The following is a 135,229-nucleotide window of genomic DNA, read 5'->3' as shown; positions in this document are numbered from 1 at the left end:
ACATTTTTGTTTGTTTATTTATTTATCATAGTTTCCCCCCCCCAAACGACTTTACAAGAGCTAATCTTTGCATCCAAAAATACTCCCGTTATGTGTTAAAAGTTTGGAATCAAATCATTGTTTGTGTTGCTGGTCCTAACGCTTACGTTTTTTTCATAGCTCTTCTATATGATCCAAACGGTTTCGACCCAGTATTTTGTATTTCAAGATTACAAGCACAGTCATGTTAAACCAGCGACATTCATATTTGAGGTTTTGTATCAAGTTTGTTGAAAGTTATATGATTCCATCAGCGGATCAATAGATTATCTGCTATGAAAGTAGGCTCCAGCACGCATTCACACTCATGTAAGCTGTTTTAGAGGGGTCAGGCACCGCATTTTTCCCTCGTAAATGTTTAGCCACAAAATCCAAACGTGTTAAACTACATCGATTGTAGAAATTAAGGTCTATGAAAACGTTTGCACACATGTTTACTTCATGCTGCTTCCAGCAGCCCTGGTGACAACTGAATATAATATACCTATAGATAAATGTAAGATCATTAAAACGAGTCCTTTATAAAACTGCAGAGTGTTAATATATATTTTTTACAAGACAGCACACATCCTGTTTTGTTACGACTGATTAAAACGAAGGCATCTATTATCCAGATCTAGCTAGCCAGGGATAGGAATATCTTGCAATTAGAGCTGGTCAGAAAACGAGAAGTATTTCCTGTAGGGGAAAAAAAAACTCCGAACATTCGAGGGAAAATTCCTCGAGAAAAAAAAAAGTCGAAATTTTACATGTTCGAAAAATAAAAATAAAAATACACTGGACCGGCTGGAATTGCTACATTTATACCCGTAGCTACCTTGCCTGTCTCGAGCATTCATCCCCTCTGACCCAGTCCCTCTTCCAGATGGCCGCGGAGTTCTCGCTCCGGATCCCACACCGAATTGTGAGTAAAGGTGATTTCCCCCCTTGGGTTTGATCCTGCTCCCATTGGTGTCAGTGGCGATCGACGCCCCTTGCGGGACAGGATCCAACTCTCAGCTAGAGCCAATGGGAGGCTTTTCCTGCGCTGCAGGCCAGGCCCGTGGCCACGGCGTTGGCGCTTATTGATGCCCGCCGCGTTTCTGTCTCACGCACCACCAAAGCCCCCGAGCCCCGCTGGATCCACCTCCAGCTGCGGGGTGAGATGGACCCGGGCTCGGAGCCCTCCCCTGCTGATGGCCAAGCGCAGGCTGCTGTAGCCAGGGACGAGAAGAGGGGCGAGGGCCGCAGCGGGGCGTCCCACCTGTGTCAAACCCCGCGTTTCCTTGGGCAGCCGGAGCTCTGCCCAGCGCCGGGCTGCGGGGAGGGTAGCGATCCTCCTGCCCCTTAGACTCAGTGTCCTCGGAAAGACTCGGGAACCGGGAGCTGGGGGGCTCGATCCAAAGGGCTGAGCTAGGGCTGAAGTTCCCTTTCAAAGGCTGAAACGCACAAGCCCCGCTGCCGCTTCCCCGGGACTCGGCAATGGCACCGATTTCTTGCCTCATTTTTAAAACACTTTTCTTCCCACTCCGCAAGAGCAACCCCTGAAGGGTTCCCAGTGCTCCCTTTCACGAGCTATTCATCGGCACTAAACGGTAACACTCAATAATACGAGTGGGTCGTATCATTTCATCCTGCGCCCACCTTGCACTGGATGTAAACTGCAACGGCGCAAAGAGGTGAGTTGAACGGATACTGGCAGCTTGAAAATCAGGGCTGAAATACTGGCCCAGTTGAGATCAATGGAAGTTTTTGCCATTGGCCAGGATTTCACCCCAGGTGTGAGTGCAATCCTGCATTGCTAATGCCTTCCTACGTTATTGCTGAAAGGATATTTCACTTCCATTTACCGTCTTGCTCTTCACTCCCTGCCCAGAATTAAGAGACTTGTCTGTTTTCATTTTTGTTTGTAGTCAATTTCAGGTTCCTGTTTCTCATGCATGATCACCGGGGTGCAGAACTTAGAAGCAAACACTGCAGGGAAGTATTTCAATCCCAAACTTTTCATGGATTCGTTCTTTAGTGTAATATTTGATTATTTTAAGTTTTGTGAAGATTTTTTTTAATTGTTCTTGTGCACACAGTTAGGGCCTGTAGGACAGGGCTGACAGCATCTAATTAAATTCAGAAAAGGTGAGAGGCTCCTCTGCTACATTACTAATGATGATGATGTAGCTATTCATATACAAGCATCAGTATAGTTCATTGTACAAGGGTTTTTAAGTCAAATGTTTCTTTAACATGGTTTTTCAAAGTCAATTTTCTTGTATCCAAGCAGAGCACCCTGTTGTTACCATCTCAGACACAACAACCACTATATCGCTCAGCCAAATCCTGAGGCTGTTTTAAATTTTTGTAAAGGGCTTGTAAATAAATTGCATAAACCAGCTGTGCACCAGGGATAGAGTCTGTCTATCCACTTATGTTTTGGCACTGCACTCATCACCATGGGGTCTGAGTGGCTCAGTCTTTGGAAGGCAACACTGGACCAGAGCTCAAAGGAAAGGGGTGAGACCTTCACCCACCCTCTACCTGAGAGGCACAGAACTGCTGGGGGAAGGGGGGAGACAGGAAATGAATGGAAACCTCCAACTCTTTTTCTCAAAGCTGCTGGGAAGCTTGGGGCTGCAGGAAGCTCTGATTCCAGCAGGGAGGAGAGATGGGTCGTGCTTAGTCACAGCTGGTTTTGTACCCAAAAAAGGGGTGTAGGAATTGAATCACTGGGCATATCACTCCTCCCTCTTCCTCCTCAGAATAATGAGCTATAATCTCAGCTCCCTGGCTCCTGCCATCTCTGTTTCAGCTGACTGAGCAGCACGACCCATTCATGTTCCAGGAAAAAGACAGACAGACAGACACACACACACACACCTCAGCAGAGAAGGGGTGGGGTAAAGGATATTTCCTCACCATCAAACCCTAAACTTTTACTCTTTATGTCCCTGTACCTATTGGGTTCTGGGCCCAGAAGGTGATTGTATCTATTGGGTTTCTGGGAACCGGGCCGACGGAAGCCCGCCCAATGCTAAAGGATCCCCCCCCAGCCTAAGGGGAGGATCTACAGGACCTCAGAAACCCACTAATTTCGGGGGACAACTAATAAAAGAACAGGGTCAGGAGTGCGGTCAAAGGGTCATAAGAAGGGAGCCTGACGGGGACACCGAGCAGAGAACCCCGGACAGCGCCCACTGTTCCTCGAAGGCGTCAAGGGAGCCAGTGGATGCCACCCAGAGGAACTCCGCCCGGATACGTGAATGGACAGAGGATCGGAACCAAGCCCCACAGTCACAGGAGTCTCCATTGGCCAACCTCCTCTCCCTGGTTGCGTAGACGTAACAAGGCACACTCCACCCCCAGTCGCAGATTCCCCAGAAACCTCTCTGACTCTGTAAGTAGGTGGCAACTTCATGTGAATTTAGTTATAGTCCCATGATCAACACCAATACAGTCTCATGAAGAAAAGTATTTACAGTGTCTCCTGCCCTTTAGCCCTTACCCACAGGGGCAGGAAAGAATGGACCTCTCCTTTCCCTTGAGATTTTTTGTGACTATTGGGGCCTACAAGGTGTAACCCTATTGCAAACTCAAATGTAAAAAGTATGTGAAAGTCCACAAGACAGTAGCTATGAAACATAGGTTATTAGGCCTAATACAAAATAATGAAGGAGATGAACTATGACACCCACTTTTCCCCTTTTCGGGTTCCTTAAAAAGAGACTGGTGAAAAAACACGATCAGATCAGCTCTCCCTTATCTCCCACCCCACTTGCATCCCAGTTCATCCCCCAAACTGCCAGCACTGCAACTCAGCTCAACTCATCTAAAGGACTTTCTTCCTGGGAGGAAGGCCGGCTGGCCTCAATCTTGCTCAAGGAACTTTGTTTTCACCCATGAGTGCTGAAAGTCATCACATGATCATGACATCCAATCCTCAGCCCATCAATGGGGATAGCCAACGGCCAGCACTGCAGAGGCACAAAAGATCCTGCATTATTTTCCCTTCCCTTGTGTTATTTGCTGCCCTGCCTCCCTCTTTCCTTCAATCATCTCTCTCTTGGCTTTTCATCAAATTCTGAAGCCAACTGCTGTATTCGTCCAGGCCTGCCTTGTCTAAGAACCAATCAGATGACGTTCATGAGCAGAGGGTAAACCAGGATCCAAGCAGCAGGTGTCCTGGCCAACTTGCCAAGCAAAAGCATCCACTCATGACTAATCAGTATTCCAAAAACATCAACAAAAGCTGTATTTCACCCATCTTTTCTAGCCTGTCTCTCCTCCACCTTGAGTCGGTCTGTCTGTTTGTTAAGAAGAGAATAAGTAAATGCCCTCTACACATCAGGACTGAAAGTACAATTAACCCTTTCTGTTTCATCAAAGAAAGCTTGTTCTGAAAGTAAGGGACTTTGATAGTTTGCCGTCGAAAGAAGAAAGGCTTTAAAGGTTTTGACTAAGTTTGCTTTGCACAATCACTCAACCACAGTTTCAATAAAAAGGCCTGGTTTGATTTCTTGTTCTTTCTTGTGTTTAATCAATAGACTTTTAACGTGAATGAATGCTTTTAGGTGATTGCCAAGTAAGGGAGTGAAACCAACTCCTCTGTTTAAAATAACCTGGTACCTACCTAGCACTGGTGAAAAGTGAAAAAGTTTATAAACAACTGTGGCTCTTCGGGCCTTTGAGATCAATACCTATACCACATAGGTAGTGCTGGGACTTCAAGAAAGATCTTAAAGGGTTGACAGTACAAAGTTGGCAAACAAATTGCTTGGCAAACAACAGAATGCCTCCATAATTGGGTTTGGGAAGTTTGGTTCTTGAGGACAAAAATTAGGAGTTTAAAGTAGGAGTAACTATACCTGTTTCACTTTCATTAATGTTACAGGATTTTATCTTGGCCTGGTTTCACATATTTTGATGGATTGCCTGATTTAAACTGGAGTTTTGACTTGCATTTCCTCTTTCTCCTCTCTCCATTATGATCTGTGATGTTTATTTTGCATTTTGATTTTGGCCACGGCTGTTTTTCTTAAAATCTGTAAGTACTTTTAAGTTAAAAATGTTTTTTTCAAAACGACTTCAAAGAACAATGTCAGGAATGGTACCTGATCTCTTGCCCTAGAGGCTATCACTTCTACTCCTCCTATGCAGCTACTCCTTTAGCTAATTGTAGGCATTTTAGCTCTGCTGAAGCTGTTCCCCAGGATTTAACTAGCATAAGGAATGAAGGGATGAATAGGGATTTGTTAGAAAAAGCAAAGAAAATTCGATCTTGGATGTGAGAAATTGTTCCAAAAGATGATGATTCTTTTGAAGTATGCACTGAGAATAAAAGGGGGCTTGGAGTGGAGTTAATGGAGAGAAACATTGCATACTTGGAAAAGTACCAGTTGTGTAAAAAAGAGAAACATTTAATTGCAGTTTTAACAAGATTGGCTGCTAATAACTGGTTTATTAATCTGAAGCACAGAAATCAGTTACAGTCTGTGTCACAAGAGTTCGATAGTGTGCCGGGAGAAAACTGTAGATTAAGAGGAGACGTAGGTAACCTTGCAAACAGATTTAGAAAGGATGTTAAGAAAAAAAGAATTGGCTTCTATAAGACAAATTCTGAGCCACAGGATGGTTTAGTTAGAAGAAACTCTGCCTATAACAATCTCAGATGAGTATGTTAAAAAGGGAGAGAGAGTTCAGACTGTGTTTGGGGGGAAAGGAATTTGAGCATCAAACTGCAATTCAGGAACATGAAGAGTTTCTACAAGACACAGCAGGCTTAAGGAAGGAAAAGGAGGCTGTGGAATCAGGCTGTTTAAACTGGATAATGGAAAGAGACAAACTCAGTGGTTTCAGCATTGGCCTGCTAATCCCAGGGTTGTGAGTTCAATCCTTGAGGGGGCCATTTAGGGATCTGGGGCAAAAATCTGTCTGGGGATTGGTCCTGCTTTGAGCAGGGGGTTGGACTAGATGACCTCTTGAGGTCCCTCCCAACCCTGATATTCAATGGAGCAACAATTAGTGTTATTGCAGTTAGAAGTGCAAAATAAAGTTGTTATGATTGATTAAATTACTAAAAAGAAGGATACAAACATTGGAAGAGTGGAGGAAAAGAAGAACAACTGATTGACACTAGGAAGAAATTGCAAGATACTTTGAAAGCTGAAGTGATGTTGAAAGGAGAAATCTAGGGGAGTTCGGTGGTTTCAAACGTGCGGCGTTACAGGAACAAGCTAACATTGCTGAAAACCAGCAAGAATTCAACTCTGCCTTGAATTAACTAGCAGAGAACTTGAAGCAAGCACCCCATAAGGATGAAACAGGTAGTGAACAAAAGCAACACTGAGGTGATTTGGAAGGAGATTTGGTATTTAAGATGCAGATGCTAATGTTTGCTCGCAGTTAACTGTTGCAGAAAACCACCAGAAGACTAAGCCGGAGAGCACTACCTCTCACAGACTGGTGATGCTTGGGTTGAGAAAAGAACCCAACACGTGGCCTATAATATTAACCAGAAATGACAATGTATTTGAGTATTATATGGCACACCCGTTTTGCAGGACAGGAGCATCCTCAGTGTGAGGAGCATGGTTTTAAGGGGTTTAAACGGACTCAATAAGTGAAATCCTGAAGCAGGCTAGAGAACAGTGGGAAAGACCCAAGTAAACCAACCAAAGAATAAGAGAAGGAAGAACCTAAATTGCCCATCTTCTCTGTGAAAAATTCCAGTTGCTGGAAAAAGAAAATGGATCAAGTTTAACTGAAATAGGTGAAATGCATGAAAAGATTTCGGCCCTGGAAACGAAGGGACCTGACCCTTTTCCTATCCCAGTCCTTTACTTCTACCCACAGTAGAACCTAGGACCATACCAATTTGCCCAACCAAACTAATTTTATCCCCCAACCTTGAGTCCCAAGAAAGAAATGGCGGTGGGGAAACAGCAGTACATGAAAAATTAAATAAAATACCAGGTGATAGAAGAAGCTACTTCGATTTAACAGTCCAGAGTGAGAACCTCCTACAAGCACTATTAGGTTGTGGAGCTGAAGAATGTTAGTAATGAGTTCCTTCGTTTGCAATGCCTCAGATAAACCATGCTGAGAAAGGAAATGCAGAGTTAATTTGCACAATTTTGATGAAACCACTCTTTCAAGATTGAGTTTGTTTGCTATTCGAGCTTGTTCTGCCAAAGGGGGTGGGGCTGGGCTCACACCCCTTTTCTGCCTTTAAAGGTTCTAGAGACAGCGTTGTTGTGGGGGTAAGTTTCCTTACTCACTTTAAAGCACAAGTGGATTGGGAAGATGGGGTTTTGCAATGAAAAGTAAACCCTCCTTCCTACGGAACATAAAGTGTTTTGAAATCTGTTTGGTCAGCTGGTCATGAAGGTTTGAAAAATAACTGTCAAGAAAGGAGGAATTTTACCTGTCCCCTCCCCCCATGGAAAAGTCTATCTAAAAAGTAAAAGAACTTGTCTATCTTTCCCCTGCACCTCTTTCTCCTCCCTCCCTATCTAACTGCTCCCCTATTTCACCTCTGTCCCCTCTCCCTTAACCAACCTACTCTCCCAAGTGACCCCCATTTTCTCCCCCCGCCCATTTTCTCCCAGCCTGCAGTCTGTTCAAGGACAAATCTGCACAGAGTGAAAACATGTGTAACTTGCCATTCTTGCGTTCTTTGACTAGAAGTGATTCAGAAGTGTTTTTACCACAGAAAACAAGGAATCGGTGTCTTGATTAAGGTCTTTCTCTGCCTTCTGCAAAGTCTTTAACAATGGAGAAAATGTCTAAACAGTTATACAGAAGCAATCTAAAATATGGCCTGGGTAGAAAAGAGTTTTCTTCCTTAAACCTGTTTGGGAATACTCAACATTTTCAGGCTTGGGGAGTGATTTCTCTCCCTATCCAGGTAGGGAATATGAAATTCCCCCACTGCCCAAGTATGGTCGGAGACCTCCCATGCCCAGTGTACAAATGGCTACAATTTGAGATTTTGAACACAACCAGGCTTTCAACCATTTGGAGGGCAAATCTGTGCCCCTGAATCCCACCAAAAGCCTGTTAAAATCTGGTCAAATAATTCCAGAGGTATCACACATGATTAATGAATATTCTGTACAGGTTCCACCCTTTGCAGAGAATTTCCCTTAAACATGGTAATTAGCAAGGACAAGTGTGGTATTACCCTACTGGTTACTTCCATCCTATTTGAAATTTCCAGGAAATTGGCCTGATGTTAGCTGAAGATGGAATTCATCTCTTGGATTTCATCTCTTGCCTTTGTTTTCGTACATAATCCATTGTCGAAAACAATTACAATTCTGGCACAATTTGATTTAAGTGTCCTGTTATCTTCCAAGTGGAAAGGATAAGACTTTTAGTTTATGCCATCAGTCACCATGACCGTGAAATCCCAGAACTAAACCCTAAAGATTTTGATAGAGAGGGTATGTGTTATACTGTACCTTCCTTTCAGTTTAGGGATTCATCCGAGAAGGTTACAAAATTCTCCCTACACGTGGCTAATTGAAGGGCTAGAATTGGTGTTGAAGGAAGAAATAACCAATGAGGTCCTACTTAATTCTGGTACAATATCAGTTCAACAGTCTGATATACTGACTAAAGTTTAAGATAAAATTGAAATTACTCCCCCAGAACCTGCATATGATTTTCCAAAACAGGTAGAGAACTAGCCAGAACTTGGTGATGGTTTAACCTTAGAAGTGAAAACAGAATTAAAGGAACTAATTCAAAGATATTAATCTTTGTTCTCTAGAGGCAGCCTAGACTGTAGGAAGACACCTCCACAAAGTGAGGATTGAGACCTCTCCAGGATCAGACCCAGTGTATGTAAGACAGTTAGGGTGACCAGACAGCAAATGTGAAAAATCAGGACAGAGGGTTGGGGGTAATAGGAGTCTATATAAGAAAAACACCCCAAAATTGGGACTGTCCCTATAAAATCAGGACATCTGGTCACCCTAAAGACAGTATCATATTCCCTGAGGAAGAATCCATGCAAAATATTTGGACTCCCTAACAGAGAGGGGAATTATAAAAGAACTTCCTTCTCCATATAATGCATCATTGCAGCCAGTTCAATGGAAACCATCCGGACTCAAGAGCAGATTTTGGCTCTAAAGTAATTCCAGAGGACAAACATAAATTGGCTTTTACTTTTGCAAGAGGGCAATGTGCTTGGAAAATAATGCCACAGGGGTTAACATTTTCTCCAAGTGAGTTTAACTATTTTATCCACATGGCTTTACCTGACACAGAAGAAAAAGGCATAACTGTTTGTGTTGATGATGTTTTAATTTCTAATACGACTTGGGAAGAGCACTTGGAGGCCATCAGATACGTGCTGGGACAACTAAAGAATGCTGGGGCAAAACTGTCCTCAGCAAAAAAATCTACGGGCCAGAAAAAGGGAAAATAATTTAGGAATTGAAATTTGCTCTGAGGGTCTACAACCCCAAGCTCACAGAGAACAAGCTCTGATTAATTTGAAAACCCCTCCTAATGTATCAGAGGTACATAGTTTTCTGGGAATCTGCAATTACTGTAGGCAGTTTGTTTCATTGCAGAATATGCCAGAATTGCCAGACCACTCAGTAAACTATGTTGAAAACATCAGGACTGAGACTGGGGACCTGCGCAAGATCAAGCCACGAAAGAGTGAAAAACAAAGTTAAGCCAAGCCCCTTGCTTGATTTACCCTCAGAAAAGGAAAAGAGTTGCATGGACAGAACATAGCATGGAAAGAACATAGCACGAGTGCTGCGTTACATCAGAAAATGGACTCAGCACACCGAGCTATTACTTATTGCAAAGGACTACGTGCTGTAGAGGAGAAATATTCCAACTGCTAACAATGGTCATCATTGAAATTAACCACCACTCTTTAAAATACCTGAAACCCAATCAAATTAGAGAAGAGAAAGTGTCAAGAGCCTGACTAAACTCCTGGAGGCTAGTTATGGAAGGAAAAGTTGTAGAAATTAAATATGTTAAAAAAATAAATGGTTTTAAGGGTAGAAAGGTTAGCCCAACTACACCAATGTCAAGATACTGAGCCTGAGACAATAATTAAAGAAGTGACTGATGTTTGCCCTCAGGATTCAAAATACCAATCTTATGAAGATATTTGGGTCAATTTATCCATTGCATACACAGAGGGTCATTCATTCCATCAAGATGGGGTCAAGTCTGTTGGTGCAGGAATGTTGGGAAAGGGAGAAATTGCAGAGAAATTTAAACAAGGTTCAGTCACCAATCAGTATGCTGAGATTGCTGCTGTATTATGGGCCTTAAAATCAGCTGTGGAAACAAAGGTGTCAACTTTGGTTGTGTGTACAGATTCAAGCTATGTGAGGAGTAGTTTCCTGTTTTATCTTCATATTTGGCATAACAACGGGTTCCAAAATGCTAAAGGTAAACAGATCAGACACTTTGAACTGATTAAAGCAACATCAACTAGTTCAGGAATATAAATTGACCATTTATTGGAAAAAAGATGAGGCGCCACTCATATGCAAATGAGCAAGGTCATCTGGGCAATGAGAGAGCTTGCCAAGGAAGGTGCACTAAATGGAGCACCATGGGAATTTACATCACTTGACCAGGCAACTCCTGTAAAATCCCAAGTGGGAATATTAACTCCCAGGCAGGCAAAGAAAGCACAAGCTCCGTCTACTGATGAAGCAACTGCTCCTACTTCTGTAGATCGGAGTCAGTTAGACAAAGGTGATGTGATCTTCGTCAAGGATGATCCGGAACAGGATTTGATCCACGCCCAACTAAATGATCCAAATGTGTCCAAACTCTACCATTGTGTCCAGGATCCTGTTAAGTCCCCCATTGCAGACAAGGACTTTGAACAAAATCCAGAACTGTGAACAATGTTTAATTTGAAATCCAAACTTAGTATTCAAAATAAATTGTACATTTTTAAAAACAAAGGTGACCAACACTATAGAATGGTGGTTCAAACATCTTCTCAAAGAATTATGCTACTGCATAATCATGATGAGGTATGGAAAGGACATCCTGGTATTAAAGCCACCTATGAAAACCTGAAAACAATTTGCTTACTGGGCAAATCTGTATAAGGATTTTCAAAACTATGTAAAAACCAGTATTGCAAGTCATAAGTCCCAACCCACCAAACCTCAGTTTTGGGCTCCACTCTAATTAAAGGAGGGTTGTCAGCCTTGGATAGACCTACAAGTGGACTGGATTGGACCTGTACCAACATCTAAACAATGAAACAAATATTTACTAATTGTGACTTGTGTCTTTACCAAATGGGTGGGATGCTTTGCAGCCTCCCATGACAATGATGTCACTACAGTATGTCTTTCGGAAAATAACGTTTTTACCAGATGGGGATTGCGCTTGAGAACCGAGTCTGACAGAGGCTGTAATTTTACTTCTGAAGTAATGTTCCACCTATAAAAAATACTTGGAATTTAAAGAAAATTGCATATTTCCTATCACCCTGAATCTTCAGGATTAGTTGAAAATGCCAGCAACAGGCTCGTTACCATGTTGCATAAAAGCTTGCAGGACAATCCACAAGATTGGGGTATTAAGTTACGTTTAATTTTTTGGGCTATGCATTCAACACCTAACAAAATGACTGGACATACTCCTCTAACTTATGTCAGGAAGATCCATGGTACTAGCAACTCATCGTCTATACCAGGATCTGGCAGAAAATGATCCTTCCCCTGCCTTAAATCCAGAAGAGCACGTAACAATCAAAATGACATTTGCAAAAAGCTTTTTCCTTTGTGCAACAAAGTATGGAAGAATATGCTAAGGGAGCAAAATGATACTATGATAGGAAGAGTATTTCTAAAGAATACCAGGTAAGCAACAAGTGTTTTAATTTAACTATCAAAAAGAAAAAGAAGGAGCCCAGGAAGGTCAGAGTTAGCTGGATTGGTCGGTTTAAAATCACAGAAAAATATCTCCTGTAACCTATTGAAACAAAATGATGGGCAATTCAACCAAATAAAACCATTTCTGGAAACCAAAAATTAGCTCAAGAAAAAACACATTTTGGTCCCCTTTCTTCCTTCATGTTGTTGTTCCAAACAAGAAAGAGAGTTAATTAATTCTGGGCCTTCTGCCAGGGCAAATATAAGGACTTCCATGTTTATAAACAAACTATAACTTCCATTGGCAAATAATTCTGGGTGTAATAAGTTTTAAATGCTCAATTTGTGTTCATGTTCAAAGGTTTTGTATTCTTTGGAGTTTGACTCAATGAAAGTTAAAATGCAACTTGTTGATATTGTTAAAGGACAAAAGGTACCAATAAGTTCTGAGTTGCATACTTTGCTGGGTTTGAAAGATTCCCATCAAATTAATTTGTTTATGGAATCTGACCAGATTAAATCTGTGGTTCCCAATTTTGGAGTACAGGATTTACAGACCCTAAGCAATCACTTGTTATTATTGCGCAACAGCTGCTATTTTAACAGTTGTGATTTTGGGATTGATTATTGTATTTTGATATATTTTAAGACAGCAGTACATGACCCAAGAAATTATCCACCACCCCCACCCACAACAAGGCATCTAATGCCCCTGACTCCTTCATATCTTCCACCATTTTTATTTTTGGAAGTCTTGGACCCCATCCACATGCCTTAGATCTTTTTGAGCCTAAACACCCCAGAAGGAATTCCAGCCCTTTCAATCACTCTAGGGCTTTCTCCTTTAATTATTGAGACCCTAAACAGCCTAAGAAATGCAGGAAAGCAAAGACTGATAAAAGTAGGCCAGGACCTGCAGATCCCCAGGGCTCACGTTCTCAACCTGCCCCTGCAAGAAAACCATCTTTGAAATAACTATTTAATGAAATGGCAAAACAAAAGGGGTGTGTTACAACCTGGCCTTAAAGGTGTGTGTGTGTGTGTGTGTGTGTGTGTGTCTAGCAACCCTAGAAGTAAAAATGTCTAAAACAAAATGGAATTTTATTTTTGAAATATAACGAATATGTTTGATATGATAAACAGTGTTAAATTGTACCATGCTAATGCACATAAGATTAAGATACCTGCCTTTGGCTGAAGGCATGTAGAACATCAGTGTTTGATTTATTGATTTAGCTCAAATGCAACTAGTTGTACTAATATGATTTTTCATATTTGACAAGAAGTGCCAAGCCACTTTAAGTTCATGCAATGTTATGTTAAGAACATGTTACGTTTGTTTTGTTTATAATTGTATTTTTATGAAAAAAAAGTCCTATCCCAGATGGAATTGGTTCATAAAAGAGAGGGACTATGTTGTGACTATTGAGCCTACAAGGTGTACCCCTCTTGTAAACTCCAACGTAAAAAAGTATGTGAAAGTTCCTAAGATGTTACAATAACCATGGAAAAAACAGGTCAAGTGGTTTATGACATTGAGGGTTGTAACAAGTGCGAAAGAACTAGCCAAAGAAGCTGGATTAGACTCAATCAAAAATCCAAGGACTGTTCAAATTATGCCTGATAAAGACAGATGTGGAATCAGAAGTTAATGGACTAGAATTGCTGTGACGGATATTAGACCTAATTAGTGGACAAAATAATGAAGGAGATGAACTACGACACCCACTTTTCCCCTTTTTGGGGAAAACACATGATCATCAGATGAGCTCTCCCATCCCACCTTACATCCCAGCTCATCCCCCAAACTGCCAGCACTGCAACTCAGCTCTGCTCAGTGAAAGGATTTTCTTCTTGAAGGAAGAAATCTTGTTCAAGGAACTTTGTTTTCACCCGTGAGTGCTGAAAATCATCACATGATCATGATATCCAGTCTTCAGCCCATCAGTGGGGATAGCCAATAGTCAGCTCGCTGCTCCAGGCCAATGGGAGCTGCTGGAAGCGGCGCGGGCCGAGGGACGTACTGACCGCCTTTTCTGCAGCCCCCATTGGCCTTGAGCGGCGAACCGCGGCCAGTGGGAGTCGCGATCGGCCAAACCTGAGGACATAGCAGGTAAACAAACCGGCCCGGCCCACCAGGGGCTTTCCCTGAACAAGCGGCGGAACAAGTTTGGGAACCACTGCTCTAGGGGAACTGGTGGGTGCCTAAGTTGTCAGAGCACTGGCCCATCTGTTAGCTTCCCAAACTCTGTCACAATCCCCCTTAACCAGGCTGCAGACCTCATGCAGTCTCACAGCTATTCAGACCCCAGGGTTGTTTTTTTTTTAAATGGGGGAGGGGGAAGCCTTGCACATACTCAGCAGCTCCCCTAATGTCACCCCCATGACCTTAGTGTCATCTACTGAAGTCAGGCTGCGCAGAGTCTGTGGGCCTGATTCTGCTCCCACTTGCATCCACATAAATCAGGAGTAACTCTCCACTGAAGCCAGTGGGATCAGATCAGCATAAGTGAAAGCAGAAACAGACCCAGGAACTACAAGCCAGAGAAGGGGACATGGCTGAGTGGCCACATACACCACACACTTTCCCCTTGGCACATGCACCAAGGCTACCAAGATAAGGTGAGCTGCACAGCTCCTGAGAGTTCCAGGTCATGGAGGCTAATGAGCACAGAATTTGGCTCCCTTCATGAGGAGGTGATGCATTATGTCTTCTTCATCTTGTACACTCCTTTGATTAGCTCTGGTTGCACCTAGAATCAGGAAGGAACTTCTCTTTGTTTTGTTCTATTCTAATTTGGCTCCATCACGGTGTAGTTTTGCCTTCGTTGTGGGGGGGGTGGTCAATGGACATGATGCACCTACTGGCCTGTGGCACAGTTTGACTGACAATTTGCATTTACCCAGGCAAGCTAACAAAGTTTCATCCAGGAGTGTAGCTGGCTCAAGACTCCCAGCTGTGCTGGGTTTATGGTTTAACCCTATTAGTGTCTTCAAGGTAAGGCTAATTGTTTACAATGGATGGGGGACCTTGGCTTTGCATACCTGACTGGGTAATTGGCCTTGTTCAGCTCACCCCATGGGGCTGGTTCCAGCAGATCAGCATATGTGGTTCCCGTGACAGTGGAGGTGTCGAAGGCACACCGGTCCAGATCTGGTCTACAAAAGACTTCCTGCCTCAGAATGAGTTGCTTGTTAGGGTTTAAGTGTCTGCTCATAGAAGCTGTGGTCAGTTTAACTCCAAACTTGGTCTTTCTTTGTTGTCTGAAACTCAGCAAACCAAGTCAAATCCCCTTTAAATTAAACGGGATGCTTCAATACTAATTTTAAAATGGGACTTTGCATAGTAAAAATAACACTTAAAATGCCCTAATATTTTGTAGCAAACTTGCAGCAAAAACCTCTGGAACTGGGATAATAAATATACAGGAGGTCTGCTCTAAAGTCAGTCAGTATTCACTGTTAACTTCAATGGGCACAGATTCATGCCCTATTTTATTTTACCATTGTATAAATCAAAAGTCACTTTATGGATTAAAACAGGATTTGCAACAGCATTTTTGATTCAACGGGCAACTAGTATGTGCAAATTTAGTTCCATACCATCAAAACATCTGAGATGTCTCACAAAGCAGGGTTTATATACAGGAATCAAAAAAAAAAATACACAGTGATTTTGCAAAGTGAGAATTCGTTTAGCAAACAACTTTGAGACTAGCACTGCTTGTATATGCTTGATATCTTTTTGTTTTAGTTTAAGCATCTCTTAACTTGGTTGCTTCAAACCATTTTTTCTTTTCACACTTGACTTTAAAGAACTCCCTCAAATGTAATATTTTTCAGTAAACCACTAATGCAGCTGCAAAATAAAAACACCTGCAGCTACAAATAAAATCAGCTTTTGCAGCTAAGTAATGTGAGACTAGCTTGATAGAGCTGCACTGTTAGCAAACTAAGGGCCACACAATGATTCTTTAATTCACTTTGAACTGGCTGGCTGGCAGGGCTGGCTGAAAATTTTCCATCAATCTGCTTTTTTCACTTGAAAAGGGCTTTCTTTCCTAAGGGAAAATTTTTGAAGAAAATCTTCATCTTTCATTTGAAAAAACTAGAAAATTTTGCAAAAAAATCAAAACAGGAGGGGGAAAAAATCATTTTCTACAATTTCATTTAAAAAATAAAAAAACATTTCCATGGAAAACGTAATAGATTTTTCCCCAAAAAATGTTCTACAAAAAGCAAGTGACCCTGTTGGCTCTGTTGAATAGTACCTTACCCCACAAATCTTTCCTTTGACAGCAGTATTGCTGCTCAAGTGATCAGCTGCTCACCCGCATGAGTGAAGATTGCACAACCCAGCCCTATTTATTTAAAACAAGCACGAAGCTAAAATAAAAATATATGGAGAGATCTATCTCCTAGAACTGGAAGGGACCTGGAAAGGTCATTGAGTCCAGCCCCCTGCCTTCACTAACAGGACCAAGTACTGATTTTGCCCCAGATCCTTTAGTGGCCTCCTTCAGGATTAAACTCGCTATGCTGGGTTTTGCAGGCCACTGCTCAAACCACTGAGCTATCCCTCCCCCCAGCTAGCTTCCCCTAACAGCACTGTTGGTGTAGAGGTGCAACTGAGGGCAGACTGTGACTCAGTAACATGTAAGCCAGTTCTCAGTCTTAACTGCCCACTAATTTTTATTCTTTAAAAAAAAAAAAAAGGAATCTGAACTGACAGCTCAACTCTCACATGACAGCTTGAAGTCTGATGGCTTCTGCAGAATCTACATGTTCACATCTAAAAAACGAGAAGTCTAACATCCGACTAAGAGGGACAAAGCAGGAACTATCCCCTAGGAGTGCAAAGTAATTTACAGGCTTCAAAATGATACATGCCTGGGTGTAGGAGATTGGGGTGGGATTTCCTAAAGTGCCTAAGTGAATTAGGGGCCAGAATTTTAAAGGAATTTAGGCACCTTAAGACACAGATAGGTGCCTAGATAGTCAGCAGAGAACGCCACTAGGGCCCACAAAGCCTTCTGCTACACACATAAAGGACATTCTCCACACTCATTTTTTAAAAGTATGCTTCTCTCCAGACCTTGCCGTATGCAGACAGCCAACGGCTGAGAGTTCATCACTAGGATCTTTTCCAGAGGATCTTATTCTCTAATCAGTGATGCCCTATAATGAACTGGACAGACAGAATCTTGTATAGGACGATTTAACCGAACAGGATATTTTCCCGGTGGAATGCATTGCAAGTGTGAAAACATCAACAAAAACCAATGTCAGCTCAGATATTTGAAGTGGCAAGAAACCTTTTCATTTATGACAGGGAAATGTGTGCTCACCGCTCTCCCCACATTCTGTGGTGCCAGCTGAGATCAGCTCCTTTGTTAACACAGTCTCTACAGCTGAACATCTCGGAGCTGGAGGTTGAACTTCCTCAATGGAGCCTCTCCACTTTGTAGTTCCTTTCCTTCTACTGACCCAGCAGAGTCAGAGTTTGGCCTAATGGGTACAATGCCAGGCCTACACCCATTTGCTCATTCTTTTGCCTAAGGGCTTCCATAATTTCTGGAGTCAATCTATTGATGTGGATATTGATTGCCATAGTAACTCTGTACGTGTACCTAGGGAACATTGGAACAAGAATGCTTTACACACAGAAATAAATTCACAAAACGTTCCTTTTGAAATATTGTACCGGTGGTGAGGGTGAGAATGATGCCACAGAGTACAAAGAGGGGAATGGCTTGCAAAGGGAAGGGAGCTAATGAAAATACGATACAAGGTAAAATGACTCCACAGAGCGAAGGAGAAGCAATAGGCAAAGATCAGGGACTGAGCCACTAATTGAAGGGTACAATGTACTGGTGCTTCTTCAGTGGAGAAAGGATGGAGCATTTTGATTTCAATAGATCAGCATTTTCAGTGGGAAAAGGTATCAGCTGGAAAATTTCTGACCAGCTTTACAAGTCATTAATATACAGCAAGAAAATTCACATATAGTGCCTCAGAGCTTGAGATCTTTGTTTTGGGCCATCAAATTAAGTAGGTAGGAGTAGGGGCTGGGCCGTGGGCCAGTGCTGTCTTCGGAATGGTTGGAGATTCTTCAGAAAAGGTATTTGTCCCAACTTATTTTCTTTTGGTTACCACTAACCACAAAGAAAAATCAGCCAATAAATCCAAACCAAATTATTAGAGTGGCTAACCGGACACTACAATTATAAAAGAGGGGCTTAGTTTGTCAACTAAGGGAGGGATAGCTCAGTGGTTTGAACGTTGGCCTACTAAACCCAGGCTTGTGAGTTCAATCCTTGAGGAGGCCACTTAGGAATCTGGGGAAAAAATTGGTCCTGCTAGTGAAGGCAGGGGGCTGGACTTGATGACCTTTCAAAGTCCCTTCCAGTTCTAGGAGATTGGTATATCTCCAATTATTACCTAAATCTTATGATAAATACCAGAGTATTGTAGTTATATATAATGATAAAATTAGTATTTTGACTAACTTCTTCTGGATCAGTTTTTTTTATCAGAGGGCAGTCTGCCCTCAAGTACTTCAAAATACTGAGATATGAGAGTTTATGGTTATATTCTATTTTAAAACGTGTGTTTTTAAATATTCATTGGGAAATCCTTGCATCACAATAAGGACTGAAATACCCATCACGTATCACTGAGTTTTGTAACTTTATGCACGAGGGCCTGAATCCAACTTCCATTGGCCCCCTTGGGAGCTGGCTTTCACTGTAGGGCCCCATCCTACAAACAGGAGAAACACAAAAAGAAAAAGGAGACATACAGGGCAATTTTTATTATGCATAATAAATTAAGTAACATTTGCTTTTACAGGAGCAGTTTTAGTTACAATTCTGCTTCAGAGCATCCTTGTCAAAGGTTCCGTAGTATGTTTTGTCAAGATAAAAAAGTACCAGTGATATGAGACCTCACACTACAGCCAGTCTCAACTAAGGCCTGGTCTACACTAGGATCTTAAATCGAATTTAGCAGCGTTAATTCGAACTAATCGCTCAACCGTCCACACCAGGAAGCCATTTAATTCGAACTAGGGGGCTCCTTAGTTCGAATTTGGTACTCCACCCCGACAGGTGGAGTAACGCTAAATTCGCACTTGCTAGCTCGAATTAGGCTAGGTGTGGATGCAAATCGAACTTAGTAGCTCCGGGAGCTATCCCACAGTGCACCACTCTGTTGACGCTCTGGACAGCAGTCGGAGCTTGGATTCTCTGACCAGCCACACAGGAAATGCCCCGGGGAAATTTGAATTCCTTTTCCTGTCTGGGCACTTTGAATCTGACGTCCTGGCTGGACATCGGGGCGAGCTCCGCAGCACCTGCAACGATGCAGAGCTCTCCAGCAGAGGAGTCAGCCCAATGCAAGAATAGAAAGAGATCCCCAGCATGGACAGACCGGGAAGTCCAGGATCTGATCGCTGTGTGGGGCGAGGAGTCTGTGCTGTCGGAGCTGCGCTCCAACAAGCGTAATGCAAAGACCTTCGAGAAGGTCTCCCAAGCCATGACACAGAAAGGATACAGCCGGGATGCGATGCAGTGCCGCGTGAAAGTCAAGGACCTGAGGCAAGGCTACCAAAAAGTCAGAGCGGCAAACGGACGCTCCGGAGCACAGCCCCAGACATGCCGCTTCTACGAGGCACTGCATGCCATTCTCGGTGGGTCTGCCACCACTGTCCCACCACTGACCGTGGACTCAGTGGATGGCATAGTGAGCCAGGACAGTTCCTACTCGATGTTCGCCGATGGGCAAGACGACGAAGGGTCCGTGGAGGAAGGCGCAGGCGACAGCGAACACAATGCCGCTTTCCCTGACAGCCAGGATCTGTTCCTCACCCTCACAGAGATCCCCTACCAACCCTCACCGGCCGTGAACCCGGACTCAGAGTCAGGGAAGGATCAGGCGGTAAGTCGTATAAACAAGAAAATATTTATTTGCTCGAAAACATGTATACCAAAAATATAAATTCTATCTATAAATACTATATCTAAAAGTTTTTAAAGGGAAACTAAACGAACAGTAGGTCTACACAGATTGGGATGGAACAATAGTCCTCCATGGACAATTCCACAAATGCTTCAAACAGTTCCTCAAATACCCTCCGCAGGAGGTTTCGAGGAAGAGGTGCCCTATTTGGTCCTCCGGTGAAGCTCACTCTTCCACGCCACGACATCCTCAGATACAGGGGAACCATCGCCTCTACCAGCATGGCCGCGTAGGGTCCCGGTCGGTGAAGTGCTTCCCTTAACATCCTTTCTTTCTGCACTCGAGAGACACGCCTCAGGGTAATCTCGTTACTGAAGTGCTGCATCTAATTAGGGCAATTAGCGAATAGTTACTGTTCTTAATGGTTTACTTATACTTTGCATAACAAAGCCCCGCGCTTAGCAGCCACGTGCTGTAGGCCACACAGGAAAAGCATACATTGATCTTTCCCCTGCAGTGTCGGGAGTGGCTGCAAAAGGGTCATAGTATCTGATTTCCAGATTGCCGTTAGCACGACGGCACAGCTATCCGTTAACTGATAAGCATAATGTACTGTAAGGCTTACCAGGACTCTCTGCTAGAGGGATTCTGCTCTCTCTCCCGACTTCTCCGCTCTCCTGTGCAATGGCGCAGCCAATCAGAGCGTAGGCCAAAATGTTGTGCTTCTCTGGAGACCACGTGACACTTGTTGTCCGGTACGGTCTTCTTCATGGAAATTGACTAGACGGTGTTCACTGTTCGCGAAAATGTATCTGTACAAGGAAATCACTAACTTTCCCCATCACACAGCTTCGGGTCCTTCCCGGACTGCCCCGGCATCCCCCTCGCAGAGACTGGCAATGATTAGACGGCGAAAGAAGAAGACTAGGGACGACATGTTCGCTGAACTGATGGTCTGCTCCCGAGCAGAGGCTGCAGAGCAGAAACACTGGAGGGAGACCCTATGTGAGCAGCATCGCACACTCATGGAACGTGAGGATAGGTGGCGGCAGGAAGACCAGCAGACCACCCAAACGCTACTTGGTCTCATGAAGGAACAAACAGACACGCTTCGTCGCCTTGTTGATGTCCTGCAGGACCGCAGGCTGGAGGACAGGGCCCCCCTGCAGTGTCTCTGCAATCGCCCTCACCAGCCAAGAAGTCCTGGCCCCCCCTCACCCAAAAGTACAAGACGGAGGGGTGGTAGAGGACGTGAGAACTGTCACTGAACCAGAGCAGAGCGGCCGTGTACCCCGCACTTCTCACGTTAGAAATTTGTAGAAGTGCTTCCCTTATAGGCTCAGCCAGTCCCAAATCCAAGGTTCATCCCCCCACTGTTTATTAGATTAATAAAAGCTGTTTGCTGTTAATCACTGTTTCCGTCATGTCTTTCCTGTCAGAGGATTTTTCGGTGTATGGGGTGGACAGGGGTTTCATACTTGCACGGTATAGCCTACAGTACCAGGGTACAGACTTGGGGAAAGGATCAACTGCGGGGCACACACACACTGCAGTCAGTAGGCACCAGGGTCATTCTGTGTTGTGTATGCTGCCCCTGTTCATTTCGTAATGTGTATAATTGTCCAGGGTCCTAGCGCCTGTCACGCCATTACTGTGAAGGCAGGCTGCCCTTACGATGCACTTGCAACGGATCCACGAGCCTATCCGCTGCCCTGAGCCCCAACAAGAGCCCTCATCCACGGACAGATAGTCACCCTTCTCCCACACCCATCACCCCTTCCCACGCAGAAACCAGCATCCCACTGCCATCATCCAAACCCCTATGCAAAGAAGGCACCACTCGCCCCTTCCTGCAAACCCTCCCCTTCATGCAGAACCACTGTCATCCGTCCCCCACCCCAGAGACCTATGTAGGAGCAGGAGGATGTCAGTCCTCTATGGAGGAAGCGGTCTGTACGTCAGTGCACACCGTGCCCAGCACAGTATGCGTCCATGTCTCAACACCAGAACAGAAATGCAAAGTAAAAGAAAGATTTATTAATAATGAGTGTAACAATTACTTTGCTTAAAAACGTGCTTTGGAAGTGGGGGAAACTTGGAGAACAAGGCATGTAGCCGCAGATCCAAATCGACACAAACTGACACAGGCCCAGGGTCAGTTTCTCTTGAAAGCAAGTGGAGAGTCATAGGTTACCCTGATCTCCGAGGAAACTTGCTTTCAAAGCCTCCCGGATACAGAGCGCTTCCCGCTGGGATATTCTCTCGGCACGGGTGTCTGGCTGAGCGTAAACTGCAGCCAGGCGATTTGCCTCAACCTCCCATCCGGACAAAAAGGCCTCGCCCTTGCTCTCACACAGATTGTGCAGCACACAGCAAGCAGCAATAACTACGGGGATATTCTTTTCGCTGATGTCCGAGCGAGTGAGTAAGCTCCGCCATCTCCCCTTGAGACGTCCGAAAGCACACTCCACCACCATTCTGCACTTGCTTAGCCGGTAGTTGAAGAGTTCCTTCTCACTGTCCAGGGCGCCTGTATAGGGCTTCATGAGCCAGGGCATTAGCGGGTAGGCTGGGTCCCCGAGGATCACTGTAGGCATCTGCACATCCCCAACCGTTATTTTGTGGTCCGGGAAGAAAGTACCTGCCTGGAGGAGTCTAAAGAGACCAGAGCTCCTGAACACACACGCGTCATGAACCTTGCCCGCCCACCGACGTTGATGTTGGTAAAACGTCCCCTATGGTCCACTAGTCCTTGCAGCACCATGGAAAAGTAGCCCTTTCGGTTAATGTACTCGCTGGCCTGGTGGGCCGGTGCCAGGATAGGGATGTGAGTCCCATCTATAGCCCCACCGCAGTTTGGGAATCCCATCGCGGCGAAGCCGTCTATGATGACCTGAACGTTTCCCAGGTTCACTACCTTTGAGAGCAGTTGCTCAACGATTGCGTGGGCTACTTGCATCACAGCAACCCCCACGGTAGATTTGCCCACGCCAAAGTGGTTCGCTACTGACCGGTAGCTGTCTGGCGTGGCAAGTTTCCAGAGGGCTATGGCCACTCGCTTCTGCACACTCAGGGCTGCTCGCATCCGGGTGTCCTGGCGCTTCAGGGCAGGGGCCAGCAAGTCACAGAGTTCAAGGAAAGTGCCCTTACGCATCCTGAAGTTTCGCAGCCACTCTGTGTCATCCCAGACCTGCAGCACTATGCGGTCCCACCAGTCCGTGCTTGTTTCCCGGGCCCAGAATCGCCGTTCCACACCATGAACTTGACCCATTGCCACCATGATCTCCACTGCCCGGCGTACCCTGCTTTCTGAGAGGTCTGCGCCACTCTCCTCACCGCGCTGCCGGAGCCTCCTCGCCCGATTTCTCAGTAGCTGACTGTTGCACAGGTGGACGATAAGGTGCGAGGAGTTGACAACGGCCATAAGTGCAGCAATGATCGCAGCGGGCTCCATGCTCGCAGTGCTGTGGCGACCGCGCTGTAACCGACCAGAAAAGTGCGCAAACAGATTTCCCGCCGGCGCTTTCAGGGAGGGAGGGCGTTTGTGAGTGACGGTTGAATGATGACAGTTACCCAAAACCACCCTCGACACATTTTTCCCCCAGCAGGCATTGCGAGCTCTACCCAGCATTCCAATGGGCAGCGGGGAGTGCGGGAACTGTGGGATAGCTTCCCACAGTGCACCGCTTCCAAAGTCGACGCTGGCCCCGTGAATGTGGACTCAGAAATTCGAATTAGTGTATTTAGTATGGATACACAAATTCGACTTCATAAGGTCGAATCCACAAATTCGAACTAAGTTGATTCGAAATAGTCTTGTAGTGTAGACAAGGCCTAAGAAGAGGTGACTTTTTGTGTGTGTCCTTTGAAAGATTTTATTCTAGCAACAACAGACTTCTGGACTTCATATAATGAGAAAAAATTAAGGCCAAGATAAAAACACTAAAAAGGACCCTGAAGTAAGGCTTTTTAAAAAGGGGCCTAATCCTTCATCTGGATTTACGTGGGCAGCCCTATGCACCCTCCTGGAGTTAGCTGCAAGATCGGAGCCTGAATAACCTGATTTTCATTAAGCGCTGAACTCTCTGCAGCTCCTCTGGAAGCTAAAGAAGCTGTAGATTACTCAGAACTTTCGAAAATCAGGTCACAGTTAAAAATCTAAATATGACTTTTGGAGTCTAATATGCAGCTCCTATTGTTAAAAAAAACTTACCTAGTGTTACTAGGTCATGACTAATAGCTACATCAGCTGCTCCTCACACGCTGTCACATTAGTATAAACTATGGCAGCCACTCTTGTATTTATATCATAATTAATATGTTTATAAAAATCAATCAACATTTCCCTTTGTGATGCAAATGAAATTAGCTGCATAAAGGGCAAACCCTACTAAGATTAAATCAAAACCTTTAAAGTGACATCAAGATGGCAAGATTAAACATGCTGCCGATGCCATTTACCAACAGCAGAAATTATCTTCCCTTTGAATTCTAGGTCTTATATAAATTCACTCTAGTATCGTCAGAACCTTTTCCAATAAAAGCAAGCTTTTCTTTTGGGAGTTTTTTCAGCTGTGTGATTTCTGAGGACTGTTTTACTTTGCTTTTCCATCTTGACTTCTAAACCCTCAGATAGAACAAAGCTGAGGAAACCTAGTAGAAAGCATCACAGAGAACATTTAACAGTGCAGAACCTTAAAGCTTTTATGAAATGAAGATGACTTGGTAGATTAAGATTTCTTTTCTGTACATAACTGTACGCAACTGGCAGAAAAGCAGGTACAATACATTGCATTAGCACTTAGTAATATTTGCTCATTACCTGAGGATGGCAGAATTTGAAGCATAATGCCCTTCCACTAATATTTATCCTCTGCCTATTCAGTACACAAGTCCTTCCAGAGCTTCAAGCAAGGCCAATTTTTCTATCCACTGTCGGAACATGTACCAACTAATTACCAGAAAAGTTTTGGTGGTGTTATATTTTATCTAGTGTGATAATCTATATTCATCTGAATTTGTTCTGCATGCACAAAATAGGTCATACGGTGGTCTCGGGTATTTTCAAGGTGCTTATTTTTGTGGTATCTAAGCCACAGATGAGTGTGGTGTTAAAATCTGTTTTCTCACTAATTTCACTCCACTGCCAGGATGTACCTTACCCAGTCATGTTGAATCAATACCAATAAATTCAGTTATTCTGATTTAGTGTATTAGCAGCTCTAAGTAACTTCATATTGTATCAACATTAAACAGAGCATTTGAGCAGTCAGCACACATGGATATTAGTATTAGGTCAGGACCAGGATTTTGAGTCTGTTTCACCAAGTTACACATCTTAGGTATTTCAAAGGCACTTCCAACTGTTTTAACCAAGGCTGTAGCCAGAAGAATGTGAAGGTAGTTTTGAGCAGTTCCCGAAACCTTTACTCACACAAGTAGTCCCATTTAAGTCAATGGGCCCAATTCTCCAGGGTTAGTCATGTATAACAGTGCAACCTGAGAGCAGAGAGAATACAAATGCTACTAGATCAGTAGCATTTTCCACCCCGTTTCTACAGGTGTAGATGACCACACAAGGTGCAGGATAACATGTTCTTAACCTTCTCATACTTGGAAGGCATGAGGAGAGAGACTGAGTTAGAAAAGAAACTGAAATATGAGTACTGTTGAGAAAATTACCTAACTCCCTGTTAATTTAAGGGGGACATAATTTCATTGGCAATTGCTATACAAGTCCATGGAGATCCCCTTAGTTTCTCCAAGATAACAGCATGCTATTTCTAGGCAAGGCCATTTTTATGTTAAGAAGAAGTGAGAGTTCTCTAGCGCAATAGTTCCCATGGAATTCTCCGAAGGCTTGTCACATGGTCAATTTTCAAAAAGATGACAATTTATGAGAGGGAAACAATCCGTATAAATGACATTGGCAAAGCAATGCCAATGGAACAGCACAAAGTCTCCTTACAGTGCCAAGATGAAAGCAGAGCAACAGGAATGAAACTTACCCAGCTATTCCCCAGAATGTCTCAGCAAATGAAACTGAAGAGAATGTTAATGTAACTCTGAAGTCAAGGAATGCACTAATAAACCCAGGGATCTTCCAAGTCCGTCCCCACTCTACTCATATCAAGCACATGCCTGTTGTGAGTCCTATATGAGAGGAAAGCATAGGACACAACTCTTGATGGTGTTGATAAAACTATGCTGTATGAGTTAATATCTTTTCAGCATATTGTATTATTGTGTTGTTATACATTGATTTAGTCAGCATCCTTCACAGACTATCAGCCAGATTGTGCCCTCTGGGCATGGTAACTCCATGTGATGAAATACTGACCCTGTGGAAGTCCATTGACTACAGTAGAGGCAGGATTTCACCCCATGAGATTTGATGTGCAGGTTTATCCTGGAATTTTCCTTGGCTGGGTTAGTCTCACTTCATAGAACTAGTTTGGGAATTCCAAGTTCTTCCCTCCAAACTGGTAGAACCCCCAAGATCCAGGGAATAAACAGCCTTCCAGGGCCCTGTTTCCCTCTACTGAGTCCAGCTGACTCCCAGACTGCTCCAGCTGTTGGGCCATGCAACACCTAAAAGCATTAACCTACCTACAAAAGGCTTGGGAATTTGTCCCCCAGGCCTTGCCTCACCTCCTCCTGTTCCTAGATCTTGAGCCTTGCCATTCCCATCTTCCTTACTTTCCAAACAGGCTTTATGGGATCTGTTTTCTCCACTCACAGCAGCAGAGGGTAGGATATCATAGAATATCAAGGTTGAAAGGGACCTCAGGAGATCATCTAGTCCAACCCACTGCTCACAGCAAGACCAATCCCCAGACAGATTTTTGTCCTAGATCCCTAAATGGCCCCCTTAAGGATTGAACTCATAACTCTGAGGTTAGCAGGCCAGTGCTCAAACCACTGAGCTATCGCTGCCCCCAGGGACATAGCCCTACAAACTGGAGGATCACTTCATTAGTGTAACCTTTCTGCCAGCTATTATTGGCAGCAAAAAGAGCCAGGGTCAACTATCTAGAGGTTCCTTCTGAAGATTTAAAAACACTGGCTCAAGCCCCACCCAGAAACCTGGGGAACTATATGTACCATCCTGGTCACCCTGGATAGGCAATATTTCCCCACGCACAGGCATTGAGTGCAGGGGTTAAAAAAAAAGAAAACTTTGCCAGGAGACAAAGGAGAGAAAATAGAATAAGCTAGGAAAAGCCAGAAATAAATACATGCACCATATCCATTAGCTAAGACTCCCCCACCCTCCAAAGTGTCTTAATAAGAGTCCCAGCCTCAGTCCTCCTCTTGCAGTTGTGAGTGGCTGACGCACTCTACACACTTCCCTCCTTCCAGGCTCCCCACTCACGCTTTGTTGTCCAGGACTGGAGAAATCCAAAAATTCTGGCAGGTCAGTTCTGTTTGAGCTGCTCCAGTGGTTCTACCACCTGACTTAGCTGAGGTGATTTCAGCTTTGATTGCTGGATAGGGAGGCCCACACCCAAGTCCCTCAGATAGACTGCTGCTCTCCGTATCTTCTGCCCAAACTCCCTCAGTAACATCACTTGCATCAGAGCCACCTGAGCTCTGTGCTGTCTATCTCCTCAAAGCTGCTTCAGCTCTGTATCATCTGCTGCTTTATAACTGCCACAGCTCAGCTCTAGAGTGAGAGCAGTAGCATATGGGACCCTTATCAGAATCATTGCTGCAGAGGAACCACACCCATAAGAAACCAAACACTTTTACCCCTATAGCTGCATAGAGACATCCTTACCCAACTGTCCCTGAGTGCAGTATTGGTCAGGGTGACTTGTCAGCCCCATCAGATTGATGCTGTTCTCTTGTTCTTTAGTTTCCCAACAGGGATAACAGCACTTCACTGGCCCCAAACTTAAAACTTTCCTGTATTTTAACCAAAATGCCCCAAACTGTCACATAACTGAAATGCAAATGAGGCCAGCCAATTCAGTCATTTCCCCTTGTTCACCAACTCTGTCCAGCTGGAGTTCTCAAGCAGCTCTGGGCTGCTCTTCTCCCATTTTACCAACAGGTGTCAATAGTGAGCTCCCTCTCTAAGGCAGTGGTGGGCAACCTGCCGCCCACTCCAGAGTAATCTGCTGGTGGGCCGTGAGACAGTTTGTTTACATTGACTGTCCGCAGGCACGGCCACCCGCAGTTCCCAGTGGCCGTGGTTTGCCATTGCTGGCCAATGGGAGCTGCGGGAAGCGGCGCGGGCCACAGGGACATGCTGGCCACCGCTTCCCACAGGTCCCATTGGCCAGGAACAGTGAACTCCAGCCACTGGGAGTTGTGGGCGGAAGTGCCTGCAGACGATCAATGTAAATAAACTGTCCTGGGGCCCGTCAGTGGATTACCCTGACGAGCCGCGTGCAGCCCACAGGTTGCTCACCATTGCTCTAGGGCTTTCAGGCCACAGGGCTTAGAGTTGCACCAGCACATAGAAATGCTACACAACAGTTCACCCAATGTTTCTACTGACAAGAACATAATGGACCATGCTGCTCTGAGTTGATTCCACATGAAACAACAACACAAGGTTGTATAAACAAACAGACATGTTAAATGGCATCCAATTATCACTAAATAATTATGCCATTCACCACTGAAAGTGTCATTTCCTGGTGTATTGGGACCTTTCAGAGAAAAGATCATATTTGCTGAAGTGCCTAGGCTGTCAAATTCTATCCACATGGTTTTTTGGCTGACACACAGGACTATGACTCCAATCCAAAGTCAACTGAAGTCAATGGGAGTCCTTCCATTGACATCAATGGGCTTTGGATTTGGAGCTAGAAGAAAGGAGAACAAGGTTCTTTTCCTGCTTCTGACACAAACTGACTTCCCTTTGTGATTGTGGGTCCTTTAATCTCCTCTATGCACAGATTTTACCCATCTGTAAAATAGGGGATTGTAATACATACTTCACAAGGATACAGTCAGGCTTCATGTGTGTAAAGTATTTTGTGATCCTCTAGTGGAAGTTGTTATAAAGGTGCAAGGTATTATTGTTCTTGAAAAGTTCCCATGTAAAACCCTTCTTGAGACCCATACATTTGTATCCATTATTTCAGCAAGAGTGTGAGAACATGACATGAAAAATGTTTACAGCATATTGAATGAACAGAGGTGAACAAGCACTGACCTGTCAATATGTGATTGTCATTATAAAACATGTGGATTAAAGCCACCTATTTCCACTCCTCAGCCACTTTGCCTTTGTCGATCATACGTTCCTGCCAGAAGACCACGGCCATTACTGCTCTGAAATTAAGTTTCAGTTTTAATTCACCCCCTTTTGTTGTTGAATAGGAAATATCTAAAGGTCTGAAAAATAAAACTGATTTCAATGCAAGTGTGTGAGAGGCAGCCCTAACTTAAATATTTTTAATTAGCTTAGTTGAATGGGTGCAAACCTCTCAAATCTATAGAAAACTGACATTAATTTAGCTCAATGCAGCAAGAAACCAAATTAAGATAAATCAACATAAACCAGGTCTGAATCGCTTTACAAGTAGGGGGTTTTCTCCAGTTTAACTAACTCAGTTTTAAAACTCTGAGTCAGCCTGTAGCCCTATGTTCATCCCTTTTACAAGACTATGATACATTTCATACAAAATATGCCTTGTGAGTTATCATTGGAAAACTCATAATGTACTGATCATTATTGTCCTAGTAAAATATGTGTGGCAACATTATATGTAAAGTTATGGGATTCCTCTGTCTGGTCTTACTAGACATTTTCCAAGTCTTGGGAGAGCAGTCCCAAAACACATCCCCAGAGACAAAATGTAGGCTGATGCTTCAGCCAGGTGTCAACAAAATTAAATGGACTAGAACCTGGATAAGTGGCTATTCTTTGTCAGAAAAGAGGATGTGGGTGAAAATCTACATCTTGGGGGTTCCCATCCACACAGACTTTGTCTCTGGAACCTCAGCTGGAGATGATTCTCAAAGAAGACCAAGGAATACAAGAGAAGAGAGGAGGTGCCACAAAGCATCCACAACACTTGAAGAACAGAGGAAATAGCTTTGTACTATGGGAAGGATCCTGATTGAAGGACTCAGCCATTAGGACTACCAAAATGTGGTGAGAGAGACCTTTCTTTTGAATTCACTCTAACTTGTTAAGGTAGGCACTAGTTGTGATTTACTTTTATTTTCTTCTATTCACTTCTGACTTACAATCATAGAATATCAGAGTTGGGAGGGTCCTCTAGTCCAACCCCCTGCTCAAAGCAGGAGCAATCCCCAGATGGATTTTTGCCCCAGATCCCTAAGTGGCCCCCTTAAGGTTTGAACTTACAACCCTGGATTTAGCAGGGCAATGCTCAAACTGCTGAGCTAGCCCTCCCCCCTTTCATTCATCATTACATGTAATCACTTAAAATCTATCCTTTGCAGTTAATAAACTTGTGTTATAATTTCATCTAACTCAGTGTGTTTGTGACAATACTCAGGGGAATCAATCTGCACCAATGAACAGCTGTGCCCCCTCACTTCTCCATCCCAGGGTGCCTTTTACACTCACAGCCTCCAGCATGTAAATTATTCCCGGTCACACTGCAGGAGTGCTACAGCCAGCCACCCTCGAATAACACTGCAGAGCAACACCAGCAAATTCCCAGTCCCAGACTTTCCCCCAGATATGTGCGTCTTGTACTGACCAGCACTCTCCTGGACAATACAAGCTCATATAAACTGTCATTTTATTATTAGAACATGATATGCACAAATCCTGTTTCCCAAGTGGAGTTTCCCAAACACTTCAATATAAACACATTGAAATAATAAAACAAGTTAAAACAAAATAAAAAAGAACTAGATCCGTTCATGGAGGATAGCTCCATCAATGGCCATTAGCCAGGGATGGTGTCCTTAGCCTCTGTTTGCCAGAAGCTGGGAATGGGCGACAGATCACTTGAGGATTACCTGTTCTGTTCATTCCCTCTGGGCCACCTGGCATTGGCCACTGTCAGAAGACAGGATACTGGGCTAGATGGACCTTTGGTTTGACCCAGTATGGCCGTTCTTATGTTTTTAATTAAACTGGTGCAAATTCATGCGTGCGGAAGGCCTTCTATCAAGGCTCTGACTGAGAGCAACAGAGCAAGGACATTCAGTCAAGGAAGCAGCTGTATCTTTGCTGCTCCCTGTGATGCTTAAATCTTGCAGTACATAAGGCTGCACATTCTGAACCCGCTGGAAGACCTGACCAAGAAGACTAAGGGTGAGATGCAAAATTAATGAAATGATGCTTGTGCCCTTTATTGTTTATAAAGAACTGGATTCATCAAGGTTCAGTTTTTCCCTTAAAAAAAACAACCCAAAATGGTTTTTTTTTACTTGTTTTATTACATTAGGCGTATCAGGTCCTGACTCTCTCCCTTTGCCAGAGGACTCTGCAGGACCTGAATAGCGATATCACACAAGGCTGAAACCTGAGCTGTAAAACCTCTCACCCTGATGGAGCATGGGAGTGCCTAGAATCAGCATCCTTTCCCCTAGCCATTGGGAGTAACGGGAGATGAAGCTCCAGTTTCATCCCGAAGTGACATGACTATTAAAGTCCTGCAAAGCTCTCTTACCACAGACCTTCAACAGAGAGAGGAAAGTCCGGACCTGATATTCTTACTGTGGATAAATTAATGAAAAATAAGCTTTATGAGAGAAGTAAAAATACCAAAACATTGATACCATTCTGCACATCCAAAATATGTGAGATTTGCTTTGGATTTCATCTTTCAAGAGAAAGTGAGCAATACCGCTTCCCTTTTCCTTGTTTTTCCCAGCCTCAATTAATGCCATTAAGTTACCTTAGATGAGATGTTTCAGAGTAGCAGCCGTGTTAGCCTGTATCCACAAAAAGAACAGGAGTACTTGTGGCACCTTAGAGACTAACAAATTTATTTCAGCATAAGCTTTCGTGGACTACAGCCCACTTCATTCTATGCATCCGAAGAAGTGAGCTGTAGCCCACGAAAGCTTATGCTGAAATAAATTTGTTAGTCTCTAAGGAGCCACAAGTACTCCTGTTCTTAGTTGAGATGTGTGGGTAGCTATGATTTCTTTAAAACTTAATTTAAATCAATGAATCCCAGGGCAGCAACAATAGTCAACTGCAAACAAAAATTTGCTCTGAGCATATGCTGAAATGCATGATTTTTAATGGCGTGGGGCTTATTTCACTAACAATAGATCTTTATTTACTGGGGTACTTGCACAAACTTTGTGTAAATGTGCCCTTTGTCACAGTATCTTTCAAACTATAAGAGATAATATACTGAGTATTCAAAAAAAAAAAGTGCTATACATTTTTCATTCTCCTTCCTTAACGCCACTGGCCTCTTCTTTTTGCTAGTACTCCAAAATCCTTCTACAACTAGACAATACTAAAGCTTCCTGCAACAGATTCTAAGTTACTGGCCTGCCAACTTGTAGTCATCTGTTTTCTCAGCTAAAACTCTGGATCCTGATCAGGGTTTGCACCTTGAATCCAAATGGGGTAAATCTGAGAGTTCTGAAATTCTGGAAAGTCCAGACTCAAATCTGGATTTTGAACACCTAAGTGTGGGGGTGTTCATGTCCACGGTTTGGGCACCCCATTATAATGAAGCTCTAGTTTGGGCCCCTCTCTATTATTTTGTCTATTTTTAATAATCCCCAAAAGAAAAATATCAGAAGAGGGCATCTAGATCTTAGAAACCTTTGGATCAACAAATTATCAAGAGGCAAAGAGCAACTGACAAAGCAACTCAGATAAGCACATCACATTACCTTTGTGGCTCATTTGCAACATACAGCAGAGAGAGAACAAGGAACAAAGAGACCAAAGAATGTTTGCTGAGTCCTTGTAACTTGCAAATCAAGGGTGGAGAGTGGGCAGGGGGTGGGGGGGGGCCCAATCATTCAGGAAACTCTTAGGAAACTGTCATAAATTCCTCTTGGTATTCCCCAAGATAGCAGATCTTGTATGTGTGTTTCTCTTTGGGTTCACAATCACAAGCTTGTGTTAGAAATTGTTTGTCTTGGTCTTTGTATTAGGTAAATGCCCAACCTAAATTTACTGATAAAATGAGACCAAAAAAAACCCCAAAAAACACAGAAACAAAGTCTGCTAGGGCCCTTCAATCAACAACAACAAAAAGTCAGCCATCAGACAGCCATTTAGTGAGAATCTCAAAGCTATCTATTGTCTGTTAAAGGGGCTTTAAAGACACCAGATTTGTGTGCTTGGCTCAAGCCACGTGAATTGTATTCTAAAGGCTTTCCTTGAATTCAAGGCTTTGTTTACTGGGGAGGGGGAAGAGAAGAGAATTTGAAGCCCTCCCTTCTCCTTCCCCCAAGCCCCAGGCTTGAAACTTGATTTAAAAAAAAAAATACAAGATTGGATTTCAGTGTGCAGGATTAGGCAGAAGACTTTTAGGGGCTGCTTGTTGGAAAAAAGGCAAAGCAAAGCAGCTGGGAGGGATTAGGCTGGGCTGGCGTCTGCACTTTCAACTGATTCAATTTTGCTCCACAAGACATTGTAGCTGAGTCTTTCTGGAGACGATTCAAAGCGAATCATTTTCCTTTTAGCATTTGGTAAGTGATCGCAGTCTACATATAGTGCATTGGAAGGGTCGTCTTCTCCCCCACCCCCAACTGAATCTTTACATTTGGGGGCATCCGGGGAAGTCATGCTTTGAGGGACCATTTTCCATAATGAGCAGCCTCCATTAATTCTCTCTCTGACTTGGAGAAGAAAGGACACCAAAGAGAGCTCTGAGCTAGCAGCTCTATCAATCTCCCTTGTTTATAAGGAGGTTCGTCCAGCCCAGGCTCTGCATTGACGTTAAGTTTCCCTACTATGGAGCCAAATCCTGAAAAGGGGATGCTGTGTGGATGGGTCTCAGCAGCTGAGAGTCTTAGCAGAAGATCCCACTTTCCTCTACACACCTTGCAGTGCTTCCCAGCGGTCCATTGCATGTCAACTTGCAGGCGGTTTGGAAGGTGACCAAGAAGGCTGTGGGTGGAGCTGGTGGATCCACAGCAACACTGGCCAGAACCCCCCATGGAGGGGAAGCAGAGAGGCTGCAGACACAACTGCAGTCCTTAGACTGCTGGAGCAATGGCAGAGAAGAGCTCCACTGGCGATCCATGGCTCAAGGGCAGGAAAATTATTTTCCCCTTGAAATTTACCCAGACTTGGTGCAGGGCTCCAAATCTTCCCCATGGAAAGCACTGGCGAGTGCACGGGCCTGAGAGACAAGGAATCCGCATACTGACTCTTGCACAGACTTACCTGACTCTCTTATTACGGATTTATCTACTCTCTGTGGACCCCCTTCCCTTTATGGAACATTTCTATAGGCTGTAACAGAAGATGTATCCCTGCAATAGAATTCCATCAGCCAGCCTGAAACCCCCTGTACAATATCATTCGTTAGTACAAGCCATAAGTTTTTTAAGTAGTTTCTATAGACACCTACTATATTTCCTTAATAGCCTATTAATTCCACCCCTATTCAATTCTATAGGACTTTTCCATAAAGGTTATTTTTCCCCTCTTACAATGGGGATAATTTAGCATCATTCATTAGTTTACATCACCCTTGGATTTCACAGGAAACCCAGAGAAGAGGCCAGATGCTGCCACCTTATTCATGTTGAGCAGCATCATGTTCTGGGCTCAATCTCACTAGAATCTATTAGCGAAGGGTGGTGCTATGCACAAAGTGGCCGGATCTGGCTCTAAATGAAGGGTGAGACTGACAAGAGAGGATGTCATGCAGCACTGGCTTCAGAGGTGGAGCAGAAAGCATGGGGGGTGAGAAATGCCCCTTCCCTTACCCTGGGTCACTTTCGTGGATTTTGATTGTAAGCGTTTTAGGCAGAGCCCGTCTGCTACAACACCTTGCACAATGGAGTCCCCCTTTGGCTGGGCCTTAGATACCACCGTAATGAACATGTAAGGTGGCAACATAATAATCACTATCAGTGCAGAGACCGAAACTGCACCGCTGTGTGACGAATACCTAAGCCACAGAGCTACTGCAGAGTCTCAGCACGGAAGGTCTGCAAAGCACTTGGAGCAGCTCAGGGAGAAGGCCCCGTAGCATGAGAAAGGGCCATTATAAAGGAAGACGGATTTTGCTCTGTTTCAACCAGACAAGCAAAATCCCACTCAGCTCATTTTAAATGATTTTTTTTTTTTACTCTGCCTCACTCAAGCTGTCCCCGTTTGAGTCTGCAGCCCTGAACTGGGGCTTTGCCAAGGAGGCTGTCATCCAACAGAGTCAGGAGGCAGGAGTTTCTAGGTACCATAAGACAGAAAACATTGTTCGCAAGCTGGAGCACGGAGGACGCTTAGCGTGAAGGCAGAGGGGGAGCAAAACACAATTTGCTCATGCAGAAGGCTGCTCACAAAATATGACGCAAAAGCAACCTTTCTGCAAACTAAGTCCATGCCACAATCCTCTTCTTTATAGCTCTGCCGTTAATAGAAGGGAATGAAACAAATGCATGGCATGCGGTGAAATAATAGGGGAAAGGATCGTTTATACTAAAAAAGAAACAGTTTTGAACAAAGAAAAAAGCCTTGCTAAACTGCTGGTGGCAGATGGCATAAGCTCCACCATGTTCTCTTTCAACTGCGGGAAAATATAGTAAAGCAATTTAATGAAAATGCCAGTATAAGCAAACAGTGCAGTTAATTGAACCCATATGCATTAGGAAGGAAATCTAAAGTATACTGATTCATTAAGTTTTATATAACTGTAAACCCCCAGTACCTAAGAAAGAGTAAGAAGTCATGATGAAGTGCCAACTAGGAGGAGACCTTCTACCAAACTCACTTCGATCTGTTTTGTTTTGACAAGAACAAGTGGTTTTAACAAGTACTCCATAAATCAGGAGTGCACACTACCGCCTGGAGTCCTCCAGGTACTGTTGGAGACTTGCTTCCTTTTTCTAAGACACAGAATAACTTGAACTTGGATTCTTCCATATGCAAAGAAAACAAGCATAAAGGGCCAGTTCCTGAGGCCCTGATTTAGTTTTTATTCAACCCAAACTCCCCGTGACGTCCAGGGAGTCTGACACCCCTAAGTCAGGACTCAGTGAAGACCTCAGGATTTGGTAGTCTGGGCATGTTTTTTGACCTCCAAATCAATACCTGCTCTATGAAGACATACATTTTCCATTGAGTAGCTCAATCTGTCTGTCTCCCAAGGAGGAGGAGTGGGTGAGATGTATGCAGAAACCTGACTGCAACGCTGGGGATGGAACAGCAGGTTTGTTGTAAAACTGGACTGCGTCTGTTCAATTAGTGCCTCAGTCCTGCCCCTGTCTTAGAAATAGTTCAAACCTAAAACCCTAGGGTGAAAGAAATCCTGGCCCCATTCAAGTCAATGGGACCAGAATTTCACCAATAGATCAGAAGCATTTAACTTTGTATATGTTTGGTCTGGATCCAACATTGCTACTTTGGCCTATCTCTCTTAGCTTTAATTTCTGCTTTTAGATTCTGATTCAAGACCTATACTATGTATTTTAGTTCTCAACCCTAAGAGCCCTAACAAATAAGAGAAAAGTATCTGAACCCAGTCCACAAGAATTATTGAGTGTGGAGTTTCAGGACCTGTGTTGATTGTATATGGGCCTGGTAATACAAGGGACAGAGCACTTTAATTCCCTTTGACTTCAGTGTGAGTTGAGGGTCATCAGTACCTCGGAAGAATAGGCTCAGAGTTACCATGTGTCATCTGAGGATATCTAGAGTGGCTTGATAGGAGAGAAAGAGAGGTGCCCAATAATCCAGTAGGTTCCCTTGGCTTTTTCCTCTATAGAATCACAGAAATGCAGGGCTGGAAGGGACCTGAAGAGATCATCTAATTCACCCTACCCCCATGCTGTGGCAGGGCCAAGTATGCCTAGACCATTCCTGACAGCTGTTCATCTAACCTGTTCTTAAAAACCTCCATTTGATTTTTCCTTCCTGAGTGTAGTACTTTGCACTCATCTTTGCTGAATTGCTTCTTGTTGATTTCAGACCAATTCTGCAGTTTGTCAATATGTTTTTTTATACACCGCTGCTAACTATTAGGCCTGACTATCGGGTGAAAGGATACACAGTAGAGCCTTTTTAAACAAAAACTTATTAAAAGAACCTTTTACGAATTTACATTTCCCTTGCATTAAGCAGAACATGGAGGCTAAATCAAAACACAGTGAGGCACCTGTTAAATGAAGAAACATGATGAAAGAAAATGTTTCCAATGGAGCAATGAAAAATGTTTTCTGCTCCCAAATCAAAATATAAGACAGCAACCAAAAAGACTAATTAGAGCCGTCAACTCATAACAAGGTTAAAAGAGTAATGTTTACATTCATGTCCATTTTTCAAATGTTAAGATTATGGAGATTCAGGAGAAGCAATCGTGTTCATTAACTGAAGGGGAAGGGGACATCATTAAAACAAATTATCTTTTTATTCTTTCCTAACCTACTAGATGGCAGCTAGGATTAGAAATATATTAGGGGAGTTGAAATGTTGGCAGCAGTTCAACAAAGCTTAGAATCATAGAATCATAGAATATCAGGGTTGGAAGGGACCTCAGAAGGTCACCTAGTCCAACCCCCTGCTCAAAGCAGGACCAATCCCCAAGGACATGCTTAAGTGTAAGTAGATACTTAAGTTCCTTCTTAGCTAGCAAAGCATGTGTTGACTCCTCATTGAGGTCAGTGTTAAAAACATGCGTAAAATTAACTGTCTGCTCAAGGGCTTTGTTGAATCAGGGCCATAGTTTCTAACAATCAGCATCTCCTGGAGTATCCGGATTGTTAGGTATAAACCTGATACAGCTGTTTCTCGTATAAAAGGTTTATTAAATGGGTGCAGTGCACTGTGGTACTTGTGTAAAAGGCACACCCATTTTTCCCACATGTGATATCTAAATGTAATTCTAAGAAGGGTTTAAAAGAAATAACAAGGTTACAAAACAAAAAGGGGTTAATTGACTAGACAGGTAATCAGAATTCCTTTTGATAAAAATGGAGATAGTACTCGTGTTAAGAAAGGCTATGGTGTGGCAGGTTACTGTTACATAGCTTAATAAGCCATCAAATGGTAGAAGAGACGTCTTGCTGAACTGAAAACAGCCTGTGATTTAGATTTTTAAAAATACTGTGCATACTTTTTCTACCTGGAATAAATCACAGTGGAATATGGCTCTTCTGATTAAAAATAGCTAAAAACATGCACTTGAAAAGCTATCAGGGCATGGTAAAAGGTGGCTATTAAGTAATGAACAATATCATGCATCACTGACCATCTTTTTTATGCCACTTTATGTAAGCACATGGTATTTTATTTTCCAGTAGAAACAATTAAGCTGGCTGCTGCCTTTGGTTTAGTTATACCTGTCCCGGTCTTCCTTGAAGGCATGAGCTTTTACCCTCCAAGAGCAAAGTTCTACAACATGCAGCTATTCCTAGTGCAGGCACCTATTCTATTCAAATAGCATTATGTGGTTTGATATGGTTTTTACTGCTGGGCAGGTGACACTTAGATTTAGGCTCTTCCTCAGACATGGCAGTTTCTCTACAGTCTAGGATCCTGCTGGAGATTTATTCTAGACTAGCCAGAAAGAGCGAAGGCTCTCCAAGTAGGTCCACAGCAGGGTTTGACTGGTAAACATTTAACAAGGAGAACTCCCTATCCTCTCCTGGTACATATTAAACTAATACATTTATTTTAACAAGGGAAACAGTTTCCCCAAGCTCCCGCTCCATTTGAGCCCTGGACTGCTACAGAAGACTAAGAAAGGTATGCTCCCTGGGGTTTTGCAATTCACTGGGACCAAACAAGAGATGGCTCTGAGCCATGAACAAGAACAAGAAGCAATGGTCTCAAGTTGCAGTGGGGGAGGTTTAGGTTGGATATTAGGAAACACTGTTTCACTAGGAGGGTGGTGAAGCACTGGAATGGGTTACCTAGGGAGGTGGTGGAATCTCCATCCTTAGAGGTTTTTAAGGCCCAGCTTGTCAAAGTCCTGACTGGGATGATTTAGTTGGTGTTGGTCCTGCTTTGAGCAGGGGATTGGACTAGATGACATTCTGAGATCTCTTCTAACCTTAATATTCTATGATTCTATGAACTTGGAATCTGGAGTCAATAGGATCTTCCTAAGGCTTGGCAATGCTTGGGTTTGGGGATCTGGGTCAGTCCCATGTCTAGATCAAATGTATCCCAGCAAAATCTGAAGGAGAGGTGATTTCTGATCCCAAGCTTCTCCACCCTGTGACAGAATATCATTACTGCCACCAGATAGTTTTCTATCACTTTAGACATATTGTCCAGCACAGATTTCACCCAGTTTCTGAAGTCCACTGGCCAGTTTCCCGGCTTTTTTGGAATGGAGTCCAGACTCTCTACTCAAATTTGCCTCTGCCAATGTCTCAACATGTTCCTCTTCGTGCTCCCTCCCCAGCGCCAACTCTTCTCTTCTGAACACTCCCTTCATCTCCTCTGATGTATGCAACTCCGTGCCTTTCACGGCCTCATCTCCTGCCCCTGGAACAGCCTCCCTACTGCTGCAGTCCAAGCAACCTCACTCACCTTCTCCCAGACTCACTCCTTTCAAGTGGCTTTCACCTGCTAATGCACCGGTTGGATGGGCTTGAACTCTGTGCCACTGTTCTGGCAGCCAAGCCTACATTCCTCTCAAAGACAACACTGTCACCCAAAATCCATGACAAACAAAGACAGCCTCTGCCACCTGGCCTTGCAAAGCCAACAGCTCACTACAGCTGTATTCAACCTCCACTCACGCCCATGACGACGGTCATCTTTCACTGAGGTTGATGTCCAGTTTTAATTGTATGTTCCTCCAGGCAAAGTCCTATTTTTCTATTTGTCTATATAGTGCCACGCACTCCAATGACACTGACTATCTACTTAAAAGAACAATCTCCCTTACCCAGGCAGATGATGTTGTGACCTCTGTCTGTGCAGGTTCTGTTTCTGTGCCACTCTTCATTCATTGCATGTAAAAGAAGATGCATCCCTTTTCCACCTCTTGATCTGAACTCGTATGTGAACTCAGAAACCCCATCACGCTTTCTCCCCTGCCACCCTCATGCAAGGGAAGAGCTGCCCATGAAAATCTGCAAAGCTACTTCATTGTCCCCCTCTATCCCTCCTTAAAACCCATCTCTGCCATAATGCCTGCAAACAAACCCAGCACAGGTGTGCAGTGAGCACTGCTCTTCATGCTGATCAGAATCATCTCACTGCCACCTGGCCGTATCCTCCGATTGTTCCTTGTCTTACAAATCAGCTGTAGGATCTTTGGAGACGGGGCAGTCCTTTGATTTAATATGGGCATACAACACCCGCTCAATGCGGCTGCAGCCTCTAGGCACTACTGTCATACAAATGGTGATCATCATCATCCTCTCACACAGGCAGCTTCCCTTACGTGAGCAGTTAACCCTGCAGAAGAAGAATAGCACAGTGTAAGCATAAGTGGTCTCAGTTTGGCATGAATGCAAAGTCCCCAAACAAGTCTGTTACCCTGAGCCCCTTCAGCTCAGCTCCTGGTCTGTAACATTTGATTTAGCTGGGGTTGGTCCTGCTTTGAGCAGGGGATTGAACCAGATGACTTCCTGAGGTCTCTTCCAACCCTAAGCTTCTATGATTCCCTCATTGACCTGAATGCTCTGTCCTCCAGTCCAGTCCAGTCTTGCTTTCCAGCGCCATCTGCATCCCTCCCTGCAGACTGGGTGATCGGGATGATGATCAGCGAGCCAAACACCTTCTTTGCAAGCTGCAGATCTGCCTATAACAAAGCCCCAGCTGGGTTTAATGGTTCACTGTACATGTTACTGCGGCCTGGGATTCACCCATCCCACCTACCATCGCTCATTAATTGTGCAGCTGATTTTACTGCCTGTGGATCACCATTACTGGGAACAGATTAACTGTAAGACTGTCTTCCTCACCGGCAAGCCTCTTGTTTTTACCCAGCAGGTTGCAAGTTAATTTGCTACCACCTCTGTATTTGTAGAGGGAACTAGGCAAATTGGGGATGGAAGATTCTTGCTGTACAGAAGTGAGCTCTTTGTTACCTCAGAATATCTCCTACTCCATAACACATGCTACTGGAGCAATAAATGCCACACTTGAATTTCACTCAATCCCTCGCTGAGGTGGGATGAGTCTCCATGATGCATGGAGAAGGCAAGTTGGGCAGAACTTTGAACTAGTCCTGCTGAGATATAACAATTCCCAGAGAGTGGGAAGATACCTGGGCTCCAGCAGAAAGCCCGCGAGCCTCGCCACTGGAGAGGCTTCCCAATCGCCCTCCAAAATTTGATTCTGTGCTCACTGCTTCTTCCCAGAACCCCTTAATTCTTGCCTAGTACAATGATTTTTCTCTCAAACCCTGAACCCAGTGAAAAAACAGGAAAGTATTTGCCTCTAAGGTGAACCACAAAAACCTCTTTCAGAGTTGCATCCTCAAAGAATTCTGGTTTGTCCTCATAACATTGTTGTATTCTTGTAACACTTCATAAACTTCCATCTCAAAGAGAATGGAGAGAAATATGGGACAATAGATTTTCTTCCCGGCACCCCTTAAAACAGCTGCAAATCAGTTCCTCTTGCACACACCTGTCAAAGGCTGGCTTGCTCTTCCACCACAGCTGATAACATTGCTAACCCATGCCTAAAGATAGGCAAAATGCTTTCCCCACCCCACTTTTTTTGTTTGTTTTGTTTTTGTTTGTGGTTACAAACCCAACAAGTTTTGTAGAAGAAAAACGGAATCCTGAAGTCAGCACTTGGCAACAGAGTAAATAAGAAACAGATTTCCCAATATTTTGTTTTACCAGTCACTTCTTTGTACTGCCTAAGCACAGATGTGCAGGACCTGATTTTTAATGGGGCTTCAGCTTGGCTTGCCCATTTTACACCCCCAAGTAATGGCATGCTTCAATCTAAATATCTCATTGCAGGTGCAATGAGCTTGTTAAATATCTCCAGGACCTGCATCCTTGGCATGGGCAGCTAATCATGCCCACAAAATAGTACCTGCAATTATTTACAGGTGCCAAAATTGGGGTATAAAATGGAAGGCTTGAGGGGCAGGATGGGAGCATCGCAACTAATATTTTTATTGCTTTTTATAACAACTAAAATAGTGCAAAATACAAGAAGGCAAATGACTTACAGCTTGTATATGTTTCCGAGTACGGCAGACTTCACGAGACTGCCAACAGAATTATGCCATTTTACAGCTTGTCAAAGCTGCAAGACCAGACAATGCAAAACCAAGGTTTGGGTGGGAGGGGGTACAACAATCCAACAGGAAAAGACCTGCAAAAATAGAAAAGGGAAGGCAGGGACCAAGGAGGGGAGGGAAAAGGAGGAGAGAGTTAGCTGGAATAGGTCTGGCATTCTTTGAGCAGCCCCATGTTTTTTTATGCAAATGTATCTAGAAACAAGGTCGACATTTCTTCCCATTCATATAGCTGATCTCGACAGTGCTAAGCTATTCTTTCTGTGGCTGTTAATGGAGACAGGTCTGACTCTACTCTGAGCATAATAAGACTAGCTTTAAAAATTAGGCTTTTGGGGCAAATTCTGTCCCACGAAGGTAGGCAAATGAAACTGCTGCTAAAAACCCTGGGTGCCTCTATGGACTGAATTTGGTCCAGATTCTGTTTTGGGATTTGAAACCGTGTGGGCTTGGTTTGTTTGTTTGATTGATTGATTAAAAGCTTCCCCTTGTGCTCCTAAGAGCATCATCAGGTGAGACGACCCAGAGGTACATAACCCCAGCTCTCCAAAGGTAAAAGCTTCTCCCCCTGCTGTGCTGTGCGGGGGTGCCCATCAGGAGGCCACACCCAGTGCTGGGAAATAGTGTTCTCTTCCTTGCTGCAGCAGAGGAAAAGGCCATTCTCTGCAAAGCTTTCACATTCAGCAAACCACTCACATCTGCAAACCTTTAGATCAGGTTTCAGAACGATGGGGGCTGATGCGTCTCTCCACTAGCTTAGCCCATAACTTCCAGCATCCAGTGGCCTTACTCCTGATTTACACGGGTGTAAGTGAAAGGTGAATCAGACCCTGTGTCTTTTAACCAGTCTGTTCAACCCTATTAACTTACACACTCCATTTGTTCTGCTGGTAACCATTATTGTCCCTTTTTATCTCCTTCCAGCAGGACGCTCAGGCCTTGTAAATCAGAGGAGCTCCCTGCTGACACTGCAACTTCCCTTTTCATATCGCTTGCAGCTGAAGCTAGCAGTAGCACTTTCAAAAAACAGTTCAGTGTCTCAGACTGTTTACATGATAAAGAACTTTATTAACGAGACTGTAGCACTTCTTCGTTCTAAATGTCATCGATCTAAAGATTACAGCCTGTACTGCAAGGATGCTGGACTAGATGATCTAACGGGTCTTTGCCATGGCTAATTTTGGTGATGGATCTGGGGTCTCTTTAGAAAAATGTTCTCATGGCCTTTCTTTTCATGAGCAAATTTTCTTCTTTAAATGCTCTCTTTCTATCACTGCAGACCATATACATAATGTGTTATTTTATCGGGTCAGCTAGTAACATACTGCAGTTAGATCCAACCATAGCAATAATAAAGGTGATCATCCTCTAACATCAACATGATTTTAGTCCTTTTTGTATTACAATCTGTGTCAGGTTGAACTGGCGGAGTAGACAGGTACAATGGGTGTTTGTGGTCATTGTAATATTAGTGTTGTCATTTGTACCACCTTGTGCTGTGATTTCAGTGGATCTCAGCAGCTCAGCAAGGCTAGACATGGTTAGTGTTTTGATTGGAGACCGCCAAGGGAAACCCAAGATGCTTCAAGAACAGGTGCCGGCGATTCAGCAGGTATCAACGTGTCATTTTATTTTACCTATAGTCTAATAAACTCTTGCAGCCACACTCCATGACTTCAAATTCCCCTACCCAAGCAGAGAGACACAGGATCAGAAATGTTGTGAACGCTACAGTGTGAGGCTGCTGGGTGCTAAGCACTTGAAAAGCTGGATGCTTCAGTTAGGTGCCTAAACAAGACTGGAATTCTTTTAAAAATCTGGCCCCTTACACCTGGTTCCCAAGTGGTCACTGTGCCTTAGGGGTCATGTTATTATTATTTTTTATTCATTTATTTATTTATTTTACAGGCAACTCACTATCCAATTTATGTGCACAGAAGCAAAGCCGAGTTTCTGTGCATACAGAAGCCTAGGTGGGAAAAACTGCCCATGCAAAAACATGGACCTGCAAAGGAGAGATGCTGTTTCAGAGGGCAGGTTGAGGTCTCTCTGAAAATCTGGCCCATGCTGAGTTTTTCTGGGGGGTGAGGAAGGTGGGCTGTATATGTAATGTATAGGTATATGTATAAAATAAAAGAGAAGTTTGGAGGCAGGGGGGTGTTCTGTGAAAAGAAGAAAACCCTATTGGATTGTATGACAAATCACCATCACCTGGCTTAGTAACTTAGGCAGTAATTAAGAGCAGTTTTATAGGTACAAGATCCTGCTGGGCAATAGACTATAAAACTGTGTTTGAGTCTTCTGATCGAGGTGTGCAAGGATGCTTGGAGCAGGTGGCCGGACAATGGTGGTGCCCGTTAATACCTGCTGAATGTGCCATTTGAATACGTTCATCTTCGCTTCCTCCTCTGGTTAAAAAAAAAAAAATCAAGACATTTTCATAGTATAATTGTTTATTATCTAGGACCCGATTCTCCTCTCATGCACACCAGTGTAACTCCATTGGCTTTGGTCAAGTAAAGTTGGATTTACATGAGTGCAAGCAAAAGGAGCATCCGGCTCCTAAACACCTAGGCTAAGATTTGCAAAACCGACTAGTGATTTCTAAAACAGCTGCTGCCACTCAAGAAAGAGATCTTGGAGTTGTGATCTTCAGAGATCGTCAGAGTCAAAAAAGCGAGCAGAATGTTGGGAATCATTAGGAAAGGGATAGATAATAAGACAGAAAATATTATATTGCCTCTATATAAACCATGGTACACCTATATCTTGAATACTGTATGCAGATTTGGTCGCCCTATCTCAAAAAAGATATACTGGAATTAGAAAAGGTCAATAAAAATGATTAGGGGTATGGAACAGCTTCCATATGAGGAGAGATTAATAAGACTGGGACCTTTCAGCTTGGAAAAGAGATGACGAAGGGGGGATATGATGGACGTCTATAAAATCATGACTGGTGTAGAGAAAGTAAATAAGGAAGTGTTATTTACTCCTTCTCATAAGACAAAAACTAGGGGTCAGAAAATGAAATTAATAGGCAGCAGGTTTAAAACAAACATAAGAAAGTATTTCTTCACACAACATATAGTCGACCTGTGGAACTCCTTGCCAGAGGATGTTGTGAAGGCCAAGACACTAACAGGGTTAAAAAAGGAACTAGATAAGTTCATGGGGGATAGGTCCATCAATGGCTATTAGCCAGGATGGGCAGGGATGGTGTCCGTAGCCTCGGTTTGCCAGAAGTTGGGAATGGGTGACAGGGAATGGATCACTTGATGATGGCCTGTTCTGTTCATTCCCTCTGGGGCACCTGGCATTGGTCAGTCTCGGAAGACAAGATACTGGGCTAGATGGACCTTTGGTCTGACCCAGTGTGGCTGTTCTTATGTTCAGGCATCCTTCTTAAGACACCCTGTTTGGGGCTGATTCTCACAGGATGGGAGCTCAGGTGTCAAGTTAGGCACCCAAAACTTGAGGGCCTCAAAATCACCAGTCAGTTTTGAAAACCTAGGCCTTAGTTTTTAATAACTTAGTGTTAATGAAGCAAGCTGGGTGCAGGATGTGTTATGCCAATATAAAAGTCAGGTATATATAACATTCATCCAGCAAATGGACCCAACCGCTGTATTAGTCCATATCTCTCTCAACGCGACACTTGGTTAAACAGTCCCGGATGCTCCAAAACTAGTCGTGTGTTCACAGGACCGGGCAATAATTGTAACATGCCAGTTTAAGTATTAATAACAGCCATGCAGAACTGTACGAGCTCCCAATGCTATGTAAACAGACGAGAATTAAAATGGTTTTTCCATCACTGTTTAAATTCTATGATGTTTTTCTAAACATCCGAGGTACAGAGAGGGAATGAGAGCCTGAAATGACTATCTGGAAAAGGGCCATATCTAAGTGAGTACTTTATATTTCACTCTCAAGATGGTCAGATGTGTGGTTTAAGAGACTTTGAACACAAACAGTATCAGTTAGTTACGTTCTGTTTTGACCTTCAGTGAGAGTTTGAGACATAAATAGCTTTCGTTTAAACTGAGTTTAATGTAACTGGATTTATAGGTTCATAGACGATTTTAACATTCATCAGAAATGTTTTATATTTAGCAAGGCAGCGTGGTCTAGTGGGTAGAGGACAGGAACTCATTTTTATCCATGCTTTACCACAGACCTATTGCGTAGCCTTTGGCAAGGCACAATTTCTGTGCCTTTATCTGTTAAATGGAACTTGCTTGCCTGCTTCAGAGAGTGAAGCTGGAATCAATTAATAGCTATACTGTGCTTTGAAGATGCAAAAAACACTACATAAATGCTAAGTGTCAGCTCCTGAGTACAAGAGGCCTCACTCTCCTCCCCCTTAGACCGGTTTTACAATGGTGCAATTCCACTGACTTCCATAGAGCTATTCCCAATTTACACCAATCTAAGGCAGGGAAAAATCATAATTTACATCACTAACATTTAGATAACGTTTGAAGACCTCTCCAGTGACCATATCCCATTTTCTTCTATGTATACTTAATATCATTGCCTAAGTTTCTTTAGCTCAAAGCTGAGTGACAAATCATGCTGTGTTAGGGCGAGAGACAGGCCCACGTTTGGATCCCAGTTTTGAACACTTGCATCAGGGTTTCATTTGGGGTCCAGCGTCCGAGAGAAATAATTTTGTTTAAAATGTAGACAGACATTCTTTCCCTTTGGCTGTTCAGGACATGGTTCCAGAAGAAGAGCAAAACTGTCAACTTCCAGCGAAGTCACCAGCGTTTTGTCTGCATTGCAGGAATATGAGATCAGACCATGGACAGATGCCAGTAGTTGACACTCCATGGATTATGGGTTACAAGTAGTTTTAAAAGAGGCTGATAACAAAGCCCCTTTCGACCAGAGCAGCAAATCAATATTTGAGGCCTTGCCAGGTTGTTACTGTTAAGAGAATAAGTTGATTGTATGAGTCAGGTATTTCTTTAGTGCAATCCTGTTTATTTACAGAGAATGTACACAAAATCCTCTTTCTCTGAACTCAATAGAAACAAACAGGCAGTTCCCTTGTTGAGAAATCCAAGAAATCCATTGCCTTTCTAGCCAATCCTGTTCCTAAAAAAAGCTCTGTCTCTTGGCTTCCTCCCACCACTACTTCTCTTGCTCTCTGGAGGCTTTCGCCTCACTTTCTGCCACACACAAATACAGCTGCAACCAATAAATACCCAGGAAAACCCTTCAGCCCACATGGTTTAGCTTCTGCTCAGGCCCTGCCATGCTGGCCAGTACCCTGGGCATTGGCTTCTCTTGTTTCAGCTCTCACTATTCATTTAATTGCTCCTTCCATTTAGCTTCCGTGAAGGGTAGTTAGTACACCCATCAACTTTAATCCTGTCTGTGATTGAGCTATAGATGTGCTTGATGGCAGCCATTAACACTTTCCAGCATAACAATAAAATGAGAGAGTAGAGAGAGTGTGACTTTACCCTCCTCCAATATATAAACACATGGATTATTTTTAAAGAATATAATTTATTATATACCTAGTCTCCGTCCTACAATCCTCATTCACATGGCTCGGGAAACAGGATCAGACATATTAAGACACACACATCATCACAGTGTGTGTATTCCGGCTTGTTATATGCTCAAGAAGTGGTTAAGGAGGGCATGTACTGAAGACTACTTTAAAAAGCCCCATAAATAGCTGCGTATTGTGGAGTTGCCTAATAACGTGTGCAGAGCTTTGGAAAGAACCAAAAGCACAACTGTGAGTCCTTCTGTGACAAAACACCCCTTTCTTTTCACCCGTAGAAGGCCTGATCATATGTTCACAGCTGGAATTTCTGAACAGCTGCACTGTAAAAATAAATTCCAAACAGCACAAAGAGGAAAAACCAGGCACAATCCAGCTACTCTCTGTAGCCACTCTCCTCCCTCCCCCCGTCGAACCTCTTTAGAATATTTTCCTCATACTTTTACTCCCCCTTCGCCCCCCTCAAAAAAAGCAGAACTATTCGGAAACTTGACTGACAGCTGTTACTGACCAGAGGAAGCCCAGGCCTCTGAACCTGAGCTATGTCTGAGTGCCGCACACAGCACAGCTCGGGGAGATGTAGGAGGCAAAGATGGCTTTACTCTGCAGCATCTGCTGGTTCCCCCTAAGGGCCATTTTAGCAGCCAGGGATCAACTGGGTGAAGGTGCCCCCATCCAGGTGTCCTTTCTCCCAGACTCCTGCCCTACACTCAGGATCAGGAGCGGAACAGTTTAGGAAGCTGCTGTGCTGTCGTTACACCATCAAGGATTTCCCCAAAGGAATCTCAAGGCTCCAGATGCACTGGCCTCCTGGCTGCTTTCCATCATCAGAGCAGCCCAAAGCGGCCAGAGCAAGGCCAAGATTTGGCCCAGTATATTAAGACCTCTCGCTGTGCTTCGGCATTTCTGGCTTCACTCGCAGCCATATCTAGAAAGGGCAAAGGGGTGTGAAAATGGAAAATAACATGAGAGAAAAACCAATTATCGGCAGCTCACTGCGGGCTTGGGTCAAGGCTGAGGCGAAGGTCTGGACTGGCATCGTTTTTAGCTGATTCAAAGTCACCCAGCACCAGTAGCCTGGAAACACAGACCTGGTTTTCAACCCCCAACTTCTACCAAGCCGGGGCACACGCAAAACCGGGGCCTGGAATGACTTCACTTGCGGGGCGGGGGGGCTGTGCATGTGCCAATCAGGCAGGGAGGCACCGAGAGGACCCCAAGGCTGGGGCCTCCCCAAAGAAATTCAGACACAGTTAAGGCAAGACTTCTCCGCAGGCAGCAGCTTCCACGGGGGGCATCCAGCACTCTGCTCTAGGAGCCAGGGGTGTCACACATATGGCTCACAGAGTGCCCTGCCAACAACTACCTCCCTGTAATTCATCAGGCAGCCTGAAACCATCACCCTAATCAGCCCCTTAAACTCCCCTCTAACTCCCTCCCGCCTCCCCACTGTAGCACTGCCATGCACAAAAACACCTTTTTGCTTTCAGGCTGGGTTGAGGCCAGCTCAACATTGGTTCCATAAAGTGCCTATCCCAGGAGGTTATAACCTGTTTCCCCTCAGTGTGGGGTGCACAAGCCCATATACACACTCAAAACCAGACGCACAACATACCCCGACACATAAAGAGGCAGATTCCTGCACACGAGGGCATAACTGGTGGAAAACAGCAGGCCAGCCTCCTTTAACAGATGTCTATCTGGTTGCCAAGGCAAATACTTGTCTCACTGCACTTACTTTGGAGCGCAGCTAATAAGTGACAACCACAGATGATTCGCCAAAAAAAAGCTGCTATCTGAGGTGTCTGTTTTCATTATCAGGTCACAGGTGGTGCCAGCAGAATATTTTATAGTTTGTCCGTATTTTATGGTGCTCATCTATCTATCATACTTATAAAAGGCCATCAGGCCTGTAGCATAGCTGCGGGCATCACAATCTTTAACACACACCACCTCTGCGCAGTACCATTACCCCCATTTTACAGAGGGGAACTGAGAGATACAATGACTTACCCAATGTCACACAGGAAGCCCATGATAGAGCAAGGAATCGCATCCAGGTCTCCAAAGTCCCAGGCTAGCAGCCTACCCATTGGATCATCCTTCCTCCCTGGAGTACACAACCATCCCTCATTTCCATAGCATGCGATGCGAGCACATGTATCGCAAAGTCAGACATTACAGGTGCTCAGACATTAAGGTACTGAGAGAGAGCTAGAGAGATCTGGTATGTCTACACTGTAATTAAATACCCGCAGCTGGCCTGTGTCAGCTGTCTCGGGCTCATGCAGGGCTATAAAACTGCTAGGGAAATATTTGGGCTCAGGCTAGAGCCTAGGCTCTGGGACCAGACCGGACCCGACACTCCCCCCTCACGAAGAGTGGGTGTTTTAGGGTGACCAGACAGCAAATGTGAAAAATCGGGACAAGGGGTGAGGGGTAATCGGAGCCTATATAAGAAAAAGACCCAAAAATCAGGACTGTCTCTATAAAATCGGGACATCTGGTCACCCTAGGGTGTTTAATTGCAGTGTAAACATAACCATAGTGACCTTTCAAAGCCGCAGTATCTTTGGTGTACAAACAATACCATATGTACCTTTAGAAATGTGAAAAACGCTGCATGTTACAGGAGTTTATCGCCATCCAAATAAAATCCATTCTATCAGCAGCACAAGGCGATTTCCCCACGGGCCCATCCAATTGTTAGTTGTTTGTGAAACGGCTTGACAGATTTGGAATTCCTGAATTAAGCATTTTGCCCTTCCCTAATTTGGGGTTGTTGTTTTAAACGTGACTGCAGAAATAGTCGCAACAATGCATCCCAGGGGTCGGCAACCTTCAGCACGCGGCCCAGCAGGGTGATCCACTGGCGGGCCGCGAGACATTTTGTTTATGTTGACCATCCACAGGCACTGCCCCCTCAGCTCCCAGTGGCCATGGTTCGCCATTCCCGGCCAATGTAAAAATAAATTCCAAACAGCACAAAGAGAAAACCAGGCACAATCCAGCTACTCTTTGTAGCCACTCTCCTCCCTCCCCCAGTCGTACCTCTTTAGAACATTTTCCTCATACTTTTACTCCCCGCTCGCCCGCCGCCCCCACGGCCACTGGTCTACGTGGGGTGACAAGGCCACGGATGGAAATTGGGTTTCTAATAAAAAGTTTAAATTATTATATTTCAGACCGCAAGAAAGCCATCTGAAGAGTGGGTGTGAAAATTACCATATTTATGAAAGTAGGGATAGTATAAGTATGCTTAAAAGAATTCTTGACAATGTTCTTTCCATTTATCCAGCTTGCTGAAATGTGGCCCATATAACTGTCAGAGAAAAGGAGGTTTTGATCTAGTCTCTCCATGAAAATGGTCACATAACGTCTTATAGAGCCACATATGTTTCCATCATGTTGCGGAAGTTTTAGGAAGTGTTCCTCATAAAATGTGAAATTATTACAAATGAGAACATGAAAACAAATGTAGTAGGAACTTGTGTCATTGTCTCCTTTCTAGTCCTCTTACAAGGGGCTTCTGTTAGCCGCCATAAACATCTTCATGAAGGAAAATAGTAGAGATGGCAATTGAAGTGTATCAGGGCGTTTTTGGGCCTCTGAAGTTGGCTGATTCTGAAGAGCTAAACTAGGGAAGTAGAAACAAAGATGCAGGGCTCGCTTTGAACTTGAGTGTCTCCTATACTACAGTCAAATCTGGTCTAAATAATATCATGAGTAAATCAATCTAAGGGACATGAGAGAGACTGGTTGTGTGGCTTAATAACTGACACAAAGGGCATTTAGGAAGCTGATGTACAAAAGATAATATGTGCAGATATGTAACACCGACAGACCCCAGTTGTTGGCCGGTGGACTCGAACCTGGGACCTCTAGAGCTAAATGCATGAGCCTCTACTGCATGAGCTAAAAGCCATGTGGCCCTTAGTTAAGGCTGGAGCAGACTCATCCACTCAGTGTCTCAGTGCCACTCAAGGGGCCAGAACACCACACCCCGGAGGTGTGTGGGTTACACATACACACATATAAAGAGTAGTGTGCCAGCTTTGGTGATAGTTAGGCAGATGAACATCTAGACCCTAGCAGTGGAGATGCTTGAGAGACACAGAGGCACAGAATAACAAGTCTGGTACATTGTACTCAAGAAATAAATGTGCAGCATGCAGCTGGAGAGAGATGTCTCTAAAAAAAAAAATCATTCCACCCGTCTCTGTGAGAAAGTGTCAATAATTTTGCTTTATGGGCCCAGTTCCTTCACAAGCTCTAAACCCTAGAATTAGATACTGTATGCATCTGTTTCTAATTTATTTTAGTACTGAAAGCCATTGAGTGATCCAGAATAGCCACTTGCTATTAAAGAGGCCATTTTTCAAGTGATTCTTCCAGTAATATTATACATCTATTGACTACATATAATCATAAAGTACTTCACAGCTGTAATATAAAAATTATACATGATTCAGAAAACTCAGCACCAAATGCTATATATATAGTAGTAGATTCAATCCACATAACTCTAGTTCTCAAAATACTTCAACAACTGAAGACTTTTCCAGTCAACTGTGTCGGATGTGTTTTCTTGCTGCTTCTCAGCAGTCTGGCAAAGATCAAGCATGGTATTGGCTTAACATTGGATACCTCTTCTACATGGAAATGGACAAGATCTGGAATGACAGGCTTCTCCATCTCTAAGCTACTAAACAGCCAAATGTAACATTGCCACACTGAGTTTCTCTTGAATCTCTTTCAAGGGTAGCATTGCCTCTGGCATGCTGAGAAACCACATAACAACAATTAGTCATCTCCTCCAGCTCTCTCTTTTGCACTTACCTGTGTGGGTCATTTTCTTTTTTGGATGCAGCAAGAGCCTGGCTGGATATGGGATAGTGGAAGTGTGTTTAGAGTACAAATAGTAGAATCTAGAATCTCTGAGATCTGTTCCTAGCTCAGCCACTGTGCAGCCTGGAGCAAGTTGTGATGGCTGTGTCTACAGTAGCTACTGTAGATCAACAGCTAGCAGGCATTTTTACTACCACATCATCTAACCCTGTCTATGTGAGATGGTGCTAAAACACCACCGGCTGATCAACACACATGCTCCCACGATCACTGCCACAGGTGGATCTGCACCAGTGGCTTTGCAAAAGTGTGAGATCTTCAGAAAAATGTTATCCCAGCCAAAGGCCAACTTTTCAGTCAATCACCTTACACTTACATGTATGAGTACAAAATGCATGGCCTTGAGAAACAGCTACATCTCTCTCTTCAGATATTCAAGAGTTAATGCAGAGCACAGTGGGTGTGGTTGTTTAAAAAACTCCAGAGGGCCAAATCCAAAGAGGTTCAGCCAATATTCTAACTGGAGTCCTATCTCTAAAATGAACTGCTACATTTAGAGAGATTATGGACAATTTCTTTAGTATGTTTCAAATGCCTCTTGTTTAGCATAGTCCCTACGTTAGCTCACGAATACTTTGAATTATAAGGGCAAGAAGGATGATCTGGCAGTTAAAGCACTGGCCTTGGAGTCAAGAGCATGGGGATCTAATCTCAGGTTTGCCAAAAACTTTCCAGAAAGCCTCAGGCCCTTAAATCTCTCTGCCTGTCAGCTTCCCCATCTGTAAAATGGAAATGCACAATAATATCTAAATCAATCAATATTTATAAGGCATGTTGTGGTCCTTAAATAAATAATAATCATAATACTCAGCTCTTATCTAGTGCTTTTCATCAGTAGATCTCAAAGCGCTTTACAAAGCAGGTTAGTATCGTAATCTCCATTTTACAGATGGGGAAACTGAGGCACAGAGCAGTGAAGTGACTTGCCTTAGGTTACCCAGCAGGCTAGTCACAGAGTTGAGAATAAAACCCACATCTTCTGAATCCCAGGCAAGCAGTCTATCCATCAATCCACACTGCCTCTTATCGAAGGTACTGCATTAGTGTGCAGTATTATTATAAGGAGACACCCTATAGTAAGTTATCAAAGGAGGAAGTAAATCTCCTCTGAGTTATTTTTATTTATGTATATTTATGCTCTGTTTTTAAACAATGTTTTTTACAAGGGCAAAGCATCACATTTTCTACACTAGAACATTTAACTCTTCATATCTTTCTCAGGGGGCAGCACGGATTTTTCTCTTACGTCTTCCAAGATGGTGTTCAACGTACCAACTAGTTCATAATAGAGTTCTTGTAACCTACAGGGCGAAGACAAGAGCATGGCTGAAATAATATCAGATTTATGATTTCAGTGCGTTCACATGTAGTGGAAAATGTGAAGAGCCCAGTGAAAAACGTATACTTAGAACTATCATCTCTTTAACTAATCTGACCTGTCACTGTTCATTTAACAAGATAAAAAGAACAATGAACAATAATTGGATAATCAGTTGTTTGGGGGGGGGTTACGTGCATAACAACGAAGAAAGATTTTTTACTCCATCTCCAAAGAAATCTAAATCTTCCTGTAGTAACAGATGACAAAACACGTCCCGTTATACAGTCAAATTTTCTGCAGGCTTTTTCTGGGTTTTAGCATTATTGTGTGTGTGCATTCTCTTTTCATCCTCCCTAATAGAGGCCTTTGCACTTGCTGGGTACTGAGTATTCCCATTTCCTACTCCTTCCATCCCACCCAGGACTGCATCATGACAGCTTTCCCATCAATGAAAGAGTAGTGTCGGACATCAGTTCCCTCCAAGATCTCATCATTAGCATTGCATGCCTCACCATGGGAGGTTACAGTGACATCTGGGGTACTCCTCTCTTTCCTTACACTCATTGCTGGGGTGGAGGGCAGGGAGCTGGTGGGGGACCCTGTAAATGGCTAGGCCACTGTGTACATGTACCACTGCCCTCTACTGACTGGAATGTCAAATCTGCTCAAGGGTTTGGGATCGCTTTGTGGCTGTCTCATAAAGAGTGCTACTTAATGATACTCTCATCTCCTAGCTTCTCCTTTAGCTAGGGTGACCAGACAGCAAGTGTGAAAAATCGGGACAGTGGGTGGGAGGTAATAGGAGCCTATATAAGAAAAAGCCCCAAAAATCGGAACTGTCCCTATAAAATTGGGACATCTGGTCACCCTGCCTTTAGCTCAAGTAGTTTTGGAGCAAAAGCTCCTCAATTCCAGGCCCTATGCTCCCTATGTGTGTAGCCAAAGACCATAATACCTGAATGTACAGACATGGCTTTGTTACCGGAGTGTCTTTGCAGAGCTCCCAGACTCAAATAAGAAGGCCCAAGGTTAGGAACCAAACTCAGATCCCGAGCATGGCAAAGCATTGCACCCGGGTCAGAAGGCATTCTGCTGTAATAACTTAGTACCAGAAATAAGTATTAGCACTCTGCATACTATTTGCATAGAACAGAGAAGCACCATCATCTGCAGCAGACCTCAGAACCTAGAGCAAGAAATCTGCAAATGTGAGGGGAAGGTCAGTGCTATCACAGTGCCATTCCATAACACAGCTTTAACCAGCCATGGAATATCCAAGACTGTTGGACTTAGCAACAGCCTATCAAAGCTTCTGTAAGCTTTGGCCTGCAAACACTGACCACCAGCTTCAGTAAGATCAAATGTCTTTAACTGTGCCCTCACAGTCCATTCAGAGATCTTTCACCCAAGGAGACTAACTGGTCACAGACTCTCCAGTAACAATGCTAAAGGGATGGCCAGTATTTAATCCAAAGAAAGAAAACAACAACAACTCAAATGCACATTTTTACAATTTCTAGCATCTTGGTCTCTGTTTCTTTACACCTACGTGACCTACCTATAAACTGTGTTATCCTGAAGATCGAGGGATGTCAAATAAAGATCAATAAATGGGATACTGGCACAAAAATCTTCTAAGACCATAGGATCAGAATGATGTAATGTCTTTTTAAAGTCCTCCACCAATTCACTGAAGGTTTTATATTCACTGGTTTTCTAATGTGAAAAAATATTCCAGGGAAACACATTATCAAAACAGAATGGGTTTTTATACAGGGATTTTCGTTCTCCAGGTATCTTAAGGAGCTTTATGAAAGATGCAGCAAAGAGTCCTGTGGCACCTTATAGACTAACAGATGTATTGGAGCATGAGCTTTCGTGAGTGAATACTCACTTTGTGAGACGCATGTGTCTGACAAAGTGGGTATTCACCCACGAAAGCTTATGCTCCAATACGTCTGTTAGTCTATAAGGTGCCACAGGACTCTATCGCTTTTTACAGATCCAGACTAACACGGCTCCCCCTCTGATTTATGACAGATGATAGCAGTGCAGGGACCATGGAGACAGGTGGAGCCTCAGGCCTCAGCAATAACTTACCCAGAGCTTTCAACCCTGACCTCTGGTTTTGCACACACAGCTTTGCACACACAGCCAATTGCTCTGGCAACATGTATGAGGAGTGCCTGGTTTCATGAGCATTAAAAAGGGAGTGTGCAAAACTGGAAGAGGGGCTGGAAATTTGGCCATGTAACTTTTGTTTTTAAAACACAGTGGGTATGTCTAAGTTGCAGCTTGGAGCAAGCCTCCCAGCCCAAGTAGACAGGGTAGCATTAGCTCAGCTTGAGCTAACACGCTAAAAACAGCAGTGTGAATGTTGCCACCCGAGCTCAGACTGACCTGACCCCCTGAGTCTGAGCTCAGGTTGCTAGCCTGAGCCTCTGCCAATGCAGCAACGAGCACACAGCTATTTGTAGCATGCTAGCTCAAGCGGAGCTCCCAGCTGCAGTGTAGACATACCTAGAGAGAACATTGGCCAGGGTGCCAAAGTTACTTCTTTTCAGAAGTGTCATGGGATCTTTGTCTTGCACATGAACAACTACCAGATCCGGCAGAGGGGATGGCAGTTCAGGGTCTCATCCAAAGAGATTGTTCCTATAATAGTTTACATCACCAGTGGATGGAACTTAAATCATTAACCTTAAATCAGTCATTTGAATCAGAACTTGAATCAATGACTTTATAGCCAAAAGATTAGAGCACCAGCAACTAAGCCCTACTGAGCTGTTTATGTAACCCACACACCTCCTGGGTGTGGTGTTCTGTCCCATCTAATAGCACAGAGAGATGAGGTCCCAGGTTCGATCCCGCCCACCAATGACCAGGGTCTATCAGCCTTACATTTAAATTATATCTGATAATAATAAGAACGAACAGAAGGGATGGCAGGAGACAGGCAGTCAGATTATTCCAATCATCTACACTGACGAAGCAGTATTTACAATTCTATCAAATCAGCTTCATTTTCAAAAATTGTCAGAGTAAAAATATCAAAATTATCCATTACATGAATTTCAAGTTCACAAAAACAGACTTTAGATAAGTGTAACGGACAGAGTGTTAGACATGGAAAATGATATTCCCACTTAAAGAACTGGAAGAAAGCTGATTTTGAGTAAGGGCTTGTCTACACTGCCCCACAGTTCAGATTATGGGAATGTTAATAGCAGTGCACACCAGAGTGCTGCACTGTTCCTCCCCTGGGGGACACACCACAAACTAAAAGCTTCCTAGTTTGCGGAAAAGTAGTCCTCTTCAAACAGGACTACACTAAGGCCTGGTCTACACTGGGGGGGATCGATCTAAGATACGCAACTTCAGCTACATGAATAGCGTAGCTGAAGTCGAAGTACCTTAGCTCGAATTACTTACCCGTCCTCACGGCGCAGGATCGACGTCCGCAGCTCCCCCGTCGACTCCGCTACCGCCACTCGCTCCGGTGGAGTTCCGGAGTCAACGGGAGCGCGTTCAGGGTTCGATATATCGCTTCTAGATGAGACGCGATATATAGAACTCCAAGAAATCGATTGCTACCCGCCGATCCGGCAGGTAGTGAAGACGTACCCTAATGCAAACTAGGAACCTTCAGGTTCATACCCGCAGCACCCACATGGGAGGGTTACAATGTAGCACTTTGGTGTGCACTGCTATTCACATCCCCAGTAGTCCAATCTGTGGGACAGTGTAGACCAGTGGTTCCCAGACTTGTTTCGCTGCTTGTGCAGGGAAAGCCCCTGGCGGGACGGGCTGGAAGCAGCGGCCAGTACGTCCCTCGGCCCGCTCCGCTTCCCGCAGCTCCCATTGGCCTGGAGCAGCGAACCGCAGTCACTGGGAGCTGCGATTGGCCGAACCTGCAGACACAGCAGGTACACAAACCGGCCCGGCCCACCAGGGGCTTTCCCTGCACAAGTGGCGGAACAAGTTTGGGAAGCACTGGAGTAGACGTAACCTAAGTCAACTTTAAAAGGTGCTTGTGACCTGATTTTAGTGGGTTTCTAAATACTGCCTATAGAACATAACAAATCAAAAGAAATATATGGTTACTGAGGAATATAGGCACTGCACTGAGATACCATTATAATACAAACTGACCTACATTTAATAACATTGGAACAATGCAGAAATATTTCAGAGAAAACCAGCAATGGGAATCCGTTTAGGAAATTATTATTATTTTAAATATTATGGGGAGTTTTCCACTCTGACATTTTTTTCTTACATATAAGATTCAAAATGAAATCTGTATATGCACACACATATATATACAGGCAAACAGACACATGAACTTATAAAAGGATACAGATGAAGGTCTATGGCCTGGCTTATTTCTAACGGTGAAAAAGCTTAGAAAATTGCTTCTGTGAGATAAATGACTATAAAGTCCTATACTGAAGATAACTCTATGCTGTCTTGCATCACTAAACTGTATCTTACATATGTTTGTCATACTTATGCTGTTCAATAAACTTGAAGTAAATACAATTCAGTGAATCTACCTGCTGGTGTATTAGCATGTTTACTTCTTCCTGTTGTCTTTGTAATATGGCCTGTTTTTTTGCCTGAAGAGCAGCTTGTTTTTCTGCTTTAAGCTCTCGTTCATAATTCTGAGTGGAGTCCTATAAATATAAAACAGTGTATGTTAAATGCTCTTAACTGGATGACTCAGGCAATTAATCAGAGACACTTTCGCCTTTAAGTCACTGATCTAAATCAAGCCCAAACTGGTAGCAACAAAGCTGTTACCACCTGCTGAGTTTCGTAGGGTCAGTCTAGCAGATTTCCACGTCACATCTGGCACCCTTGCTAACAGTGTCACCCAGGACAACCCAGGAACGTAGGAATGGCCATAACAAATTGGAGCAGCCGTCTGTCTAGGTCAGTATCCTGTTTCCAGCCGTGGCCTGTACCAGATGCTTCAGGGGAAGCTGCAAGAAACCTGCAGTAAGCCAGGGATTTAAATGGTCACAAATTTGCCCTTTGTTCTGATGGGCCTTGTTGCAGTGTGTGGAGCTTCAGGCAAACTTCCCTTATGGCTCATATATGGGAGGTGTTGGCAGCTGATAGGACTGGAAGGACAGGAGAGGATGGAGAGTTTCCGGCTAGCTCTGTTTGTCTTTGCATGACACAGACAAGGGCCAGGGCACCGTACAGCTGCCTGTACTTATGCCTAGGACTGACCCTAAATGGGAACAGTGAATTCACTACCATTCTCCCTGAAGATGCTCCCTTCTGGTCTGAGGCAAACTAGGAGGGCTATGTGGGGAAGGTATGTTGTTCCTGTGCAGTGGACAGAGGACTTCAGTCTCCAGCAGTGTCAAAAAGCCAGCTTTCAAAAGGTGCACACACTAGTTTTCAGACAAATGGCTCCATAGTTAGACACACACAAAGAATAAGTGAAACCCAACTTACCTGGATATTCATAATCACAACTCCAATGGACATATTGAAAAACAGAAAGAACCCCAGCAAGATGAACACTATTGTGAAGGCTCGGCTAGCACTAAAACCATATTGGTCTAACTCATCCTGAAAGTCCGTCCAGCCATCGACCTGCAAATGTATCAAATCTCTGATCAGCTAGTTCCAAACCACAGCTTGACTCACAGACCAGATTAAATCTCTCTTTTTCTCAAACTGAACTCTGGTTTCCCCCAGTTGCTTAGAGTTCCAGACTCAGATGCCATATGAAAGCTACTAAATTTCAGCTCAACAAGCTTACCCCTCTGAGTCTTTAATACCAGAAAAATGAATCTATCCATCCAGCTGAATTTTCACAGCCACCTGACATTAAATAAAACCCAGGGAACAGCTCCCACCACCTTTAATGCTGAGAACAATCACAGTTTAATTACATGACTTCCCCAACATCCTGACCAAAATCAGAGGTAGTGGTTACTTACAGTAGTTTCTATAAACAGACAGACATAAGATGGAAAGGACAGCAGAAATTACCGTTACTAAACAGAAGAGAGTGAAAAGAGCAGATGCGAGGTTGCCCCAGTTTTTACTGTCTCCCGTTTCAGGGTCTCCGTACAATCCGTAACCCAAAATGGCAAAGATAAACATTAGCAGGAACAGCAAGACAAGGACGTAGATCACAGTCTTCACAGTCTGGCCTAGAGCCGTTATCAAACTCTGCAACAGGGAAAAACAAATGTGTGCAGTTTAGAGCGGAGACAAGCAGCTCTAAATGAAAGAAAATGCTTGTTTAATTCACAGACAGCGGCGATTCAGTAGGCGGCACTCTTCCCTTTGAGCCTGTTCGGAGCCAATCCCCCAGGGTGCTGTGCTATCTCTGTAAAGTGAGACACTGAAAACACCAAGGTCCTGACCATGTGTGGCCATTACAGGCACAGTTCTTCCTCTTAAACTACAGGAGAGTCCTTTCTACTTGTCAGCAGTAAGGAGGTATTGCCTACAGGTGAGTGCCTGGGACAGGGCCTATGGAATTAGAGGTTCTATTCCCAACTCAGTCACTGGCTCCCCATTGCACCTTAGGATAGGGTGTTGTAAATCTTCATTCATTCATGTTTAAATGCTTTGTGGTCTTGGAATGAAAGACACTATAGAAGTGCCAAGTATTATTCATTATCATCTCAAGAGTCCAGCTGCTAGACGGTCAAGATCGCACCATCCCTCCTTCCATATTTTCTAGCTAACAGCCGTGCAGCCCACAGCACATTTACCACTCATTTTGTTTATTCTACTACTAAGCAGGACAAATGTACAAATAAGTGGAAAGATGAAAAATTAAGGAGCTTTGTGGTGTCCTTTAAAACAACCAAGGGCACTCAATCAATTCAAAAGGAGCACATTTAAAAAAGACAATTTTTCACACCTATTTTTATTACCTTTTTGGGTTCACTGCTGCACAATATTAACAGAGTACTAGACTATGTTCATAAAAGATTAGACACTTTGTAAGAAGAACATTTGAATTAAATTAGTTGGATCAAAATTACAAAAGCTAGCAATCCTCACGGTTCAGTGTAGAGTCTGCTCCTGAACTGGGGACAGTAAGGTATCAGAGGGGTAGCCGTGTTAGTCTGGATCTGTAAAAGCAACAAAGAATCCTGTGGCACCTTATAGACTAACAGACGTTTTGCAGCATGAGCTTTCTGAAGAAGTGGGTATTCACCCACGAAAGCTCATGCTGCAAAATGTCTGTTAGTCTATAAGGTGCCACAGGATTCTGGGGACAGTAAGAAATTCCCATTCCTATCACCACTGTATAGTTGACTAGATGCGTCCAATATTGCTTGATCAGGGTCAGGGTGTCAGATAGGCCAATGGTCTTTTCCACTATGGTAACCCCTGTGTATTGCACATGTTAAGAAATCACTGAAAACCAGGGGTTCACTAGGCAGGAACAGCCTGAGAGACAGAACAAATCCTATGGATGACACCAATATGTACACCAGGCGCTCTTAGGAACTGATGTGTACTGATTTGGGAATACAGTTTAAGTCAGACCATTGGTAATTGATCTCTGCCAAATTGCAAACATTTCTATTAACTCTAGGTTGCAGAAAACTACACACAGCCTCTCGCACCAACGTTATATTACTCCAGACACTAGCTAATGAATGGATTTGATGATTTCCCCTGATTATGAAAAATGTGCTAATGCCAGAGGATCTAATGCAGTGCACTGGTTCCGGGAATATCCATTTATCAATTCCTTTTTAGACAATGTCTCAAGCATCTCAAGTGAAAACTCAAACTATCCAGTTGATCTGTTGAGGTGGCACTTCCTGGTTAAGAGATTTGTGCAAAGCTAACGTAAGATGTACTTTCCAATCCCCTATAATTGCCAAATAGTTAATCTTGTTATGATGGATTAAGGATTTCCCCTGCAATCAGGTGGATAGTTCCAGGTTTTCCTAAACCGTGTCTGCCCTAAGAAATATATACTCACATCAATAATTTAGGAAGCAGTCACACCCTGGTTAATTCCTCCAGATGTTTCCTTCTGGCACTAGGCATCACCTCCATTTTATATGGATTGAGTTTCATGCAGCTAGCTTCCATCCAGGTCAGATGTGACAAGATGCTGAACCTTTTTTATATGAGGGCAGCATCTACACTAGCCTTTTTCCCTAAAATTTTTGACTGTGCCAGCTCCAACAATGATAGCAATGGTGAGAGAGATAGCATAGACCCGCTACTGTTGTTTTAAATGCTGTGTCAACAGACTACACAGACCTGGAGTTAAGGTCCAAGCCCACTTTTTCTGTGCAGTTTGGCTTTATGGGTAACAAAGAGAAGAACACATCATAAACCTCAGCCTAAGCTTCTTCCCTGACCTTGGCTTTTCCTAAAGATTCCCTCCAAGATCTCCACTAATTCCCAATGTCTAGAGAGCCACTCCCACTGCTGTTCTACCTAGATGCATCTACCACAATGAGTCAGCAGAACATCAACTGTTTCATGTAGGGCTCTAATATTTGCTGACAGACCCCTGCCATCCTGCTGCAGCCACTGAAAAGCCTCAGCTAGTGCAGAATGCTGCTACTTCACCTTTTAAGTAAAGAAGAGCAAACAATATTCTGCATTGCTGGCTCTGCACTAGTTGCTAATTACTCCTGGTTGCAAACTGAAGTGCTGGTCATTAACTATGAAGCCCTAAACATTGCTCATACACCATACACTCTGTAAAGCTAAAAAGGATTCAGTTTTACTTTTTTCCTGAGTAGGAATCAGAAGAAGAGAATAACGTATTTAAAGCTCAATATGGTTAAACAACCTTGTTTTTTTAATCTGAGAAAAGTAACAAAATATTCAGCTATAAGATACTTTCAAGCAATCTGCAACATAAAAATGCTTGAAGATATATCTGTATTACAATATATATATATATATATATATATATATATATATTAATTAAAAGAAAGAGCTTTATTAAGGTTGCAAATGCAAGCACTCAGAAGTTAGGAAAAGCCAAAGTTAAGATTGCCTGCATAACCTTAATTAGGCCCCTTTGTGTGTACACATTATGACACAGTCTTAACTACATGACCACAAAGTATTTTTTCTATAGGACCCCTGCCTCATTCAGTGCACAGGATGGACCTGCTCTGGCAATGAAGCAGGACTGTGTAGTAAAAGAGGCTGTTGTCTCTAAGACCCCTGCTTTATCTGTTGCACAAGTTGGAAGGTGTGAAGTGAATGAGGCAAAGGATTGCAGGAAGAAAAAGGATGATCTCATAGTTAAGGGAGTTGAATTCTGCCCTGGAAAATTGGATTCTATCCCTGTCTCTGTCACAGACTGTCTGTGGGATGCTGAGCAAGTCACTTAACCCAAACTTTTCACAGATGGTCACTTATAGTGCGTCCTGCATTTTCTATGTCAAATTTGATACCTGGGATCTGATTTGCAGAAGTGCTGAGCACTCACAGTTGCAACTGGTCAATGGGATGTTGTGCTTTGAACATATAAAGTGCTAGATAATATTAAATACCATGGAATTTCAGGTCCTAGGTGTTTCAGTTTGGACCCCCAAAATTAGTGGATACTTTGTACCTAGTCGGTCTGTGCCTCAGTTCCCCATCTGCACGATGGGGATAACACCACCCTGTCACCTCACAGGGGGTTGTTTGTGAAGCACAGTCAACCTGTGGAACTCCTTGCCTGTGGAGGCTGTAAAGGCTAGGACTATAACAGGGTTTAAAAGAGAACTAGATAAATTCATGGTGGTTAAGCAGGGCCGCCCAGAGGATTCCGGGGGCCCGGGGTCTTCGGCGATGGGGGGCCCTTCCGTTCCGGGACCCGCCGCCGAAGTGCCCCGAAGAACCGCGGCGGGAGCCCCCCACCGCCGAATTACCGCCGAAGCGGGACCCGCCGCCCGGTCTTCGGCGGTAATTCGGTGGCGGGGGGGGGGTCCCCGCCGCGGGCCTTCGGGGCACTTCGGCGGCGGGTCCCGGAACAGAAGGGGCCCCCCGCCGCCGAAGACTGGGCTGCGCTTCGACGGCGGCGGGTCCCGCTTCTCCCCCCCCGCCCGGTTCCCGCCCGGCCCCGGCCGCCGCTTCTCCCCTGGCCCCGGCCGCCGCTTCTCCCCCCCCGGCCCCAGCCCCCGCTTCTCCCCGGCCCCGGCCTCGGCCTCTTACCGAGCGCGTCCGCCGGCAGGGCCTGAGCTCCGTCCCGCTCAGAGCCCCGTGGTGAGGGGGCGGGGCTGTGAGCTCCACGCCGAGCGGAGGCAGCTGCCCCGCCCCCTCCCCACGCCGCTCTGAGCGGGACGGGGCTCAGGCCCCGTTGGAGCTCCCAGCCCCGCCCCCTCACCACGCGGCTCGGATCGGGGCGGGGCTCAGGGGCTCGACCGGAGTCTCGGCGCTTGATGCGCCGAGGCTCCAGGAGAGTGGTGGAGGCGGGAGCCTCCGCTCTTCTCTTGGGGGCCCCTGCGGAGCCCGGGGCCCGGGGCAAATTGCCCCCTTTGCCCCCCCCTCTGGGCGGCCCTGTGGTTAAGTCCATTAATGGCTATTAGCCAGGATGGTTAAGAAATGGTGTCCCTAGCCTCTATTTGTCAGAGGGTGGAGATGGATGGCAGGAGAGAGATCACTTGATCATAGCCTGTTAGGTTCACTCCCTCTGGGGCACCTGGTGTCGGCCACTGTCGGCAGACAGGATACTGGGCTGGATGGACCCTTGGTCTGACCCAGTATGGCCAGTCTTATGTTCTTAAGCACTCAAGATACTGTAGTGATGAGCACCACAGAAAAGCCCATGATGAAATCAATAATCCTGTCTTCAGAGCAGGGTTTGAACAGTGTGCAGTGAATAAGGCCGAGGGCCACGCACACTGAATGAGGCAGAGGTCCTGGGTTAAAAATAAGATGTGATGATGTAATTAAAGACTATAGCTCCAATGGTTCCTAGTCTCCTTGACCAGCCAGTCCCAGTCTCCCACCCTGCCTCATCAATCTCAATGTTCCTCCCTCAGCCAACGGACTCCCAGTCCCTCCCCACATTTCCTTCACTGGGTCCCAGTTCCTGTCTTCTTGCCTAACCAGTTCCAGCCTCCCCTCCCCTCCAGCTTCCTCCCCGATACCAGTTCCCCATCCAGGCTCCTTGCCCAGCCATTCCCCATCCCAGTTTCTCTTCCCCACAGTCCCCGTCTCATCAGACTCCTTGGTCTAATCCACTCCTTCCCGCCCCAAGTCCTGTTTTATCCCCTCTTCCTCGCTGCCAGTGTGCCAGCAGGGGAGGGGGGAGGGGCCATTGAGAAGACAGGAGAGACAGGCTCCCTGATCTCAATTCCAATGTCCGGACCCACCCTGGTCTGGAGCAGCTGGGAGCAACCATTACAGGGAAAGTCCTTCTGAGCCCCTATAGCCCTGGGTTGGAGCACGCTCAGTCACTCTGTGCGGGTAGGGCATGCAAAGTCCGATCACACATAGGACCTGTGAAGGGATGGAGCTTGCTCAGTGAAGATTCGGAGTTTTTAGCTTCTAAAAATCTATGAAATCTCTACTGAGAATATGCAAAGAAAGTCTTATAATTTGGGCAGAATTTCATGGGCACAGCAAAAGACTCATCTCTGTCACAAAGGCCACCACCACACTAAATAGACAGCCCTTGCTCAAAAGCATAGGAGCACTAGAGCTTTTCAAAGAAGAGATTGCCAGAGTTTTTTAGCATGAGCAAAACAATATATTTTCCCTAGCTTTGTTCTTGGAAATGGCACACATATTTTGGCTGAAGTTTTCAAAAATATTTAGCCCGAGGCAGACTCCCAACATGCAGGGGAGAGGGTAGCTCAGTGGTTTGAGCGTTGGGCTGCTAAACCCAGGGTTGTGAGGTCAATCCTTGAGGGGGCCATTTAGAGATCTAGGGCAAAAATCTGTCTGGGGATTGATCCTGCTTTGAGCAGGGAGTTGGACTAGATGATCTCCTGAGGTCCCTTCCAACCCTGATAGTCTATGAAAATTTCAGCCTGAATGGCTAAAGCTTGGCAAAATTATACAGTAATCAACTGAAAATGGGGTCTTATAATACAGTGGTTCCCAACCAGGGGTACACATACCCATGGGATAAGCAGAGGTCTTCCAGGGGGTATGTCAACTCACCTAAATATTTGCCTAGTTTTACAACAGGCTATATAGAAAGCACTAGCAAAGACAGTACAAACTAAAATTTCATACGACTTGTTTATACTGCTCTACATACTATACACTTTAATATAAGTACAATATTTATATTCCAAATGATTTATTTTATAATTATATGGTAAAAATGAGAAAGTCAGTAATTTTTCAGTAATAGTGTGTCGTGACACTTTTGTATTTTTACATCTGATTTTGTAAGCAAGTAGTTTTAAAGTGAGGTATAACTTGGGGGCACGCAAGACAAATCAGATTCCTGAAAGGGGTACAGCAGTCTGGAAAGGTTGAGAACCACTGTTATAATGGGAAGTATCGGTCAACCTGAATAATAGGCAGTGCTACCATGTATAATTTATGCAACTCCCTAGGATTCTTCCCTCCTGGACGTAAACACTACTGCCCTCTACTGGATGGAATGTCAGAGCTGCTTAGGTGTGTGAAATCATGTCAACATCTTGTGGCTACAGAACATCGAAGCTGAGCGCCCTTGCTTACGGGAAGGAACACTTTGTGGAGTGCTGCTAACAACAGACAAAGCACGACACATTTCAGAGATCTGGGTACAGACACTGCTTCTAAGGTAACCCACACTGGTCACCTTCATCTTTTGTCCATGGAAACCTAGCCATCACCTGAACCCTGTTTGTCCCAAGCACTCGATGTCTAATTTTGTTCTTGTATCTGTATCTGGGAGTAGGAACAAAAGCCATTTACACACACACACAAAAATATGACAATCTTATCAAGGTAAGGTATGGTGTTCAGCAAAGGTGGGTTGTGCACATGATCCTAAACAACGACAATCACCCACAGCTGAAGGTAACACGAGAGCCATAAAATGCCATTGGTGACTGCAGTCTAGCAAGTGCTCCTTGTATAAAACCATCAAATAATTTTCAGTTTCTATGGCACATCCTGAGGTTCCTGTACAGCTCCAGAAATCCATAACAGGTCCTCTGTGCGTCTGCTATTAAGACGCAGCTTTGTGGGCTCATGGTCTTCCTAAACTGTGAATATGTTGAAATTAATCCCAAATACATTTTAAAAAAAGCAGGAAAGTTGATTTTTGGAACAACCTGGCATTTTAAAAGTTTATTTTCAAATTGAAATAAGGATAAATGGAGCCTACACGACGACTGGGATCACAGCTAACAGAACTGCTCTGTATGGAATACAGCAAGGAAATTATTTCCTCGAGGTGGAAATTTATTGCCCCAAGGTGTAAGGCAGCGTGTTTTAAAGAGTTTTTTAATTAATAAAGGGACGTATGCCAAGAATGTGTTACATGTTTAAGTTTTCAGCATTAAATACAGTTTCCCCCGTTAAAGGCTAATATAGACTTCAATTAATTCATTATAATTCACATATAGGTACGAACAACCTCCCATCCCTTCAGCAAAGCTCACTGGGGCAGATTGTAACATATTTTACAAAGAATGTCTTTTAGCAGAGAGTTTCGGTCACTAAGAACACAAGAAATGCCAGACTGGATCAGAGCAATTGTCCATTGAGTAACCTGTCTCCAGTAACAGCCAGTACCAAATACTTCAGAGGAGGATGCAAGAAACATCATGATGGACAATTACAGGATATTTGCTCATAAAGGATCTTTCTAATTGCCTTGGAATAGGAAGTGGCAGGGTTATGCCCTGAAGCATGAGGATTTACACCCCTTATCCATTTTTATCCTATTCCCTGGATGTTCTTATCTATAGAAATGCCCGAGAGTACAATTTTCAAAAGTACTTAAGAGACTTAGGAACCTAAGTCCAATTGACTTTCAATAAATCTTATGCTCTTAAGGGCAAGATTTACAAAGGTATTTAAGCTCTCAAAGTTGCAAATAGGTGTCCAGTGGGAGTTTCAAAAGGGCCAAATCAGATTAGGTGCCTAATGTGAGTTAGATAAAATAATTATTTTATTTTAGTTTTTAAAAACCTTGGTCTCACTCCTATCCAGTGGCAATGAGTTCCACAAGTTAATCATGCACCATTGTTTAAAAAAAAGCTTTTAGAAAACGAAAATGGCTGTTCATTTTGCTGTGTGTCTCCTTGCTCTAGTACAGGGGTTCTCAAACTGAGGGTCAGGACAACTTAGGGGGTTGTGAGGTTATTACATGGGGGATCATGAGCTGTCAGCCACCACCCCAAACCCTGCTTTGCCTCCAGCATTTATAATGGTGTTAATATATAAAAATGTGTTTTTAATTTATAAGAGGGGGTCGCACTCAGAGGCTTGCTATGTGAAAGGGGTCACCAGTGCAAAAGTTTGAGAACCACTGCTCTAGTATTAACAGAAAGGATAAATGGCAGCACCTGACATATATTATTTCACATACCTCAATTTTGTCCCCTCTTCCAGCTACAGTGAATAATTAACACATAAAAGTCTGGCAATCACTGAAGTTTACTATCCAAACTAGAGGAAGGCAGGCTCAGAAGTGAACATTATAAGAGCCTTATGCCCATAAATGCTCCACTTCTGGTGGGCTACCCAACCAATTAATTACATGCAGAGATGCAGGCTGAGCAGTCACTACCCACATTAACTCCCTACTAAAAAAATAAACCTCCAGGGTTGTCCGAAGAAAACGAAGTAAGAAATGGTGTGCTTGAAAGAAAAACTCATGGATTAAAATGGCATGTGTGACTTATTTTTAACAGCTATTTTCCCCCATTCATAGCACTGTGGTAAAATGCAAATGGAAAGGAAAATCTCTCCTGAACATGGGAGAAGCAGAAAGCAAATAATATTCACGCTGTGGACTTTATAAAACTCAAAAATATTAAATTTCTTCAGCTCCCCGCTCCATACTCAAGTAACAACCAACATCATTCCAGAAGGCTCAGCACACACTGTTAACATACAGAGAACACTGCAAATGTTACAGCCAGCTCTATGTTACAGCACAAACTATAGCCTCTAAAGGGGTTAGTTATATTACAATAAAATTCAGTGAAACCCATGATTACTCAAGGGACTAACAATGCTTGCATTCCATGGGTGATTTTTCTAATTGTTAGGGCTGAATTGTACTCAGTTCTCATCAAGCTACTTTGGAGGGGTTCTTTAGACAGGTGGTTCCCAGAAGAAGGTGGACTTTTCAGGCTTCACTGAAGTTTTCCTGATGGTCCTGATTCATTCTTCTATCCCACTCCCTCAGCAGCGAAGCAGAGGAGCTCATCTTAAACTGGGAAGTTTATACACACACAGGCTGTCTCCTTTGTAAGCAGCCACAATCGCTTCAGACTCCTGCCTGGTTCATTTGGTGGTGCCACAATCCTGCATTTACTTCCACTACAATGTCACAGGCATTGGATTAGCATACCACTGAGACCTAGGCTAGCTCTGCGTGACAAAAGCCTAGGCCAGCAGAGTCCCCTAATGTAGATGCAGCGTGCACCAACAGAAGGAGTTTTTCTGTGAGTGTAGGAACATCACCTTCCCAAATGATGTTAGTTATGTTTTCACAAGCATACTTCTGTCGCCATAGCTGTGTTTGTTGGTCAGGGGGTATTGGTTTTTCATACCCCTGACTGACATAGCTACGCTGGTGTACATTTTAACAACAGACCAAGCCCTACTTGACACCCAAAGTTGCATCAATTTACTTAAACTAGTGCGACTTTGTGTGCGGACGCGCTCTCATCGGTTTATCCTGCCTTTGTTAAATAACGAGTGCAGTGACCCTTTAATTGCAGTGCAGTGCAGTGACCCTTTAGCAATCTATGGAATGCTGTCAGAGGGCTGCAGAGCCCCTGATGAAAACTCCACTAACTTTAAGAGGAGGGGGGATAATTACAAATCACAATGACCTATAATACTGGATTGGGCTCCTTGTGGAGCAACGTCAACCACTCCCTGAACATGCTTCCCTAAGTATTGCCCGCTGCTCCAGGCAATGAAGCCTTGTTACACTAAGAAAATTACCTGGTTTTGACAGCAGGTACCAGCAATGGCTGCAGCTCAACTGATACAGAACACAGTTTAGTTGCAAGATTTGCCCACGATAATTCATGTTCAGCGCCATTTCAGAAATTAGAATTAAAAAGGCAACCTAGGATAGGTAACGGAACCTAGGCCTTCTGCATGATGGACCGCCCTTCCTATGCTGTTCCCTCATCAGTTATTTATGGTGAATGTGATCCAAAGAGCAACAAAAATGTTGGAAAACAAAAACCTGAAGTCAAAAGAAAGGAAAGTGAACATAAGAACGGCCATACTGGGTCAGACCAAAGGTCCATCTAACCCAGTATCCTGCCTTCCGACAGTGGCCAGTGCCAGGTGCCCCAGAGGGAATGAACAGAACAGATAATCATCAAGTGATCCATCCTCTGTCGCCCATTCCCAGCTTCTGGCAAACCCAGGCTACAGACACCATTCCTGCCCATCCTGGCTCATAGCCATTGATGGACCTATCCTCCATGAACTTATCTAGTTCTTTCTTGAACTCTGTTATAGTCGTGGCCTTCAGAACATCCTCTGGCAAGGAGTTCCACAGGTTGACTCTGAGTTGTGGGAAAAAATACTTCCTTTTGTTTGTTTTAAACCTGCTGCCTATTCATTTCATTTGGTGGCCCCTAGTTCTTGTGTTATGAGGAGTAAATAACACTTCCTTATTTATTTTCTCCACACCAGTCATGATTTTATAGACCTCTATCGTATCCCCCCTTAGTCATCTCTTTTCCAAGCTCAAGAGTCCCAGTCTTATTAATCTCTCCTCATATGACAGCTGTTCCCTACCCCTAATCATTTTTGTTGCCCTTTTCTGAACCTTTTCCAAGTCCAATATATCTTTTTTGAGCAGGGGTAACAACATCTGCACGCAGTATTCAAGATGTGGGTGTACCATGGATTTATATAGCGGCAACATGATATTTTCTGTCTTATTATCTATCCCTTTCCTAATGATTCCCAACATTCTGTTTGCTTTTTTACTGCTGCTGCACAGTGAGTGGATGTTTTCAGAGAACTACCCACAATGACTCCAAGATCTCTTTCTTGAGTGGTAACAGCTAATTTAGACCCCATCATTTTATATGTATAGTTGGGATTGTGTTTTCCAATGTGAATTACTTTGCATTTATCAACATTGAATTTCATCTGCCATTTTGTTGCCCAGTCACCCAGTTTTGAGAGATCCTTTTGTAACTCTTCGCAGTCTGCCTGGGACTTAACTATCTTGAGTATTTTTGTATCATCTGCAAATTTTGCCACCTCACTGTATACCCCTTTTTCCAGATCATTTATGAATATGTTGAATAGGATTGAGCCCAGCACAGATCCCTGGGGGACACCACTATTTACCGCTCTCCATTCTGAAAACTGACCATTTATTCCTACCCTTTGTTTCCTATCTTTTAACCAGTTACCAATCCATGAGAGAACCTTCCCTCTTATCCCATAACTGCTTACAAGTGCAGTTGTAACGGCCTGGATATAAAAATCAGAAGTGTGTTTCCACTGCAACTATAGATAATCAATTTACCCTCATGCCTCTGTTGTAGGAGATAAGCTTCAGAATCTTGAGTGCCTGGAAACCATTAATTATGTTCCATGTCCTGTAGTGTTTGATGTCATTTTTGTCAATGGTATATGGGAGGTAAGCAATGAGAAGTAGGAGAACATCAAACAGGTTATAGCCACTCCTCCAGTAATTCAAGGGATCCACATAAAACTTCAGCAAAATCTCTGTGGTGTAGATGGATATAATAATCAGATCGGCCAGCTGAAAAGAAAAAAATAGGAGTCTAGAACATGTCACTGCGGGGGAGGGGGAAAGGCTTTGATTACAGAAGAAAAGAGCCTTCAGTTGTTCCTGTTCAACCCTGAATTAGGTTAACCAACAGCTCTATCCTACTCTCAGATACACAGGGATGCAAATACAGTCAAGCCGTTTAGTTCATCCTGCCATCACAAGGTTGCTCCTTCTAAGGCATCTGCCAGTGATTCATCACTCTCATTTAAATGTCCTAAAATAACATGGAGCCACATTCTTGGGCAATCTTAATGCAGGTCACTGTTAGGGAGTTTTCCCTAACAGTTTAAATTTCACCCCAATATTCCTAGTTACACTGCCATGTTCCACCCAAAATAAGTCTTAATTGTATTGCCATGTACCACTCTGCAGAATTCCTCTCCATCCTTGGTGTTTTCACTCTTCAAATACGCTGAGCACACTAGAAACTGGACATTTACCACAGTTAAATTTACCATTCCAAGTGCAGGGAATACCATAAATACCACAGGGCAGTAAATACCACTTTTATAATGGCACCTAATGTATTTGAGGACCATTATGCTCCCTCCTCTTCTGAGTCATTCTTACACTAGTTCTTGCTTGTCTAAACAATCGGGTTGGCTAACAGGACCCAGAACAATACTAACTTGAAATGAGAACAACTGCTAATACACTATTAAAACAGACAGAACAAAATAGGTCTCACTCAGGAAGTTGTCTTATCTACTGCACCTACTGCCTCATGCAGTGGGCCAGGCTGAGCCAGTCAAACCTGATAATATAACTCCACCTCACACTTCATGAGTGTCATCAAGAATGCAAACTGATCTTGAAGAGGGATGAAGATGCTTATTTAAGGGAGTCCGGCAAATGCCAAATATGTCATTAATCATAAAACCATTTTTATCTGTTATTGAGAGTTGTATTATCCCTTCACAGGATATTGTACAGATGGGGAAACTGAGGCACAGGGAGGTTGTGTTTTGGCCCAGGTCAGTGGCAGAGCCAAGGACAGAACCTGAAGTCTCCTAATACCTCATCTCCTGTGCTAACCTCTAGACCAGGGGTCAGCAACCTTTCAGAAGTGGTGTGCCGAGTCTTCATTTATTCACTCTAATTTAAGGTTTCACACACCAGTAATATATTTTAATGTTTTTAGGTCTCTTTCTATAAGTCTATAATATATAACTAAACTATTATTGTATGTAAAGTAAATAAAGTTTTTAAAATGTTTAAGAAGCTTCATTTAAAATTCAATTAAAATGCAGAGTCCCCTGGAACGGTGGCCAGGACCCGGGCAGTGTGAGTGCCACTGAAAATCAGCTCGCGTGCCGCCTTCGGCACACGTGCCATAGGTTGCCTCCCCCTGCTCTAGACGACGCGTCCTCCCTTTCCCTGAGCAGGGTCTACTTCTGGAAGTGGAGTTTTCTAAAACTTTCCAAGATGAGAATGGACTTCTTGACATTAGCCAGGCCTGTCTTTTGGTTCCCACATTACTGGGATATATTATAACGACTCAGAGATTTGTCTAGAGTAGCTGACTTGTGTAAGACAAGAAAAATCAAGGTGTGCGTGGGAGATAAATATTTTTCAGTATGAACAGTGAATATTGAAAATATGAGCTCAGGTTAGTGGTGTTAACTTCTTAAGGTTTAAAAAAAAATACTGGTGACAACTAAAAGGACCCTTGTCATGATATTTTAAAAAATAATTTAGTAATGATCAGTGGTTGTGAAACTTGACACTGACCTGGGTTTTCTTGCTCTGGCCCCATCCCCATTGGAGAGCAACACTAGGGTACTCACCAGGGCAGAGTCACACCCACCAAAGTGTTATTGTAGGGTTAGTCGCTGGGACTGGGCTTCAACCACTGTGTTTATTCATTTATTTAATTTTAGAAAATAAAATAAGATCCACTTTTTTATCTAAACCTTTGGGGCAGAGCCTCAGCCCTGAGTAATGCCCTGGGTGTCGCTCCAGCAGCACAAAGGAGACACAAAGTCACCTGATGTAGTCAAATGCCCCAGTGGTGTAAAACCAGCATAGCCAGCTTTATGCCATTATGGGCATAAAGACATTCTGGGGCAGTCCAGGGACAAGAAGGTGGTTAGGCCAGAGAACAATCCAGTGACCCTGAGGCAGGGGGATAGTGAGGAGGGGCCAGTTCCAGCTGGCATCAATTAGAGCATCTCAGTGATGTTGCTTTAGAGTTGATCTTTCTACGATCTTTGTTACAGTGCACCTTGGACCAATTCACAGCTGATGCAAACTGGTGTCAATGGAGCTACAGCAGCTGAGGATCAGGCCCAATGTCTGCTGATACTGGTGTGCTTTGTACATGGAAAAGTGGACACATATTGGTTTCTGTAATGCAGGCTCCCATTTTTGTTTCACTTTACTACTCAATTCACGGATAGGAAAAAAAACCACTTAAAAAACTTGCTACATCGTCAGCAGATGCTACTGAAAGGAAAGGAGAACTTACCACCCATTCTATTGCCCAGCTCCTTACCTCCAGATATGCATAAGAATTAAGCTTAATAGCATAATCAGTCTCCAAGCCCAAGAACACTGCATTGAGTGAGATGATGCTTATCATGACTGAGTTGAGCAGGGGATTCTGCAGTAATCTGCGTATATATGCACAAAATTCAGTGTCCCGTCTCCTATCAAACAATTTAAGGGACAAAAAATAGGGTAAATTCTAGGACCATTAGGAGTCTGGCAAATGACAGGCTGATTCTCCTTCCCAATGACTTCAAAGAGAGCAAGGTCAGGCACAAGGTGGATTTCTCCCCCTCTCCTTTAAACATCCCCTAATACTGATTAGGAATGGAATTAGCAAAGACGACAGCCCTTTCCCTTCTGAGGTAGTTAATCATTGTAAAATCTACAATAAATTAAAAATAGATTTGCATGTTCAGTGGTAATTTTTAATTTTAATCCAGAATCACTGAGAAGCTCCCAGTATTTTTCAGAAAGTTCCAAGACAACAAAGAAATTCCCATTCTTTTCCCAGGATATCTAGATGAGCACATGCCCAGTCTTATTAGCAATCAATTTAAAGGCACTAGGGCAAAAATTGTTTGGTATTTAATTTAAATGCATGTTTATGAACAGTCTCCCTCATTAAACTCTTACTGAAATAATCACCGAGGTTTAGTTAAACAGAAAGCAAAAATCCCTTGCCTTTAGTTTAATACATAAAGAAATAATGGTCAAATTCATCACTTGGTAGCTCCAGCCAGTGACATTAATGTCGTATGGAGTTAATGGAGGATGAATCGGACTCATTGTAACTTCTTTGTAGATCAAAACTTAAACACATATTTCAAAGGACTTGGTCAAGTACTTACCTGAATTGCCAGAACAGAGTGTGTTTCACGTCAGAATCAGACGAGGATTTAAAATTTTCAACAACCAAGTTCGACACAAGTCGTCTCTGATGAAAAGATTCTGTAGGCTCCATACTCACACTTTCAGATTATTTAGTTTAAGAGATCTAGGTGGTCATTATGTATTCCCTTAAGTAACTCAGAGTGCACAAGGCCAAGCACAGAGAACAGAAATACTCTATATAGAAAAGAATGGAATTTTCTATTTGACATCATCACTTTATGAGGTCACTTCCAGGCATAAAAATGATACGTCAGCACTTGAAACAAAGTGCTGGACAAATGAAAACTCTTGTGAAGAGTCAGTAAGGCAAGAAGGCAATAAACGTTCACTGCTGTGAAAATATAATGCAACATTGGATTAACATTGCCCAGCACCTTAGACACAAAATGGGAGGGGGATTGTTTAAAAGTACATACAAATCTAGTATTAATAGAAATGTTTTTTATTCGGTGTAAGTTTTTGTTCAATTTTAAAGCTATTTCTCTAGGGCCAGACTAAGCCATAGGCACTATAGGCCTAGGAATCTGGATCCTGGAGCCACATGATTACTACATCAAAACCACAGCTTTCATTAGTAAGTTTCTAGTCCTCAGAGTTATAAAGAAAAGTTTGAAAAGTGTGGCCCACATGTAACCAATTCAGTGATATCTGCCTGAGTCTGCAGATGGCCTGAAAGGTTGAACTTCCCCATGCATCTCAATGGAATGTTAACTCCAAGACATGCCACTCGGTGAGACCCAGTTAACACCACCCCAGCAGAGGACTGTGTGTGAGGCAGGAGGAGAAGAGTGCAGTGAATCCAGTCACCCATCCAAGCAGATACACCCCAGTAGCTGAGGTGTGTACATGGAGGGGGGGCTGCTGCAACCTCTTCCTCTCTGAATGGGGGAATGTTGATGCCGCCCCTGAGGGGAAAGAAGGGGCCTCATGCCACTTCCCCTGCCTGCAGAGGAGGAGGACCACCTGCCACCACCATGGCACAGGGGCAAGGCTACAAGGGTGGAGTCACAAGTCACAGTGTGTCGACGGCCCTGGATTGCCTTAATCCAGCCCTTGCATTTCCCTATCATGTTTCCAATGTAATCATCACATCCTCACACTGGTGCAGGAGAACCAGGGCATAAAACTGATTAAAAACAAGGTGAAATTAACTAATCCTGTTTCACTGTCTCACCCCGGAGAAAGGCATAAATAGGGAAAAGAAAATGAAGTTTTTTTAAAAATTCTTTATGCTTTAATATTCTAAAACAATGGGAGCAAGTCAGGCAAGCAATTTTGCTGTTCATTCTGTTTTAATTTATATTTCAGCCTGGCAAAATCCTTTTAAAAACTGCAGAAATTTGCACAATGAGGTGAAATTACATTCATTTTTAGTATTTATGCTTTGTGATGAGCCAAAGCAGTGGAAGAAAGACATTTTTACGGCTGGATACAAGCCTTACCGCAACAATTTGTTGGAGAAGGATTTTTATTAGTCAGGAAATAGGCAAATAGTAAACAAAGATCTCTTTGTATATGCTGAAGGCCCCAATTCAGCAAGACTGTTAAAAGCCAACCTAACTTGAAGCAGGAGTAATTCAACTGAAGCTTAAAACTAGACCTATGCTTGAGCACCTTGCTGAATGAGGGCCATATAATCGAATGGTGTCCAGGAGCATTCCACCAATCAAATGGCTGAGTTTGCTCAATATTTCATTGCTTTATCTCAAAGGAAAGAAGCAGCCTCGATCTGAAAGCATTAGAAGTATGCTGGGAAATTATACCTCATTTTTATTTTTATATGCTTAAGTTTTCAGAGGGCCATTTCTTTTCCTTGCTCTCAGTCTAATTATATTTTCTAAAAATAAGGCAGAAAGGCAAGGAGGTGGACACTAATCTCAAATTTCTGCAGCACAGAAGGTAATGGTATGAGTGGTGTCTTCTACCATTACTCACTTCTCTTGCCACCTTCAATCTCTCTTCACACAGTAGAGGGCTTTAAATTTAGCAGACAAAAGCATAACAAGTTCCAATGGCTGGAAGCTGAAGCGAAACAAATTCAGTCTAGAAATAAGGTGCACATTTTTCACAGTGGGGGTTAAAAAGCACTGCAACAATTTACCTATGGAGGTAATGGATTCTGTCACTTGACGTTCTCAAAATCAAGACTGAGTGGATTTTCTAAGAAATATGGTCTAACTCCACCAGAAGTTATGGGCTTGATGGAAGAATCACTTGAGGCCGAGGAATTGCCAAAATTCCTCGGCCTGTGTAATACAGGAGGTCAAACTAGTTGATCATAGTGGTCCCTTCCGGCCTTAAAACCTATGAATCTATACTCTGAAGATATTCTGAATACTGTATAATCCTCCACAGATAAATCTGTCAAATCTCTATCTCCTGGAACAGATATAGAGATTTGGGCATCACAGCACAACTGAAAATGTTTCACAGATCAAGTTTGGAGAATGAAATGATAATACAACAATATTTAATTAAAAGACCTTTATTCTCCCCTGATTCCGAATTGGAGGCGTCTGCTATTGGAAATGGGTATAGATATTTTGTTATTAGCGTACCAGACTTCTGTTCTATTCCTGCAAAAACTGAAATTTAATTAAAAGAAATACCAAAAGAAAAAGACACCTTTCTCTTCAGCAACCACCCCAAAGTCTTTCCATCACTACAACTGAGTAATAAGAAGGATTAGGAAAAGTTTGGTTTTTTATAGACAGATGGACATGCTTCAATGGTGAATGGGTTTACTTCCAATCTTCCTGCTTCATCTAGTAAAGGACGATGATTGTGTCCTTTCACTTACATCTACTTACATTTGTAAGGCTTTCTTGAATTTTTTTGTTCTATTTTGCCTCTGGTATTCCACAGGAATTTTTTAGGAAAAGGTTACTTCTTTTCATACATATTCTGTGATGAGGAGAATGTCTTTATCTCTACCAGTTCTCTTTGATTATAATCAGATGACGGCTCAAAGTGGGAGCAAACACACAGGCCAGTGGGAAATGGGGAACATTTGGTGACCTTGGTGATACTAGCACTGTACGGGATAGCATCAGGGTTGCACTGTGATAGCAGAAGCCAGCAGTCCTGCCAGTGATTATAATCACTACTTTAATTACCTCACCAAGACCCAGTACCCAATGTGGTGTTTGCATGGTTTGCTGAACAGTCCCACTGAGGACTCCTGCTTTTTGGGGAATTTACTGAACTTGTTTCAGACTGCCCTGTGAAACTAGAGATCCTATTGGCAACTGGGAACAGGTCTAGATTAATCCAGATGCAGAGAAATTACGTTCAAAGAAAACAGTTGTTTAATGACAGATAATCCAAACACTCATCAGCACCACAATCAACCTGGAAACAAAAACATTCCAATGAAATATAACCTAGTGGTTGCAACGAGCAGGGAAACATTGCCAGTGTAAGAGAAAGGGGCACCATGCTGCAGTGAGCTGTTATTCTGAAGGCTAAGCAGAGCAGGCACCCATCAGTACTAGAAAGTGAAAGCTACCAGAAAAAAATTAGGACACCGCAGAAGTGGTATTTGTGATTCAATAGGGAGTTTTAACCTAATATACCAGCCTGATGTAATGGAGCATTATGACTCTAGAGGTTCTGTTTTTCAGACAAGACTAAAAACTGAAGTTCTGGCCACTTTTGGTTATCCAAGACCCACTGGTACTTTTCACAAGAGGAGCATTAGCCCAAATGTCCTGACTAAAACGCAATACCTGTAATTAAATTCTTCCTATATAGATTTCCTATAAAGTTTCAACTGGACATGGAACCGTTCACTTCCTTGGTTAAAGTTGCTATACACTGTTACAGTCGCTAAGCTCCAACCGAGGGGTCAATATTGAGTGAAGCGATTATTCTCCCAACTTCTCAATACCTCTACACATTCTCTCAATGTATAACAAGAGTGTATATACTCATATACAGGAACGTATTTTGAGAGAGACAGATACACGCACAAACTGCAAACTCGAGCTAGATGGCTGATTTATGTTTCCTTAATCTTTCCCAGATACAGAAAGGGAAGCCAGAGGTTTTTCAGCATAGTTAGTAGAATGCCAAGATTCCATTGCCACTTGCTTCACAGAAAGCAGCTAGGTTATTACAAAAGCTAAGGATTGTGGGGCGGGAAGGGAGAGGGAGGTGTGATGAAGGTTCTCAGTTTGGATGCAATTCAAAAATGCTAAGAATTCTGTCAAAACCCTAAAAACCGGACTTTGGTAACGAAAGCAGGAGCTGGTGTCTGCAAGGCAAACCAAAGCCCAGGAGAACATCATTGCTTTTTGTGCTGAGGAGCTGCAGGTATCATGGAGTGCAGGAGAGAGAAGCAGCCAATAGCAGTTTAGCAAAAAAACTGAAGAGGAACAGGAGGAAAGGAAATTGCCTCTGAGGCTAAGGTGAAATCCTGGCCCCATTGAAGCCAATGGCAAAACTCCCACGGATTTCAAAGGAGCCAGGATTTTCCCCTTAGATTCTGTCTCTGAAGTCAACAGTCTTTGATCAGACATGAGCAGTTTTTCACTACTATTTTCATTACAAGATAACAAAGTTTATACAGCAATACTCACGGAGAGCACCTCATTGCTCTCTGCAATAACCAGGAGGGGAGCAGGAGGCAGAAGCTAAACAAATGTTATCCCAAAAAGCTATGCCGAAGTAATGCGCTGCTCACCTTTTCTATTTATTTCACTCAGTCTCCATCACCATGCAGCAGACCTAAAAAATAACAACACTGTACAGCCGGGCGTCACAAAAGAATACTGCTCTGAGCTCTAAATGAATTTGTGGGGATTTTTTTTCTAAGAGAATGTAAATAAATATTAATATTTTAAACCCAAGACCTCCCAGTAACTAGATATAAGTTATGCTAATGCCAAAACAGCTTTGTCACATATGTGCAAGTATATAATAATTATGCAGGAACAAAATTACAGAGGAGGAATTAGATTTTATTGTTCTTATCCAAAGCTTTCCCATAATATCTCATTTCTAAAAAACAAAAATAGTTTTCAGGGCTTATTAGAGAGGCATTGTCAAACCTTCAGGACCAGATTTATTTATCCATGGGTAACAAAAGACAACAGTTATTTTTTCAAGTAATTCCCTGCAGCAGTGATCACTTTAAAATCATGTCAAAGAAATACTTAATTTCATACAAATACAAAAAGATTTTAAGGGATGGGCATTTCAGAGCATAAAACCTATATGGTTCTCTTTAGTTTTAACTTGATAGCCTATGGATGGTAATTTAAAAACCACCTCGGTTCAAAAATCTTAACAACTGCTGTCTGTAAGTGCATGATACGGCATATGTTAATTATTTTGTGCTTCATATTTTACAAATTTATTGATGAGAATATTTTGGATGGCAGCTACTGCACTACATCCAGAAAGTATTGGGAGAGCACAAATCTAATATGCACAAAAAGGCTTTGACAATTACATGAATCAATATAGATCTAGTTTCTTAGTAGTTACTAATTGTGCCTCTGGTGTCATTCTATCTATGTATCTAGGCATTTATAATGTGCCAATCAACCCAGTCGTTAAGCAGCAACATAATTATTAGAAAGGCTTGATTGTGCATGTTGAGTACACTTAGTACTGCAGAGAGGGGCCTGTTCTTGTCATACTTACATGAGCAGAACTCCAACTGCTATCAATGGGAATTTTGTCTGAGTGAGAATAAAGGCCAGAGACTTTATAACCTTGGGATGTTGTGAGAAATGGATTTTCAACCTAGCTGGTAGGATCTGTAGCTCTTAGAACAAGATTTACAAACAAATTATTTTAACTATAAGAAAATGGTTCACCATAACTTTAGATTAGCCCTGCCCACCTTATCAAGAGAACCCTGCTAACATTGCTTCCTTTACTGCTGGCAGCACTTATTGGAGTGATGGAAACCTGGCTTAGTCCACACTCCCCTTTCCTATAGATGGGCTTTAATAAAATATGAGAATGCTATTACAAAATAAGGATTTGATATTGAGTTCTCTGGCCCCAATCCATCAAAATATTTAAGCACTTCACCCAAGTACATGAGTATTTCCAGTGACTTCAGCAGGTCTATTCATGTGCTTAAAGTTCAATATGTCCTTGAGTGCTTTGACAGATAAAGGCCAGGGTACTCAGCAGCTTGCAGGATCAAGCCCTCAATATCCTACTATTGGGAAGGTGACAGGTCCGAAAAGCACCTCACCATGATTGGTGTCTGCATACAAGAGTACAGAGAAAAAGAAAGCTACCAAATGTCCTGCTGGCTGGGATAAAGAACAAGGCACGCTCACTTGGCAATACCCCAGTGCTATTACTCCCTGCAGGGTTACTAGGCTAGGGGCTTGGAGAATCCTTATCTCTCTGGAAGGCTTCCAGCAGTCATTCTGGCTTTTATCCATTGTGGAATAATGGTGAATCACATTTCTGGTTTGAGTTTTTAATGTGAAAAGTCTATTTTCATTTCTAAGGAAGGATTGTTCAAAATTACTTTTGTTGCTTTGTCTGATGTATTGTACGTGTGACCAGTAATGATAAGTATAAGGATTTGGCAGTTTTCTCAGACTAAGGTTGATGAGTTTGTTTGTTTGGTTTTTTTTTTTAATGCTGCTGCTAAACTAGTCTTATTACAAATCATTTTACACTACAAGGGGCAGCAGCAATTTAGAATGTAGAACCCTTCACTGAATGAATGATAAGGTTCAGATATAAAGCAGTCTGAAGGCAATGCTATTTTCAACATTCAGTTATTACACAGAAGCAGCCGCCTTGTCAATAAATTGAGCCAGCTTCACATCTCTTTTGGTCAGTCCTCCACAGTCATGGGAAATAAGAGTTATCTGAACCTGTAAGCAAAAGGAAAGGAAGTGGATTACAATTTACATTCCAAGCTTTCAGTGAAGACTGATCAGAATTCAATTTGAAATTTTTTGTGGGGAGAGTGATCTTTAATGAATTGGTTTAAAAAAAATCCTGCCTGCAGACTAAGAGTTGGAATCTTACTATTTTTTCAAATTATAAGACATCATATGAGTCAGCTGCAAGGTGAGCAGGCTCAGCAGAATCTGGAGACTAACCAAAGAAGCACTTCACAGAGTAAAAAAGTAATTTAGGCTTCATGTTCTTGGGTTTCATCCAAGAGGCAGCATCCGATTAAATTACTCATTCTTTACATTTAAATTCCACATATTGGTTTCATGAAGAATTCAGGTCATTGACCAAGTTGCAAACACCAAATTAAGTGACTGAAGCATAAAAATCAGGATCTTAAAGGTGAAGAAACTGGTGAGCTCTTTGCAGATTAGTTTTGAAAGGAAAAAATAAACAGACTGGTGTACGTGTTGCTATGATACAGGCTGCCTGCATGAGTTTGTTTAGACTTACCCAGAAGAAAAGTCATGTGCTACATTATTAGTTGTTCCTGTGTAGCAGGGATTTGCAAAAAAGAAAATCTAAACACCCTGGGAAGTCAAGACACTCTTCCAGAGTGTGAGATAAGCACTTTGTCCAACATCACTTAATGTCTCTCTTTAAATGAGATAGTTAGAATGTATTTAATTTTGCCTTATTGTTTAAAAAAGAATTAGACCATTTCAGTGCCAATTAATCCCATTTAAAAAAAAATACACATGGCACTTTGTGCCAGTCAGAAAAAAACCACTGCCTTATGTGTATGCATCATCATTCTGCTTGTCCCTTGTTTTGTTTTAGATACGCATGGTATATATTTATCAGTGATTAAAGAAAAAAATAGTTAATAGAACAAAATGAGAACTATTAGAAAATAAAATGATAGTAATAAATTTGGCTCTTGAAGTAGTGCCTTTTATTGGAAGGTCTCAATGCACCTGACTAATATTTGCTCTCATGAAACCACTACGAATTAAATACATTTTATAACTGACTTTACAGGCAACTACACTGAGACACCGGAGTCAAGATTTTCAAGATATGAGTCTAAGAGCTTGTCTACATTACCCACTGGATCAACGGGCAGCGATCAATCCAGCAGGTGTCGATTTATCGCGTCTAGTCTAGATGCAATAAATTGACCGCCAAGCACTCTCCCATCGACTCCGGTACTCCAGCAGGGCGAGAGGCGCAGTCAGGAGTCGACGGGAGAGCGTCAGTGAAGACACTGCAGTAAGTAGATCTAAGTACGTCGACTTCAGATACATTATTCACGTAGCTGAAGTTGGGTAACTTAGATCGATCCCCCTGCCCCCACTGTAGATCAGGCCTAAGTTAGCTTTCCAGGCTTCTGTTTCGGCACTGTAACAAGTGGCTTGATCTTCCAAAGTTCTGAACTCCCATTAACTTCCACAGGCATCAAAAGGAGCTGATGAGTGTTTAGTAGCTTTGAAAAAATCAGAGCTGTTATTTAGATGGCCTAAACATGGATTTAGGAGCCTAACTTTAGGCTTAGATTTTAGGAAATCTTGGTCGAAGAGGTTATATAATGTGTCCAAGCCACACAGCCTGTGGTGAGAAATTTGAGAGAAGAACTATGGATTCCTGCCTCTCTAACCACTGATTAGACAATCTCTTCACTATTTAATATACAAGTTTAAAAAGTAGGAACAATTTGAGGTTTAAACACTTTCACAGTGTGTCAAATGTTAAGCACATTACCATGATGACAACAGGAACACACACACACACACACACACAAAAGAATAAGCACATTACCATGATGACAACAGGAACACACACACACACACACACACACAAAAGAACAAAACGCTAATTTATTCTGCCCATCAGTAGGACTGGATCTTCTTTGCAAATATTCTTTTAAAATCCAGAAAGGAGATAGGTAAAGTCACTACCTCTTTTGATGTATAGAAGCTTCCTAATGTGAAAAGGAGTGACAGAAATGGATGTTCTATACGCTGATCTGGTCTAGTAAATTGTTTATAAAAGTACCTAAAAAGTTATTCAGTGTATTACCTTGTTGTACACATTAAACCATTCGGGATGATGATTCATCTTTTCTGCTTGCAGAGCAACTCGTGTCATAAATCCAAAAGCCTAGGATAAAAAGAATACAGAGAAATATTTCATGTTAGGAACGTGCGTTAAGGTTAGTGGTATGGATCTACAAGGATATATTCCAAAAGCCCAGTGATGTGTAATGACAGGGATGGCCCTTGTGTACTGGGACCTAAAGATAATTTGTTTTGTTCCCTACCCCTTTGAGTACTCTGAGTACGTCACCTTTTGGAGCATTCCACCTTCCCTGGATTACTCCCCATTCTATCTTCACCGTTCCCTTACTAAAGAAGCATTCTACAGCACATGTTCCAGGGATGAACTCCCAGTAGGGTGATCGGATGTCCCGATTTTATAGGGACAGTCCCGATATTTGCAGGGAGGGGGGTGTTATATGGGCCCCTATTAGCCCCCACCCCCATCCTGATTTTTCACACTTACTATCTGGGTCACCCTAACTCCCAGAGTTCATGGCTTTCTGATTAGCTGGCTTCTTCCTGCAATGGGTTACAACCCCCTCTGCTCAGTGCGATACTGCTCCAAGTCATGGTCCCCTTGTTAAAAATTTACTACCGACCTAAAGGGATTGTGGTAATTTTCCTGCTGCTGATAGAGTTCTCTCCCTCTTTGGATACTGGTCGATCATTCTGTCCAAAATGACTTATCCAAAGATACTGATGAAGAACAATTATTTTGCCTACGGTGTGCAACAGGTATCAGATATTTTTAAATATTCACCCAAGGGAGATACCCCTATGCCCCTAGATCTTCACCCCACCTTTCCTCCAAGTTAAACACTCTGCTATACTATCAATATACACCAGGGGCGGGCGAACTTTTTGGCCTGAGGGCCTCAACGGGTTTCGTAAATTGTATGGAGGGCCGGTTAGGGGAGGGGGTCGTGGCCTGGCCCCCACCTCTGATCTGCCCCCCCCAGGACTCCTGCCCCATCCAACCCCCGCTGTTCCTTGATGGCCCTCCTGGGACCCCTGCCCCATCCACACACCCCCACTCCCTGTCCCCTGACTTCCCCCAGAACCCCTGCCCCTGACTGCCCCCTGCCGCCCCATCCAACCCCCTCTCCTTCCTGACTGCCCCCCCAGAACCCCTGCCCCCATTCAACCCCGTTCCCCCCGACCCCTATCCACACCCCTGCCCCCTGACCACCACCCCGAACTCTCCTGCCCTCTATCCAACCCCCCCGCTCCCTGCCCCCTTACTGCGCTGCCTGGCGCGCCAGTGGCTGGCAGTGCTACAGCCATGCCGCCACCACGCAGCACAGAGACCAGGTCAGGACAGGCTCTGCAGCTGCGCTGCCCCAGGAGCTCACAGCCCTGCCGCCCAGAGCATTGCGCCGGCAGCGGAGCGAGCGAGCTGAAGCTGCGGGGGAGAGAGGACAGTGGGGGAGGGGCCAGGGCTAGCCTCTCGGCCAAGAACGCAGAGGGCAGGCAGGACAGTCCCGCGGGCCATAGTCTGCCCACCTCTGATATACACAGTGTATTTTTCAGGAACAGAGTTCATTTCCCTGAATGTAAGCATTTTTGTTTTGTTTTGGAGGGGGGCGGAGGGAGGTTGGCCGGCCACATGAGGTCACTTCTCTCCTTTATGAGAAAATGTTTTGGTTTAAATGAGAGAATACAGACTTCCCAGTCCCCCACACCCTCTTCTCTTCCCCCGTGATGCAGGATTTAATTACAGGCTCAAGGAGAAAATGTTGTGGGAGGCCCTTGCCAAAAATATTTGCAGAAAATCTCTGCATTAAAAAAAAAAAAAATTCCATGCAAATCAAGGACTCACTCTGCAATAGGACCCATGTAGGTAGGCCCCTATGCCTGCCCAGAGACCAAGGGAAGTCAATGGGCTCTGCACAGATGTAGGAGTCCATCCAGGAGGATCAGGGCCTAAATTAAAACTGCAAAGCAAAAAAACCCCGTATCCACGTACATAGTCTGGTTCATATTAAAATACTTGCCATAAGTTAGTATCTTGACATAGACCTACCTGTTTAGATCATTTTAAGCACTAATTTATAGACTAGCCTGTATATGGTCCATCAAGCAATGGCCATTTCAAACAAACATGTGGTCAATAAATAACATAATGGTTGATAATAGTTTCAGTCTTTTTTTTCTCTCACAAATTACAAACACTTTAAGAAAAGGAATCAGTGCCTGGATGAAGTATGACTTTGTAAGTCACTTTGCCAGTCAGATGAATGCAAACGTTACAATCAGAGCAAATTATTCCAATGAGGTTTGTCATTTGGAAACCACCAAACTGTCAGCAATTAAAAAGCTTTTTTCTTTGACCCAAGAACATTCAAAAAAATTGGGAACACTAACTTCCCTTGAAGCTCTAGTTTGGTTTAATTTTACTTGGAGTGAACAATTACATTTCAAAAATTTCAAGCATTGCAACAAGATGCTTCAAAGCATAAAGTAGTAAACTCAGCACTAGACATTAGGGAATATACAGCTTTATTCAAAATTCTAAGATTTACATTTTATTTAAAGATTTTTTTAAAATACCCACAGCCTTAACATCTTTATTTACAAGACCATACCAAATTATCCCTAGAATTGCCTCCAAAGGATAGTTTAAAAGCCACTGCTGCAGTCAGAAAGGCATCTGAAATTAGACTGCCTTTTTATCGTCAGGCAGTGCAGGGAAAACTGGAGGGAATTCATGAAAAATCTGACCAAATCCATATATGCACTGCCAGTATCTATATCTATGTACCAACATACACACGTGTGTGCGCGCACATGAGTACATACATATATTTTTCCATGGATATTTTTATTTTATTGCATAACCATCACCACTCACTCTTAAGTTCAAATGGAAAAAACATTAAAGAACAAATTAATTGGTGACCAAATATCATGACCATTAAACTTTACCAAACCATTCCCTGTGCCTTCCCCCCAACACCGACTTGACCAGAAATCACCAGTTAGCTGACCTTGATGTCCCCCATCATCACCACAGCTAAAAATGGAAAGTTATCTTAAAGTTGCACTTCATCCTGAAGGTAGCCAAACTCAGGTTTTCATCAACTACAAGAGGGAATGAATTCCTAAGCCCTGGGCCCTCCGTGGAGAATGTCCCGTTGTCCTTTCCTATGAGCTCAATCCTGGGAACAGGTAGTATGAGCGTTCCAGTGGGACATAACTACCACAGCAGAGGCTTTTGGATGTTTCAGAGTTAAAAGGATCCCATAACCATGATTTTATACATACATCATGTGTATGTGCAATTATATACACGTATGTACATACATACACATATTACCCTGCTTTACCCAAAGCAATCTTCTCTGCGTTACTAAAATAAACGACTTTTTCTGTTTTGATTATAGCCTATTTTAACTATGCACAAAAGAGCACATATCTCCCATTAAGAAAATGAGCAGCAGCTCTGCTGAGTAATTTCACCAGTGCAATCTCCATTAAGCCCCTAAATACATCCTTTTCTAATTACATAAATTAGAACTCTATTGTTTATGGATCACCTTTATGTTTGTAGGCCCATAACCTTCCTTTTACAAAATACAATTGGCTGTGGAGGAAAAGATATTTAGGTTTGATTAGATATGAAAACACTATTACACAATCAGTTTGGACATGTCTTCACGTCTTGAAACATGATCGGTAATTTGGTCTAATTGGTGATCAAGGAAACTATCTTGTGATCAATTAAAGTAATTACCTGATTCCGGCAACATAACCAACCTTATTTTGAGCTGGAGTCTGCACTTCTTCAACTTTAATTAAAAATAATGAAAATTATTAAGCAGTCTGCAGTGCAAGATCATTGTCAAGCATGAGTCACATGACAGTATAGTCACTTGGCATTGGTGGGTACAGTTTACCAGACAGCGAAAACATTTCTTGTTGCTAGGTGGATAAGTGTTTTATTTATGCTGATAAGTCCCTACATGGCCTTGACCTTAGCAGATTGTTTGTGGCAGCTATAACCACTGATGACATCATTTTAAGATCTTAATTTGAATATATATATATATATATATATATCATCCACAACACAGAACCTCAGCAGCATTTTCTAAAATCTGTGCATCAAGTTTTAAAAGCAGCTATTTCGAATAAAGGAAATACCATACCAGATAAGATCAACAGTCTTTCTGTGCCTTGGTTCCCCATCCATAAGATGGAGATAAAATAGTACTTCCCTACCTCACAAGGGGTGTTGTGAAGATAAATACATTAAAAATTGTGAGGTACTCTGGTACTGCGGTAAGAGGAGCCACAGGAATACCTTATATAGATTTTTTACTGTGTAATTTTAGTTATATTTAGATAATGTTTTACTAAAATAAAGTTTAGAAATATAGGTTTCTACACATTTCTTAACCTGTGAAAAAATTTCCCCAGGGAAACATTGGAAGCAACACTTAAATTAGAGTGGAAACACCACTAGAAATATTACTGTATGGAACAATCCTGCTCTGGCAAGGAGATGGACTGGATGATCCAATGGGTCTTTTCCATTTCTCTTTTCTACGAGTCATGAAAGGAATAACTAAAAAACTACTGAAGTTGCAGCAGTAGCTCAGCTGCAATTTCTCAGACAGAGATTCATTTTCTAGATGCTCCCAGCTTTGACATGCCTGTTTTGGGAAAATATTTCCCTGCTAAATCACTCCTGAAAGAAGAAATCATATTAAGAAAGTATTTTAAGCAAGCTCAGCTGGTACCTCTTGCTCAAGCTGTGCCCTGGGACGGCCCAACTGTACTTTTAAAATGACAGAACATGCTATCACAAAATATGGCTTAATGCAACTTGCTTTTCCTGAGAAAGGTAAAAACTGTGCTATATGCTTTGCTTTCAGGAGTGAATGGAAAGATGAAATTCCATCTACCTCTTTGCACTATAGAGTATTTAACAGCTTTGGGAGGCTTGCAGAGTCCCTCTGCTAATCTGCTATTCTTCTTCTTTTCACATGTCTTAAGCAAGGACTCAATTCATCTTAACACTTTTTAAACATACAGCTTTTGCACAATGCTTGCCAACATTATCCTGATGATTAATACATCAAAGCAATGCAGGCTGATGTGTTGTGCTAATATATCACCGCCTGGTGAGTTCCCAGTGATAGAGTACCATAATGTATCACCGGAACACAGCATTCAGGCAATTCTTTACTCAAAAGATGGGACTCCTCAAGAAAAATAGCTTTGAGACCTAGCAATTTAACAAGCATTTTATTTATTTGTTTTTAAATGCAAAGGTTATGAACTTGGGGGTCCCTGGGCCTCCTAAATCTTTCAGCCAAGAGAAACATATGCTAATCACAAATACATTAAGGTTTTTATTTCCAATCTGTCATTATAATGCTGAGGGCAGTATTAACCCTGACCTTATATGGTGTAAGGGCTACCTGTCTTTGCAGCTTTACTATTTACTAAAAACATTTTGTATCCTTTATTAATAGGATACACGTACGTAATGGATAATACTAGTCATAATAATGCATTTATACCTTAGAATATACAGTGCTTAGTATGTTTGCTTTCACTTCGTACCATTACACGATGCGTTGCATTTGTCCTCTTTGTTCTTCATGCAGTTTAACTCCCTGTTACATAACAATAAAGAGACTTACACATCATTAGGCCTCAGCTCCAAATTGTGAAACTTCCATGCATGCAACCTATTTCACTAATTCCTGTAACCAGCTAACTTTTATTTATGGGTCAGCAGGCAGAGAAAAGAAGTTGCTTTATGTTGAGCTAAATTAAAGGTATGCTGTACAATACCTTTGTTTATAGTCAGTCACTGGGTTTTGTTTAAGTTAGTTTCATTACATTTTCTGTTGTGCTCCAAGTGAAATCTGCATTTTTTAAAATTCTATTGGCTACATTTAGGGAAGATTTTTCCTTGTTAAAACAGAGACATCTTGTTACATGGTTATGGTATTTTTTTAAAAAAGTTAAATCAGTTTTTAAAAACCTAAAAATTCGACCAACGTTAAAACAGGGAAGGAAGAGACATTTGGTGAAGTGTTTGTTATCAAATACTTATCTATTTATCCATCTAAAGATTCTCTATTGTGTCCATCACCATAATACCTACGTAAATCAGAGCTACAAGGCACTAAGCAGCTGTCTTCATGGAACTGCCTTTCCTTGTCTTTGGCTGGCTTTTACATTAATCATTGCATAAAAAATGGTTTTTAATATCATTGCAAGAATGGTGGGAAAGCTCGCTCAGAAAAGGAGGCAGCTAAAGCATGCCCTAAATATAATCACACTCTGGCATAGTCTGACTCCTTCTGGGAGCAAGTTCCACAACTGAACTTCCTTGACCCAGAGAACTTTATCTCCACCTATCAAACACCTCCTGCACTTTGTGGGCTGCACTGCTCTAGAAAAGCGCTGCTGCCTTGAGGCGTCCTGGATAGATAGGCTGACCAGATAGGAAGTGTCAAAAATCAGGACAGGAGGTGGGGGGTAATAGGTGCCTATGTGAGAGAAAGACCCCAAAATCGGGACATCTAGTCACCCTATGGATAGAGAAGCAGTAGCTGATACCCTGACCTATTTGACAATCAGGACTATGTCTCTGAACTGGCAACAGAAACAGACTGGAGCCAGTGGACGGACCATAGTGCAAGGATGATGGATGGGCAACCAGCCCATCATGGAGGCAGGCTACCACATTCAACACAAGCTGGAGCCTCTGCATTGCTTTCATGTTCAGGCCCAAGGAGTTATACTAATACATATTGGAGGTGTCTAATGCATAGACCACTGGGGCCAGAACATCAGCACTTCCTAGCAAACAAGATGAACTTACGTTTTTCTACTGCCAACACTACCTGATCATTTAGGTTTAGTGAAAGCTATGGACACCTAAAGGGCCTGAACGTGCAGTATACTGAGCACCCTGAATTCTTCTTGTCTCACGGGTGCTGCTCAGCACTTTAGAGGATTGTGCGCTTAACTATGAAAAATACTAATGGAGGGAAACAGTAGGGGTACAATACTAATGACATGTAGGCATGCATGGACATGGAATTTTTATTGGAACATCTAAAAAAAATATGGACTTTGTACGAAATATCAATACAATATTAACCTCGGTTATTGGTCTATACTCTTCCTAATTTAGAATACCATATTAGAAATCAAATGAGGACTGGCTGCTGAAGTTTTCCATCCTTGATCATCACATCCCATTTATGCAAAACTGAAGCCTGTTTGTTTTGCTCCCTAAAATAAAATTATATATCAATATTAGAGCTGTAAATTCTATACCCAAGTTATATGTTAAAGCTTTCAAAATATCTGAAAACCTTTACACTTTTTTCCACAAAGGAGGCAGTCTCTGGCTTGCAACACTTGTTTACAATTATGTCGGTGAAGAAACTAGCTAGCCAGCTCTATATCAAACATTTTGACAGCAAAAGCACAAACACTGATCTATTCTAAGTAGTTTGCCACTCTATGTAATCTTGGAAAAGGCATTCTTGCCTTTGATTCTACAAATGTTTATACTTCATACATCATGCAAATAGTGTTTTATATATTAAGAAATAATGTGAGCAAATCTGAAGTTAAATTAAATTCTTTAACAATAACCCTGCCAAAGCACTGTGATTTTCCTATAAAAAAATTATTTCAATTTGTTGATCTTACATTGGATGAAACATACTGTAACAATCTTCATAATTTATATCCTGTTGGGACACTATGATTTAAAGTAACATAATACAGACCAGCATCACTGCTAATCTAAACCACCTGACCAGATAAATAACAGTTTCCCCTTCTCTCTTCACTGAGGGTATTTCTGTTTATTGTCATATGATTTACTCATTTTAAAAACATGAAGAAAAAATGCTGCGAAACAGAACTGCAGCTAGGAGGCATGGCCTTTCTTACACTGGGAACTTTTCACACACAGGTACCAGTATAATGTCCAGAACTGCAGGAGACCGAAGGCAATCCCAAGAATTCTGTTCTCAGGAAAAAAAAAATCACAGCAAAAAAAGATTAGGTTCATTCTGTACAATCTGGACCAGGTGCAGTGTTAGAAGCTACATATTTTTGATGTTACGAAAGATACAATTCTACAAAATAAATCAGAGTCAAAGACATTATGTGCCAAGTTCAGCAGTGCTCTAAACTGTGGTATACGTTTGTCAGAAAACAGGTGCAAGTGTAATTTGCCTCTATTTGGCATTCAGTGGGTGTGCAAATGGGTACCATTTTTGTGCCAAGGAGGCATGGGGGATTGTTGAAGAAAAAGCATTAAAAGAAGGGTGCAGATAAAATAGACTCTCTCCCTTAAGCCCTTCTCTTAGTTGTTCTGCTTCTTACACTCCTTTCCTGCTATTTCCTCAGGGTGTATGTTACACTCATTTTTGCACACTCCCTGAAATTCAAATATGTGCAATTTGCACTACTTATTGCTAGCCACACATTCAGCTTTTCTGACCAACCTATACTCCGATTTGCATCACTGCTGCATTTGGCCCTATGAATATTTTTTTCTTGTAACTGATGTTACGGATAGTCTCCTAAAGGGAAGCAGGGTATCAGGTCTATCACCCTTTTCCTCATCCTTAGCCTCCCAAAACAACCACAATGTTATTTGGAGATCACCTTTCCCTCTTCCCATTTTACACTGCAACGGTGACAGAATGCAACTGGAAATCATGTGCAGGCCCTATTCACTGTGATTCAATTAAAAGACTTTACAACCAAATTTTTATAAACTTGGATTGAAGACAAACAATTGTTTTAGAGTGGCAACAAAAACTACTTTCTGCTGTTGCTGAGAAATTTCAAAGCTTTTCATGCTCCATTGGAAAGTGCTCTGCTTCACAAGCCATGCTGGCCCTGACAACTAAATGGTCTGATACACTTTGTAATAAAGCGTATCAGTTTGCTTACACAGGCAAATATATAATTATCTTTGCCCATAAAGACTAGTGTAAAGTAAGTATGATTCCTAAACTGAGAAGATTGGAGTTACAAAATCACAGCTTGACATGGAGCAGCTAACTCGCACTAGCTTGCAGCAATGAAAATCTCCTTTATTGTGCCATCTACTTTGAAGTCTGTTGCAACAATCTCGTACTAATTAATACGATTCTTTTTGAATAGGCAAATGTAATGGCAAACCTTACAATCTCTACCTTGCTGGCTTTTACTAGTGACCCTAGACAAAATTCCTGAAAATTAATTTCAGCTTTGTATCACAAATCTGGTGTCTAGGTAATACTGTGTATTGCAATTCACTGTGCACTTTGCACTGTCCAAAGAAGGAAAAGGAAAATGAAGGAAAAAATTGTGACTTAATAATACTTTACTAACTTATTGTTAATTAAATTCCATACTACCAGTATGGGAAACAAAGTTCAGTATGCTAAAAGCCTGTAAGCTTACAAAGCACTCCAAAAGGCATTATTTGTTATGTATAATTTCACTCAGAAACATTTAGAATAGGTAGGATTTCTCCATTTTGCATTTAACGCTTAGGGCAAGAGCTACCTTGTAACTATAATATTATTTCTTCAAAAATGAAGTCATGTCAGATTTTAAAATATTACTGAGATTCATAGAAAATTTGTACCAAGCTGCATTTTTCGTTGTTACTGATATTTTATGTCAGTTGCTCAGTAGAGAAAAAATCATCAAGAAGCACCACGTCTCAATTAAAATCTCACTTACCAACCAGAATAGGCAGCTAACTTCCACCTTCCTCTTCCCAAGCATATTGGTTTAATGTGTGTTGTGCTCAAAAATGAAAAACAAAGTTTTCACTAAGAGGTTTACACTAAATGAAATGTCTACTTAAAGAAACTGGGCTTCTTTTTTATTTACTGAACAGGCAGTGTGCACCCAACCAAAACAATTAAATAATACAGCGAAACCCTCATTAACTGAGCACCTGTTAAAGCAATCAGTTACTTAAAATAATAAACTCTCTTTGCTGTGCAACTGAAAGGACAATGATAATTTGACTTGTTAAAATAAATGCTTGGTCTAGCAAATAAAAACACTTGATGTACTGTAATAAAACCCTCAAACAAAACACTATGCAAACTAGTAATAAAATGCACTTTGGGCCCTGTTCAGATCTTTTGAATGTATATACCTGAATGCTCCGTAAACTCACTTTACTCACCCTGATCTTTTATACTTTACAATGTTCTGCCATTCAGATGTTAGAAATGTTTGAGCATATATTACTATACCAAAACATATGGCTATATAAGCACTTTGTAAAAGCCCAATTTAAGAAAGGACCCAACTTTAAATACAAATCCCATTGACTTCAATTGGACTTACAACACATGCTTAAGAGCTTTCTTGAATAGGAGTGCTCTCCGGAATTGGTGCCCAATGGTATATCCATACTACAGACATTACACTGGTAGTTATAGACACAGCCTACACAGACAGAAGGGGCATACAAACATCACCTACCCAGATGAAGTTAGCTATGTCAGCAGAAACCAATATAATTTTTGGCGTAGGCCAGGCCAAAACAAATGGAGAAATGCAAGGGAAATTCACTAGTTTTCTAATTATGTTGTATCAGAAAAAAAAAATCAGGAACAAAGAACAAAATTCTGCTGGTTTTCTTTCACTTCCCAAAGAACACAGAGGATTTCACTCTGAACATGAAAAGACAGTCCACATTCCAGACATGCAGTTGATGACATTAGTAGCAATGATACAAGGTTCTTTTGGTCTGTTGCCAAGATCATGTGCAATGTCAGCTCAAAATCCAATATAGTCTCTGCTGAGCATAAAGGGGAAATCATGTCCTAATTCTGATCCTAAGAGGACATCAAAGAACAATAAAAAAGCCTCACTTTATAATACTTCCCTAACTCACAAAAGTGTTGTGAGGATAAATACATTAAAGATTGTGAAGCGCTTTGAGATCTGCTGATGAAAAGTGCTATGTAAGAGCTAGGTATTACTATTGTTAGGATGAATGAAGAGAGGAAGCAGTTGGCCCTATAACCACATCATCATCAGGGATCTTTTTTTTTTTTTTTTTTTTTTTTTGCGGCACAGGCATATCTCAATGTCAATAATTCAAACATGTTAAAGCAGAAAAAAGGTCTGAAATTATAAATTGATGGGAGATGAGAAAGGAGAACTGCAGGTACAACCAGGTAGGTCATTTGGTCCCACTGTGTGTGGCTGAAAGCACTCTGGCCATGGTATCCAGCCATACTGAGACAAGTTCTCTCTCAAGCCTTTGGCAAGTTTCTATAAAACTTCAGGAAAGGAGATTGTACGACTCCAATGGGAGTTTTGCCTGAGTCAGGGTTGTTAAGCTCATAATTTGTATCCAATTGTAATATCTGAATAATTGTATGAAGTGTTTTTCACGTATTTATTTCAAATCTAGTGATGATGCATTCTTTGAAAGAAGCGTATGGAGAGAAGGACCATCTTCCTAGACAATACGAGAAGACAGAAAAAGAAAAATAAGACTTAAAAAACCCTGATTTGTTTAGACAGTTACATAGTATTTCTTACATAGTATTTCCAAATTCCCTTATGCAAAAAGTTATGTAATCAGTATAAATTACATTTAATTGTATTTCATTTGCTGTTCTTGATTTTTGAATAACTGGTGAAATCGGGCTAGAAATACAGAAGTGAACAGAAAAGTGACAAATTAAGAACAGATTATTAAAAACAAAAGTGGACTAATTTTATTAGCAATATTTTGCATAAAAATATACGACCCATGGTCAATATTTTAAGCTGTCTTGAAAAACTTTTGGTGTCCTCCAAATTTATGACTAAGTGCCAGACAGTATGTGTAATGCAATATATTGGGGAAACTCCAGGGTTTTTTTTTTTTAATCCCACAGTTGTTCTTTCCCTTTTGTAGAATCCACCACCACACACACACACACCTTTCACAAATCAATACATCCTTGAAATAGATGCAGTCCACGAATGGTGAAAACTGATTGTAGCCATGCAAGGGATTTTTTTTTAAAATAACATTGAAAAAAAAGATGCATCCAATGTAAGTGAGATGAAATATGGTCCTTTGTAAGAAAGATTAACATCTGTACACTTTTATTAGATTAGACACTTTACAATCTGTGTGTAACTGTAACCAATCAAAGATTGTAAAGCTAATAAAGTTTTGCCTCCAAATGCCCACTTCTACCAGGTGATAGAGATTCCTCTAACAATACAAAACTCACATTTACATAGCTATTGCTGTTACCATCCCAATCAAGATTAAATCACCCAGTCTATGAAATGAACTACTCTCCACTCAGAATCCCAGTGCCAGAATGTTTCCTTGTGAAGCACCACAACGAACAATTCCCAGGAGAAAAAAAAAGTTGCTGAGTAACCTCAACCCCCCACAACCTGAACATACTCAGTACCTCACACGACAGGACCCAAAATTAGAACCCTGGCTCCTAACTGAACAACCTGTGCTTTACTAAAACAATTTCATACAAATCCCTCAATAGATTCAGCCAGCTCCATGTTAGTTCAAGACGTAAGCAAGTTTTAATCTCAACCCAACAAAAATTAAAGGAAGAAAATGGCAAATGAAGGAGGGGAGGAGGCAGTCCCCAAAATACATTTAGAGCTGGTTTACAGCTTTATGAAAGACAAATGAAAAATTATACTCACATCACACTGATCAACTGTGGGTCTGCCAGTGGTTTTTCAGAGCAGATGTAACATTTTAGCAAAATGTGATTGTTTGTGAAAGAAATAATTCTGATCAAAAACTAAATTGCAGCCAGCGCAAGCTCTGCACTTTGTCACTCTAATCCATTCTGACAGGAAGCAGTAAGTGGAGATTCCTACTGTGAAAGGAGCAGATGTGAAAGGTCAACCTTGGCCTGGAACTTCAAAACCGTTAACGTGTAAAACAGTGTGCATTAAAGCCTGAAACAGCTAACTGCTGGATTAACGGATGTCCGCTAAGTAGGTCTGATGTGCTTTTGGCAAGTAATGGTTAATTTTTAAATAGGTTCATTGTAATTTTTTTTATTTTACTTTTTACCTTTTACCAGCCAGAGTCCATTTTTAATTACAATTGCAGAGTATAATATTCCAAAACATGCCTTTTCTTTACTCTTGGGGGCGGGGGGGGAGCCACTATTGTAGAATGCAATTTACAGTTATTTAATAAGGTCATGCTCACCATTTCAAAAGCAAGGGGATGCAAGAGATTAAACACTATCAAACTGGAGACAGAACTTGCCATCTGTACTGAAATTAGTATCTTCCCAGTTCCCCTATATTCATAATAGCTATCCCAGGACATTACAAAGCTACAAGAGAGCAGGTTTCTTTAACTGAAAAAGTAAAAGTGATTCTGAATGAAGATATTCTTGAGAAGAGCAAGAATGTAAATCTTACTGATTTCCCCAACTGAAACAGTATTGTTACAGTACTTGCCACCACTGAGTTAACAAATCTGGGAGGATTCCAAATTTTAGTTAAAATCAAAGCCAACACGCCGGCATTTGGTATCTTACAGGAGTGAAGGAAAGTCTTGCCTCCAGAGTGGGCATAACCATTTTTTCCCCTTATTTCAAATGCAATGAGCAAGCATTAGAAGAGCAGTTACGGATGATATAGAGCAGCCAACAGTGTGACACTTCCATTTTCTTTTTCAATCTAAATGAATATTTGTGAGAAATAAAAAGTATATTTATAAAAATCTTTAGCCAGTTCAAATTCAACCCCCAGAGACAATATTTCCAGATTAATGGATGAAAATTAAATGCTATAATAATTTTCACTTAAGTGATCATAAATCTACACTAATCTTTTAAGAGAAGCATTGGTAGAAGTGCCAACTGCAAAGTGGACCAAAGATCAGGAGGAGAACTTCCTGGTCCTCTTTAGAATAGATAACACAGGTCTAAATGCTCCAAGGGTATACAGCACGTGCACAGTAATTGTAGAAGAGCCTCTTCCCCTTGGAAATACACTATTCTTTCTTTACTTGTGTTTTATTTTTTACCCTAGAATGGAAGGAAGGAAAGAGAGATAAGGAAAGAACTTAGAACTCGTATTTCCTTGATATTCTTAGTCACTGTTAAGTTTTAACTAATAACAAATTGATGTCAACTTCTGTTTCTAGAGCACCTGGAGAATAAAAGTCTTGAACTTCTACATATCACCTGTTACCTGTGCCTGTCAGGCCTGCTGCTCCTGATAGATACGAACATAAAAACCTCTTCCTAGCTCAAGAAAGCAAAACACAAATATATGTTCTGAATCTTTAATATCATTATGATTCATTTAAATATAATAGTATTGTAAATTTCAATACTGTGGCATTAATAATAATATTGCAATAATGCCTACAGCCACAAACAGGTCAGGCTCCATTGTACAAATAGCCTATTCCCCAAAGAGCTTGCAACCTAAAAGACAAGATGTAATGGGGGGGGAGGATGGGGAGACAGTTAAGTGGAATGGGCACAGTTCTTAGCCATTGACTAGCAGTGATCACAGCTTGCCACCTGCTTGGTCTTCAGTTTTCTATATGCATTACTGCAGAGGTGAGTTTGGAGGATAAAGAGGTGGCTTGATAGAGTCTTACTAAGCTTTCTCCACTCACAAGGAGCAGCATGACAGAAAGCTTGAAAGTATTTGTCGGAGAAGTGGCCGGTTGAGGCTGGCATAGCTGGCGCCCATTGAAGGTGGGCACAGACCTTGCAATAAAGAAATAGCTTAGATAGGTACAGCAAGACTAAATTTGGGAGTGTGGGGGTGAAAGTAAAGACAAAAGTTGCCAATGTAATATGATGATTCAATTATTTACAAGCAGAAAAAAAATGTTGGTAATTTAAAAAATGTAGACTGAACACCGAGGCAGAGAGATCCTTCACTCTGTGTTTTGCACAGTGGCCAGGACAAATAAGTAAGTAAGTAAATAAATAAAAAATATTTCTCAACTCCCAGCAACAAGGAGTTAATTTGTATCTGGTAGCTCCTGTCTGACCACTGACATCACACCAGATTCTGTATAATTATGCAGCATTTCTCATCAATAAGAAAACTACTTCTGCCAGTTAACTGGTAGTACTATTGAAAAGAGGCTGCACTGACTAGTACACCATGGTTGTCTCTGTCTTTTTAAAGCCAGGGCAGGAGAATCTTAAATTTTCAGATGAATGATCTCCAGAGAACCTCCATTTATTTTTCATCCAAAAGTCAAGCACACTAGCTTTTCAGACCCAGTGCCACAGTGGGTAGGTGGAATGTGTCCAGTCCCACAGCTGGAACTTGACCCTATAACCTTCTGACGCAGAGGCAAGAGGGTTATTTACTAAGCCATTCACAATAACCATAAGGAAGGTGTGATTGTATAAAAATATATTTTTACTAAACTATGTTTTGAGCCAGCTCACTCTCACGTATTTTGGCCTGAATTAATGTTCATGAGGCCTGAAAATTTTACTGTCAGTTTCTAATAAGGAAAAGCAAAAACAGACAGATAGGCCAAAAATTATTTTCAAATACAAAGATTTTCTCTACTCTGTAAACCCAATCAAATAATTTTAATTTATAGCAAATCAGTTATTGTATTCATAAATGCAAGGACATTAGCAAACAACAGAAATACTTTCATAATTTTGCAGGTGTACAAATCAGAGTATATGAGAGAGGGCTCAAAGAATAATGGGAAATTAAGCAGTCTAGGAAACACTATAAGAAAAACAGCACCTACCTAGGTGGACACAAACCCAATTATTTTCATCCAAGAGGCAATCTAATGCAAAAGTCAAACAGAGGGGCAAGTAGTTAACCCACCAAATAAATGAAAATTGGTTTGTCTTTTGATAAGCAAAACTGACAATAACGGACTCATGTTGCTCATTCTTTGAGGTTAAACACAACTGACATAAGCTACACCTGAAACCAATCAGGGCTGAGGCTTTGAGAAGATTCACACGTGAGGACTAAATTTGTCACAAATGGGTTGGTTTCCGATCCTAATGTAGCCAAGTTGCTTTACTCTGACCTCCATTTAACAAATCAACTTAATGGGCAATGGGAGTGCTATAAAACTTAACAATGGAGTGATTTTAACTTTTAAAATATAGTTATGAAGCAAAATGTTAGAGAGCTCCTTCAATACTTGAAATCAAATTAAATCTAGACATTTTTTAACAGTCTTGACAGACATAATCCTAGTTACCATGTAAATTTATGGTAAGCTGCTGTGATATTAGTCACAGGTGCTACTTTTAATATATGGGCTGCATCTGGCTGGGAATAAAATTTCTCAGAGGACTGAAAATGACCTCACTAACAGACAATGGGGAAGGGGGATAAGACCACTGTGGCATATAAAAAGCTGGAGATATGGTCCACAAGTGAATATTTTACATAAAATTCAAGTTACCTCTGCAGATTGTAGGTTTATGTTTTCAATACATAAATGGCGCAGACGTATTTCAGCCAAACAGCCAAAATATTAAGTTCGTAAAACAGCTATGAAATACTCTGGCTATGCACATAAAAACAAATTTTCCAACCTGTGATCAACAGAGAAGACAAAGCAATGTGCCGAGAAACTGAAAAAAGGAAGTATCAACACAGATTAAGTTCAGGAGTATTCAGTATTATTACAAAGTGAGTTAAACTAAATTAAGTGATTACAGCAACTAAAAGAGCACTAATTCATTAAGAATGTGTTCCCTGTATCCCAGTTCCATAGGATTTGGTAAATTTGTGAAGTTCTTCATGGTCATTAATCAAGGTGAAGGTACCTATAGAAAGGACTAGCACCAAGGGATTGTAACCAAGTAAGAAGATTAAACTATATAAAGATCATAAATCGCTTAGCCAGCAAGTTAGTTTTGATATACTGATAACAGGGACCATCCATGAGAGAGGACAAAAATAAATATGCCCTAGCACAGTTAAAACAAAGTAGCTGGAAATACAGAGAGGACATACAAAGCAGAAACTCTGTTTGCAGTGGATGCTTTCTGAGTTTTGGGTGCTATTACTGGTTTGGAGAAGGAGAGTTGGAAAGTATAACAATTTAATGCAAGAGCTACAATGATTTAATTTCTTCTGAAATAATTCTTCAGAAGCTGTGCAAGTGTCCTTTAAACAAATAATCAAAAAGAGAGAAGATTTGCTACGATTCTCAGGATCCATTAACCCAACACAGCAGGCAGTCTCCCTGCTATTTTCTCCAGTCAGAGTTTTATCTTTTAACTTAAACAGGTTCTTGTGTCACCTGAATGCAAAAGGTATTTTAAATAATTTAAAAAAAAATCAGACTTTTAAGATGGGATATAACCACCTGCTACTTTATATAATAAATAAGGGTACGATTCTGTCATAGAGGTCATGGATTCTGTGACTTTCCGGGACTTCTGCGACTTCTTCTGAAGGGGCAGCCCCAGGGCCATCAGAGCAGCAGGCCCCAAAGCCACCAAAGCAGCGGCCAGCCCTGGGGCCAGCGGAGCAGGGGCCACGATAGCAATGGCCAGCAGTCAGCCCTGGAGTCACAGGAACAGGGGCCGCCATAGCAACAGGCCGCATAGCAATGGCCAGCAGTCAGTCCCAGGGCCGCCGGAGCAGGGGGCCACCATTGCAACAGCTGGCAGTCAGCCCCAGGGCCGAAGTGATGGACAGGGTTGGGTCAGCCCGCCCAGGGCTGGAGCTGCAGAAGTCAGCCCCTGCCACAGGAGCAGCAGTGGGGCTGGTGCATCTGCGGAAGCTCAGCCCCCAACAGCGCTCCAACTATTAGTCCCCTCCCCGCCCCCTACCAGGGAGAGGTCATGGGCTTCTGTGAATTTCTGTTAGTCGCCCACAAACTGTCCCTGACTTTTACTAAAGATCCCCAGAACAGAATCTTAACCTTAATAATAAAGGTTCAGTCACTGAACTCTTGTACACACTTCACCTAGCTAGAAACAGCGTGATGGATAAAAGATTAAATTTAATTCATTTTAAAAAAATCTTTGAAGTAGTCACAGGTATTAAACCTCAGCGTCCCTGCCAAATTTTTTGGTTTTACAACCACATTTTCCTATTGTTCTAAATGTTTCTCTCTCCCCTGTTGCTATTTGATGGACCTACACAAACAGAGGAAACTGATTGACTACATAGGGTAAGCGTGAAACTGGCTGAACCCAAAGGGTATGTCTACACAGCGACTGGACACCCGTGGCTGACCCGTGCCAGTCGACTCAGGCTCACAGGGCTATTTCAATGCAGTGTAGACTTATGGGCTCAGGTTACAGCCCAAGCTCTGGGACCTTCCCACCCCACAGGGTCCTAGAGCCCAGGCTCCAGCCCGAGCCTTGAAGTCTACACAGCAATGAAACCGCCCTGCAGCCTGAGCCCCATGAGCAAAAGTCGGCTGGCACGGGCCAGCCGTGGGTGTCTACTTGCTGTATAGACATACCCTATGCGAACAAACCAGAAACAACTTTTCCTCTTTTTCTTTCAATAGTAGTAATTTTAGGTGTTCCTTCTAAAAGCACTAGGGAAAACATTTTCAGATGGAAGTGACTCATCCTTCTGCACTATAGTGGACAGGGATTCTTCAAGAATTTAGAGTTATGTAGAACATGTTTTATTAATTTTGATGGAATACCCCTGTATAAAACCAGTCATTGTCCAACACTGAACAGTTGGAAACAAAGCTTGGGGTTTGGTATACAGAGACCTCAGTCCGCTTAGGACCATGGCGCAAACACCATTAAAAAAGATTATCTTTTTATTAACTGTTTTTCCTTTTTATCTTTAAAGCATCTGAAATATTAAGTATTAAATAAGGCTTTCATTTTAACAAACAACAACAACAACAATTCCTTTTCCCTTTCCTTTTAGCAGGAGAGAGTTTTTGGGAAAAATACCAAGTTGTTTGACAGTCTCTTAGATGGTACCAAAGATGGTAAAAACTGTCCTGTCAGGGAAAAGACAAGACATTAGTTAAGATTGGCTGAAGCTGTTGTTGAAGTCTGTTTCATCCCAAATGATGGACATATCATCTGGGTACCTCTCTCCGGCCTGGTGATTGCGACATCTTATTAATTTTCACATATTTTTTACAGTTGAGCTCACAAAAAGGGTAAATTTGTAGGCCAAATTATAACAGACCAGGAACCTCAAAGTTTTGAACAGTTTGGTGACAATTCTATTTTCTCTAGACCAGGGGTCCCCAAACTTTTCAAAGTCATGCCTCTCCCTTACCCGTCTGCACCTCGCTCCCGCGAGAGCTGGGGCCAGGAGCAGGGTTGGGGGGGGGCACAAACAGGGGTAAGGTGGTCAAGGCTGGGGCTGCAGCTGGGGGCAGGTCTGGGGCAGGAAACAGAGCCATGGTCAGGGGCCAAGGCTGGAGGCGGGGCTGAAGACACAGCGGGGGGCCAGGGGTGGGAGTAGGGCCAGGAGCAGAAGCTCCAGTTGGGTCGTGGGCAAGGGCCAAGGCTGGGGGCAGGGCTGAGGGCGGAAGCCTGGGCCGGAGCAGGGCTAGGTAACACTCCCTTCCCACCCCCCATGGGGGCTGGCCCAGGCCCTGCTGCACCTCCCCAAATGTTCCTTCATGCCCCCCTGGGGGGGCATGCCCCACCATTTGGAGACCTCTGCTCTAGACTACAAACTTTTCAACTTTTTCTTGTTGCCAGAGATTTCAGTAAATGAAGAAAAAAAAATGTATTAGCAAACATTGCTAGTCAGGCTCCTGAAGTAGTGACAGTATTTTTGTAACTCTCATTGACTCAGACTTTTGCTTTGGCAAATTGAAATGGATTGGTTGCTCTATCAGTGAGAATAGGCATTTTGTTTCCATATCTATCACTTGGGAATAGAAATTAAGAGCCTTTAAAACATGTTTCTTTTATGTAATACAAAGTGGCTTGAAAGCACAGATTACTTTTTTTCTTTTTCCTCCGCGATCTCTCTCCACAGACCCATTTTAAAAGGCAATCGTCTCAAACATCTGTAGCCTGCCAGTTCACACAAGTAGAGGGCAGTAGAACGGAGGACTGATGCAACGGGAAAACAGACAATGACAACAGTGTTTAGGGTGACGATATTTCCCATGGGACACTGCACTGGGCTGGCCCAACGCCCCCCCTTCTCCCTGTGGCGTAGAGCTAACAACCCAAGGCCCAGCATCTGGTGTCATCATTCGCCTCCCCCAAAGTTCCCCCACGCTCCTTTGGGAGGGAGAAGGGAAACCCTCACTTTTTTGGCAAGCCGGGCATTTGTCCCATTTGGTCTTGCCAACTGATAAGTTGGCAAAAGCAAATGGGACAAATGACCAGTTTTGCCAAGAAAGTCGAGACATCCAGGACAGGGCTTAAAAAGGGAACTGTCCCGGCCAAAACAGGACGTATGATCACCCTACTTGTGTTTGTTGTCTTCTCAGTCAAAACAGAAGCTGTAATTGTTAAAAAAAAAAAAATCTCTGTGAACCTGGCAGGATGCATCAATATCAGGCTGTACTGATGGTTGTCTCCAGTGAAGATGGGACCATGTATGATGGCTAGACTTCTTCCGGAGCTATTACAGGATTCTGTGATTTACTGTGGATGAGTTTGAAGTGATCCAGTACCATGATTTTCTTATGCCTCAGTCCCCCCAGCAGATAGAGAATGGAGTGAACAGCAATGATGATAATATGGTTATGAGGAGGAAGTGGAAATTAACATTTCAGTCATAGAAGCTGCCCAAATGAGGGAGGGGGAACAAGCTGCAATGGATACCAGATGCTTTTCTTTCTGGGTAGGGTTGGGTGGAGGACACTATGTACATCAATATTTTTTTCAAACTAGAACATCACGACTAGCATGCAATCGCAGTTATAGCAGAGAAAAGGACTGACAACAGGAAGTACATTCACTGACTTATTTTAGGAACATTTCAAACTGTTTTCCAACTCATTTTCTAAAGCCCATTTTTGTAAAATTTATCTTAAAAAAAAACAAACACCACCAGCGGTTTCAAGTGAAGTCCTGTAATAAAATAATTTCCCAAGCCAGAAGCGTAATTTCTGATAGCTTTTAAGCAAGTTAATCTCAGTCTGAAAGCTTTAGGAATCTAAATAACTTTCTCATTTCACAGAAGTTTCATTTCATTCTCCCTCATACTGAAAATAATATACATAAACCAAGTTCATGTCTACGCATTTGAGCGACTTTATAATAAAAACTCTGTTTATATTCTTAACATCTGTTGACATACATAGTCTTTGTAAACCTGGCATAGATTTTAAAGCCACAGAATTTTCCATGCATCATGCACATTATCTGTGGGAAGCAATAAAGAAACAATGAATACATTAATCATACTCATATCATCTGCAAAACATAAATCTGAAATACCTTTCATGTCAGTTCAACTGCTCAGGGTTTTTTTTTGTTTTTTTTGTTTTAAACATACACCTGATTTTATGCCATCTGTAAAAGGGCAGGATGGATATCATAGAGGAAATTGTATTTCTTGGCTGGCTGACTTTTACTAAATATTCTAGAACTAATATACAGAACTAAGTTCTGTAAACAGAAGATTTATTAAATATAAGAAGTTACACCTAAAAGTCCATGTGTATTAAAGGACAGCATATTGACTGCAAAACTCTACAAAGCAGGTAGCTAGCTCCATTTTTGGCACTTTTGTTTCCCTGATCTGCTTTTGAGACATACCAATTAATAAGTAAATGTTGTATGGGGACATTAGTAAATGTAAGCATTGGTAGATTAATTAAAATATACCAGTTCAGTTTATCTTCAGTGCCACCTTCCCAGGAGACAAACATTTGCTCTCCGCAAACATTCATGCATTCTCTAGCCAAATTCCACCTTAAGCCATTCCCCAAGGCTAAGAGATCACCAACTTGTTCTACAGCCTGAAATTTCAAATGGCGATGTTACATCACCACAGCTGTCACAATTTTCTAAATGCTTAAGGGCAAAATTCTGCCCTTATATAGATGCATGTAACCCCCTTGACCGCAATGAAAGCAGTGTAGACAGTTTGGCCCCTGTTAGTTTACCCAGTGGTACACACAGCTGAAAGTGACAGAAGTTTTGAATTCTTAAGCCAATTTCCAATCATTCAGAGTAATAATAGCTCTTGCGTTGCCCTTTTAAGGGTCAAGCAGGAATGGGGGCACACTGAGCATCCACCAATATCTTCCACCCAACTGGAAGAGACATTTCAAAAAAGGACCATTTTAGGATGATATATTTGATGGGGTGAGACCTAGCCAATTCTGAACCCAGAAAAAAAAAATACTATTAGCTTTAAGCTTAGTATAACCTACGGTGTACATTTAAATATATTTTGACTTTCCACTCTAGCATCCTCGTCATGTCTCTCTCTCAGACATGCAACTTTATGAATAGCTGACTAATTTCTACCCGGTACCATTTCAAGGATAAAGCCTTAAAAAAAAAAATCAACTATTTAATTCTCCTTCTGATGTCTTCACTGATCTAAGCTGCTGGGTTTTCCAGATTTCTATTACAGGGCTGTGTTTGCTTTCATCTCTTTGGTATATAGTCTTCATATCCATTGCCTAAAGATGAACGGCAGAAATGATTTATTTCACTTATTTGCAATATACAAAGGCTACTATACGCTAATTTTAAAAAAGCATTTCAGGCTATGCTGAGCCAACAGGCTCTCCAATTACACCATCGCATGGACACTTTCAAGAGTGCCCCCAGTGTGAAAGCTGTAAACTCAGCACCTACAGTTTGATGCAGAGGAGTAGTTATCCCTCTGTCCTTGGCTCTCCAGTTCTCCCATCCAGGTCTCATGTAAACTCCCCCTCAGAGTTTTCACCTCCTTCATTGCCTCATAATTTGTTTCGTTTGAAGTTGTTTGTTTTGTTCTATTATTAACTCCCAGGTTTAAAGTGCAATCCAGAAAATATGTACTCAGGGCTCCACACTTGCAGTTCTGTACCTGCTCTTGCTCTGTATTGTAGCGATGCTGCTCTTTTCTCCCTCCCTCACACACATTTTATTCTATGTTCTCTCTAATGTGAAATATTAAAAAGGGTGGGCACTGCAAATTGTCATTTTCACATTTCACCATACAGGGTCTCCTAAAGACCTTTGTCTGGATTATATTATGGCCATGAGAACAAACAGCACATTATATATGCTTCAGTCTACAAATGTAGATAGATATTACACTGCAAATCCAGTGTGGTGTGGATGGGAGTGGGGTGGGGAGGGGGGAAAGGAGGAGAAGAGATCTTCAGAGGAATATGGCATCTTTAAAAAAATGTAATCTTACCCTTAACCCCTGGGAGAGCATAGCCCTTTCAAAAATAAAGTAGGAACTGGGAATTATCTTCATCTGTTCCCATTCCACATGCAGGTTATCATCTGCCTAAAACTGTAAGAATAGCTCAGGGATTCTCAAACAGGGGTCTCCGCTTGTGTAGGGAAAGCCCCTGGCAGGCCAGGCCGGTGTGTTTACCTGCCCCGTCCGCGGGTCCGGCCGATCGCGGCTCCCAGTGGCCGCGGATCGCTGCTCCAGGCCAATGGGAGCTGCTGGAAGTCGCGCAGGCCGAGGGACTTACTGGCCGCCGCTTCCAGCGGCTCCCATTGGTCCGGAGCAGTGATCCATGGCCACTGGGAGCCACGATCGGCTGGACCCGCGGACGGGGCAGATAAACACACCGGCCCGCCAGGGGCCTTCCCTACACAAGAAGCGACCCCTGTTTGAGAAACCCTGGAATAGCTGATCTTTCACAGCTAACCATTAGTATATAACAATCTACTACTATTTTGATCAGAACAGAGGATTGTTAAATTGACTGTACCCGAGCAACAGAAATGAGGGGAAGAGGACTAGGAGACCTAAACACACACATTTAGTGGCAAATTTTTCAAAAACATTGGGTGGATATCTACACACAAACGTGCACAATTGCAGAGTCATATGTAAGGCTTTTGATAATGTGACCCTAAATCTGCGTAAGAAGATCCAGGCTAGAATACAAATAGGTCACTTATATAAAAGGTGTAATAAATATCAGTAAGGCCAGGTTTTAAAAAAGAGCAATGAGAAAATTAAATAAGACATAACTGAAAAGAATCCATTTTCTCCAAATAAACCCAAGTTTAATGGCACTGAAATGGGAAGGGTATGTTATGACTAATTCTTGTCTTATTTAGCAGGGCCATAATACAGCTAATTATTCCTCTTCTAACTTGTCTCTTTTTGTACGTGTCTCACTTAATTAATCAGAAATCAAATTTTCTTTCCGAATTGAGATATGGTAGCAAGAATCTAGTTGACAATCTTAAGAAAATATATTAAATAATAGTTGGCCATATGGTGCCACCAATTTTCAAAGCAGGTTTCATCTCGGATTTCAAATTTAAAAATTCTTAAAAATTGATGACACAGCATGGCCCAGGGTTTTGACTTAAAATTCAAGCCCAACAGGGTATATAATCTGCTGTACAAAAGGTAGCCTCACAGAGTGTCTACTGCAATTCATTCAAGACAGTACCATAACTCTCCCTTCCAGTATAAAAGGTGAGTTTTATGACACTTCTGTTCACATTTTTTCCCCAAGTTTGGCTTGGTAAATATCTGTACTTTCATTTTTACTCACCTTTGTAAAGTTCTTGATAGCCAAATATTTTTATCATTAAGTTAGGAGTGCTAGTAATAACAAAGATATCAAGAGTAAAATTCTGCTTGCCTTACCATCGTACAATGCCAATAAAGTCAATGAATTACACCTGGGTAACTGAGATTAGAATCTGGCCTGATAACTTCAGCGACACTACTGACATGAGGAAAGCAAACAGGATTTGGTCCCAAATACTCCTAGATTTGTGGATGTGAACATCCCTTCACTAGGAACACAATACAAACTAGGATAATTATATTTCCTTTTATATTAGGATAATATATAGCAATAGTTACCTGATTAAAAGTTTTGAAATTGAACTCTTTGTAGATGGCATCTCTTTCTCCCAACTCAGACCATCCTGAAGCTTTGAGCTCAAGTAAAACTTGGGTCCTTTCCTCTGTTGTCAACCAATGAGACTGTGAAGACTATAAAGAAAAAAAAATACATTCCAGAACTAAGGTTAATGTCCTCTTATTTTTTTACACAACTGGAAAATTATGTGCTGAAATTATGATTTATGTATTTCAAGAATATAATCCTTCAGGACAACAGAAGTGGAAAATTTACTATGCGGTTTTGTTCCACTTTATAATTTAACAGAACACCATCACTTGCCAGTTAACTGAGCCATGAAACATAACTATTTTGGTGAATTAACGTTGGTTATGTGCTTGCATATAAGAGTTTTTTACTCTTTTGCTGGGATGAAATAGGGACTCAAGAATACCTTTGGCCAGTAGTATTATTACTTTCATTTATACTAGGCCTATCTGAATTATCCAGATACTGTGAAGCTTGAAATATTTGATGACAATCCAATTTTGCTATTTTCCCTCATTTAAATATTAAAGTTAAATGTAATGTACAGTAATTAGTTGAAGTTAAAAGGGGAATATCACCTGAAAAATACTAAGCATGACCAATTTTAAATTAGAAAAGCACAGATTATATCAGAAATTATTTTGTATTATGTATAATTATTGTACCCTGTATTTCCTAAGAAGAAAGTTCAAAAAACAAAAAGCAAGATTGTTACTATTTGAGTTCAGTAACTATTTATAAAAGTTTCTCTCTGGCATTGAAAAGAAAAACAATCCAGCACTAAGGATATGTGCTACCTCAATTTGCACAAGGCATTCCACAGACAGCACTGAGGAGTTCTGTATAAGGATATGAAGCATGGCCCACTCTCATACCATTACAAATCAGAAGTAACAATTAAATAGAGCTCCCACTAAAAGGCTCAGACTCAGCAAGGTACTTAAGTATCTGTCTAACTTTAAGTTTGATGGTTTTAAAGTGTGTGGATACTTCATTCTAGAAGTGCCAGATCATGTATAGTCTACCTGCTATGTTCTCACACTTAATTATACACTCATTTGGCAATGTTGATGTCAACTTTTTTTGAAAATATAGTCTACTGTGTATGTGTATAAGTGCTGTATCTTTGTACACACCTTTATTATAAATATAAAGTTACCACTTCACCACTAGATGGTGCTGCATGCCAAATCAGAAATTAATTCAATTAATTCTAATTAAGCAGCAGAAAGATTTTAAGATTGTTCCTTATTACTGAATGATATTGGCAAAGAAAGTTATGATAAATACACATGCATCATTTAAATATGAAATATACATATTACTGTAACCTAGTAATTAACTCCAAGAAGCCAAATATAACACATTCACTAACGGTGAGAATAAAAAGAGCACTCTGTACAGATGTAGTTAATGCAACTGATTAAACAATTGTTTTCAACAGGATTCACCCATTCTAACAGACAAGTTTTAAATATCCAAAAACTAACATTTCAATTTAGTCTATCTAGCCTTTCTTATAAAATATGGGAGTACTTGTGGCACCTTAGAGACTAACAAAAATATGTGCCTTGCTTTAATATAAAATTAATGTTCCACAAACATATATATTAGTGTTGCTATAGGAACATTTATTGATTAGAATTTCCCTTTAAGCCTATTTTAAAGCATGTACAGATAGTCTCTGGGCTGAAATTTATCATGTTTATAGTCAGCCAGGAGGTAAAATTGTTTTGTTTCGTTGGAGATTTTTGTGTTCTTACTTTTTAGAACCAGTTAAGACATTTCAGTTGCTTTCTTGAGGCCTTATCCAAACCCCACTGGAGTAACGGAGAGTCCATCCACTCATTTCAGAGCTGATCATCAGATTTTAATAAATAGATTTATTTTGTTTGCCACTGGCCTGGTCCTTAGTGCACACCAGCTCTTTTGACACTGAAGAAATTTTGCTTAGAAATAATGGTCGTAAAAGCCAAGTTCTGCGTTCTGGCTCCATATATACATGCACCTGTCACTGACTTAAAAAGTTTAGTAAAAAGCAGTATACTGAGCACATGCTGATTTATTTTAAGACAACTTTAAGGAGGTGCAAGGTTCTAGAACAGGGGTAGGCAACCTATGGCACAGGTGCCGAAGGTGGCACGCGAGCTGATTTTCAGTGGCACTCACACTGCCCGGGTCCTGGCCACCAGTCCAAAGGGCTCTGCATTTTAATTTAATTTTAAATGAAACTTCTTAAACATTTTAAAAACCTTATTTACTTTACATACAACAATAGTTTAGTTATATATTATAGACTTACAGAAAGAGTCCATCTAAAAATGTCAAAATGTATTACTAGCACATGAAACCTTAAATTAGAGTGAATAAATGAAGACTTGGCACACCACTTCTGAAAGGTTGCCGACCCCTGCTCTAGAAACATGCTCACATGTCTGTATCTGTGGTAACACACAATGAAGCACAGTGCAAATCCACTGAAGAGGTGGAAAGGTACAACAGAAACAGAGTATGGACACTGAAATGTAAACATAAGACTTAGCATACAAAACTGACCCACGATTTACTGATTATATCCTGTCATATGATGAGCCCTAAGCTAGTTAAAAAATAACAGCTTTATTTGAAAGCAGCCCAGGAAAGAAAGAGAGGAGTCTGATGCCAAAGCATCCATTATCCTGTATCAAAGATTTTTATAATAAAATATGTTCTGGGGGCGGCTATTAGATAATCATATATGCAAAATTATGTATTACTATTACTTGATGTCAGACTGCCTATGCTCTATAGAGACTGAAATGCAGGGGATGTAAATAATCATATATCTTCTGAGAGAAGAGGAGGTAGATCCAAGACTGAAACAGATTTAATTTTTTTTATTAAAGCTAATGTTAAAATTATATAATACATAGGTTAAGAAAAGAGTGTCTGTACATCTGGGTATAGTGCTTAAATTATGTGAAAGTACAAAGGTTGGTTTAAAAGTCATACAGTACACATAGTAGATAATCAGCAATAACCCACATTTAGATGAACATTTAAAGATACAGTTTAGTTTATTAGCAATACTAGATAAAGAACTAATTCAACTACCCCAAGGATAATGCCTAAAGAATTACCATACTCCTACTCAGGATCCTGGCTCCTAGGCCCATGCAGCATCCCAACTTTAGTAAATCTGCTAAATCAAAGGAATACCATTCTGTCTAATGCATACTTGGTACATTTTTTTTTTCACGCAGTGGCTTTTAAAGGACTCTGCATTCAAAGGAATTAGGAGATAGGACGGCTGGGCTGGGTGTGAAGAGCATCTGGGGCAATCAAGGTTTAGATGGATAAACTGGGCACAGCCTGAAAGCTCCATTAACTGGTTTGCCCAGGAAAATCACATTCGACAACCTGCACAAGATAATTTTCACTTATTTAGAGCCTTCCAGGGCAGGGCCGCAAATACGAGTGAATTACACTTCTGTGCAACCCTAGGAGTCAGGTATTACTCCCACTTTAAAAATGGATAACCTGAAGTTCAGACAGGTCAAGTGACCTGCTCAAGGTCAAATTGTGTATTTGTGTCAGAGCTAGAAATAAAACCCAAATCTCCTGATTATAAATCCTGTGCTTCCCAGCATCAAATCCACATAACCCACCCATTCACACGTTGACAGATATGAAGAACCAAAGTTGCTTCTCACATTGACAGATCATGAGCTTTCAGTCAGTCCAGCAGGAAAAGTTTTTTGATGGGTAATCAAGCACATAAGGATTAGAATAATAATTTCTTAGTTCCTTAGTTTGGGGGGATTTTAAAAGCGCATTTGAGTCCCTTATCTCCCACCACTTTCCCTTGAATATTTAGTTAAATTAAGTGCCAAGTGTTGGGAGAACGTTTTAAATTAATTATTTGTTTCAGTGTGAATTGCACCTGGCACATTATACAAACAGTAAGTATTAGAACGGCTCAAAACAGATTATGCAACATTTTGAGAGGCTGTTGTTCACCCTTCACCCCAAGTCATTCTTGCCTGCCTTCAGGGGCTGATACCCATCTGACCCCCAGAAAGTCACCCCCTTACCCACCTAACCTGGCCCTTTAGCAGGAAACAAATCAAGCAAATTTGTGATGCTGTGCCTGGAAAGTCTTTTTTCATGGTAGCTACATTTTGTGCTCCACAATTAAAATTTTCATTAAAAAAAAAAAACCCACAAATTAAGCATCAAATCCTTGTAAAGGCAAAGAAAATCACAAAACACTACCAGGTAGAGGTAGGCACCCAACTCTGCAGAGACCATGAAACAAAAGCCCCGGCAGATGTGAACTGCCACATTTATCTCAGCAGCGTTGGCTCTGAACCCTAATGAGGGCGATGTGAGTGCCCAGGCAGTTGGCTCTTTCACAGCACAGAGGGAAGACCCCACTATGAAGCATCCGCATCCAGCACAAGTAACCTCTGGAATAGGGTCCCCCGAGAGCAGGACTTGGGTTAGGGCTGAGCTTAGGGGAGAAGACCAGGACCCCTGCTCCTAGGGGGCTTTCCTCTGTCCACCCCCCGCCGCCACCTGGGGGACTCCCGTCTGCCCAGCCCCCGGATCGCGGATCGCTTGCCCCATTATCTCCGGGGAGCTCCCCAGGTCTGGCGCCCGCCCGCACCCCCAGGGCGGCAGCCGCCTGCCTCTCACCATGGCGGAGAGGCGCCTGCTGCCGGGTCCCGAGCCGCCCTGCCCCGCGCTCGCCGTCGCTGCCAGGCGCGCTCCGAACAGCGCCAGCCGCAGCCCGACCCCGCCGCCTCCCATCGCCTCAGCGCGGCCCCGCCCCCTCACGGCGCGAAGGGCCCAGGGCAGGGGCCTAAGCAACTGCCTGCGGCGCCACCCCCAGCGCGGCGCCTCCCGTCACGCGGCCCCGGGAGGGGGACAGGCTCGTCTGCGCCCGCGCAGAAAACCCGTCAGGGGGGTCCCCCAAACCCCGACAACAATGGTACTTAGCCGCCATCTGCACAGAGCTCCCCTGCGCTGGGCGAATGGTACTTACCCCCCCCTCCCCCCAGCTGTGGTCCATGCACCTCCGCTGCAAGCAGGGTGACCAGACAGCAAATGTGAAAAGTCGGGACAGGGGTTGGGGGGGGTAATAGGAGCCTATATAAGAAAAAGACCCAAAAATCGGGACTGTCCCTATAAAATCAGGACATCTGGTCACCCTAGCTGCAAAACCCAGCCTCCCCGGGACCCCAACCCTTCACCCTTGTCAATGGCAGCTGCATTAGAAGGAGCAGGTACCACCAGTTGTGGCATGCGGCTGCAGGCAGAACTCCTCACTGACTAGATGTCCCGATTTTATCGGGACAGTCCCTTTTTGGGGGTCTTTTTCTTATATTGGCTCCTATTACCCCCCCCATCCGATTTTTTCACACTTGCTAGGGTGACCAGATAGCAAGTGTGAAAAATCAGGACACGGGGTGGAGGGTAATTGGCACCTCTATAAGAAAAAAACCCAAATATCAGGACTGTCCCTATAAAATCAGGACATCTGGTCACCCTATCACAACCTGTTAGTGGCTTCGATTATCAAAACAAGGGAGTGCCAGGCATTTAATCTTCAGCCTTCAAGAGGGTTGTTCCTATTTCCATTCAGTTTGCTTTGGCCAGTGAAGTTGGTTTCATGTTCAGGTTCTTAGAGGTGCAAAGGCAGCCTTTCCAACTGAGCAGGGAATGGTTAATAAATAAAAAAAAGAGGATTTTATAATTCTTTATAGGGCTTATGTTATGTAAAGGATTGCTTACAAAAGTTTTAATTTTGGTATAAATTGTGGCCTTGGAAAATATGGTTCTATTCTAAAACAATGACAATGCAAAAAAAAATGATCGCCTCTGCTATGGAATGATTGAAATAAAACACGGACCTGTCTTTTTTACAAATCACTTTTCAGGGTAGAAATGTTGATGTTGCTTAGTGGAAAGGGAAGGGTAGCTACAAAATCAAGTCCACATTCTTAACTTTTATATTTTTCAGCTAAGTGCATATTCATAGATAAAACTTCATAAGCTGTTTTAAATACATAGCCACATGCCAACAGCCAGGAGGGTAAATGCAGCCCAATGTAGTATAAAATTGTGTAGGTTCTTAAGGAAAATCTTATCTTTTAGTCTTTTGCAGAAATGGAGCAATTTTAAGAGTATTCTACAGATCTCTATTAACCATGTGAGGAATAATGCAAGCCAAAAGGGAAATGAAAAGTGGGCCAGATCCTCAGCTGATGTAAATCAGCATTGCTCCACTGAAGCCAATGGAGCTACACAAGTTTACACCAGCTGAGAATCTGACCCTGTATGTCTAAAGCTAAATTGTATCTTATTCTAGAGCCTCACAGTCAATAAAATCAGATTATTAGTACTAAAAGTCATAAGCTTAGTTATCAACTATTTATACACTCAGCAGCTGAGGCTTTCAAACTAACAATGAACAAAGATTTGTGTAAATACAAACAAGTCTCATGACTGCTCATTTAGATGGGAGATCAGTACTTGAAGTTGTATGGAATACTGAATGGCCATTTTTATTCCTGCCAGAAATTAGTACCTAGAGAAAAGGAAGTCAATTCTGACCTCAAAAGTTACATTAAAACCCTGCTATAGAAAAACAAGTAGTATGTGAAGTTTAACTGTGTAGGGAAGCAAGGAAGAATTAATACACAATAAAATGCCTTTTCTACACAATCCTTAGAAAGGAAAGGCAGATCCCTCACAGAGCATGGTAAACCAAGGATATCAAACAACATCCAGCCTCAGGGCCAAATGTAATACATGGTCACCCTCTCCCCAGCTGCAAAATGAAGATTTTTGTTGTTGCTAAACTTAACCAGCAAGTGCAAAACACACTTCCCTCAAACCCAAACATCAGTACTAAACTCCCTTGGAAGTGGTCTTTCCTCCAGTAGGTACCATTAAAATACAAGATGGGAGAAATAACTACTCTTAATAATATATTAGTGAAACATATTACTAAACAATTTTAAAACCTTCTTAAAAATACAATAGAACCTCTGAGTTATGAACACCTCAGGAAAGGAAGTTGTTCGTAACTCTGAAATGTTCATAACTCTGAACAAAACATTATGGTTGTTCTTTCAAAATGTTACAAATGAACATTGACATAATACAGCTTTGAAACCTTACTCTGCAGAAGAAAAATAATTTTAACTATTTTAATTTAAATGAAACAAGCAGAGAAAGTTTCCTTCCCTTTATTTTTTTTTTAGTAGTTTACGTTTAACACAGAACTGTATGGTACTTGCCTGCCTGATTGCATACTTCTAGTTCCAATTGACTCAGTTCGTAACTCTGGTGTTCGTAACGCTGAGGTTCTACTGTAATCTTTTCCCTTTGTGTTACTGTGTCTTGCCTTAGTTAAAAACACCAATTTGAATTTGTTTAGTGACCTCTGTTTAAAATGCTGGATGCCTTTATTTAAGGACATATAATATCCTTTAACCTTTTATTTTGGCTTCTCCCTTCTTGCACTAACATGAATATCTTCCATGTAGGCCTACACCTATTACTAGTAATCTTTGTAGTTTTCTACAATACACAGCATCAATCCATGTATGTAGTTTTAATTTGTAGTCATGGGTCTTGAAAAGGAAAAACACATTAAAAGGCTGAGATCCCTCAATTCCAAAATAATGGAAGAGGTTGTATATTACTGCTGCCAAAGCAGTACCGCTGGCTGTAGAACTCTTACTTTCCCTATAAAAATCATCTGCAATATTTCAAGGTCCCACTGTATGATACTACTGACTACTACCAGTTCAAAGTAAAATTTTGTAACAAATTAACATTATTCCTAAAAAAGTCAGTTTATTAAAAAACAATCTTCATAATAATTATTGTTTTCTGATATTTACACAGCAAGGATTTGTAAACCTGTTAATACTTCCTAAATAAATAAATAAAAACCCTTCTACTGAACCTTTTTGTATTTGTTTACTTAATTACCAGCAGTTTGACTTTACACATACAGTAGTTAATGAACAAAAGTGATTTTTAACTAATAAGATTATAAATTACAACCATCTAATTCACTGTACAAGTTTATGCAATTTCAGTTCATATAAATTGCTGCTTTATCTGTAGGCATGAAGTGTGTTCTCCCGTCATTATCTCAACTTATTCCTGATGCTCCTGCTCTTGTCCCGGTATTAGCCAACGAATGCTCTCAGTCCGAATGGTAGCATACATAATAAAACTAACCAGAAACAATAAAGAGAATAAAAGTAACCAATCTATTCCTTTTGTCAGGACACTCGGTAGAGGGCCTGCTCGGTCTTCCTCAGTTACCACCACCTCATTCTTAGCTTCTATTCCTGAAAGAAGAAACCAGTGATAAAAGCTGCTAGCAATAGCAATTCGTTAAATCTATGGGTCATTAGTTCATTGTAGGAACTGTATTCTCATCTCCAAATTAAGCAGCTTGTGCTACAGGATTTAACACAACTCTGGTTCATATAGTCCCATGGATTTTGCTATATAACTACAGGGCATCTGCCCATGAGTTTTACACAGTAGAGCAGCACAGATCTGTTTTCAGTGACCTATGCTAAAAGTCAGTTTTCCATTTTCAAACTGTCAAAGTATCTTAATACATATTTCCTTAGTACTGTGTCATTAGAAGAGTTTTATTCTCCGCATTCCCAGTGTAATCTTTGGTAGAAGTACCAGTCAGGGAATCTACAATAACAGTAAAGGTAATCCTGCTTTAATAACAATTTAGCAGTCTCTTCCATTAATCTGTCACAATACTAGTGCATGTTCTTTCTTCTACTCTCATAAGGCTAATTATGTTGTGGGAAGAGAGAAGGGAGCTGGGTAAAGTCAGCCCATAGAGATCAGAGCCTGGACAGCTGATTCCCAGCAACAGGAAAACTATTCAGGGCTCTCTGTGCTCCTCCTATATCCCCACCAAAATAAGTCCTGAGGCTGCCATGTCCCCCACCTGTTGCCTATCCTACAGCAATAGACATAGGAGTCTGATCCTTTCCCCTCCTGGAATGTGGAGATAAGGGTAGTACTAATATCTGTCCAGAACTATTCCCAATTAATCCAGGACTTCAGGAGTGGGGAAGTGCTTGATCCTCCTACTTACACTGTCTGCCTGAGCACCAAGCCCCGCACCACCACCAAAACAGCTTTCGATAGCTGGGCTGTTTGCTTCTACCTTGTCCTGAAATTCCACTCAGTGCTATGGTGACTGAACAGGAACTTCCTAAGGCTCTGTTCCTGGCAGCAGGAAGGCTCTAGGAGGCCCTAATATAGCCTCTTAAAAAAAAGGGGAGAAGTCAGTTTGAGGCTATACCTGATCCTGACTATAGCTCTGCATCAAGTTTATCCCACATACCTGTCTGATTAAAAATGAATGCTTTCAGCATTTCCAGGGTTCGGTCTGTATGATTAAATCTAGCCATGGGTTTTGCTCCTTGGAAAAGAAGGATATTAGGAACAGCCACAGTTCCAAATCTGGTTGATAAACTGAAGGAAATAAGTAGGGAAGAAATGAGGTCATAATAGAAGAAGGAAAAGTCTGCTTTACCAAATTAACATTTAATTGAACTCAATAACAAGAACAAGGGCACAACTATTTTCTTATGGCATTAGGGAATGTTTCACTAGTGAATTTAGGCAATATAAAATTCTGCAGTGGGTTAGTGCATTAACTTTCATTCTGGAGACCTGTTTCAATCCTGTCTTAGGGCACAAGGGTCTTGTTCTTGTCCTTTGAGGATGCACTGTGAAGTGGTCAGAGAAAAGGATGTGGCATATTTTACAGTCTCTGCTCAGAAGAAACCCAAAAATGAATTTGCATGTCAAGATTTAGATGAATTACCAGAGCCCGGCATCAATCTTCATTAGGTCAAATTTTAGCCAGTGCTATTAATCCCTCATTTTGAAGAGCAAGATGTTCACTTGAACATTTAAGAAAATATTAACTTCATTATTAAAAGATGAATGAGGGAGAAAATTGCCTGAAGAAAAGCTAAAGGAAGTAAAGGCAGACTCAGATGGGCAGAGAACTCTAATTTACTCAGGGAGTACATATTACTCCATCAATACATTTTAAAAGCATAAGGTTTGTCAGAATCAGAAACAAAATGCTAATACTGTAGCATGTGAAACTTTATAAGGTGAAGTGTATTTATTGCAAGTTACCTGCTATGCTGAGATGCATCCAATGCCAGGAAGTTTAGAGTTGGAAATGCTCGGGGCAAAGAATTAAAATGAGGGGCCAGATTGGCAGAGAAGCGACACCAGGGTGTATAAAACAAGACTAATGTACAGTCACTGCTGTTTGGGTTTAAAAACTCCATCAGGTCCTGTGAAAGAAAACATGCTGATTTTAAAAGAAAGGGACAATTAAATATTTTAAAGGGTTCTATTACATATCATTCCATAATACTCTGGTAACAGATTAATTTCAGGCGAACACTGTAGTACCATCATAAGCAAATTTGAGTTGGCATTTCAGTCAGAAGTCTGATTTTAGCAGTATTTCAACGGTACATGAACATTCAACGAACAAAATGTAGTCAGACTGATTTTAATCCTAACTGCATTTTTCAAATGTAAAAAATCTCCTTGGTAGACAAATAATACTTTGGGGATTATTACTAAGTAAACAAGGCATTTTTTCATTCTTTCCTCCCTTACCTAAGAGGCCCTACTCCCTGGCTGTAGATGTGTGATGTAGGAGCTGAATCCTGTTTGTCAGGAAGTGGGGCTGACGGCTCTGAAGGGAAAGTTAGGATATCCACCACTTCATTTCTTCTCTAATAGGGGAATTCCAAGCCTTAACAGGGCCAAGAAGCTAATTTGTGTGATAAAAAGGTAGTGGAGCTGTTCCTAAAGCAAGAAAAGTGAAGGGCCAGAATAGAAAGTGGGAAATGAACAAGGATACGAAAGGAAGTTACTTAGTCATAGGACAGAGAACTGATCAGGCTGGGGAATCACAGGCAAGGATGGCTTGTGGAAGGGTAGGAAGAAAGGCAAGCAAGGACCTGGTAAGCTAAACTTATTCAAATAAACTGTGCCCAGGCCAGTGCTCCCTTCTGACTCCCTTTATCTCCCCAGCATTTGGGGGAACAGAGAGAAACTTCTGTTGTATGAACCAGACTCAAACTGGTCCTGCTACCCTATAGTTTGGTCTGGGGTGATGTAATATCTTAAATACTTAAACCAGTGTTTAAGACAAAGCTGGGAGCTAACAAAGGAGAGAGAGACTTGCAGTAGCCTCCTGGGAACAAGAATGCCTTAATGAGATTCTAACAAGCCAAGTTGATTTTTAAACTATGGGTCAGTTGAAGGACTTTTAAGGTGTCTCAGTTATTTTCCATACTTAATAGAGATGGTCAAATATCAAAAATTAAATTTCAACCAAAATTTGTGAAAAAGTTTCCATTTTCCTACCAGCTGTAATTCATAGTAGTATTTATCTGAAATGTTTCTTTTTATTTTATTTTATTTTATTTTCTACCCTCTCTTTAAGTAAAGCCACCTAAATTAGAATTTAGTGGAAACAAGTGCTGCAAAGCATTCCTGAGGGAAGGAAATTGGTCTAAAGAAAAAAGTGCTGCAGGGAAGCTGGCACAAGTCACAATGGGTTCCGGGAGATCCTTTAAACTTGGGGAACACAGGCATGGTACATAGTGGAATTGAATATCTTGCTATTTCTGTATTTCAAAACAATATGGAAGGTACACTTCCCTGTATGCTAACTCCCCTCCCACCAGCACATTGAACATTTGTTTTAAGTCACCCTTTTTGTGCCACTAAACTCACAAGGATTATATATGTAGCATTTGGGTAAAAAAAACTATTTGTGTACCTACCCAGGTATCAAGATAGACACAGAAAGTAGCAAACAGAATGATTTCCTACTTACTTGCGAAACATTCAGGATTTGTAGCGTGAAGTTTCTGATCCCGGTAATATTTCTTTCCTCACAGTTCACTTTGGGAGTTTTTACGCTGTCTGTGCTATTAGATTCCTCAGCTGGTGAAGCAGGCACAGCCTCTAGCACTATATTTGAGTCCCCTGCTTGTTCTTGAACATGTGAACCAGTCTGTGATAAGTGAGAAGCAAGGCTAGTCCCCGCACTACATTCAGCATCTTCTACTGCTGCATCGCAGGTGCCAATACCAAATTCAGACATGTGCCTGTCCTTTGCTTCTCCCGGAATAACTGACAGCACCACAGATTGATCAGCAGGAATCCCACTACCCAGCATTGCATCAGCAATTTCTGCAGTCTTGTACTGCACTGGCGCCTGAAGCTCTCCAGTAAGGGCAGAACCACCTTCTGTGCTAAGAGGTCGGGCAGTTTCAGACAGTGGGTCAGCATTTTCCTCTGCTGCTGCTCCTATAAAAGTAACAATATTTAGCACCTGCGTTCAGCTGTAGCTTTAGCTTCTTTCAGGCTATGTTTTTTTTTTAAAGGGATCAGCAGTTTTCATTGAAAGGGAGGGTCACGGGGAGGAGAACACAGCGATAACCACCACGGCCAATATCTCCTGCTCTTAGAGTTCGATTATGTTTGACACCTGGGGAGCCCCACACAGACGAGCTCCTACATCCAAGCACAGGGCAGCTGGAAGATGAACGTGACCCATCCCCTCCTCCTGCCCGTTTACTCAAGAGGGCCATGGTGCAGCTTAGAGGAGCAGGCAAGAAGGGAGCCAGCCTGGAGCCGGCAGAAGCGCTGTGCGACCCTCCTCCCTGGCAGAGAGCAGCGGGAAAGGGCTGGTACCAGCACCGTGACCCTAAAACCTGGGTCAGCCCCGGGGATGGTGGAAACAAAGACACCTCCCCCCACCACACGCACACACACACACACGGCGGTGGCGGAGTAAGAGCGAGCAGGGCTGGCGGATCAACCTGGTTACCTCGGGCCGGCCCGCTCCGTGGCCTCTCCCCCGTGCCCTCACCTGCCAGGAGGCTCCCGCTCAGCCAGGTCACCCAGAGCAGCTGCAGGAGTCTCCCCCCGGGAGAGGGGAAAACCCGCATCCTCGAGCGGGAGAAAGAACGAACCCAGCCGGCCTGCGTCTCCACGGACAACCACCGCTTCCGGCCGGCTCCTCAATCGCTTCCGCTACCGGGTAAAAGCTGCAGACCCAGCTCTGAAGTCGCCATCTTGGGCCTGGGCAGCATGGCCTAGGCCGCCATCTTGGATTCGGGCAAAGGATCCGTAGGGTCTGGACTTCAACCGAGACTCACGGGTCAGTCACTCCCCCTCACGGCGCACGAGTGCCCTGTCGCATCCCTCCCTGCAGCGCCCGAGGTCCTCTGGCCCCGGCCTCCCACCGCACAGGCCCCTCGCGGGCAGCCCTCAGCTCCTCTCACCTCAGCAGGGTTCCCGCCAACAGGTGGCAGCCTGTCCCCGCCATTCACAGCCACTCCCGGCCCTGTTGCTCCAGCAGAGGTGGCGGGTGGCGGCCGTGGGCGCTGGTGCGCGGCCGGCCTGTAGCGGGTGTGTTCAACGTTTAGCAGCGAGGGAGGCGAGTGCTTTCCATCACCCCCGCTTTGCAAACATGACACAACTAATCCTCATCGACAGACCAGTGAAGGGGGGCGGTTACTCCCATATTACAGGTGGAGAAAGGGAGGCAGAAGGGCTGTATCACTGCTTCTCAACCCGGGCTACATAGGCGCCGTCTAGCTGGTACATCACCGCAACTAGCTTTTGGCCTTGTTTTACAACAGGCTACATAAAAAGCACTAGCAAATGAGGGCAAACTAAACTTTCATACGACTTGTTTATACAGCTCTATAGACCCTACACTGAAATGAAAGTACAATATTTATATTCCGATTGATTTAGTTTATAATTATATTCCTAGATTCAAGGACTGGACGGGACCTTGGGAAACTGAGACAGCAAGCAATTTTTCTGGAACAGTGTGCTCTGGGGGGGTGTTTTTCTTTAATCGTGTGTATTTTTATGTCTGGTTTTGAAGTGAGGTAAAACTTGGGGGTTCGCAAGACAAATCAGACCCCTGAAAAGGGTACAGTACTGTGGAAAGGTTGAGAGCTACTGGGTTAGATGATTTGCTCAAGCCCAGAGCAAGAGGCACTGTCAGGGTACAGAACTCAGGAAACCTGCTACTTAGGCCCATTAATTTTTCACTAGTTTAAGCATCCTTCTCTGATTTTATGAGCCAGATTAGGTGACTGGTTAGTTTAAAGTTACCATTTAGTGTGAACTTTCACCCAACCTAGGTTTGCAAGGATGGGAGGGGGAAGTGACAAAATCCCTGTCAGGGATGGTTTAGTCCAGTGCTTCTCAAAGTTGCGACGCCACTTGTTCAGGGAAAGCCCCTGGTGGGCCAGGCCAGTTTGTTTACCTGCCCCATCCACAGGTTTACCCAATCATGGCTCCCACTGGCCGTGGTTCGCCGCTCCAGGCCAATGGGGGCTGCGGGAAGCAGCACGGGCTGAGGGATGTGCTGCCCGCCCTTCCCACAGCCCCCATTGGCCTGGAGTGGCGAACCGCAGCCAGTGGGAGCCACGATCGGCCAAACCTGCGGATGCAGCAGGTAAACAAACTGGCCCGGACCGCCAGGGGCTTTCCCTGAACAAGCGGTGGACCAACTTTGAGAAGCACTGGTTTAATCTATTTCATAACTTCAGTAAATAATTTAGTGTTGACTTTTGGTAATTGTCTAAAGAGGGGCTAATTCCTTTTATTTGCATATAAGCACAGCTATCTGCATTTTAAAAAAGACATTGACTACACCTACATACTATTTGTAAAATGCATTTCCATCCCAAGAGGCTGGTAATATAAATACAGGACTATGACTTCTCAGCAGAAGCAAAAGGAGGCAGTAGTGTCTTACAGGGGAGACAACCTGATAACACAGAGTTCTGAGTTATCATCCATAACAATCTTTTAGTCTTCAAACATTAAACTACTTCTCACCAAATCCCTAAAGTAGATAAGATTATTATCCCCATTTTCTAGATAGGAAAACTACTAGAGATTAAACAATTTGCCCAAGGTTACAGCAGTGGCAAAAAAGAATTAAAATTCAGTTCCTACATCCCAGTCCTCTGTTCTGACTGAGCACTAGAACACTGTTTCTCAACAGCAGGTCCATGGATCTCCCTGACACAGTTTATGAAGGCAGCAAGCCAATCCCTGATATCAAAAAGGTTGAAAAACACTGCACTAGACCATTCTATCCTCATAGCAACATGGACACAAAAATTATTGTTAAATTAATTTCTTACTCAAACCTTCGCTGTTGCATACCTTTTGATCCATGCCAGAAGCCCTCCTCTAACTTCCATGCAAGCATGCAAATAGGGCAGTTCCATTAGTTTATTTGTGCAGTCTTTACACACAATTAGGGAAAATTCAGCTGACAGTTGTTTTTTACAGCATGTTTCAGAGCAAATGCTACACTAATGAGAAGGCTTAAAGACTTGCCAAAAGTGTGTCAGCTGATGCTGCCATAGAGATCAACAGACATTTTACTATGGACTTAACTTGGATCAGGTCCAAATTTCTGCAATGAGAGAGAGGTGGCCCTGTGGCTATGACAGGATGTTTTGATTGTATGGAAGCTTATACAGTACATGAGCACACAACATTTAGTTTATTTCAAAAGTGTGCTTCATTGTAGCACAATATCACGTGCTAGACTCCAGCGGTGATGAGTGAAAGTAGCAGGGAATATCATTTACCAGCTTCCCAGCATGGTAGATATCAGGCCTCCCCCTTGAGCTATGGGAACTCAATCCCTAGTTGCCTTTGGCCTTCCAAAGCTGAAATGCTGGCTTCAGTGGAGCACTAGCACAAATTTATTTGCCATCCTGATCAGACACAGTGGGTGATTCAAGCACACCAAGCCAGCCACAGGTAGTTTTATAAGGACAATGAGCCAACCAGCTACAGCCTGCTTTTTAAAATTCTATAAAGGAGGAACAGACAAGCGCATGTGCAAATTGAGCATGTCACTCCTCATTTAGCAGACCATCAAACCTTCAGTAAAGAGAAATTTGGTAATTTTCCTTTTTGAGGGGATGGGGGAGAGGGGGAAAAGGGGTGGTATTCTTGCCAGAGAGTTACCCCCATTTGGGTTGAATGCAGGGATTTGCCTACACCCTCCCTGAATTTCCCCAACTCTCCCCCCCCCGCCCAGTTTTGTGAACTAGTTACATGCAGTGTTGCCAATTTAGTGATTGTTCGGAAATTTGAATTGAAATAGAAACATTAATACATACATTTTAAAAACATATAAGTGTATGATAAAATACGTGTATCTGAAAAAGTATAATAGATTTGGAAAGTATGAATGTAGACTAGCTTCCTTATACAGCTGTTTTTTATGACAATGTCAGTGCATTCATTTTGGTGATGTTGGCCAACCTAATAATTTCAAATTATGATTTGTAAGCAAAGTCTAAATGAGCTCTCACTGACAGCTAGGGGCTGGGGGAAAGGCTTCAGGACCAGATTGTATTTACATTCACACCTAATCTACCTAGGTATCCAGCAAACAGAGCTGTGTTGCCCAAGTGATAGATTTTGACTGGGGTTGGGTTACAAATCACTTGAATGCAGGGGGGGGGTGAAATGTTATTCTTATTGTATGAGTAAAGGGCAGTAGAACTGTACTTAGCCTGTGCTAACTGAGGGCATCATGAGAGAGGGTGGGGACAGGTTTTGCTTGATGGTCTGCCTAAGTCACAAGTACTATTTGACCTGCTCCTCTCCACTGTTTAAAGACAGAGCTGATTAGGCTCCATGGAGTCTTGTTTTATTAAGTGACCACTTCAGCTGAAATCACTGATAATCAGGTCTAAGTGCTTAGACCAGCTTTGGGACAGTATTTCTGTGGAAGAGATGACCCAGTCTGCACTAGCAGCAAGGTTCCCCCACTGAGAGCTCGGCTCAAATCATTCATAGCTGGGTGGAACCACAAGAGACCAACTTGTAGAGATCACAGTGGCAGGTAGCAGCAGAAGGTGACGGCACAGGACCATTGACAACAGAGTGATGGAGTGAACGGTGGCACAATGAACAACAGTGTCCCGAGCAAACAGTGAGCAGATGGAGGAATGAGCAAGGTGCCTTATTGCCCCCCAGCTGGGAGGTGAACTCCTGTGAAAGCACCTCTGAACTCAGTCTCCACTGAGCAAGGGCAACACCGGTGAGTGTTAGTGAGGCTGTTAAGAATGCTGGAGAGACAACATAGTTCATGCAAACAAACATGGCATCATACTTTCTATTTAAGCAAGAGATACCACACTACAAACTGGAGGCCAACGTTAAGTGCATTGTCACTTGTTCATTCTGAAGTTGAACACTGGTTCCAGACAAGACCAGCAAATGCTCACTGTCTTTCTGGCTAGAAGCATGTGGTGCAACAGTGAAAGACTCAAAAGTTGAAAAAGTGAAGAACTTTCTCACCCCATTCAAAAAATCTGCATACATGGCTGATGAATGCACTGATGCAAATGGACATCAAGTATTAAGTTATTGTGTACATTATCTTGAGGTCAGTGGTAGGTCAGTAGATACATTTCTAGATGTTCAAGTTATAGAAGATACATCAGCTGCATCTGTGATAACTCACATCTTAGAAGAGTTAAATGCTTGTCAACTGGACCCCAAACAGATGGCTGCTTGTGCATTTGATGGGGCTACAAACTTCTCTGGAAGACATGGTGGAGTACAAGCTTTGCTCAGAGAAAAATGAAGCCCTAATCACTCCTATACATGCTGCAGAGGTCATGTACTCTGACTAGCACCAGTACAAGCTGCAGACTCTTCAAAAGACATTTAAAAAGCTATAAATGTAATGTCTTCATTATATTCTTTTTTCAGCAAGAGTCCAAAAAGACTGAATATCTTGGAAAATATAGAAGATACACTGGGACTGAAGTTAAAATTAGTCCAACCTGGGAAAATCCTCTGGCTTTCTCATGAGCGATCATTGGCTGTTGTCTTAAAATTACTCCAGCTGTTATTACTGGCTTTGGAAAGTATCTACCAAGATAAGATGGATCTAAGTAGTGAGGCTGGTGGATTACTTTTGCTATTCTGTTCAGAGAAGACTATTACCATTCTATCTATTGTAAGTCTACTGTTGAAACCACTTGGGTCATTAAGCAATACCATCCAGGCATCTGCTACAACGGTAGTAGATCTTTGCCCAGCAATAGAAGCTACATTTGGATCAATCAGAGAGCTATCCATTGAAAAAGTACTTGAAGAAGCAAAGACTTCAGTCCAGAAGTTGACTAAGACACTTTATATTGAATCCTTAAGTAAAGAGGACAAGAAACATTTGTTAAGACAACTGAAACAGTACACAGACTTGATTCTTAAAAATCTACAACAGCGACTTCTAGATTCTACTCAACCTCTACGTAGCTTTTACAGATCCCTGTCCTATAAAACACCGACAGTTGAGTGGAGTGAGGTACTACCAGAAATGGGGCTGCCATGTGCTCAGGACAGAATAGAGAATTTGAACAGAGAGTGGAATATCATACAACAAATGAATGAAGATTTGACTTCAACTTCTTTTTTTTTTTATCATCATCACTAGTGGCTCGACCTGATCTTGGAATTCATCTCTTGCTACTCCCAGTCACAACAGCTACAGCTGAGTGTTATTTTGAATAGAATTTTGTGTTCTGAAAGAAGTCGCCTTCTGCCTGATCAAGTGAATAAACTAATGAGCATATCAATTGAAGGAATGGAAGTACCGGACACACAAGAAGTCACTAAAGATGAACACATTGCATTCAAGAAGCTAATTAACAGAGTTGTGCAAAATTATAAAAAGAAACCAAGAAGAATGTAGATCAGGGATTGGCAACCTTTGGCATCCTGGCAGGCTGGGCCTATTTGTTTACTTGCCATGTCCGCAGGTTCGGCTGATCGCGGCTCCCACTGGCTGCAGTTTGCCACTCCAGGCTGTGGGAAGCGGTGCGGGCTGAGAGATGTGCTGGCTGCCGCTTTCTGCAGCCCCCATTCGCCTGGAGCGGCAAACTGCAGCCAGCGGGAGCCGCGATCGGCCGAACCTACAGACACGGCAGGTAAATAAACCGGCCTGGCTCGCCAGGGTACTTACCCTGGTGGGCCACGTGCCAAAGGTTGCCGATCCCTGATGTAAATGTAGTGCTTCATAAAAGGCTTGAGTAATCAACTTTAATTTGTGTGATGATTTTAAAACATGAGTTAAATCTAATAAAATAGTCATGAAACATTTTTCAGTTTTTACTATGGTGCCATACAGCCCACCTTCACCCTCACAGTCTCACCCCTCATCGGCCCCAACTCCTGCCTCCTTCCCCAAATTCGAATACCCCCCACACACACACTAATTTCAATTCCTGGTGAAAACATTGGTTGAATGTAAAGATGAAATCTAAGGATTAGCTACCTGAGTACTCCAGGGACAGAGTAGCATTTGGACACCTTCCTTACTTCTTTTTTTATTGTTCCTTAAAATTATCAGCAACATACACAAGGTGGGGGAAAGAAACATGTTTATTAATGTTAACAAGGCTACAGGCAAAAATAAGGACAAGGAATACAGATTACAAGAATGAACTATTTCCACCATATCAAAACAGGCAAGAGATTGTGTGTGCATATAAATGAATGCAGATGTCAAAAATGTATTAAATAGAAATGAGACCTTGTCTTTATCAACTCCTATAGTTATCAGACATTTTACTAACCATCTCTTACCTAGTTTTGTTTCATGTAGGCAATCTGAGTTTGGGAATTTTTCCACTTCCCATCCTTTACATGCTTCTCTCTTTCAGGAAGGATTAAAGAATCCAACCTAGAGTAGAATATCCAGGAAACCATATTTCTTCCTGATCATCACCTTGGTGAATTTTGGATAAGGAAACTGATTTCCAGCCTGACAGCAATTTATTTCCCATATCTGGTCAAATGTGGGTTCCAGCCCTGACCTCTCAGCCATCAGATACCAGCTTCTTCAAATAATCGCTGCTCTGCTTGGTATCACATCCCTGTCCCATTGTTTATATTGTAACCCCTCAAAGTAGATGTGTTGCTGAAATAAGAATATCATCCCCATGGAATTCTCTTCCATCACAACAGAAGAGACAGGAGCTGTGCGTATATGTGAATTTACACACACATTACACAAGAGAATGGGATAGTAATCTGTATTGTGAACTAAACAAAATATTCCCGAGCGATGTAGGGGCTCAGCACATATCCCACACAAGTTAGGATAAATGTATTGTCTCAGTCTATGCATATGTTTTAGGCAAGGCTGTTATTAAAATTGCCTAACAATTCCAATTATAAGACCCTGTTTTCAATTGCTTACAACTTTGCCAAGCTTAAACCATTTAAGCTGAAAGTTTGCATGCTGGGTGTCAGCCTCAAGCTGATTATTATTAAATTTCAGCCAAACTGGTCCAGCCATTTCCACGAACGAGGCTAGGAAAAATTACATTGGTTTGCTCATGTTAAAGAATTCTGGCAACCTTTTCTTTGAAAAGCTTTGGCACCCCCATGCTTTGTAGCAAGGACTTGAAATTCATCAACGGGGTAGCCTTACTGTCAAGAAGCAGCATTTTGTCATTCCCTGAGAAAATCCATTGAAATCCATCCAGGTTACAAGCTTTAACAAATCAGTTTATACATCAGAGGTGGGGCCACATCTGGGAATAGTAATTGTATGGCGGGCCATGAATGCTCACAAAATTGGGGTTGCGGTGCGGGAGGGGGTGCAGGCTCTGACGTGGGGCCAGAAATGAGTTCTGGTTGTGGGAGGGGGCTCCAGGGTGGAGTGCAGGAGACGGAGGGCTCCAGCTGGGGGGTGCAGACTCTGAGGTGGAGCTGGAGATGAGGAGTTTGTGGTGTAGGAGGGTGCTCTAGTCTGGGACCCAAAGGGTTCGGCAGGAGGGGGATCAGGGCTAGGGCAGGGGGGGAAGGCTGCGGCTGGGGGTGCAGGCTCTGGGGCGGGGCGGGGGTGAGTGGTTTGGGGGTGCAGGAGGGTGCTTTGGGCTGGGATCGAGGGGTTTGGAGGGCAGGAGGGGTATCAGGGCTGGGGTAGGGGTGCGGGGAGAGGCTCAGGGGTGCGGTCTCCCAGCAGCGCTTACCTCAAGAGGCTCCTGGAAGCAATGGCATGTTCCCTCTTTGGCTCCTACATGGAGGTGTGGCCAGGCTGCTCTGCACGCTGCCCTGTCCACGGCACCACCCATGCAGCTCCCATTGGAGCACTGGAAGGAGCTGTAGGAACCGGAGTGTGGCCATGACGCGGCTTCTAGGAGCCGCGTGGAGCAGCCCCCAACCCTGTGCCCCAGCTGGAGTGCCAGAGTGGGGTCATTCTGTGGCTTTCGGGATCTGTGTGGTGTGGCCCCCGACCGTGTGCCCCAGCTGAAGTACCAGAGTGGGGCAAGCTCCCCAGTGGGAGCTCATGGGCCAACTTAAAACGGCTCATGGGCCAGACTCAGCCTGCGGGCCATAGTCTGCCCACCTGTTATATAGAGATTTTGATTTTAGAGCCAAATTCTTCAAGGATTCTGTCCACGCTGGGCATCTCCAGAAGCTGAGAACGGATCAATTGATGATTACCTGTTCTGTTAATTCCCTCCAAAGCACCTGGCGTTGGCCACTGTCGGAAGACAGGATATTGGGCTATATGGACCTTTGGTCTGACCCACTATGGCCATTCTTATGTAGGGGCTGAGTAAGACTTTCCCTGCAATTGCACTTCTGGACTGTTGTGGGTCATGCCAGGTCTGGGCACCTGAGTAGGGAGACTGTCTCTCCTGTGTTCTCAATGACACCCTCAACCCCCATCCTTGCTGGGCCTGGGCAGCAGCAAAGAGGAAGCTGACTGATTTGAATGCAGAGGGAACAAGAGCCCTGGGGGGAGGCGTGAGGAGAAGCCTAGATTGGGACAAAAAAAATGGTAGAAAGACTGGGACTGCAGGTTGGCACGGGAGGAGGGAAATGGGACTGGGGAGGAAATCTGGGGGGCCAGGACAAGGAAACAGAGAGCAGGGAGAGAGGACAAATTGGATGAGGACAGGAATGAGGGAGATGGACTGAGAATAAGAGGGGGGCAAGGAGACAGATCTGATAAAGAAATGAGGTGTAGGGGGAGAACTGGGATTGGATTTATTATAACTTAATTTATTATAATGTAATAGTTAAAACAAGGTCAAAATTAAATATTTCAGAATATGTAATAGGGCAAAAAAAATCTACTTTCAGATTTCAACTTTTAGTCCTCAATTAGAATGAAATGAAATTTAGAAATCTCTATTTTCCTGGGAAGGAATTTTTGTTTTTTCGACAGCTCTAGTTCCAATCCTGCTAATGACCCATGTCAATATGATGCCACCTAATGGAATTTGTTGTGAGTTTTTTCTGTTTGCTCTTTTAAAAAAATTAGAAAATTACACACATACAAATCTACATTAAAAGAACAATACTGTATTGAGGTTGCGAAGTCAAGCGCTCAAAAGTAAGGAAATGCCACATTTAAGATTGCCTGTGCAACTTTAAATTCAGCCCCCTTGTGCTTATGCATTATGATAGTCTAATTATACAGGCACCTTTAAATTGGACACTTCCTAATGTTTGAGTGCTTCATTTTGCAATCATAATACTGTTGTTTTAATGTAGTTGTGTGTGTAATTATCTAAACGTGGTATTAACATAGAAAATACTTGAAACAGAGAGCACCAGCCTACACATTGTTTACTATGTACATCACAAAGGACTAAATAATAAAACTCATTTTCACCATTATAGAAAGTTTTATTTAATAATTAGAACAGGCTTTTGTGGTAAATAGCATGTACCATAACGATCTGAGTCAAATCTTTATAACTGTTTTGACATAACACTTAGCAGTTCTACAATGCTTTTCATCTTCAAAGTGCTTTAAAATCATTAATTAGTCCCGCCAGCACCCCTGCAAGGTAAGCAAGTAATTTTACTTCACTTTTATAGATGGGTAAATGAGGTGGACCTATTCCAAGGCCAGAGAGAGAATCTGGGCCAAAGCCACATTTCGAATTTAGGAGCTTCCTGGCTGCCAGTCCTATGTGCTTAGACTATGCCAGTCTCTCAAATATAAAACAATATTCAACCATAGGCAGAGATCCAAGTAAAAATAACAAGCAAAGCAATGAAGCAAGCCAGCCAAGCCTTTATTTCTCATAATACAGCTTTAATGCTACTTTCGGAACATTCTTAATTTTGGTCTCAATGTGAAAGGTGGCTCTGCCTAGCCACCATCTCACCATCTTTAACATTTATTATTTCCATCAAATAATTTCAAGTGAGTTTAAGTACTACCTAGTGGCCCAGGTCAGGCATCAGGCTCCATTGAGCTTCATACTGCACAAAAGCATAAAAACCAGCCCTGCCTCACAGAAAAGCTTGGTAAATAATGTCTCTCTTAAACAAAAGGACAGTCACCACTTTGAAAACTTTCCCAAGATGCCCTACTTGCTTAACAGCCATCCAAACATTGCTGTGAGCAGTGTCAAAAAACTGACAATCCTGGAGTCTCTCAGCATGAATAAATCATAATGCGGTTCTGTCGTCAGCGACTCTGCACCTGGCATTATACACTGCCTGCATATTGAGGGAGCAGATTGCTTTGCAATTCTTATTGTTCAATTCATTATGTGGCAGAGAGAACACAATAGCCATGTGAGTGGTAAAGTAGCTCCCAGCACAGCTAAAAAGCCAGTATTGTCATGTGATATAATTTATGAATGACTTTGTATTGTATACTTAAGGTCTTATGGAAAACTAACGGATTTACTCATCTTCCCCTAAGAATTGCATCTGAAAACTGATCTATACAATAAGATGTGGTAGACTGCCCAGAGTCTACTCACTCTGTTCTAAATATAGCCAATCGCCTTGAAAGCCAGGGCACTTAGAACTACCAGACCAGTTTAAGTCAATCAAAACTTGCATTGGATAAATTTTCTGAGCAACAGCCACTATACTCCTTTGCATAGTCACAAGCTATAGTTTCTAAAATGATCCATCCCTAACCACATTTAGTGTTCTTAGAGTACTTATTACAGAGTAAAGTATTTTAGACTGCCTACACCCTCTCTGTCCCCAAAGTGCAGCTGCTTCGATAAGTATAGTCCTTCTTACTCCATAATTACTTACACCATAGGAGCAACACAGGTTTGTGGTATTTTTCTAAAGGGTTTCCCTAACAATGTAATTATCCACACTGGAATGTAGCCAGGACACAGGGATGAACACACCGCTCCTACAAAAACTGCCATATTTAATGACTGGGACAGAAGATTGAGTGTAAGCTGGAGTATTCCAAAGAGGATGGCTTTGCCTCTTTAACTTTATGACCATTCATGAGACTAACAGATTTCACCTGCCTACAAATATTTAATAGTCTTCTTCTTTACATTTGACTTTCAAATGATTTTTTCAGTGCAATATACAGACTACGAAAGTTGGTAAACCCACCACTTACTATTCCTTCCCCTTCCTTTGTATCTGTAAAGACCACATAGTGTACTGTTTTAAACAAACAATAGGCAAATATTTCAGTGCTATGGTTTTGGGTTTTTTTGGTGAGAGTTTTAAATCTAATCTCAGAAGCCCAAAACTAATGAATAGCACACAAAAATAAAATGGGTACATGCAGCCCAACTCATGAGCAACTCTAAAAAAATAAATTGTCATTCACATGCAGTGAAGAAAGGGAAAAATCAAAAAGGAAGTACAACGGAAGTTTGCACAGTGTTGTTATAAACAATAGTATAAACAGAGCTTTTAGTCTATTTATGTACTTATATGACACCTCCCCCCCCCTCCAATGACTGTCATATTTAAGCATCAACAGAAGGATAATTTCAAAGTTATGAAAACTACCTTGGCTACATTTTCCATTCAATAATAAAAGAGTTGCCACTTCTCTATTTTCTGATAACTTGCAATACAAAGTGGGATTTTTTATTAGGCCACAAATCTGCTGGCACTCGCTTATAAAGAACACTTGGCCATTTATCACTAACAAATATACGCATCAGCTTATCAAATCCTGTACTGAAGAAAAAAATTAAGTCATGTGACATCCCTGTGGGGGTGGGGGGAAAAAATCTGATTTAGTTAGAGGTCTTTCCTCTCTCTCTCTTTAGAGAGCTGAAAATATATAATGTTTGGGGCAAAAGGAAAATAAGAATGGATTTAAAATATAATCATATAATAAATGGCATAACATTTGCAGTATCAAATTTAGGTCACTTGAAAACATGAATGAAGTAAAGCAGAAGGAAAAGCAGCATCCATACATTCACAAGAGATGAGTTAATCTAAGGCCTTATTGAAAAGTACCTCACAATGCTGCCACTCCATCTTCTTTAGAAAGAGAACCACCAAGTTTCAGAATGGTGTAAAACAAGAATAAAATATTTGGTTTTAATGTATTGACTTTATTAATAAATATACATCCATATGGTGATGTAAATACAGATCATGAAGACTACTCCATTCCCATACACATAATTGCACATGAGTAGCTCAAGTTCATGGACATAAAAACAAACAGCATCTAAACAGGCTTTTTACAGCAGAGAACAGGGTGCTGATATTAGATATTTATTGGGTAATTGTCTCCTCCAAAATAACCTGTGGGAAAAGCAATCTGTGAAAGATTAAGGAATCAAAGTGGTCCAAATTACTACATGATAAGCAAAATCTTCCTAACAATTTATCCTATCATCATTATACTTGCAAAAATTTGAACATATAGATTTGCCTACATGGGGAGAATAATCACTAGGAAAAGGCTCTAGTGTCTACTAGAGTTCAAAAACATATTTAAGCAATGTTAAAATATATGTATTATAATAATAATGATCAAGGGAACAAACTTTTGTGATCAGAAATGAAGTTTGCAGTTCCAAGTTTTTATGATTATGATCAATTGCTTTGTATTTTTAATTTTCTGTTGGAATAGCATTAAACTTTACTGTACATGTAGTACAGAGAACAGCAGAGTCACAGCTAAAGTAACCT

The 135,229-nt window shown here is 42.4% G+C and overlaps 4 protein-coding genes across 11 annotated transcripts in view; all 4 read right to left on the bottom strand.

Annotated features, from left to right (window-relative positions):
* Window positions 1–40,574: 40,574 nt before the first annotated feature.
* Window positions 40,575–76,193, bottom strand: CATSPER3 (cation channel sperm associated 3). Of its 3 annotated transcripts, XR_006581583.1 has the most exons (9): window positions 75,166–76,192; window positions 74,322–74,475; window positions 71,558–71,797; window positions 59,923–60,105; window positions 59,380–59,520; window positions 58,467–58,586; window positions 55,469–55,626; window positions 42,089–42,234; window positions 40,575–40,696 (listed from the first exon to the last, which is right to left on the bottom strand). XR_006581583.1 is itself a non-coding variant. In XM_045027126.1 (8 exons), the coding sequence occupies exons 1-8, from the start codon at window positions 75,276–75,278 to the stop codon at window positions 53,788–53,790; spliced, it is 1,212 nt and encodes a 403-aa protein (XP_044883061.1). In that variant the 5' UTR covers window positions 75,279–76,186; the 3' UTR covers window positions 53,666–53,787. The 3 variants fall into 3 exon arrangements, 2 of the variants coding, with proteins under 2 accessions (XP_044883062.1, XP_044883061.1); XM_045027126.1 differs by lacking the exons at window positions 40,575–40,696; window positions 42,089–42,234 and adding an exon at window positions 53,666–53,890 and having other exon boundaries at window positions 75,166–76,186; XM_045027127.1 differs by lacking the exons at window positions 40,575–40,696; window positions 42,089–42,234; window positions 55,469–55,626 and adding an exon at window positions 46,737–48,609 and having other exon boundaries at window positions 75,166–76,193.
* A 3,955-nt stretch (window positions 76,194–80,148) lies between these two features.
* Window positions 80,149–113,995, bottom strand: PCBD2 (pterin-4 alpha-carbinolamine dehydratase 2). Of its 2 annotated transcripts, XM_045027128.1 has the most exons (4): window positions 113,840–113,995; window positions 109,135–109,266; window positions 84,167–84,247; window positions 80,149–82,062 (listed from the first exon to the last, which is right to left on the bottom strand). In XM_045027128.1, the coding sequence occupies exons 1-4, from the start codon at window positions 113,951–113,953 to the stop codon at window positions 81,967–81,969; spliced, it is 423 nt and encodes a 140-aa protein (XP_044883063.1). In that variant the 5' UTR covers window positions 113,954–113,995; the 3' UTR covers window positions 80,149–81,966. The 2 variants fall into 2 exon arrangements, with proteins under 2 accessions (XP_044883063.1, XP_044883064.1); XM_045027129.1 differs by lacking the exons at window positions 109,135–109,266; window positions 113,840–113,995 and adding an exon at window positions 94,672–94,785.
* A 3,125-nt stretch (window positions 113,996–117,120) lies between these two features.
* Window positions 117,121–122,302, bottom strand: TXNDC15 (thioredoxin domain containing 15). Of its 3 annotated transcripts, none has more exons than XM_045025991.1 (5): window positions 122,085–122,297; window positions 121,086–121,561; window positions 119,357–119,520; window positions 118,548–118,678; window positions 117,121–117,516 (listed from the first exon to the last, which is right to left on the bottom strand). In XM_045025991.1, the coding sequence occupies exons 1-5, from the start codon at window positions 122,203–122,205 to the stop codon at window positions 117,320–117,322; spliced, it is 1,089 nt and encodes a 362-aa protein (XP_044881926.1). In that variant the 5' UTR covers window positions 122,206–122,297; the 3' UTR covers window positions 117,121–117,319. The 3 variants fall into 3 exon arrangements, with proteins under 3 accessions (XP_044881926.1, XP_044881927.1, XP_044881928.1); XM_045025992.1 differs by having other exon boundaries at window positions 122,127–122,294; XM_045025993.1 differs by lacking the exon at window positions 117,121–117,516 and adding an exon at window positions 117,556–117,880 and having other exon boundaries at window positions 122,085–122,302.
* An 11,826-nt stretch (window positions 122,303–134,128) lies between these two features.
* Window positions 134,129–135,229, bottom strand: part of C8H5orf24 (chromosome 8 C5orf24 homolog) — a 23,579-nt gene continuing 22,478 nt past the window's right edge. The window contains exon 3 of one of the 3 annotated variants that reach the window (XM_045028547.1): window positions 134,129–135,229. This exon is cut by the window's right edge and continues 4,199 nt beyond it. The gene's annotated coding sequence lies outside the window, so the exon portion shown is untranslated. The other 2 variants (XM_045028546.1, XM_045028548.1) reach the window with 2 other exon arrangements.

Source organism: Mauremys mutica, chromosome 8 (assembly GCF_020497125.1).
Source record: "Mauremys mutica isolate MM-2020 ecotype Southern chromosome 8, ASM2049712v1, whole genome shotgun sequence".
Taxonomy (NCBI): domain Eukaryota; kingdom Metazoa; phylum Chordata; order Testudines; family Geoemydidae; genus Mauremys; species Mauremys mutica.
The sequence above is the reverse complement of the archived record's forward strand: the minus strand, read 5'-3'. Positions and strand labels throughout refer to the sequence as shown.

Bases quoted from the DNA above. Each gene is read 5' to 3' on its own strand.
- CATSPER3 (XM_045027126.1), bottom strand. From the start codon at position 75,278: ATGGAGCCTACAGAATCTTTTCATCAGAGACGACTTGTGTCGAACTTG. The intron at 58,587-59,379 runs GTAAGTTGGGTT...TTATATTTATAG, and splicing joins TTGTGATTATGAATATCCAG to GACTCCACTCAGAATTATGA. The intron at 53,891-55,468 runs GTAGGTCACGTA...TTCGCCCTGTAG, and splicing joins CAGGATAACACAGTTTATAG to GTTACAAGAACTCTATTATG.
- PCBD2 (XM_045027128.1), bottom strand. From the start codon at position 113,953: ATGGGAGGCGGCGGGGTCGGGCTGCGGCTGGCGCTGTTCGGAGCGCGC. The intron at 109,267-113,839 runs GTGAGAGGCAGG...TTTTCTTTATAG, and splicing joins GCAGGCGCCTCTCCGCCATG to TCTTCACAGTCTCATTGGTT. The intron at 84,248-109,134 runs GTAACTATTGCT...TTTTTATCCTAG, and splicing joins ATTTCAAAACTTTTAATCAG to GCTTTTGGATTTATGACACG.
- TXNDC15 (XM_045025991.1), bottom strand. From the start codon at position 122,205: ATGCGGGTTTTCCCCTCTCCCGGGGGGAGACTCCTGCAGCTGCTCTGG. The intron at 121,562-122,084 runs GTAACCAGGTTG...TTACTTTTATAG, and splicing joins ACGGAGCGGGCCGGCCCGAG to GAGCAGCAGCAGAGGAAAAT. The intron at 118,679-119,356 runs GTAACTTGCAAT...TATTTCCTTCAG, and splicing joins GATGCATCTCAGCATAGCAG to TTTATCAACCAGATTTGGAA.